This window comes from Oryctolagus cuniculus, chromosome 15, assembly GCF_051225735.1.
Source record: "Oryctolagus cuniculus isolate XC-2025 breed Fujian yellow rabbit chromosome 15, ASM5122573v1, whole genome shotgun sequence".
Taxonomy (NCBI): domain Eukaryota; kingdom Metazoa; phylum Chordata; class Mammalia; order Lagomorpha; family Leporidae; genus Oryctolagus; species Oryctolagus cuniculus.
In genome coordinates, this window is record NC_142881.1 from 61,582,009 (window position 1) to 61,707,344 (window position 125,336).

At 53.8% G+C, this 125,336-nt stretch overlaps 2 protein-coding genes and 1 long non-coding RNA gene across 4 annotated transcripts; 1 reads left to right on the forward strand and 2 right to left on the reverse strand.

Annotated features, from left to right (window-relative positions):
* Window positions 1-354: 354 nt before the first annotated feature.
* On the reverse strand, window positions 355-23,035 carry NPFFR1 (neuropeptide FF receptor 1). The gene is made up of 4 exons (XM_051823828.3): window positions 22,791-23,035; window positions 8,463-8,777; window positions 6,267-6,366; window positions 355-3,406 (listed from the first exon to the last, which is right to left on the reverse strand). Exons 1-4 carry the CDS (start codon window positions 22,810-22,812, stop codon window positions 2,530-2,532), a joined length of 1,314 nt encoding a protein of 437 aa, XP_051679788.3. The 5' UTR covers window positions 22,813-23,035; the 3' UTR covers window positions 355-2,529.
* Window positions 12,320-15,833, forward strand: LOC149122015 (uncharacterized). Its single transcript, XR_016221679.1, has 2 exons — window positions 12,320-12,410; window positions 15,569-15,833. It is a non-coding gene; the product is annotated as an uncharacterized LOC149122015 (long non-coding RNA).
* An 8,476-nt stretch (window positions 23,036-31,511) lies between the features above and the next one.
* On the reverse strand, window positions 31,512-102,158 carry LRRC20 (leucine rich repeat containing 20). 2 transcript variants are annotated; one of them, XM_008270009.5, is made up of 5 exons: window positions 102,030-102,158; window positions 97,238-97,382; window positions 67,689-67,838; window positions 56,586-56,753; window positions 31,512-33,722 (listed from the first exon to the last, which is right to left on the reverse strand). In XM_008270009.5, exons 2-5 carry the CDS (start codon window positions 97,317-97,319, stop codon window positions 33,568-33,570), a joined length of 555 nt encoding a protein of 184 aa, XP_008268231.1. In that variant the 5' UTR covers window positions 97,320-97,382; window positions 102,030-102,158; the 3' UTR covers window positions 31,512-33,567. The 2 variants fall into 2 exon arrangements, with proteins under 2 accessions (XP_008268231.1, XP_089170239.1); XM_089314113.1 differs by lacking the exon at window positions 102,030-102,158 and adding an exon at window positions 97,451-97,567.
* Window positions 102,159-125,336: the final 23,178 nt, after the last annotated feature.

Here is a 125,336-nt window from a genome sequence, read left to right on the forward strand (position 1 = left end):
ACTCGTGCGAGGTGCCTGCAGCTGTCACACTCAGGGACAGAAGGCAGAATGCGGGTTGCCAGGGGCAGGGAGGAAGGGGATCACGGGAGCTCTTATTCAACAGGCTCAGAGCTGCAGTTTGAGAGGGTAAGGTTGTGGAGATGGACGGTGGTGACGCTTTCACAGCAACGTGAAAGTCCTTAGTGCCACTACACTGTGCTGTGCTTAAAAATAGCTGGAGTAGTACAGTTTACATTGTATAATCTTGCTACATACACAAAGAAACAATCAAGGCCATGTGATTTCATGAAAGCATCAATCATGCCTGTTATCATTCAGATCAAGTTTCTAAACCAGCAGGGAGAGCCTGTGACTTTTTTTTTTTTAACGATCTATTTATTTATTCGAAAGTCAGAGTTACACAGGGAGAGGAAGAGACAGCAGGTAGAGCTGCTGCCTGCAATGCCAGCATCCTAAATGGGTACTGGTTCGTGTCCCGGCAGCTCCACTTCCAATCCAGCTCCCTGCGAATGGCCTGGGAAAAGCAGTGGAAGATGGCCCAAGTGCTTTTGCCTCTGCCACCCACATGGGAGACCTGGAGGAAGCTCCTGGCTCCTGGCTTTGGCCTGACCTAACCCTGGTCATTGTGGCCATCTGGGGAGTGAACCAGTGGATGGAAGATCTCTGTCTCTCTCTCCCTCTCTCTCTGACTTTCAAATAAATAAATAAATAAATATTTAAACACACAAAATAACACCACAGTGAATGGTGATCTAGGTAGGATTTTTTTGGCAGTCACACCTATCACACATGGTATCTTAAGGGGAAAAAGGGAGCCCCAATGGGAAGGTTGGTGGGGTTGAGTGCCTTGGCATCCCTCCCTCTCCCTCAGGAGCTATGATTTTGTGAGGGGGGAGGCCAGGCTACAAGAGAGACACACAGCCAGACAGGAGAAAACAGACCATGTCTCCAGCAGATCCCATCCGGCCACAGGCCAGACCTGTGGGGTGAGAGAGAGTCCTTTCGCTGGCCTGTTCTTAGGGTGAGGAATCAGAATTCTTCAAACAGCTGGGAGCTGTCGCCGCCTGTGTGGCACAGGACACCACAGAGCACCATCTGAGACTCATCCAGACTCCCAGCATGACACAGGGCCACGGCAGAGCTGGGCAGGGCACTCGGCACACGGGAACAGCCATCACACACAGAACAGCGCAAGCCAGGAACTACAAGAGTACACACAACAGACTCCAATTTCCCAGCCCAAGAACTCAGGCTCCGAGACTCACGTTCGGTGAGTGTTCTGGTTCACCCTTGGGCAGAAAACCTTCCAGTTCTCCTCCTTGCCTTGCCCCTCCCCCCATCCTAGAAAGGCTGGGTGTGCTGTGGGCGGAGCAATCACAAGAGGAATTCTCACCCAAAACCTGTCCCCCGTGACCCTGTGGCTTTGTGAAAAGGCAATCAATCACAGCATCTCCATCATCATCTGTGTGAAGCAGATCAGACGGCATCGAGGGCCACGTTTGCACATGTGTAACTGCTTAGGAATCTGCTTCTGCTAAGACACCCAGGACTTAGAGTAAACAGGGTTATGTCATTATGTGTGGATTAAGGAAGCAAGCAGAGCCCCAGAGCCCTGCAGATGTTTGGGGCTGTGTGAGGATGGTCCAGGGCAGTCCCGTCTCCTGGAGAGGAGCCTCATTTCCAGACAGCTGGGAGAAGCAGCAAGGGGTCTCACCGCTTTGTAAGGTGTGTGAGTCACCCAGGCTGCGGGGTGGGGTGGGTTAGAGTTCCCAAGGAGCCAGCCCAGCCACAGCTGCAGCTGGCCAACTTCTCCCTCGCAGTCTTGGGGCATCCACGGGGGTGGGAAGTGATACCGGGTATAGGACACCTGCAATGTGGCCCTGCCTGGGCTGGGGCGGCAGCTGTGGGAGAGAATCCCCTTCTCCCTCCACTAGGCTCAGACCCAGAGTCCCTGTGCCTGAAGCAGCTCCCCGAGGGCTCGTTCTGAGGTTGCTCAGTTGTGGTATCCTGAAAGACAATGGCCCTGCACACTTCTTGAAACAAACAAGATACATCGGAGCTAGCAAGAGGGGTGTACCATGTCCTCCCAGGCTCAGGGTCAAGGACGGTGGCTTCACTGACAGAACATAAGGGACCACAGGACAAGGACCCATGGATCGCAGGACAGGCTGGCTTGGCTGTCTAGAGCGGCTCATTAGCATTTATCCATCCCACTGGGCTCCACCTTGGTGGGCCCTTTTGGAGATGGCAGAAATCATGCAAGCATAGGTGTGGCAGGCAGACAGGCCTGTAGGAGATTTGCAGCTGAGAAGCCACAATGCTGAGAGGCTGTGGAGGCTCCCAGGGGGAGGGCGGTTCAGGGAGCACGGGTTCCTTCCCCTGCCCCTGACTCGCCTCCCTCTGAGGGTGAGACATCAGCAAAGGCAGCACCAGCAGCTGCCCATGCCCCGTGGTATCCTCTCTCCTAATGCCCCACCTGGCTGCTAGCAGTGATCACCCTTCCAGGCGGGGCCGCCCTCCTTGGCCACCTCAGGTGTCCCAGGCGGGTATGGTGAGGGGCAGGTGGGAGCAGCCGGGCCCCTCCCCGGGCAGGTCCTGGTGGGCCACCCGCCCATGGCGCAGTGGCAGGCGGCCAGGCCTCACGGCCCCGCTGCTGGCTCCGGACTCAGAGGGCAGCCCGGAGTCGCTGGGCTGCACCTCCATGAAGACCCGCTTGCGCAGGAGCCCACCGGGCCTTTCCGAGTAGGCCTCCTTAGGGCCGCCCCACTGCGGCGGGCAGAGGCGGGCGCGGAAGGCGGCCTGGAAGCCGCGGCGGAAGTTCTCGTTGAAGTAGCCGTAGATGATGGGATTGGCGCTGCTGTTGAAGAAGGCCAGCCAGTGGGCGAAGGGGAAGGCGTAGACGGAGACCAGGTGCAGCTGCGGCTCGCTGAGCTGCCCGTAGTCGATAAGCAGCAGCAGCGCCCAGAGCGGCAGCCAGGACAGCGTGAAGAAGAGCGCCACCATGACCAGCATGTGCACCACGCGCGCCCTGCGCCGCGCTGCGCGCCCGCCCTCGGCCACCGCCTCTCCGCCCGGGCGCGCCGGGCCGGCCGCCTGGCACAGCTTGCGGGCGATGCGCGCGTACATGACCACGATGAGCGCCAGCGGCGCCAGGTAGATGTGGGAGAAGAGCACGGCAGTGTAGACTTTGCGCATGCCCTTCTCGGGCCAGGCCTCCCAGCACGAGTAGAGCGGGTAGGAGCGGTTGCGGGCGTCTACCATGAAGTGGTGCTCCTCGCGCGTCACGGTCAGGGTCACGGCCGACGGGCACATGATGAGCAGCGCCAGCGCCCAGATGACCGCGATGGTGACCAGCGCCTTCCGCAGGGTCAGCTTCTCGCGAAAAGGATGCACGATGCAGCGGAACCTGTGGCCAGCAAGGGGGTGAAAAGGAGAGAGGCCAAGGTCTGGGCAGGTCCTGGGGCCTGGAGAGGAGCGGAGCTCGCTTTGCTGGGGGCTGCGGGATGCGGGCTCTGAACATCCACCAGCGTACCAAAGGCTGAGTCCAGGACCAGCTCCCAAAGTTAGATCCGGGAAGTGTGCAAGCGCGTTAGTTTCTCACCCAGGCTGGAAATCTGCTCATCACACCACTCAGGGAAGCAGGGTGACAACAGGACTTACAGGATCAAGGGAGCAGGAACCCACAGCCTGCGTGGGAAGGATAAATCCTGCCTGTGCGCTTTGCGGGATGCCCCATTAGCAGAGCAGGCTGCCTGCGTGCCCAGGGGCCTCAATGAATACAAATGTCAGCTGTTCACAGATCCTGCTAGGAAACCCTGGGAGGTCAGGCGTGGAGCCTTGGGGACAAGCTGCCCCCATGTCGTCTTGGCCAGCCTCCCTGTGTCATCCTGGCCAGTCCCCCTCGCCCTAGTGGGACAAGTCTGCACCTTTTAAGTCCTCATCAGGACATCTCCATGGCAATTATTATTACAGTCTCAATCTGCAGAGGCAGAAACTGGGCCCCAGAGGTGTTATGGTCAAGGTCACACAGCTGGCGAGTGGCAAGGACCACTGCCACGGAACCCAGGAGCTGTCAACCCTCGCCATGCAATGGGATCTCCTAAAGCCTTTTTTTAAAAAATGTAAGCCGGCACCGCGGCTTACTAGGCTAATCCTCCGCCTTGCGGCGCAGGCACACCGGGTTCTAGTCCCGGTTGCTCCTCTTCCAGGCCAGCTCTCTGCTGTGGCCTGGGAAGGCAGTGGAGGATGGCCCAAGTGCTTGGGCCCTGCACCCCATGGGATACCAGGAAAAGCACCTGGCTCCTGCCATCGGATCAGCGCGGTGCGCCTGCCACGGCGGCCATTGAAGGGTGAACCAACGGCAAAAGGAAGACCTTTCTCTCTCTCTCTCTCACTGTCCACTCTGCCTGTCAAAAAAAAAAAAATATATATATATATATATATATATATATATAAATGCCTCTGTCTGTCTCTCCTGTCCAAAGATTCCAATCGAACAAGTCTGGGAGGAGGTTTCAGCACTGAGTTTTCTAGGAGCTCCTGGGGAGAAGCAAGTGCAGAGCTGGGGTCAGGAACTGCTGCTACAGATGGAGGAGCAGGCTGCACGCGCCTGCAGTGTGGCTCCAGGAAAGGCTCTCTGAAAGCGGGCGCAGTGCCTTCGCATCGCCGTAGTCCGCCAGCGGGCTGAGATAAATGCATGAGCGGACCACCAGAAAGGCAAATGGCTGCTCATCTGTTAAGTGAGGCCGATGTGACCCGGGGAGAGGGGGTGCTCACTGCACCTCGTGAGGCACTGTGAGTGCTTCCTGGTGGGAAGAAAGAGGGGCCTCCATTGCATGCCCTGCACGGTTCCCAGGAAATTGAACCCTGAGGACTGTTCTGGCCGGCTCACCTGTTTGATGGAAGGATACAGGGGCACATGGCTCTTCAGGGGCAGAACACAGATCCAGAGCCAGCTCCAGCTAAACACCTCTTACGTGTGGGTAAACAGTGTCCCACCCAGCCTTGCCCAGCTGGACGGCACCTGTTATTTCTCCCATGGCCTGACTCAGGCCTTGCCATCTCCACCTGTCTGGCTTTGACCTGCTGGCTTCATCACAACATCACACACGGGAGAAATCTCTAAGGAACAAAGAATTCTTGAAGCATGGTATGTCTCCTAGTGCAGGAGAATCCTGGGGTGGTCCAGGAAGGCCTCCTGGAGAGACGGGACTTGAAGATGTGACGCCCTGGGAGAGGTCGCACACTCTGGAGTCATCCAGCAGCCACAGCCAGACAAAGGCTGCCGGAGGGGAAGGACGCCCCCAGGCACCCAGCTGTTGCCAGCCTGGTGGAGTGAGGACCCAGTCCCATCACTCAGGCCTTCCACTTCGGTGAGTTACACAAGAACGGGTTGTGGGGGCAGAGGTGGAGAGAGGAGTGGGGCTGGGGAGAGGGCAGGGAGGAGGGTAAGGTTGTTTGAAAGAAACAAAAAAATACTGACAGCCGACATCTGGGCTCTGTGCTGGGAAATGGGCTTCAGCTGCCCAAGCGGAAGCTCTTGGAAGCCTCCCAGGCACCCAGAGGGCACAGCCACGGTGTAGGTACGTGACTCACCAACATCACACAGCGGGCAGTGATGGGAGCAAAACCCACCCCCGATTTACTTTCCTGCCTCCTGTCCCCTGGGGGAGGCACCCGGAGACAGCACCCACAACTCCTGCAGGTGTGGCGGGGGGAGGGGGATGTATGGCCCAGTTCAAGACTGAAGACTCTGGGCCCAGGGCTTGTCCAAAGCCTCCTGGTTCCCGGGCCCCATTCCATCCCTCAGGCCACACGAATAGACCCACCCTGAACAGAGAATCCCCCAGACTCTGAGGTTGGAGATGAGGTGGAGATGGCCGGTGATGAAGGCCTGGACTCCCCGGGACCAGCTCCGGGTAGTGCGAAGGAGCAGGGCGAGATCCTTCCTCCCCAGCCACACCGAGGCCCAGGCTGCAAGCTGGCTCCCGAGGCTCAGTGTGTGTGGGTGGCAGGATTCCTGCCGCTCAGGAACTAGACTGCCCGCAAGCCCCTCGCAGGGCCCAGGAATCCCCGTAACCCTTCTCAGGAGTTGCCTCCAGGCCCTCGAGAAAGAGGTAGTGACATCCTCAGCTGGCCCTCGGCTCTAGAGGCAGCTGGCCCCCCACCCTTCCCCCTGACCATGCAGCAGCCCCAGCCTTCCGGCCAGCCCAGCATCGTGCCGGGCTCGGTCCGCCCAGGGACTCTCCAGCCGGGAAGATGCTCACCTCTCCACAGCGATGGCCACCAGCGTGAACACGGAAGCTGACACGGACATGCCCTGCACCAAGCCGCTCATCTTGCACGTGGCATTGTCGAAGGGCCACCCTGCAATGACAGAGCCCCCCCAGCCCCCCACCCCCGCCAGGAGTGAGCCACACCCACCCACAAAGAGCCAGAGACAGCAGGCCATGCAGTCCAGGTCCCCTGGGGAGTTCCCATCTTCCCTCCAAGTCCCACTAGGCAGCCATGGGGCCTTTGCTTGCATACTTCTAGGAAGGGGGAGCTGCCCAGCCCACACCAACCCGGACTGTGCAAGAGATTTCCTTTATATTGACCAACGTGTTCTCTCCATGAGCTATAGACCATGCAGCCCACCCTGCTTCCTGCTCCCATAGCCCTGCTGCAGGTTACGGGCCCGCGGTCCTCCACCCTGGCTGCTGCTTCCTGGGATCTCCTGCAGAGCCTGGACGTGCACCAGCGCCCGGGCCCACACCATGCCAGCCACCATCAGGATCGCTGGGGGTGGACCCAGACATCACTAGGCTTAAACCTCCCCAGGGGATTTGCGTGGCAGCCCAAGTGAGAGCCAGCAGGACAAATCGACGGTGACTGCAGGACTAGCAGGTATAAGCTGCTCCAGCCTGGTGTCAGCGCTCTGATCCCCGCGCTTGTGCTCTGTCGGGAGATGTGGGCCCCACCTGCCCGCAGGTGTGGGCTCCTGAGGCTACGTTTGGGTGACTGCCTGGTGTCTCCACCCCGCTAGGCAGGGCCCCCTGCCTCTCGTCAGCCGTGCCTGGGTCGGGCGTCTTCTGCTGAGACCAGGCTCCTGCTTTTGCCACCAGCCTTCTCCCACACTGACTTCTGCCTGCACACTCACCAGGTACCGGGCGCTGTCCCATTCAGTCCTCGCCTCAACCCTGTCATTATCATCCCCCTTTCACAGATGTGAAAACTGAGGGTGGGAGGGATTCACTGATAGTCTCTGTCCCCCTAAGTCACTACATGTGAGTGCAGAAAGTCAGGTCTGGGTGCTTGGGTGGGGGTGGGGGAGCCATGGAATGCCTACACACTGCTACAGACAGCTGCCTGGTTCCATTTTGGAAATCTGTGTGCGGTGTGTGCAAGCCTTCCTCCCAGGGACATTTCCCCTGCGGCTCAGCCCACTAGGGTGCTCACTGCAATGGTATTTGTAGTGATGGGGAATGGGAGGCTCACAAAACCAAACAGGCCTGCATGGCAGCACTTGCCAGTTTCTCTGCTGTAAATCTCCTTATGTGACACAGCTCCAACTCCCAACATGATTATCACGGTACACAGATAGTGGGAGAGAAATGCACACAATTGGCTCTTGTGGACTGGCATAAGCTGGCTCTGCCACGGGGTAGAGGCCCCCTGGAGTGCTTCTCTGGAAGATTAGCGAGTAAAACGCAGTGGACACACACACACCATGCAGCACCAGGCAGCTATTAGATATGCAGATGAGATGTCCCCAGAGTAACACGGATAGAAGTCTCAGCGAAAGAAAGAAGTAAAATGAGGTCCTTAACACAAAACATCCATTTAAAGTAACAACGTAGGCCCAAGAATCACCAGGAAGAGCCTGACACAGAGAAAGTATAAGGGGGCACCAGCTCTCCCAGACATTAAAACACACTGATGGACCTCTATGAATTAACACGTGTGCAGCCGGTGCAGGGAAAGACACAGAGAGCGGGCAGAAGGGTGGGAAGCCCAGCAGGAGACAAGTGCAGCAGAAATGAGCTCACAAGGGCACCACCTGACACCACTGGGGCCAAGACCCATTCTTGTCAAATTTCTATTTATTTATTTTTATTTATTTATTTTCTTCTTATTTGAAAAGCGGACGGAAAGAAGGAGATCTTCCATCTGCTGGTTTACTCCCCAGATATCTGCAACAGCTGAGCTGGGCCAGGCCAAAGCCAGGAGCCTGGAACTCCATCCAAGTCTCCCATGTGGGTGTCAGGGACCCAAGTACCTTAGCCGCCATCTGCTGCCTCCCAGAGTGCATTAGCAGAAAGCTGATTGAAATGGAAGAGCTGGAACTCCAACCAGACAATCTGATAGGGGATGCGGATATCCCGAGTGGTAGTGTGGAGTCCACTGTGCTAACCTGGTCCCCAGATTTTACTGTAGCGGCACAGAGACAGGGGCAGGCAGGGGGTTCCACTGCCCACGCTCACCTGTGATGAGGTTGTCTACGAGGGTGGTGGGCATGCAGAAGATGCCCACCAGCAGGTCGCTGACGGCCAGGTTGAGGATGAACATGTTGGTGACGGTGCGCATGTGCCGGTTCCTGAGCACGGTGAAGCAGACCAGCGCATTGCCCACCATGCACAGGAGGAAGATGAGCACGTAGGCCACGATGAACATGGCCGCCACTGGCGAGGAGTGCTGGTAGTAAGAGGAGAAGGTGAGGTTCGCAGGCAGGCCGGTCTCTGTGGTACTCCCATTTGGATTTGCGACCCAGCTGCCGTTGGGAGGCTGGGAGGGCTTCCCTAGGGCCAAAGCAGCACAAGGTCAGGACCCCAGGCAGAGCAGAGACATCTGACTTCTCCCCACTCCCGAGATCCTTCTGTGTGCAAACCCCGAGCACATCCCAGTGCCCAGTCATGTGCCCGGCTCATTGCAGCCAGATCCACCGATCCAAGACTGTCAGCCCCGACTACTCAGACCCCCACCTCACACCCCATCTTGCCCATGACTCATTTCTCATGCGGGTTGACTTTTATAAATTTATTTATGGGGGCCAGTATTGTGGCATGGCAGGTTAAGGCACCACCCGCAATGCCAGCATCCAATATCAGAGTGCCAGTTTGAGTCCTGACTGCTCCACTTCCGATCCAGCTCCCTGCTACTGTGCCTGGAAAATCAGCAGGAGATGATCCAAGTGCTTGGGCCCCAGCTACGCACTAGGGAGACCCAAGATGGAGCTTTGGGATTTTGGCTTTGGCACTGTTGCAGTCGTTTTGGGGAGTGAACCAGTATGGAAGATTCTCTCTCTCTCTTTCTCTCTCTCTCTTTCTCTCTCTCTCTCTCTCCCTCCCTCTCTATAACTCTACCTTTCAAACACATAAAACTTGTAAAACTTTAAAAAATATGTATTTGTTTTTTGAGCCAGAGATAGAGAGGACTCTCATCTGCTGAGACACTGTTCAAATGCCCACATCTGGGGCTGGGCCAGGTTGACGCCAGAAGCTAGGAATTCAGTCCAAGCCTCCCACATGCACAGCAAGGACCCAAGTACTGGAGCCATCGCTGCTGTCTTCCTGGGTACATATTAATAGAAGCTGGAGACGTGAACCCAGATACTCCGATATCAGACAGAGGGGCCCTGATAGGCAGTGCAGCTGCTGGGCCACACTCCCAGCCCATCATTAGCCAATGCTGGTTATTCTCCACTAACCCCCTCCCCACCCAGGATCCCTTCCTCTCGACTTACTCTGTGCCCAGAGCTAACCTCTGCTTCCCTTACCCTTGCACATTCAACCCACCAGAAGGACGTTCACAGCCAGGGCCCCTCCTACCCTGAGATCAGCGGCTCCACCTGCTTGGCATTTAACAAAGCCCTTCCTATCTGTCATTGTGTTGAGCCCTCTGAGTCACCCCATGATGTAAGCTGGTTAAGACTTAGCCCCATCTGAACTGGATCAGAACGGCTCCAGGACCTGCTCAGGGTCCCACGGAGTGGGAACCACTTCCGTGGACAACCTCATCACAGGTGAGCATGGTCAGCAGATGGCAGGCAGTGGGAACACCCTGTCTCTGTCTCTATGCCTCTATAATAAAATTGGCAGGGGGGCAGTTTAGCACAGTGGAGTCCAAGCTACCACTCGGGACATCTGCATCCCCTATCAGATTGCTTGGATGAAGTTCCAGCTGAGGGTCCCTGACGTGGGACCAGGCTTCGTGTGGATTCCCCCCGCCGTGCTTCCAAGGCACAGCCCAGCATCCAATCACAGCTCTGCGGTGACTCACAATGCTGCCTCACACTCTCCCCCTGCCTTCCCCTGGGACGGACTGCAGCCTGTTGTGGGGATGGAGCATCTCTGGGGAGTCCTTCTCTGTCACAATCAGAGCTCAGCCGGGGCCGCCAGGCCTGCTGGAGGCCCCTGGGAGGAGCAGGCCAATGAGCGGGCGCCGTGCGGGCCACAGGGAGCAGTGGGTGCAGTGGGGCAGGAACGCCGCTGCTGGAGGGGGAGAGGCTGGAAATTTCCAGTGCACGGTGACAGGAGCTGCTTGGCCCTCTCAGTGGTTTCCAACTGTCCTCAAATTTCTTTGGTAGAGAAGATGCCAAATGTGTGTGAGAGAGACGATTATAGTGGACCTGAATAAGAGCAGGAGGTTCAACGAGCCATTACAAGGGAGAATGGCACGAAGAAGTCCCATGTATGGATCATCTGCTTCAGCAAGGACCAGGTCAAGGTCAATCAGCTCTCACGCCTGCTCCCACCTCTTTCCGGGTTATTTTGCAGCAAATACCAGATGTTACTTCCTTCCATCCATAAATACTTTCATCTGTGTCTCCAAAACATAGGAACTCTTAAACTCCAAAAATAACAAATTAGGATCAGGTTATTATGTAACCTAACAAAATTTAAAAGTTGCATCATCATATTATCAAATGTCTAGCATGCAAAATGCTCTCATTGTTTCATAATTTTTAAATAGTAGATTTGTTTTGATTGAAGAACCAACAAGGTACCTATTACCCATTATTATATTACAAAACACCCCAAAACTTAGCAACGTGGCACTACAACTTGGCAGTCTGGGTGGTCGTCCTGCTCCTCTCTCGGTATCACTCACACACCTGCAGCTGTCTAATGGCTCTACTGGGGCTGGAGGGTTCAAGGTGACCTCTGCGCATGGCTGGTGGTTAGTGCTGGCTGTTGGCTGAGTGTCTCAGTTCCCTGCGTGGGGGCTGGACTGTGCTTCTTCAGAGTAGGGTGGTCTCATGGGCTTCCTAGGACCTAGGCTGTGGGATTAGCACATGGCTTCTGCGGTCTTCTGTTGGTCAAAGCAAGTCTCCAAGGGTAGCCGAAATTCAAACCAGTGGAGAGAGTGTTTCCGTCTCTTGACAGGAGAGAGCAGCAGTGCGGTGCCAAAGAGGTGTGGCCACGAGAGTGCGGTTCACGAAGGCCCATTATTGTAAAACCACCGCCATCCCCACGCTGTTCCCCCTCCCCCACCTCCAGCCTCTTCTCCCCTCTGCAATTTGTTTGTCACATCGATGGACCACTTCTCTGCAGAGTTGCCTGCAGCAAGAATCCTGCAGATTGCTCCCTCCTGATGTCCATTTCAGACATGCTGCGCGTGTCCCCTGGGTTTCCTGTGACTGGCAGTTAGATCAGTCGGAGCAGATTATGTCTGGCAGGCTCTTTGATGTGTGGATTTGATGCACTGTCAAGCTCTCCATCTCGTATTTTCAGCAGTCACTAATGATCCCTGCCTACACCGTGCCGTGCACTTCATAAACAGCTGACACTCTTACTGTGGTCCCTGAAGTGCCTCACTGGTTTCTGCTGACCCCCCCTCCCCGCCCCCGCCCAGCCCAGCCCAGCCCAGCCCAGGGCGCTCTTGCCTTTGCCTGCCATGCTCCGGCCACTTTGACATCCTCTTGGCTCCTTCACAGTCTTGCATTTTCCAGCTCCAGGGCCTTTGCTCTTCCTCTCCTTTATTTATTTATTTATTTATTGACAGGCAGAGTGGACAGTGAGAGAGAGAGAGACAGAGAGAAAGGTCCTCCTTTTGCCGTTGGTTCACCCTCCAATGGCCGCTGTGGCCGGCGCATTGCGCTGATCCGAAGCCAGGAGCCAGGTGCTTCTCCTGGTCTCCCATGAAGTGCAGGGCCCAAGCACTTGGGCCATCCTCCACTGCACTCCCAGGCCACAGCAGAGAGCTGGACTGGAAGAGGAGCAACTGGGACAGAATCTGGCGCCCCAACCGGGACTAGAACCCGGTGTGCCGGCACCGCAAGGTGGAGGATTAGCCTAGTGAGCCACGGCGCCGGCCATACTTTAGCCCTCAACTCAGATCCTGTCTTCCTAGAGACCCGGAACCTGACTACTCCGAAGCAGACGCACCCTGTGATCCGTCATGGTATCTTGTTTGCGTTCTTCAATCTGTCGGTATGTTCTCTGTTTTCAGGTTCATTGTCTCCCCCCCCCCATGCCTGAAAGCCCACTCCTGGACAGTAGGCCTCTTCCATGTCCTGTCAGCTGTGTCCCTGGCATCCTGGCACCGCCTGCCCATAGTAATTGGTTTAATTGACAACCCGTGGTCATGAAATGAATTACCACTGGAAGGAAGCAGACAGGACGGGAAGCTGGGTCCCCACTCCAGCTGACAGGGTCTTGTCTGAAGTAGGTAGGGCTGTGCCGCCAGGCCTTCTGCAAGCCCCCCACCCCCAAGAAAGAGCCCCGTGAAAGGTGCTGCTTATCCCACAGCCTGCTGGGAAACAAAGCTTACGGCTCACCCTGCTGAGTGTCAGAATCAACTCTGAATCACACGGCGGCTCTCCGTGGGTGTGGATGAGCACAGGAAAACGCCAGACCTGTGCATGCTGGACTTCGGTGTGTCTGCTTCCCCGCCTGCCCTCCCCCTGGCCTGCACATTTGGATTCCAAAGCCTTGCCCCTGGGGAGGGTCTGGGAGGGACGCTGCCCGCCTCTGGCACCCCAGGCAAGCCTGGAAATGCAGATGTAGGCTTAGCCCAACTTCCAGCCCAGCTCATCAACCCTTCCTCAAGGAGGAAAAACCTCTTTCCACTCCTGGTCATTCCTCCGGCTTAGGGGCGGGGTGGGGTGCAGGCGCCCCACCTGGGCTCCACATCGGCAGCCAGAGCCCTCATTACTGCCCTGGACGTGTCCTTCCTGGGATCTGCCTTATGGGGTACAGGCTGGGAAATTCTCATCCACTGCACCCAGTTAAGCCCTTCCCGTACTGACGGAGCTCCGCAGAGGTGTCAGGGCGCAGTGATGCCTGTAGCAGGGGGCACTCTGATGATCCACAGAGACCAGAGCCGGGGCCACTGAGAGCTGGGGCTGCAAAGAACAACGGTTTTCAAAGTGAGGGCCCCGGCTGCAGCATCCACTTTGCCTGCACCTGTGGGAAACAGAAATTCCTGGGTCTCATCACTGACCTAGGTAACCAGAAACCTTGCAGCCCAGACACAGCTATTACATCTACTTAAAGTTAAAAAAAAAAAAAAAAAAAAAAAAAAAAAAAAAAAAAAAAAAAAAAAAAGGTTGTGGAGCCAGTGCTCTGGCACAGCGGGTAAAGCTTCTGCCTATGATACCGGCATCCCATATAGGTGCCGGTTCCAGTCCCAGCGGCTCCACTCTGACCCAGCTCTCTGCTAATGCACCTGGGAAAGCAGCAGAAAACGACCCAAGTTCTTGGGCCCCTGCACCCATGTGGGAGACCCAGATGGAGCTCCTGGCTCCTAGTTGTAGTCTGGCCCAGCTTTAGCCATTGCAGCCATCTGGAGAGTAAAGTAGCAGATGGGGGAATCTCTCTCTCTCTCTGTCTTTCCCTCTCTCTCTGTAACTCTGCCTTTCAAATAAATAAGACAAATCTTTAAAAAAAGAAAAAAAAATTTTTCCATTTTACTTGAAATGGAGAGATCTTCCATCTGCTGCTTCACTCCCCAAATGCTCACAACACTGGCTCAGGGTGAAGCCAGAAGCCAGGAACACCATCCAAGTCTCCCACAGGGTGGACAGGGAGTGGTCCCCTGTCTCCCAGGGTGCACACTGGCAGGAAGCTGAATCGGAAGCAGAGGAGCCGGAACTGAAACCAGGCACTCTGACATGGGATGTAGGCATCCCAAGTAGCATCTTAACTACTGCACCAAATGCCCATCCCTGTTTTTTATTTGTTTAAGATTTATTTTATTTATTTGAAAGACTGTGTTACAGAGAGAGGTAGAGACAGAGAGAGAGAGGTCTTTTATCCTCTGGCTCACTCCCCAAATGGCTGCAATGGCCAGAGCTGAGCTGATCTGAAGCCAGGAGCCAGGAGCTTCTTCCAGGTCTCCCATGCAGGTGCAGGGGCCCAAGGACTTGGACCATCTTCTACTGCTTGCCCAGGCCACAGCAGAGGAACAGCCTGGACACAACTAGCGCCCATATGGGATGCCAGCACTGCAGGCTGGGGCTTTAACCCGCCACACAACAGCGCCAGTCCCTGCCCTGCTTTAAATGCTAAAGCACCTGCCAGATGACTCTGACGGACCACAGAAGACTTGGGCCAGGGCCCCTGGCAGTGGACGCACTAGGAGGCCTAGCGTCCTTCCTGCCTCTGCACCTCCGTGGGGGCCAGTGCTCTTATCTTTAAAGCAGAAACCCAGCCCTTTCCTGTCTGTGACCTGGGGTGGGTCACGTCACCTCTTGGCTTTGGCCCAGTGGAGACAGGCGGGCTGTGGATCCGTGAGAACAGCACGGAGCTTGTGCAGCAGCAGCCCCAGCACTGAGAGTATCAAATGACAGCCGGCCTCAACGCAGCATTTTTGTAGCGCTCCCGGTTTAAGCCTGTCTACAAACCCAAAGAGAGAACAGTGCCCCCAAGGGATGAGGCTGGCCCAGAATCCAGTCTGGGGTCTGTCCTTTCCTCCACTCACAGCTCTTCTGCCTATAACTTCATCGCCATCGCCACCTACTGGTTTGTCCTGGGAACACATGGGAACACTGCCGCACTGGAGAGCCGGCTCACCCAAACATTCCTTCGCAGCTCAGCTGCGTGACCCCAGGCCCTGGATCTCAAAGTGCTGGCCCCACTGAAGGACACCAAGCCAGGGCTGCAAGGAGCACACTGTACAAAGCAGGACAAACAGCTGATAACCGCACGAGACACCAAGTTCATTTTTAATTTAAGATATGCCATCCTAGGGGCCAGCGCTGTGGTGGAGCGGCTGCCTGCAGTGCCGGCATCGCATATGGGCATTGGTTCAAGTCCTGACTGCTCCATTTCTGATCCAGATCTCTGCTATGGCCTAAGAAAGCAGGGGAAAAATTGCCCAAGTTCTTGGGCCCCTGCAACCGCGTGGGAGACCTGGAAGAAGCTCCTGGTTCCTGGCTTCAGATCAGCTCAGCTCCAACAGTTGTGGCCATCTGGGGAGTGAACCAGCAGATGGAAGACCCTTTCTCCCTGTCTCTACTTCTAATTCTCTGTGTAACTCTGACTTTCAAATAAATAAATAAATAAATCTTTAAAAAAAAATGCTATTTTAAAAGAACACAGAGCTGGCATTGTGTTAAGCCTCCCCCTGTGGCACTGGCATCCCATAGGGGCACCAGTTGTGTCCAGGCTGTTCCTCTGCTTTGGCCTGGGAATGCAGTAGAAGATGGCCCAAGTGCTCGGACCCCTGCACCCTCGTGGGAGACCCAGAAGAAGCTCCTGGCTCCTGGCTTCAGATCAGCCCAGCTCCGGCCACTGCAGACATTTGGGGAATGAACCAGCAAATGGAAGATCTTTGTCTCTCTCCCTCTCTCTGTCTGTAACTCTCTCAATTAAATAAATAAAATCCTTAAAAGTAATAAAAAAATTAAAGAACGCAGAGATAACCTTTTTGTCCATTAGACTGGCAGAGATGAAAGTGCCCGGGGAGGGCCTGAGTGGACTGCACAGCCTGAGAGGGGGTGGGGGTGGGGACACAGACCAGCTCAGCCTTCCCAGGACAGGCCCCTCGTCCAGTGCCCTGACGAGGGTTGCCTCCCAGGTCAGCTGGTTGGGTGGGGAGATACTGGCCATGGATGGTAATGGTTACAAAAGAGTACACACATGCATTAGAAATCCATCGGTACAGAGAGTGTATATGTTTTCATGAACTCTAGCTGAATTTTAAAACATTTACAGTGTATCCTCAGGGGATGGTGTTTCCTGGAGTGAGTTTTATTTTCTGTCTTCTATCTTGCATCTGGACTTCCTGATCAGAAGGAAATTGATACATGCGATAAAATACTCAGCCCCAACTCACATCAAAACCACCTGGCTTTTCACAATACAGTTGCCACCCACCCCAGCTCTGTGTGTCAGCTTCAGTCCCCACTCAGAGTCACATGTAGTGAGGCTCAAACTGAGACAGACGCATTTCAACTCACTTCACAGATGCACTCCTAGCATGTGTTCTTTATTTTATTTTATTTTTGGACAGGCAGAGTGGACAGTTAGAGAGAGAGAGAGACAGAGAGAAAGGTCTTCCTTTTGCCATTGGTTCACCCTCCAATGGCCGCCACGGCCGGTGTGCTGCGGCCGGCGCATTGCGCTGATCCGAAGCCAGGAGCCAGGTGCTTCTCCTGGTCTCCCATGCGGGTACAGGGCCCAAGGACTTGGGCCATCCTCCACTGCACTCCCTGGCCACAGCAGAGAGCTGGCCTGGAAGAGGGGCAACCGGGACAGAATCCGGTGCCCTGGGCCGGCGCCGTGGCTCAATAGGCTAATCCTCCGCCTTGCAGCGCCAGCACACCAGATTCTAGTCCCGGTCGGGGACTAGTAATGGAAGCGGACTCCTATCCCCATCCCCTAGGGGATCCCTCCTTCCGCCACCCAGTACCTCTCAAGCAGGTGTCACCACTGGAGCCTCAGCATCCCTGCCCCAAGTTAATAAGTTCTCTCTCCCCATCCTTGGCAGGACCTTCGTTTAGGGAAGATTCTGATCACCTTGTTTACTCAGATGATGAAATGACTCATAATAGCTTAAAAGTGCTGTGTCTCTTTTGGGGTGTTTGCATTTCAAAAGGAGTCAGAACTGAAATCAGAAAACGCTAAGCTCTAATGATGCCATTTCAGATATTGATGAGAGAGCAGCCACAGGCTTTTGAGCAGGAGACTTAATCTAATTCTCTTACAGTTGTATTTGCGTAGCCCTGGTAGAAATTAATGGTGTGGTTAGTTCCATCCACTGTGCTTTGGTCTCCTCATTTGTAAAACCAGGGTTACGCAGCTGTTTACACAGTCCTGTCCCTGCTGTAAAAGCCCGAGTCTTCCCAACAGCATGGGCCACAGCAGTGACTGGAGCACAGTGCATACTGCAAGCGTCCCCTGAGCCCACTGCGGGCAGCAGAGCAGCCCATCACAAGGCAGCCCACGGCCCCGGTGAGAGCAGACCTGCGCCCACCTGGTCTCAGCCGAAGCCACACCTGTCCCCCATTCCCAGCAAGACAGGCAGGAGGAGCGCAAATCTTCAGGACAGAGCTGCATTCTGCCTCCCTGGAGGCGGCTGCAACCCCACAGTGTCTGAAGACCTCCTTTTTTTTTTTTATTTTTGACAGGCAGAGTGGGCAGTGAGAGAGAGAGAGAGAGAGAGAGAGAGAGAGAGAGAGAGAGAAAGGTCTTCCTTTTGCCGTTGGTTCACCCTCCAATGGCCGCCACAGCCGGCGCGCTGCGGCCAGCGCACCGCGCTGATCTGATGGCAGGAGCCAGGTGCTTCTCCTGGTCTCCCATGCAGGTACAGGGCCCAAGGACTTGAGCCATCCTCCACTGCACTCCCTGGCCACAGCAGAGAGCTGGCCTGGAAGAGGGGCAACTGGGACAGAATCCGGCGCCCCGACCGGGACTAGAACCCAGTGTGCCGGCGCCGCAAGGCATAGGATTAGCCTATTGAGCCACAGCGCCGGCTGTGCAGACCTCCTATAGACCCAGCCAGGGCGAGCTGCACCCCCTGAGCCTCCATTTCTTCATCTGTTAAATGGGAGGGAGGCCATCTTCCAGCCCGCTTCCCAGCCTGGAAGGGAAGCTCCAGGGGGTAGAGCGCTTTGTGGCAAAGGGCAGGACACAGTGAATCTGGCAGCAGCATTTCCAAGAGGCATGGAAAACACTCACCTGGATCACCTGTGTCCCACACCAGAGGGAAACCACTTGGTTCACCTCTCTCTCTCTCTCTCTCTCTCTCGCTCTCTCTCTCTCACGTTCTCTGTCTCTCTCCCTCTCCCTCTCTCTCCCTCTCTCTCTCTCCTTCTCCCTCTCCCTCTCCCTCTCCCTCTCCCTCTCTCCTTCTCCCTATCCCTATCCCTCTCTCCTTCTCCCTAGCAGGGGCTCAGCAGATTGCGGTGGTGTTAGAAGAAGGCTTCTGGGCCTCCAACCCCTAGGAGAACTCCCTGTCTACTCCCCAGTCAGTCATCAGACTTTGCTCAGGCTGGACGATGTGAAACAGGAGAGGGACAGGTCCAGCCAGCTCTCCTGACCTTGGGCTGGCTTGTCTGACCAGAACTTGCCCCTGCCGGTCCTGGCTCTGCTCCCTGGAGCTGCTCAGAACAGTGGGCTCCTGTCCCAGAAACATCCCCTCCCTGCCTTCTACCCACCCTAGTATCCCAGAAGCTGCAGCAAGAGGGGCTCCGGGTCTATGTCATGGTCAGCCCACTTGGACTTGTATCTTTCCTCAAGGATACAGCAGGGGGCAGGCTTGGGACCCCACATCCCATACAGGAGCTCTGGTTCAAATCCTGGTTGCTCTGCTTCTGATCCAGCTCCCTGCTAATGCACATGGGAAGGCAGCAAAAGATGGTCCAAGCGCTTGGGTTCCTGCCAGCCAAGTCTGTAGCTCCTGGCTTCAGCCTGGCCCAGCCCCAGCTGTTGCGGGTACTTGAGGATGGAAGATCTCTCTCTTCCTCTGTCACTCTGCCTTTCACATAAATATTAAAATGTTAGGGGCTGGCGCCGTGGCTCACTTGGTTAATCCTCCGCCTGCGGCACCAGCATCCCATATGGGTGCCAGGTTCTAGTCCCGGTTGCTCCTCTTCCAGTCCAGCTCTCTGCTGTGGCCCGGGAAGGCAGTGGAGGATGGTCCAGGTGCTTGGGCCCTACACCCGCATGGGAGACCAGAAGAAAGCACCTGGTTCCTGGCTTTGGATCGGCATAGCTCCGGCCGTAGTTGCCAACTGGGGGGTGAACCAATGGAAGGAAGACCTTTCTCTCTCTCTCTCTCTCTTTCTCACTGTCTAACTCTATCTGTCAAATAAATAAATAAAAAGAAGTTAGAAAACACAGTATCTCCTCCATTTAAACTGGGTGCCACTGGTTGGTGGGACACAAATCCAGGCCCTGACACCTCACTTCTGTTCACGCCTCATCCTCTCCATCTCAGTCCAGCTCTCCAGGCTGTTGAATAAAACAAACTAACATCACGAGGCCGCTGCCTTGCAGCGCTGTGGCTCCTACCCACAGAGCTGATAAGCAGGCCACTCGTTTTCCTTCTTAGAGACCCCTGCGCCGCCATCCAGCCGCTAATGAAACCCCTGTTGTCCGGCCTCCAGCCTGCTCGCTCCGCGATCTGTCGGTTCACAAGGTTTGCATGAGCGATTGGTGGGCATCCTGCTGAACTGTTGTGACTCATTTTCCTGCCTCTCAGAAACACAGTCTGAAGGAGGGCATTTGGTTGCCTGAGCCCGATTTGTTCTTCGGGAACACCCATGTCGCCTCCTAATGAGGATGCCATTATTTTCTTTCTTTTTGAAAATGTTTTTTCATTTTGCTTTTACAAAGGAAAACAAAAGGATGTGCTTATTATAAAAGCAGTTACGAGTGCTATAGAAAAGAGAGTCAGCAACGCTCAAGTGTCCCCGCCTGAGCGGGGTACAGAGCTAAGCCACCTGTGGGCTCCCAGCAAGCCACAGTCTGCAGCCTGGAGGCGTCGGTGGGACGGGGTGGAGGTGGGGGCCACAGTGCCTTGGGTTTCCAGTGCCCACCAGGACTGCACCCAAGGGACCTCTCTGCCTGGCCTGCTCTGAAGCTGCCGGCACGAGTGATCCAGATGGCAGGAGGGGAGCAAGCCTCCGCCAGCTGGGAGGGGCGCAGGGCGATCCTGGGCGCACTGTGACTTCGCTCCCCCAGCAGCAGGGAATGTCCAGCGGCCCACGGGGTGTGCACTAGCGCCCCCTGTCTTGCCTTTCCTCCCTTCCCCATCCCACTCCCCTCTTTCCCTCACTTTCTGGCTCCTGGCTCTTCTTCCAAATAAACTGTCCACACCCAAGTGCTGATCTTGGAGCTGCTTTCAGAAGCAGGAAAATCGGGGAGCTGGCTCTGTGGCATAGTGGGCTAAGCCACTGCCTGTGACACTGGCATCCCATACGGGCATGGGTTCGAGTCCTGGCTGCTTCACTTCCAGTCCAGCTCCCTGATAATTCACCTGGGAAAGCAGCAGAGGAGGCCCAAGTCCTTGGGCCCCTACCCCCACATGGGAGACCCAGAAGAAGCTCCTGGCTCCTGGTTTCAGCCTGGCCCAACCCCTGTCATGGTGGCCATATGGGGGAGTGAACCAATGAATGAAAGCTCTGTGTGTGTGTGTGTGTGTGTGTGTGTGTCTCACTCTCTAATTCTGCCTTTCAAATAAAAAAAAAGGCAGGAAAATCTGAAAGGAGGTGTTGGTGTCCCTATGTTTGTATACATGTGTGTGTGAATAATAAACCTATGTAGTTCTGAACACAGAGGGCTATTCCACCCATGTGTTCTAAAGTCTGCTTTGTTTTTATTACTCACTGAGGCAGCAAGCATATTTCCATGTCAATGAAACCCGGAAGCCCAGCTTTCAGTGTGTGCGTGGCACGCTGTTCACAGGTGTGTTTCATGTTTCACTTATCTAATTGATTTGATCCAGACACCGAGATGGCCCCTGACTGTGTGCGGTATGAGGCTGCTCTGCCACGGTGCACGGGGCGGCTGCCTCTGCAAGAAGCCTCAATGTGTGATTGCTCTGCCTCCCAAAGGCTTGCCATTCATTCCATAATTTCTCCTGGAATTTTCAGAGGTCAACATTAATCTTAGCAGTTTAGAGCTTTTTTTTTTTTTATTATTCTTTCATTTCTTTTTGAAAGTCGGGCTTTTGCCTGTCTTCAGTTCTCTGGCACTTCCTTCGTTCCGTGTAATTTCCTACTGATTACATCTGTAAATGCATCCCGCCCAGAGGATGTTCTGCGTCTGGGCTTTCAGGGGGAGGTCTTTGTAGGTGGCTCAGTGCTTCCTCCCATCACTCACCTATCCTGCCTCTCCAGTTCCCTCCTTGTGCTCTTTATGCCACCATTTGAAACAAAATTGCCAGTGCCCGCCCTGCCCACTCTGTGCCCCAGCGCTGAGTAGATGCTTTCTTGTTATCTTTCTTTAGACTCTGAAAGCCGGTGGCTGTCTGGGCCAATTTTCCCTGCCTCTGTTCACCGGCGCTGCAGAGCCCTGGGCCCTCTTCCTCCAGATCCTGCCAGCCTCCCAGATTCATCGGGGGCTTCGCGGTCCTGCTCGCATCTTTTGTGTGTCTGCTTTTCAAGCCCCGGCGCAGTGGCAGCTACAAGTGCAGACTCCCCGGATTTTCTATAGAACTCCTTTTTGCTTGACAGAAGTGTCTGTAATTACTTATTGGCATTCCGAGGCTTCATCACCTCTCGTGGCAGCCTCCCTTGACTGGCGTGAATTTGTACAACACATCATGTCTCATTTTAGCCCCTCAGCTGCTCCGGGAAGCCAGCCGGAGTAAGTGGCTTCGTTTAACAGACAAGTAAGCAATGGCACCGAGAGGTTTGGCCACCATCTCAGTGACACCCGCAAGCCACAGGACCAGCCCCCCAGCCTCTGGTTTCTTAGCCCACATAGAGTTCCCCCTGCCTGCACTGCCTGGAAAGGGGTCTGGACCCCCGCCGCGCAAGTCTGGAACAACAGCTGTGTGCCTGGCCACTATCCCGGGGGGGGGGGGTGAGGTCATAGCTGTTCCCCCTCCCCACGGACAGAAACTGCTGGGTAGGAAGATCTCTGGAACACCACCACCGCACCCCCACTCCTTCAGGCAGCCACAGTCGGGGAGCACTCCTCCGAAACGAACAGCCCTCTCCTCGCCAGAGAAAGGAAGCTCAAGTATGGGGGTGCACATAGAGGGAGAAGTGGAGACCCTCCCCCAGGTCTCTCTCTCTCTCTCTCTCACACACACACACAAGGAGGGAGATACCATGGACATAGATACCCCCAGGTCTCTCCCCCAGGTGTCTCTGTCTCTTTCTGTCTCTCTTTCTGTCTCTCTCTCTGTCTCTCTCTCTCTGTGTGTGTCTCTGTCTCTCTGTCTCTCTCTCTGTCTCTGTCTCTCTCTCTCTCACACACACACACACACACACAAGGAGGGAGAGAGACACCATGGACATAGATACCCTCAGGTCTCTCCCCCAGGTGTCTCTCTCTCTCTCTCTCTCTCTCTCTCTCTCTCTCTCACACACACACACACACACACACACACACACACGGGACGGGGAGGGAGAGAGACACCATGGACATAGAAACCTCCAGGTCTCTTCCTCTGTGTGTCTCTGTCCCACTCTCTCAACAGAGTCACCTCCAGGTCTCGGTCTCTCTCTCTCTCTCTCTCTCTCACACACACACACACACACACACACACACCGTGAACACAGAATCCCCCCTGGGTCTTTCTTCCTCTCTCAGGGTCCCCGTCACCCACCCGAGGGCCACAGTGCTGTCGACTGCCCCTGTCCCTTATCTCTCTGCACCTGACTCAGTGTCCCCCGCAGCCCCGGGGCCACTCACCCTCCATGCTGCCAGCTCCCATGCGCTGCGGGCCAGTCTACGACGAGGGAGCCTCGACCCGCAAGGGGTGGGCGGGGGCGGAGCAGCGCCCCGGGGCGCCCCTGCCCCTGCCCCCTGCAGCTCGGTCCCGGCCGGGCGGAGGCGAGCAGGAGGCGTGCGCTCTCAGGCCCCTGCGTCGGGCTGGTCTCGCTGCCCTCGGAGCCGGGGTTGCGGGCTCCACGCCGCTCCGCTGCCCGCCGGACTCTGCTGCCTGCTAGTCGCCCCGCACTTCCCCGGCCAGCGGGAAGGAGGGGGCTGGCGCGGCGCCGTCACCATGGAACCCGGCACACCTGCGCCCGCCGAGCGAGGGCGCCCCGGCATGCCTCCCTCCTTCCGCGGGACCGAGCGCCCCTCCAAAGCAGGGGACACAGCCCGCCGCCCGCGGAGCCCTGGCCGCGACGCCCGTTACCCGCGCACCCCTCTCCCGGGGACCCGCACCCGGCCTCTGTCCCTACTCCTCCCCCTTGCCCCAGCCCAGCGCGACCCCGGGCCGCTCGCGCTGGTGTCCAGGACGTGGGCCTTTCTGATCGGGACAGGAGATGAAGCTGCAAAGACCCTGGACGGCCGAGGGAGGAAGCTGGGCGAGGGCCACCAGCTCGGAGCCCGCTGGTCAGGCACCCTACGGACACCATCAGTGAACAGAGGTCCCAACTTCCAGCGAACGGGGTTTAGGGTTTGTTCCGGGGGACTCTAGTTGGAAGCCGCTTGCTAGCTTCTGTCCTAGCTTCTGACTCCAGCTGCTCCTCCGTCCTGATCTGCTGGCATCTCTGAGCTCATCACTGGGCCAGACGCTGACACTAATCCCCAGCAGTGGGCAGCCTGCCTAGAGCGGGAAGCAGGAGGTGCCTTCTCAAGTCTACCTTTCTGCGGGACAAAGACCTGAGTTGCGCTCGGCTTTCTGCTGCTGCCTCAGTTTCTTCATCTGTAAAATGGGGATAAGAACAGTGCAGACCTCCTAGAGCTGTCATGAAGATGAGAAGAGTGGCTACGCTTGGAGCAGTCCCAGCGCACAGTGCTCGCTCCCTGTTACAGCATCGCCGCTCGGGGCAGGGCTTGCACGCTTCAGGTCCCTCTGATCCTCAGGTCAGAACTGCGGGGGAGGAAGGCAGCGTTCAGGGCGCTGTGCTGGAAATCCTGCATTCGCCCCCCACTTCCGCTTACTGTCTGCGTGGCTTTGGGAGCGTTACACTGTCTTTGTGCCTCAGTTTCTTTGCATCTACAAAGCGGGGACAACAGAACCCAGTACATTCTGGTTAGAATTAACCAACCAGTCCGTGCATGGAAGGCACCCACCCAGCACCTGGCCTCTAGTAGGTGCTCAACAAACACGAGTTGTCATTTCTGGGGGCACTGGACTTTGCACTGTACAGTCTTTCCCTCTCACTCTCCACCCCCTTTCTCTGATCCTTTCCTCTTTTTTTTAATATTTACTTATTTGAGGGGCCAGTGCTGTGGCGTAGCGGGTGGGGCCGCCACCTGCGGTGCTGGCATCCCATGTGGGTGCCGGTTCGAGTCCTGGCTGCTCCACTTCTGATGCAGCTCTCTGCTGTGGCCTGTGAAGGCAGTGGAGAATGGCCCAATGTTTGGGCCCCTGCACCCACATGGGAGACCTGGAGGAAGCTCCTGGCTCCTGGCTTCAGATTGGTGCAGCTTCCAGCCATTGCGGCCAGTCGGGGAGTAAGCTGGTGGCTGGAAGATCTCTCTCTCTCTCTCTCTCTCTCTCTCTCTTTCTTTCTCTCTCTCTCTGCCTCTCCTTTCTCTATGTAATTCTTTCAAATAAAAAAAACTTTAAAAAAATTAATTTATTTGAAAGGCAGTTCTCTACCCTTGTCTACCCCTGTTTAACCTAACTACCTCCTGCAAGCCTTCTCTCTCTCTCTCTCTCTCTTTTTTTTTTTTTTTTTTTTTTTTGACAGGTAGAGTGGACAGTGAGAGAGACAGAGAGAAAGGTCTTCCTTTACTGTTGGTTCACCCTCCAAAGGCCGCTGTGGGCCGGCGCATTGCCCACAGCTGATCCGAAGCCAGGAGCCAGGTGCTTCTCCTGGTCTCCCATGCGGGTGCAGGGCCCAAGGACCTGGGCTGTCCTCCACTGCACTCCCGGGCCACAGCAGAGAGCTGGACTGGAAGAGGAGCAACCGGGACTAGAACCCGGTGTGCCGGCGCTGCAGGCTGAGGATTAGCCTATTGAGCCGCGGCACCAGCCCTCCTGCAAGCCTTCTCTACGAACAGTCACGCTAGGGGACAGAAATGTGGGGAGGACACAAGCATTCAGCCCATTTCCCCTCATCAAGAGCCGAGCCCCCTTCCATTTTATTGCAGGGTGTCCACCCTGCCATTCTTCCAGGTCAAGGCTGGGGGGGCGGGGGCTGTAGGAGGGCTCTGCTGGTCTTGTGCACCTGCTCCCCAGAGGCTGGAATGAAGCCCAGGAGCTGCCTGCAGGATCCTCCCCGGGCGGGGAAGCCGGCCACCTCCCATGGAAGACTTGGTCTCTCCTCCCGGGTTCAGAGTGCACGAGGGCCTGTTGGGCAAGGAAAGCCAGGGATGTAGCCACCATTTTGGAAAGGCTGGGAGTCCACAGGGAGAGGAAGGAGGTCTCCACGTGGTGGGTGTTTGGCTCCTGGCACCCAGGCCCTCAGCATCTGTTGGAGAGAAGGGGAGCTGCAGAGAGGCTGAGGCCCAAACAGGAGTGGACCCCTTCTGGGGAGCCAGAGGGACCCCTCCCTCGCCTTAACCAGCTTCAGAGGAGTGCCTCCTTCTAAATGTTGTCAAGTGCAACTTAGTGAGCTCTCCTCAGGGAGGCAGCTCAGCTACCTTGATCTGCAGTTGTAAACGACAAGCAGCGTTTCAAGGGCTGACTCACCCCTACACCCAGGGGTGTGAGTCTAGGAGCAGAGGCCAGAGCTCTGAGCACTGAGTTCCCTAGCACCAGGACCCAGCCCAGAGCCAGGAAACCTGGGCTTTAGGCTGAGCTCTGCCGCCAGCTTGCTGCATATCCTTAGTGAAATCATGCCCTCTGGAACATTCTGGAACACTTCATGGGCACTGACGATTCCATCTCTAAGGTGGGAAATGTTTGGACCAGATTTTTTTTTTTTAAATAACTGTTTATCTGAAAGGCAGAGTGATAGAGAGAGAGAGGAAGAGACAGAGTGAGAGTGAGAGAAAGGTTCTTCCATCTGCTGATTCACTCCCCACATGACAACAACGTGGGATGAGCTGGGCTGAGACTAAAGCCAGGAGCCATGTCTCCCACATGGGTGCAGGGGCCCAAACACTTGGGGCATCCTCTGCTGCTATTTCCCCAGGTGCATTAGCAGGGAACTGCATCGGAAGTGGAGCAGCTGGGATTCCAAGTTACAGGCAGTGGGTAACCCGCTGTGCCACCATGCCGGCCCCTGGACCAGCATTTTCTCACTCTGATGGTCCTCCCCCACCCCACCCCACTCCATCCTCTGGAGAACCCAGGTGTCGGGAGTCCTCCCAAGGAGCGACAGAGGAAGACCCCACTGAGATAGAAGACATCCTGAGTCCCACTCTCTGGCTGGGTTCTGCACCCAAGGTGGTAGCTTGGAGGGCCCAGGGGTGGCCCTAGACCAAGAAGGATCCAGGCCTCTGTGTCAGGACCAGCCTACGTCAGGGAAGTTGGTGAGGCCTCCTGGGGATGGGTGGGGCTCTCTGGGAAGGCTGTGGGCCCTGTGCTCCTGCGGGGCCTTGCATGAGCCACTTCTCGGCCCCGCACCCTGGCTCTGAGAGAAAGGACGCCAGTCAGCAGGCCTGGGTTTGAATCCCTGTTGTCTCCCATCTCACCTGGGGCTCCACTTTCTCCAATCCGAATTTTCCTCTGTAGGCTTGATATAAAAATAGAAGCTGCCTGAAGTTAAATGAGACAATCAGAGCAGGTGCTCAGCCTTGTCACAGGCACCCGTAAGCTGCTTCCCGCTTCCTCTACATTTTCCCCACCTCTGTTTTATTTTCTCTTTTCCCTCAAGCGTTGGGTGGTTCCATCCCTTTCTGGGACTGGAACACAGAGCAGCTGATAAACCCGGTCCCAGGAATGTTAGGCTCAACCCCACACCCTCAGGAATGGGCTCTTAGGAATTCTTATCTCCAACGTGGAAAAGAGACAAGGAGAGAAGCGCACACCAAGCACTAAAGCAGCACCTTACAGGCTGGATGATGAGAATATGGCAGTACTGTTCCTCGTTACTGTTAATTAAGGGGATTTAAATGCTAACTTGTGGACTGGTGTCCCATAGAAAAGATAACCTCCGCACTGACAGCTGCGTGCCTGGAAGGACACCCACGCTCAAGGCTCTCTTGTCTGCAGGCCCAGGAAATGACCTACACTCTGCATCTCATGTCGACACTGGCCAGCGAGGACCACACTTGGAGTAACAAGGGCCTGATATGACTCTCAGCTTTGTCTCCAGGAATGTGGAGAATTGGAATGAGCTCACAGGGGAGGAGGCGATGCTTAACCAAAAGCCGTGACCTCACTGTGGTTGGACTCCTGGCACAGCGGCAGGCTAATGGGAGGCATGGGGGCCTGGCCTCTCGCCTCAGAACAGCCGCAGCCACAACGCTGAGGCTCATGAGGGTCTGGGTGGGCCAACGTGAGAAAGACTGCCCACTGCTTTCAGTCCTGCAGAGCAAACCCTCCTGGTGGGAAGCACCGTATTTAACATGGGACGTGAACTTGACCTAGTAGGTAGTCCTATCGGAGAGCACTTCTCTGCAAAGCAGAGGTCCTCAAACCTCAGTGTGCCAGTCAGTAAACATTGTGCACCCACTGTGTGTGGGCAGAGGCTCCCATACCGGGTATGGCAGAGACCAAGACAGGCAAAAAATCCCTCCTCCAGAGATGTTTTATTCTGGCCAGAGTGGACAGACCACAAGCAGTAGACATGACAAGCAAGCAGAAGCACATGTTAGATGATGAGCACGTTGGGGACAAGGACAAGGCGAGCAGGTTAAGGGAGGCCGAGGCGCTGGGGAAGGAATGGAGCAGATGTCGCCAGGGTGCTCAGGGCGGCCTTGATTTGAGCAAAGACCTGCAGGGAGTAAGGGAGTTGGCCACTGGGGTTCAGGGAACAGCTGGAAGCCAGTGAGCCTGAGAGCTAACAGGGGCAGCTGACACCAGGCCCCGAAGAGCACTGAGAAAGAGCCATTGCAGGACATGCGCCAGGGCTGCTGCGTGGAGGGTTACAGGATCCTGAGGTGCAGAGGCCTGGGTCCTGGCTAGAGCCTGGTTTACTGGGGCTCAGATAGGCCTGGGAATCTACATCGTGCCAGGCCCCCCGGTGACAGATTCTCCCGTATACGGTGCAGGGCTGCAGCACCACCTTTGGCCCATCCTCGTTGTTTTCCATGGCCCGGCTGCTGCAGATTTGGATGCATGAGCACAGGGTAGCACAGGCCCCAGCTGGCTCCTGGCTAAGGCTTCTTCATTCATTAGTCATGATTTGTCCTCGGAGGCCCGAAACAGAGCCTGCAAAGACTCCGTAACGATGAAGACGGGATGAATGGCAAGCTGTCACTCTTCCATTCCCACAGGACTGGGTCTCCCATTCACCTCCCCTGTGCTGCAGGCATGTGCAGCTCGAAGCTCTGCATCGCCCAGAAAGTGCTTGGGTCCCTGCAGCCATGTGGGAGACCCAGACAGACCTCCAGGCTCCTGGTTTCTGCCGGGGACTTGCCCTGGTCTTCAAACCAATGGATGAAAGAGCTCTCCCTCTCCTCTCTCTTTCGAATAAATAAATCTTTAAACACACACACATACACACACACCCCAAGGCAGAGTGGCAGTGGCCATTTTCTCGGGGTGAGTGCAACCCACTGGCCCTGAGAACGGTCAGTTGCCACAGGCGAGCCTCGCCGGCTTTCCTACCCAGCAGCCCTGAGTCCCGCTCTTCTCCCAGGCCCACCCTTCCTGGCCTCATCTCTCCCAGGGCTCTGCCAGGGCCTTCTAGGGTGGCTGCCAACCCTTGCCTGTCTGGAACAGCTCCAGGCCCCAGGACTGACCGGCTTACTCAGAAGGGACAGGTATATTTCACATGAAGAGCGGCTTCAAAGCAGAGCTCTGGGGTCCAGCATGGTGTCTTGGGGCGAATCCCAGTGGCAACCGTCTCATGCTCTACACTGAACCTCATCATCCCGCCCTCCTGCAACATAACCGGACCAGCCCAGGGAACTCGTGCCCAGGAAGGAACAGTCACACAGAGCTTTCTTGGTCATTCGGCCTTTGGAAAGAATCACTTAAAGAACATCAAGCCACTCAACTCCCAAGAGCCTCAGAGTTTTACACCCAAGGCTCTTTGGACCCTGAGCCTCAAAGCCCCCAGCTGAGTCTACTGACCTGTGACTGTGTCGTGAGCCTTACCCCACGCTAAATAAGGCTTCATCCCCTGCACTGAAAGCCCCGCCCCAAATTGGACCCTAGCACCTCAATCCCAACTCTGACAACTTGGAAAACCATCCGTGCAGAACACGCCCTCCTACGGGAAGAGTAGGATCAGCTGTGCCGAGCCAGGGGGCGACCCGGGGCGTGCACAGGGCCCTGTGTAGGTGGGAGTTGGGGAGAGCAGCAGCCAGAGGCCAGGCTAAGCCCCAAGGCAGTCACAGTGCTAGCCTGGCTGTCCTAAGAGAGCACAGAAGCTCCAGACAGGCCTGCTAGGGATCCCTGCTTCAGCCCCCTCACTGGCCTTCTGGTGGGGGAGAAGGGGTGTATCCAGAGCACAAAGCCAGCTAGGATTGTCCCAGGGGTTCAGGGAGGTGGTAACTGTAACCTGTTTAAGACACTGAACTCTCTCTGTGCCTTCAAATACAAATAATACTGTGTCTGGCCTAAAGCTCAAGGCAAACTCAAGTTGGCCTCTCAGGTATAAAAAAGCAAGACCTGGAGATAGGTGTTTTAGTGTAGCAGTTCAGACCCGCTGGGAACACTTGCCTGGGTTTGAGTCCTGGTTACCCTTCCTGTTCTAGCTTCCTGCTAATGCATACCCTGAGAGGCAGCAGGGGATGGTTCAAGTGCCGGCCACCCACATGGGAGACCCAGACCGAGCTCCTGACTCCTGGCTTTGGCTTGGTTCTGCCCTGGCTCCTGGGAGCATTTGGAGAGTGAAGCAGTGGATGGACACTGTCCCTCACCTCTCAGGTAAATGAAAATTGAAATTTTTAAAATAAAGGAGCACCAGACTTTAACCTTGAACCCCAAACAGTGATTCTCTAACTGTAGTGTGCATCAGAACCACCTGAGGGCTTGTGAAGACAGTGTTTTCTGATTCTGTAGTGGGGGTTGGGTCTAGACATCTGCACCTGCCTAGCGCCCCTGTGGTCCCTGTGCTGCTGGCCCAAAGACTTCTCTTTGGGAACCGTGGACCCAGAGGACCGAATTACTAGGGTTGTGATTTCTGGCACAGGGAAGGGAGAAATGTGCAGACACTGGGCCTCTTCATCCTCTCCCAGGTGCACACTCCCCTGGGCTGATGTTTGGCTATTCTGGGCATGCATCAACCTGCTTGGTTGCTCCTGCATTCACAGTGAATACAAGTGGCACCCCAATGTCACTTAACATACTTTTAGGGGCAGGGGTGGTGGTGCTGGGGTTAAGCTGCTGCTTGGGACACCTGTATCCCATATCGGAGGGCCTGGTGAGTCCTTGTTACTCAGCTTCCAATCCAGCTTCCTGCTAGTGTGATCCTAGCAAGCAGCAGGTGATGGCTCCCCTGCTGAGGTCCCTGTCACCCATATGGGAGACCTGGATGGAGTTCCGGGTTCCTGGCTTCAGCCTAGTCTAGCTCTGCCATTGTGGGAATTTGGGAAATTATCGACAGATGGAGTATCTCTCTCTCTCTTCCAAATACACTTTAACAAAAATAATTTTAAACAAAATATATTTTTAAAATTTTAATTAACACATAATACAGAGTACTTCAAAAATTCATGGAAAGTGGAATTAAAAGAGAATTTTTTAAAGATTTGTTTATTTATTTCTTTGAGAGGTAAAGCTACAGAGAGAGAGGCAGAGGCAGAGAGTGTGGTCTTCCATCCGCTGGTTCACTCCCCAGATGGCTGCAACAGTAGGAGCTGAGCTGATGATCCAAAGCCAGGAACGAGGAGCCAGAAGCTTGTTCCAGGTCTCCCACGTGGGTGCAGGGGCCCAAGGACTTGGGCCATCTTTCACTGCTTTCTCAGGCCACAGCAGAGAGCTGGATCGGAAGTGGAGCAGCTGGACATGAACCAGCGCCCGTATGGGATACCAGCGCTTCAGGTAGAGGCTTAGTTCAGCCCCTAGAACTTTCTTTTGGTGCAAAAAAAATTGTGAAACCCACGCCTAAGAGAGGTCATCTAAAAGTTCATGGAAACGGGTATTATGAATACAACCAGGCATAGATTTCACCAAAAGAAACTTTCTCTTTTAATCCTCTTTCCCATGGACTTTTTAGAGTGTCCTTGTACATACTGATGGCACCGTGTGACATCTTACTATATGAATATGATGGACGTGATCAGAGCAGGGCCACTGGCACACCCACCACCTGTGACACTGAGAACTGCTCTGCCCAAATCACCTTTCCTCATGCTTTCGCCAAGAGAGGTGCCCCTCTGCACAGGGGGCTGGTGTGGTACCCAGGCCACAGGAGGTCTGTGCAGTGAGAATTAATCCAACACCAAGCAGGCAGGTGAAACCAACGGTCTTTATTGCAGAGGGAAGCTAAAGGACTCACTCACTCCGTGAGCTCTGATTCAGGGGCTCCTCGGCCCAAGCTCCCCCACGAGGCAAGGGTGAACTCTCCAAGCAGAGAAGAAAGCAATTCTCAGAGGCAGCCCTGGGAGGCAAGGGGCCTGAGGTGAGCACCTGGGGAGCAGGCAGCTTGGCATGCAGGAGACAGTGGGAAAGACAGGTGCAGAGGGCAGGGAAAGCTCCCCCCTCCCCTCCCGGTGACGGGGCTCACTCCCTTCCCTGGGAATGCCATCAGATCTAAGGCCAAGCGTCTCCCAGGGCTGGGTTAGGGAGGGGCTGACACAGACTCAGTCAGATCCCTGGAGGAGTCAGGGATAGAACTGAGAGCCTTCTCCTGCCACTCGGAGGACATCGCTTCCCAAACTATAAAGTGCTTGTAGGAGTCATCTGGGGACCTTGGTAAAATGCAGACTCAGAGTCAGGAGGGCTGGGGTGGGGCCCAAGACCCTGCATTCCCAACAAGCCCCCAGGTGACACAGATGCTGCAGCTGGTGACAGGCTACACTTGGAGCTGCAAGGCTCTGGCCATGCACTGCCTTGGTGCACACTAGGAAAGTGCCGCTCCTCCCAGCAAGGAGGACACAGGATGTCCCCCAACAGCCCTGGCCAGACTGGGCAGCCCTGGAGATCTTTTCTTGACCGCCGCACCCTGAAAACCCTTTCCCCAGAGTCTGGCCACCCAGGCCCCGGGATACAAGAAGAGGGAACAGGCTCTCTGCTGCAGAGCCAAGAGACAGGAGCCCCAGGAGGAAAGGAGCCTGGGGGCGGTCTGAGAGGAGGTCTGAGCACAGAACAGCTTAACTCAGGAGCAGTAAAGAGGTCCCACAGGACGCAGGGTTTGGGTGGCCTGGCTTTGTCCCAAGTCCCAGGGCCTGAGAAGCTCACACAGAGGTGCCAGCTGGCCCCACTAATGAGAAGGTGGGAGGTAGATACCTAAGAAATCAAGAAATCAAGGGGTCTGCCGGGCACAGGTGCTTCCAGAAAGCAGGAGTGCCAGGTCCCCTCCTGGCGGGACCAGCCGTCCCTGATAGCCTCCCAGTTTCAGCCCCACATCCCAGGAAGCTCCTGGTCCCTGGTAGGCTGGCTGGCTGGCCACTCCACTGCCTGGCCACATCCAAGGCCTTGAAAGGACTAGGTAGGTCACCAGGGCTCTGGGAGTGGCCCATAGAGTCTTCTGCCTGCACATGGCTGTGACCAGACAGCCAGGCTGCTGCCAGAGGGACCATGGTCACAGGTGCAGTGATTCACAGACACAGCAAACCGCCGTCTTCTCTCTGGGCCGCCTCTCCTGCGGCTCAGCTGTGAGTACTGGGTACCCATGCTGGCACACACCAGTCACACTCCAGGGAGGAGTGGAACCCGCACAGCTTCCGACCCCACGGCTTTCTTAATCAGGAGGAAGGACAGAGCTGCCCTGCCGTGCTCCCCAGTGTCCCGGCCGGACGCAGCAGGCCCCTCCATAACTGTTCTCGTGTTCAGGCTCCTGCAGGTCCAGGGAACCCTGGGCTGAGGATGGGCACTGTTCTCAGGAAGGAATACATAGATGGGGACTGTCTTCTACTCTCCCAGGGGGCACCTGGCTCTCAGCGCTAGGAAGGAGGCCTCAAGCCCACAGGGCCCAGGAAGCGCTCAGCAACACTCATCTGTGAGCTCCGAGATGCAGACAGCATGGAGGTGACGGCACCACGGCCTGCCCAAGAGACCTCCAAGCAGGCAACAGCTCCACCCCAACACCCATTTCCCCAGCAGCAAGGCTCAGGGGGACGGCGGGGTGCCCAAGTTTGCACAGCAGCCATGAGGGCCCAACCAGCTGCAGCCCTCTCGCTGACCCCGCCTGCGGCACTCCAGGGCCCACTACTGCCCTAAGCTACCCTGGGCCCGCGGCACCCTCCCAGCACGCAGAATCGGCCTCCTTTGGGCCTGCGGGAAGCCCTCCCCACAGTGGGGCAGGCCAGAGGCCGCTGTCCCTTGCCGGGCGGGCACAAGGAGAGTGGCCTAGGGCGGGGGAGCCCGGGCGCCCTCCGGGGACATGAGCAGGTCGAACTTGATGAGAGGCGGGGCGATGACGCGCACCTCCGCGCTGAGCGGGTTGAAGCGCAGGTTGACGCAGCGCAAGGCCGGCATGGCCGCCAGCTTCTCCACCGGCACATCTGTGGGGGAGAGAAGGACAGGTTAGACGGGCGGGGCTGCGCAGGCACAGGCGGGAAGCAGGACGCAGGGGCGAGGAGACGTGCAGCATACGGAAATCCAGATTCCAGCTGTCATCCACTCAGCTTGTGTAAAGATACAGGGGCACCACCCCAAACTCAGCAAAGACGCCCCACTCTGACAAACGTAAAGTAAGCAACGATGCAACCAGAGCAAGCTCCTGAAAGGAACAGGCAGTACAGCCCCGGTCCGTGACGGGCAGGTGTGAGCAGGGCCACCTCGCGACCTCCACCATGCCCCTGTCCCCGGAGTCCTGCCAGGGAAAGGCCAAGTGCCTGGCGCTGCACCGGCCTGGGGATTTCCCACGGTGGACTGGGATCGTGCACAGTGAGCATCACGGGCACACAAACATCTACCTTCCGTGTTAATTCTGATCACGCAGCCAGTGTGCTACTTCATTTCTCCACTGCATAATTATTACCGCTGCTTCCAACTGAGTCCACGGGGACATCCAAAAAGCACACAAATACCCAGCTCCTCGCCCACTCTCTGCACCCACAGGCCCTAGGCCTGGCATCCACCGATGGTGCCCCCCTAAACTGATCTTCCTCATGCCCCAGCAGGCCCTCAGCCCCTACTGTGAACTGGAGTCTTCTCCCCACTCCCAGGCACCTGTTGACTACCAGTGCAGACTCCCCACTTTCTAAAGATTCACAGCTCATGGCTGTGTTTCTCTTGGTCCTCAAGCTGCCCCAGCCGTGGCCATAAACAATCTGCTCCTGTCTTCCGCCTGCCCCCAGGGTTCTGGATACACTTCCCAGCAGTGCATTCTGGGGTGTGCTTCCTCACCTACTGGCAGGTCGCATCCGGAGCCTTCCTGCCCTGGCCCTGGAATCAGTCGTTTTTCCAAGAAGCGTTGGCTCCTCTCAGTGTGGAGGGCACAGTCCCCGCACAAGGCCCTGTGCATGGCCACTCCATTGCCCGCGTGGGTGTGTACACACAACCTCTCACTGTGCTCCAGAATTGCTGTCCCTCCATACCACCCCATCAAGGGCTTTCCACACGGGCTGCCTGGCCCTGCCAGGCCCCACCCCAGGCAGACAGACCCCCAGCCTTCACTAAGGTTTCCCAGGCTCTTCCCTTCGCATGCCTGGAGCCCTGGGGAGGGCCCCTCTCCTCTGGGCTTGGTAACTGGGATGTAGGAACTCCCCAGCTCCCCCCGGGAGAAGGGGAAGGGCAGTCATCAGCTCAGGACAATGCCTCATGGGTATGTGCACACTCGGGTTTGTACAGTGCTTCCTGGTTAATCCTCCCCTAGCCATGGGGGCCGAGCAGCACAGGTGAGGAAGCTGAGGCTCGGCCAAGCCCCATCTCAAGGGCACACAGCTCTTCAGAAGCAGGGCCAGGGCCCAGGTTTGCTGCCTCCTGGTTCCCAGCACGCCCCACAATACCCAGAGGTGGGCAGGGGAGGAGAGGAGGCACCTGAAGGGCTTTAAACCTGAGCCCACAGGTGGCTTCACACCCAGGGGAGCTCCCTGGGGCCTCTTCTCGCCAGGCCTGTCAGCCCACAAGATTCCTGGCAAAGTGGAAATGTGCAGGAGTCTGGGTCAATTTTGTTGATGACAGTGGTTTTCTAGATAATGTGGGTTGATTGCCTGCTGACTAAAAGCTTCCTTATCTGAGTGCTATTATTATCTCCATCTTCTAGGTGAGGACTGATGGAGTGCAGAGAAACTAAGTAACTTGTCCAAGGACACACAGCCAGCAAGTGCTGCAGCCAGGCTAGGAAGCCAGGCTGGCTGACTCCCAACCCGAACCCTTCAGGCCACCTCCTACACAGCCTTCCAGTCTGGAATATCCACCCCCCTCCCAAGCTAGAACCCTCCAAAAGATCCCTAGTTAAGGGAGACAGAAAATGGTCTTCCTGCGGGGCTTCCTGGGACCTAACAGGGGTGTCTGTCTTGCCCTGATCATGAGACTCATAGCCCCCTGGGCCACGCAGCCAGGAGCAGACACACACACACACACACACACACACACACACCCCGCCAACATCACCTGCAAAGGAAGCCGGTGGGGGTGGGGGCAGGCACAGGGCAGGCATCACAGGCTCTCCAGGCCCTGTAAGGTCCCCATAACAAGCACTTCCTTGCTGACCTGCCCTGATAGAAAGGGCTTCCTGGAGATGGTCTCATTGCTTCCAGAACCTTCCATGCTTCCTTATTCTGCTCTGAGTCACAGGGCAAAATAAACAGCACTTCTAAGGCCCACAGCCCAGCCAATACCATCACCTTCTTTAGGCAAATGCGCCCAGATTCTTCACTTCCATGTAATAATCTTCTGGAACAATGGGGTGGGCAATGGGGTGATGGTGGGCAACGAGGTGATGGTTAGTTGTGGGAGCTTTGGAATCAGAAGGCAAAGCCTGGCTTTTCTAGCAGCAGACTGTGTGGCCCTAGACGGGGTCTCTGAACCTCTCACATGTAGGAGGCGGCCCGCTGCCAACACTGCAAGGAGGGCACAAGGATCAACAAGATGCCTGCACACAGAATGCAGCTCAATACCCCAGAACACACATCAACAAATCTCAGTCCTGGCTCCCCATTGCTAGTCTGGAGCCTGCAGCAGTTGAGTCCCGCCCTGGGTCTGCGAGGACAAGCCCCCGGAGCTGAGGCAGCTTCATATCAGCCTGAGCTCACGGCCGAGACGGCCTGGTGGTCAGATCACGTGGAACCACAGCAGCTGCAACTCCCAGAGCCCCTCACCCCTACTCACAGAAGATCAGAAGCCCCAGGTTTGGCCTCTCCAGAAAGAGGTTCACGTTCACAGGCTGCTGGCCAGAGGCTGTCTAGGTCATGGCAGACAGACAGGAGGGCAGGAGCCGGGAAGGCTCTGCAAGTTGAGGGACCTGAGGCACAGCAGGAGGCACTGTTCCCCCGGGTCCCCCGGCACTAGGTGGCGGCACTGGTGCTGAGCTGCAGAGAGGAGCAAGGCCGACAGGCAGCCAGATCCCTCACACACCCAGCCTCTCAGCTGCATACAAGCAGGGCTCCGAGTGTGGGGTCCAGTCCCCAGCCTTGCCCCATGCGACACAGCAGGAATACTGGTTACTAGGCAGCCAGTGGAGCTGGTCACTACCTACCTACCTATTGGGCACTCGGGAAGCACTGGACAGGTGAGAAGGTGGGCATGAGTCGGCAGGAGGGGATGGGAGAGTCCCATGTCCAAGGCAAACTTGGGGCCCCGGGGAGGTAAGAAGCAGAGGCAAGGCTGTTTCCAGAAGGCAGGCTAGCGCCTCAGCCCAGCACTTGCGTGCCTCCTGCAGCATGCCCCAGCGCTCATTCAGATGCACGCTGCATACTGGGTGTGGGAACTGAAGCAGGGGTTGCCTTTCCCCTACCAAGAATGGCTGGGAAGAAAAGCACAGATTCCTTGGAATCCTGACCTTGCCAGATCAGCAGTTGCACAGCAGCATGGGCAGAAGCCATTCCTCTGCCCTGATGGGTGTCTAGATGCCACCGCAGCTGGCTTTTCAAAGGGAAAGTCTTTCCTGGGGTATCCACCTCCATGGGCCACAGGAGGAAACCAAAGTGCAGGGGGCTCCAGCCCTGAGGCCTGTGCTAGATGGTTTCTCGCAAGGACCCACTGTGCACATCAGGACACTGAACCTCATGTCCTCGGGGCCCAAGGTTGCCAAGCCAGGACGTGGTAGAGACAGGACAGTTCCTGATCCCCAAGCCCATGCTCCATCCTGCAGCACAGAGAGGCAAAGCCATGGCCACACCCATCTGCTGGCGCTGGCCCTCGGCCCCCAGAAGGCAATCACAACAGGCAGGTTTTGCCAAACACCTCAGTACAGGTTGCACCCTGGGCTGAGAGTGTCCTAACCTCAATTGTTGAGACACTTCCCCAGAGCTGCTCAGTCACACCAGCTCCCCCATCTGCCACCACGCCTGGTACTGCCTCAGTTTCTCCAAGGAGCTGAACTGGAGCGGGGTTTGCTTAGGACCCTTCTCACTCTGGACTCTGACTACACCACCCCCTAGCCAGGGAGACCACTGCCACTGGTTTGCTGGGTACAGCACGAAGACCTGCTGCAGGCAGCCACGGAGCAAATCCCTGAGACTCCAGGCACAGTGGGAGCTGCGCTGCTCGGGTCTCCACCTGCACTTGTGTGCCCAGCATCCTCTGAGCCACCTGGTAAAGGACAGTGACAGTGATGGGGACTAGCCATGCCTGTTCCCCTGATTTCACTGCCAAAGTCACTTGGACAGCTTAGCAGCAGGAGCAATGGAGCCTTCAGATCATGTCAAAGCTGGAAGAATGAACAAACCAGAGCAGGCAAGCTAGCAAGCAATCACCCAAGAAGCCAGCTGGGAATTTCTAGACAAAGCTGAAAGATCATTTATGTTCAAGGCATCCTGCCTGGAGGGGGAGAAGGTGGAGGGCGGACAGGAGGATGTGAAATGATCTGCATTTGCAGATGAGAGAGGCTAAATTAGCTTCCTCGGGGCCACACAGCAGGTCAGCAGCACTGGTTTCCAAAGCCAGGCCTTTGGACTCTGGCACACCCGGAGAGGAAGTGCCCTGGTCCACGCCTTCGCCCCCACCCACCATGTCCCACTGCTCCTGGGATTCCAGCTCAAAGGCCACCTCTACATGCACTCCCCTTGGATACCTTCCAAAACCCTGACACCACTTTCTGTATCCCACACCACGCTCTGCAGCCTGGACTAGGTTCACCCACTGCTGTAAGCGAGGTGTTCAGCACAGAGGCTCCATGGCTGCTAGATGGAAGTATGGACGAGTGGTCAGCTTTCAACTAGACCGAAAGTTCCTGCAGGCTGGAGCCCACTCTGTGACCACAGCCATTTGGAACCCACTTCCCAGCTTGAGTCACTACATGTGTATTTGCTGGCCAGGGCCAGGCCTCTGAGGACCAGGGTGGTGACAGGACCCTGGCCCCTTGGCACTAGCAATTATCTTAGTATGAAAAGAATGCTGGGGGCTGGCGCTGTGGCTCAGAAGGTTAACGCCCTGGCCTGAAGCACCGGCATCCCATATGGGCTCCTCTTCCGATCCAGCTCTCTGCTATGGCCTGGGATAGCAGTAGAAGATGGCCCAAGTCCTTGGGCCCCTGCACCCATGTGGGGGACCTAGAGGAAGCTCCTGGCTCCAGGCTTCGGATCAGTGCAGCTCCGGCCATTGCATCTAGGGAGTGAACCAACAGATGGAAGACCTCTCTCTCTGTCTCTACCTCTCTCTGTAACTCTGCCTGTCAAATAAATAAAATAAATCTTTTAAAGAAAAAAAAAAAAAAAGAGAAAAGAATGCTGAGCAAAACCGAACCACGTCTCAGCATCTAGAAGTAATCACTGCTAATGTGTTGGTACATGGCCTGTCCAACTTAAAAACTTTTTAAAGATTAATTAATTTGAAAGGCACAGTTATAAAGACAGAGAGAGAAATTGTCCATCTGCTGGTTCACTCCCCAAATGGCTAAAATGACTGGGACTGGGCCAGGCCAAAGCCAGGAGCCTGGAACTTCATTGGGGTCTGGTAGGGGCCCAAATGGTTGGGCCATCTTCTGATGCCTTCCCAGGCATGTTAGCAGGGAGCTGGATTGGAAGTGGAGCAGCCAGGACATGAACCAGCACTCATATGGAATGCCAATATCACAGGTAGCAGCTTAACCCATTGTACCACAATGCTGGCCCTTAAAACTATTTTTGTAAACTTATTTTTATTTGAGAAGCAGAGAGGGGGAGGGGAGGGAGATCCCATTGGCTAGTTTACTCCCCAAATGTCCATAACTACCAGAGGGGCCAAAGCTAGAACCAGGAACCCAATCCAGGTCTCTCATGCAGGTGGCAGAAACCCAATCACTTGAGCCAGCATGGCTGCCTCCTAGGGTGCACATTAGCAGGAAGCTGGATCAGAAGCAGAGGAGCCAGGACTCAAACCAGGCTCTCCAACATGGGGTGTGGGCATCCCAAGCAGCGGCTTAACCTGCTGTGCCACAAAGCCTGCCAGTTAATGAGCTTGTGTGTGTGTGTGCACACACACAATCTTCCACATATGCTTCAAAATGGCCGCAACATACTTTCTGCATGGCATGCCGCGTCTTTCAAGTGCATGTCAAACTAGTGACGCCTGCACAGCTGCCTCCGAGTCTGCAGCCCCTCGCCTCCTGTTTCTGTTGCTCCCAGCATCTCACATCTCTTTCAGCCCGTGCCTGCAGAAGAGAGGATGCGAGGTTCCAGCTGCCTTTTTTGAAGCCAGGGTAACTAACATCCCTTTCACTCTGCACAGCCACGGAAGCACACCTGGGACGCAGTCCTAGGCCTTTGCTGCAAAGCCAAGTGTCCTGAGTGGGGACTTGAGCCAAAGACGGGGCAGCCCATGGCAGGGAAGAAGGACCCAGCCAGGATTAAAGACCGAATCCTGCCTGCTTCCTGCCCACGTCTGCGGGAAGCTTACATTGATCAATAGCAGCTGAGTCAGAGTGGGTAGTATTTGTAAAAAATTACTTTCCAGAAGTCAGCTTGACTTCACCTCACTGGTCATTAGCACTATTGACTGGTAAACTTGCTTTAAGCCAGTGGGGCCAGCAGAGAGGTGAGCTGATAAAAACAGTGGTTCTGGAGTGCTAATCTCCATTCCTTGAGCTTCTGGGGGCTGCAAGAGGAAGAGGGGTCCAGGCCCAGGCAGTGGCAAGGGCTAGTGAGCTCCCTGCACAAGCCCATAGTCCCTGCCTCTGCATCTGCTCCCTGCTGGAGAAAACCCTGAAAATCCAGGCTGGCCAGGAGCCAGGGCTGGCTCCAGACTCTGGCTTGGTGCCTGGAGACAAAAGCAAGAGTCAGGATGCCGAGGGGAGCTGAGCTTCACACCCCTACTCAAAATGCCACAGAGACTAGCAAGCAAGCTATGGTAACCCAGTGGGGCCAGGGGCTAGTGCCTGCTGCAAGAAGGCTCCCAGGCTAGACACATCGCTGGGTGGCAGTCAGGGTGGCGGCGACCGAGCCTGCCCCACCCTCACAGGCCCTGGACACAGTAGTCTAGTGTGGAAGGGCTGGGCACGCACAGAAATATAGGTGGCCCTGTCCTCAGGGGCAAGGAGGCATCTGCCTGCCTGTGCCCAGCCAGCAAGCTGAGTTCCAGCCATCAGGGAAGGCAATGACAAGGGGAGCCCTGAGTCCACTGCTGACCAGAGGCCATCTGGGAGCCTGGGAAGGGCCTGGGAAGGGCCATGGGCACCCCCGGCCACCTAGAGCCAGGCCCTGAAGCCCTCTGAAGCCCATCAGAAAACCAAGCCCTTCTGCCCCATGGTGTCTGGGGTAGGGTCGCAGGGAACAGTGTGGGGACCATGAGGTTCTCTCAAGCAAGATGGGCCTACCGAGGTACACAGAATATTTCTAGAATCCATTAACAGGGGCATAGTAGGTAAAGCTGCCGTCTGCAGTCCGGACATCCCATATGGACACCGGTTCGAGTACTGGCTGTTCCGCTTCCAATCTAGCTCTCTGCTGAGGCCTGGGAAAGCAGAAGAAGATGGCCCAAGTCCTTGGGCCCCTGCACCCACATGGGAGACCTGGAGGAAGCTCCAGGCTCCTGGCTTCGGATTGGCACAGCTCCGGCCATTGCAACCAATTGGGGAGTAAACCAGCGGATGGAAGGCCTCTGCCTCTCTCTCTGCATAACTCAAATAAATAAATGAATAAATCTCTTTTTATTTATTTATTTGAAAGTCAGAGTTACACAGAGAGAGGAGAGGCAGAGAGACAGAAAGAGAAAGAGAGAGAGAAAGAAAGAGAGGTCTTCCATCTGATGGTTCACACCCCAGCTGGCTACAACAGCTGGAGCTGCACCAATCCGAAACCAGGAGCTTCTTCCGGGTCCCCCACATTGGTGCAGGGGCCCAAGGACCTGGGTCATTCTCTACTGCATTCCCAGGCCATTAGCAGAGAGCTGGATCGGAAGTGGAGCAGCTGGGTCTCTAACAGGCGCCCATATGGGATGCCGGCACTTCAGGCCAGGGCGTCAACCTCCTGTGCCACAGCACTGGCCCCATGAATAAATCTTAAAATAAAAAAAAAAAAAATTCATTAATGGGGCCCAACATTTGGTCTGGTGTCGCTCCCCCTCTTCGTGGAGGAACGACACAGGACCCTGCGCTGTTCTTTCGTCTGCTCGGCCCTCCCCGGGTTTGCTGCTGGTTCTTCCCGGGTTGGCTACTGTCCCTTCCACCTCCGTGGAAGGGCGGTTCCCCCTGGCCGCTTTCCCCACTTCCGCAGGGGAGCGGCACACCGCCGGCCGGCTTTCTCGGGGGCTGCACAGGTGTTCCCCTTAGATGTTCCCCTTAGATGTTCCTCGTGCATGCTGTCTCTCTCCTCCTTTATAGTCCTCCTCTGCCAATCCCAACTCGGCTGCCCACACGCCGAGTACGCTGCTCTCCTCCAATCAGTAGCAAGTCCTACAGTTTATTGGTTGAACTGGAGGCAGCTGTGCGGAAGCTGTTTACTTCTCTCCCAGCGCCATATTGTGGGAAAGCAGATGCATAGAATAAGTCTTAATTCCAGTAACTCAGTCCAGTCCGGGCTGCTCCCCACAGATCCCCCTTTCTTTTTATTTTTTGGCGTTGATACGCGCCTGTCTTCGGTGTCCCGCGGCACACACTCTGCTCTACTTGCTAGAGTTGCCACAGGTTCTTACAAGTCCTATCAATCAGGCAAACCGAATCCGGGTCCTCTCTTCGCCATGTTGTGAGGAGGTTTTTAGGCGCTGATGCGTGCCTGTGTTCGGTGACCTGCGGCTCACACTCTGGTCGAGCCGCTTGCTGGTGCTTACCGCCTTAATCAGGCAGACCGAATCCAAGCCTCCTAATTGCTGTATTGTGGGGAGGCCTTACTGATGTTAATTCGTGCCTGTCTTCGGTGACCTGCGGCGCATAAGCTGCTAGCCGCCGCAGATGCTCATCGCCTCACTAATCGGGCAGACTGAATCCAAGCTCTCACATTGCTGTGTTGTGGGGAGGCCTTTCTCTTTCTCTATTTCTCTATCTCCGGGCATTCCTATTTCTCCCATTTTACTTCTGTCTGCCAACATTCCCATTTCTCTCATTTTACTTCTAAACTTCTGTTTCTCTTATCCCTGCAGCTTCCCGGTGCCTCGCCCTGCCGGCAGGCTCCGCCCCGAGGCTACTTCTCGGCGCCTCGCCGGCTCTGAGCCGCTTCAGCCCGCGCCTCTCTCATCTGCGCGGCTCGGCTTTGCGCACACACTCCGCGGTCTCGCACTTAGCCCAGCGTTCCCTATGTACTTGTGCCCCGCACGCTCTTTCTGCGCACGGCAGCCTCCGCGAGTCACACAGCGTCACTTACGTCTCCACCACTAGCATTCAATCTAAGTTCCCCGGGCTAGCCTGGCGAATTCAACCCAGCTCACGTTTCCGCCCCACGATCTGGCTTCCCGTCCTTTGCTCCCCGGGCTAATCAGACGGATCCCAATCTGGCTTACGTTTCAGCTTCTGGTTTCAACTTTTCGCCCCCTATTCCCGGGCTAACTTGAGAATCCCAAAGTGGCTTTCGTTTCCGCCTCGGCCTGCCCCCCGCGGCTTCAATTTCCCTAACACTTTTCTCTACCCGGTATGTTTCCCTAAGTTTTCTTCCAACAATATTCCTCCCTCATTTCTCCTGGCCTCTCCCCACAGTCCGCGTCCGAGTCTGTTTGTTCTAGCTTTCACTTTCGCTTTCGACCTTAGAGATTTCTCCCAGCTTCCCCCCGTAGTCCGTATCTGAGTCTATGCCTAGGCTTTCAACAGCTCCTTCCGGCACCTTTTTCGTCCGGCTTTTCCCTAGGCTGTCTGCTAGTCTCTCTCTCCGGTATTTTCCCAGTTCTTCCCGTTTCTTCCCTCCTAGGTTTCCTATCCGTCCTAGGTTTCCTATCCGTCCTGGGTTTCCTATCCGAGTCACGGCACCATTATGTCGCTCCCCCTCTTCGTGGAGGAACGACACAGGACCCTGCGCTGTTCTTTCGTCTGCTCGGCCCTCCCCGGGTTTGCTGCTGGTTCTTCCCGGGTTGGCTACTGTCCCTTCCACCTCCGTGGAAGGGCGGTTCCCCCTGGCCGCTTTCCCCACTTCCGCAGGGGAGCGGCACACCGCCGGCCGGCTTTCTCGGGGGCTGCACAGGTGTTCCCCTTAGATGTTCCCCTTAGATGTTCCTCGTGCATGCCGTCTCTCTCCTCCTTTATAGTCCTCCTCTGCCAATCCCAACTCGGCTGCCCACACGCCGAGTACGCTGCTCTCCTCCAATCAGTAGCAAGTCCTACAGTTTATTGGTTGAACTGGAGGCAGCTGTGCGGAAGCTGTTTACTTCTCTCCCAGCGCCATATTGTGGGAAAGCAGATGCATAGAATAAGTCTTAATTCCAGTAACTCAGTCCAGTCCGGGCTGCTCCCCACAGTCTGGCAATTAGGTTGCCCATGTCCCATATCAGAGGGCCTGGGTTCAATGCCTGGCTCTGCTCCGGACTCCAGCTTCCAGCAGACCCTGGGAGGCAGTGACAATAAGGTGCCCAAAGCCTGACCCTAACAGTTCTCTCTGAAACAGGCGCCACCTCCCCAGCCACTGGGTAACTCAGTCTGCTCAGCCCACGTCTGGCCTTCATCTCCCTCCCCTGCTGCTGGCCCCAGAAGCCCTGTGCCCTCTAAGTGCTCTTAGCTGGATGGTCTGGGGAGGGCCTCAGAACAGGGAGCTCTTTGCTGTCCCCTACCAAGCATCTGCCATCACCTCGCCTCCCTCATAGCTGCTGGGGTGTGTGTGTGTGTGTGTGTGTGTGTAACATTCCTGGGAGGATTGGATTCGAGCCGCTTAGCCTGCAGTGTGAATGTGCCGTATGCCTGGGCCTGAACGATAACGGGGCCAGCAGGGCGGCCAGGCAATTGCTTGGGGTGGGGGTGGGGGTGGGTGCACAGGCTCCTTCTCTGTGCTCGGAAATGAAGGTTGCTGATCTGAACCCTGCAAACCTTCTCGCCCAGGGTTAGTATCATTGTCAGAGAAACAAGACCTCCTTTACAACTGGAAAAATATGAGAAGTGCCCAAGATAAGCATCAGTTTAGGTAAGTTAGGTAGGGCATAGCCCAGAGATCTGGCCCCAGAGAAATAAAAGGAGTTGAAGACAAGGCATGGTAGGGGTAGGGGTGTAAGTCTGGGGAGAAACCAGAACACAAAGACGCCGAGAAGCAGTCGAGGACAGAAGTGCACAAAAGCAGGAAGGGTCTTGTCCATCGTGTGCTGGCTGCCGTGAAGTAGGGCCGGCAAGGACACAAAACACTGATTTGCAGCATTTGGCAATTTTTGATTCTCACGATGGAAGACTCCCACCTTGGCAGACTTCCAAGCTACCGCCTTGAGGTCACAGAACTCGAGCAAGCAGCTCCAGCATGCCTGCAGCTGAGCCCCATGTGCAGCCCATCCAGGTGGGATGCAGCTGCTGTGTGAGCAGTGCCGGAGCCCAGGTCAGCTCCTCTCCACTTCAGTGAGGCCGCCTTGGCATCCGTCTGTACTCTGAGACCGGCGGGCTGTTTTGCTGTCTCTTGATGCTCAGTGGCCTTAGGTTTATGGATAAAATTTGTGCTGAAAAATGCCAGGTGGGCAGGCTGTGCTGCAGGGAAACCAGCAAGGGGGTTTTGTGGGACTGGGTGTGGCCAAGCACCAGGCTTACAGGCCAGCAGAGGTTAAGGTCAAGTCCATAGAACTCAATGCTGCCGCCCTCCAGCTAACTATCAGAGCTGCTTGTCCTGGTGCAACCACGCACACACAGAGGCTACAGATTCTTCAGACTGGGACGGGACTGCCGACACGCACAGTTACAGTGCACTCCCTGAAGCTGCGGTTATGCGCGCCTCCCAGCAACAGAGACCACACTGCCACCCTGGACCTGCCTGTGGATCAAAGGTTCTGGTCTGGATCAGTGGTTCTTCTTGCTTGCAGACTGGAATTGGCTGGAGAGTTTTAAAAAATCATGAAGCCTGAATCCTGCCAAGAAATTCTGATTTAATTGGCATGAGGTTTGTCTGGACCCAGGAATTTGTCAATGCTCACCAGGTGACTTGAATTTGCAGCTACCTAGAGCATGGCGGGTGGGCGGGGAGCGGATCTCCTCGGTGAGGATTAATGTGAGAATGCCGAGAAGAGACTCACAGAGGACTTCCATGCTGGGGCCCAGCTTCGGCTGCCTCACCGCACATGGCAGGGCTGTCAGGAGCCGGCAGGAGCTGGCAGGAGCGAGGTTGATGCCTCTGAGGCCTGGGGAGACCTGCTCTTTGCCTGGCTCCATCTCTGCACCCCCGGGAGCTGCCTTCCAGCCAAAGTTGTGCACATCACACCCTTCTGTGTGCTTTCTCTTCCTGCAGCTATGCAGAGCACCATGCTGAAGAGCTGGGGCCCAGGAGCCAGACTGCCTGGGCTGGAGCCCCAGCTCTGTCCACATGGCGTGACCTCCCCATGCCTCAGTTTCCTCGCCTGGGGAGAGTAACGGTCCTTGCCCCCTAAGGCTGTCACACAGACTAAACAAACACATCGTTGAGGAGGGCTGAGAGGACAGTTGGTTGTGAAGGGGTTGCTGCCTGTCAGCGAGGGACACCAGCGATGCCAGCAGCCCTAGAACACCACGGAGCGAGCTTTTTTCCTCTTTGTGCTGTCAGCTCAGTGGCTGGACAAAGTCAGGCTGTTAACAAACAAGCGGAGAATAAGTGGCCATTTTCCAAACGCCTAAACCCACGCGTGGCACGGTGCCTGCCAAGCCTGTTAGGCTCCTTGCAAGGCTGAGCTGAAGCCTACAGCAGCGGGCTGTGCTCCAGCACTCTGGACACAGGCTCTGGGCACAGGAGGGTTTGGAGACTGGCAGGTGAACAGAGCAGAGAGGAGCGTGGGCGCATCCTGTTGTGCTGTAAACAAGTATCAAAGAGCCCCCCTCCCTGCCGTTGGCCTGTGCATTGCAGCAGCGTGCTCACAGGGACAACTGGAGGGTCTGGCTCCCCAAGGCTTTGGCAAACCATGTGGCTGGCACAGAGTCCAAGTATGTGCAAGAGACACGCTTCCCTGCAGGTGGACACACGTGGGACAGAGGCTGCCAGCAGGAGCTGTGTGTAATGAGCACCGAGTGCCGTAGAAAGCCTTGTGTCTACTCCCGGCTTCTCCCTTGGCGTAGCTGCACAGTCCACAAGTGTCCCCTGCACCATTTATCTAATGACTGTTTCCCCAAGTGCTGGACTGCATGATTGATGCCTGAACCCACTGCTCAATACCCATGGGCACCCTCGGAGCTCTGCAGAACCAGCGCAGAGGCCGTGAGTCTGCTGTACATGTGGGCGGCTGCCTTCCTGGAGTCAAGACACCTCTCCCTGGGTCCCGAGACTCTCAGTACCCGGGCTTAGGGCAAAACTCGGGGAGAAAGCCAAACTCTACACCCAGGGAGGGGGTGACACCATTTCCCTCCAGATGGGTTTTCAGTACTAGATGAAGGGCAAGAGAAAAGTGCCAGGGACTTCCGTTTGTGCTCCCAGATGTGCCAGCCCAGGAGGTCCTTGCTAAGTCAACTCCTTGTCAGCATTGCCATGGCTCCCTTTCCTCAGATACTGAGTGGTCACATCAAATCCCTCGTGCAGATATGAGGAAGAAGAGAGGTCAAGGCCAGCCCCCCAGCACCCTGCAGCTGCCCCCAGCACAGTCCGACCCCTGCAGCCACCTTACCGCTCGATACTGCCCATCTTTTCATGCTGCATCAAGGTTGCTGTGTGACCTTGGACAACTCACAGAGGTCAAGTTCACTGCTAACACATCATGACTGTGTGCCACAGGCCCTTGTGATCTTCTTAGAGGGCAGCCACCACCACCACACAGCTCCCTCCTAAGTGTGCTGCATACACAGCCTTACTTCATCCATTCTCCCCACCTGCCACAGAAGGAAACGGAGACACTGGGACCCGGAATGACTCGACCTCATGGTCCAGGTCAGCCAGTGCTGCAGGGGTGGCAAGGCAGGGGTCTTTGCTTCAGCACCCCAGGGTCCAGGCCCAGCTACAGCAGCCTCCCGGTGCCCACCCAACAGCCCTGCAGAACACCCTGAGCTCAACAGCTGCACTGTAGCCTCCTGGTCTCCACCTCCCTGACAATGGGAGGAGGTGAGTGGGCTGGGCAGTTCCATCAGGGTGTTCTGGGAGTGACTGCTGGCGGCTCGGGTTTTAGCCCCCTTCGCTTAAGATGCCCAGGGTGGATTCTATTTCCGTACTTCCTGAGCAGGTGGCCTGAGGGATCTGGTGCTGCACCATGGTGGGGGAAGGTGTGTTGTAACCAGGAGGTGCCAGGCAAGAGGGGTCAGCTGGGGCCAGCACTGTGGCATAGTTGGTAAAGCCACCGCCTGCAATGCCAGCATCCCATATGGGCGCCGGTTCGAGTCCCAGCTGCTCTGCTTCCGATCCAGCTCTCTGCTATGGCCTGGGAAAGCAGTGGAGGATGGCCCAAGTCCTTCGGCCCCTGTACCCGCATTGGAGACTCAGAAGAGGCTCCTGGTTCCTGGCTTTGGACCAGTGCAGCTCTGGCCAAATTGGGGAGTGAACCAGCAGATGGAAGACTTCTCTCTCTCTGCCTCTCCTTATCTCTGTGTGTAACATTGCCTTTCAAATAAATAAATAAATCTTTAAAAAAAAAAAAAAAAAAAGAGGAGTCAGCCACAGTCCTCTACCCAGCTTAGACTTCAGAGGGCCCCTGTAAAGGAGCACTCTGTGGGGGGAGGGTGACAAGGCTCCAAAGTTATCGAACACTGGGTGTGCAGTAGTGTCCTCTGACCCTGGGAAGAAGGCCGGAGGACACAGATCAGATCATCACCATTCTTCAGGGCTGGCCTGCAACACCGACATCCCACTCAAATGTCAGTTTGAGTCCCGGTTGCTCCATTTCTGATCCAATTCACTGCTAATGCACCTGGAACAGCAGCGGAAGATGGCCCAAAAATCTTGGGCCCTTGCCACCCATGTTGGAGACCTGGATGGAGTTCTAGGCTTTTGGCTTCAGCCTAGCCAAGTCCTGGCCGTTGCAGCCATTTGGGGAGTAAACCAGCGGACGGAAGATCTCTATTTTTCCCTGTTTCTCCCTTTCTCTGTAATTCTGCTTTTCAAATAAATGAAAAATGAATTTTTTTTTTAAAGGGCCACTCTTCCCATTTTTCAGATGAAGATACCAAGTCCCCACTGGGACTCAAAGACAGACCTCAGACTCCAGCAGCAGCCCCGACTGCAATCAAGCTCAGCGGAAATCACCTGGCCCCTGTCTGTGCGCCTAATGGGACCGGAGAGGGACCTGTGCTGGGCAAGCAGCAAGCTTCGCGTGTGCACACAAGGAAGGGGGCAGGGAGGGAGTTCCGACAGCCACGGTCCTACGCAGAGACCTCTGCTGCCCTCTGCAAGGACAAGTGTGGCAAACCTTCCCTGGCCCACCAGTGAGACTCAGTCCCCGCCTCTGGCAGCAGCATCCTCTGCCTCCTGAGGCCTGGCCCCTGAGAGAAGGTGGACATGGCCCAGCAGGCTGGAGGGCGAGGAGGGAGGGAGCAGCTGCTCACCGGGAGCTGGCTCCAGCCCCCATCTGGTGAGCAGGGTCCATTCTCCCCATCTGCAGATGAGGACACGGAGCCTGGCAGGGAAGCAGCGGCGGCTCCTGCTAATGACATGTGCGGGGCTTCAGACCCGGGTCTTTTCTGCTACAAAACCCTGAGAAGCCAAGGTCAGGCAAGGAGGAGGGGCAGGAGTCCAGTGTGGAAAGTTGTCAGGGTTGAGTGGAGACCAATTCAGAGGCTCCTTACCCAGCAGGTGACCACAGCCATCAGCAAAGGAGGCGGGAGAGTGCCCTGATTTCCACTTTTGTTGTCACCACGGGCCTCTCCCCCTGTGCCATCCAGGGAGAAGAAGGCAGGCGGCCAGGGGCACAGCAGGATGCCCTTTCAGCCTGTGACTCGAGCTGCCTGGCACCCCGGGAAAGTTCTGAGGGCAGCTGGTGCTGACAGATCAAAAGCACCTACCCTGGGCCATCGTCTAAAGCCTCCTGTTACCCCATGTCTGCCTGGCAGAGGCAAAGCTCTGGGCAAAGAACCATCAGTTTTGGCCAAGCTCCCCTGCTTCCTGCTGAGGGCTGTGGGTCTGCAAGGTGGGCAGCAGGCCAGACCTCTCAGCGCCCTGTGGCCTTCCCCAGCCTCCCCGTGGTGTGAGATCTCCGGAGGAGGGGTCTCTCCTGCAAGGCCTGGCATCTTGACTGGGACAGAGTCTTGGCAAAGCCTCGAGCAGCACAAAGTGGAAAACGGCGCGGCTGCAGAGACACAGCCAGTCAGATGTCACAGTGCCTCCCGGGGGCTGCCAGCAACTGTCGGCACAGGAGGAGACAAGGAGAACCATTTGGGAATCCCTAGGGGCTAGGCAGCCTGGTGGAGGGAGGGGAAGGAGGACAGGAGTCCAGCTTCTCTGACCTGCCCTAAGAGCTGGCAGCCTTGAGTGGCAGGAAGAAGTGTGTGTGTTTTTTTTTGTTTTTTTTTTTTTCTGACAATCACCCCATGTGAGAGTGGCCCTTGTCGACCAGTTCTCAGCAGCTGCTGCTGGTCCTGGGAGCACACTTCTGAGAAATACCGGCCTGGGCAGAGAAAAGGGAGATGGTACAAGGCAGAATTAAGTAAATGCAACCCAAAGCATCCCAGAGCAACACAGATGTGTTTTTTTTTTTTCAAAAGTGCTGTGTACTCTATTAAATTCTTAATACGGACTTGTTTTCCTAAGCTCGCTGGCCCTCTCTGGAACAGTGTGGGTATTATCAGGGGAAAAACTAGAGAATTGAGGGTTATGGAGTTTCATTGTAGCATAGCAGAAATGCTCACTCTCCTGCCACCAAAATGAAATCTCCACAACACATGGTTTTCTCTTCACCCCCATGTGTTCCAGGACAAAACTATTATGGCAGTTAGCACTCGGAACAAGCAGGGAGGCCTGAATGTTGCTCCTGTGGCCACATTCCCCCCTGGAGTATCATTGCAACCCACCACATCCCTGTGCCATGGCTGGCCAACTAAACGCCTCCAGGTCCTCCAAAACCTCCCGTGGGTCCTCCTGGGAGCCCCATCCCACGGGGACTCGTGAATGGACCCTCTGCCTGGCCCTCAGCTCTGACCATGCCCGGTCTCGCAGTGCAGCATTTGCTCACACTGGGGTGAGGATCTGCAGCTCATGCACCTCGTGGCCCCTGCTTCTTCAGGCACTGTATTTCCCCTAGCAGTTTGTCTATACATTCTTTTTTTAAAAAAAGATTTATTTGAAAGGCAGAGTTACAAAGAAAGAGAGAGAGAAAGGGAGAGACAGAGAAGTCTTCCATTCGCTGGTTCACTCCCCAAATGGCTGAAACAGCCAGGGCTTGGCCAGGCAGAAGTCAGGAGCCAGAGGCTTCATCTTAGTCTCCCACGTGGGTGCAGGGTCCCAAGCACTTGGGGGCCGCATTCCTCTGCTTTCCCAGGAGCATTAGCAGGGAGCTGGACCAGAAGTAGAGCAGTCAGCTCTCAAACCAGTGCCCAGATGGGATGCAGGCGGCAGTTTTACCCACTACACCACAGCACTGGCCCATGTCTGTATGTTCTTTTAAAAGCTTTCATGTACAGTCAGCTCTCCCCAGGTTTCACAGCTTCAATTCAATCAACCACAAATCAAAAACACTTTAAAAGGAGCCGGCTTTGTGGCACTGCGGCACAGCAGCAGGTTAAGCTGCTGCTTGTGATGTCAGCACTCTGTGTAGTGCTGCTTCGCTTCCAATCCAATGTCTGTGCCTGGCAAGGCAGCAGAAGATGGTCCAAGTCAGCACCGTGGTGCAGCAGGTTAAGCCACTGCCTGTGACGACAGCATCCCATTTTTTTTTTTTTTTTAGAAAACTTTTATTTAATAAAAATAAATTTCAAAAGTACAACTTTTGGATTATAGCGGTTCTTTCCCCCATAACCACCCTCCTACCTGTAAACCGTCCCACCTCCTACTCCCTCCCCCATCCCATTCTTCATTAAGATTCATTTTTAATTATCTTTGTATACAGAAGATCAACTCTATACTAAGTAAAGATTTCAAAAGTTTGCATCCACACAGACACAAAGTATAAAGTATTGTTTGAAGACTAGTTTTACCGTTAATTCTCATAGTACAACACATTAAGGACAGAGATCTTACTTGGGGAGTAAGTGCACAGTGACTCCTGTTCTTGATTTAACAATTGACACTCTTATTTATGATGTCAGTGATCGCCCGAGGTTCTTGTCATGAGCTGCCAAGGCTTTGGAAGCCTCTTGAGTCCACAAACTCCGACCTTATTTAGCCAAAGTCATAATCAAAGTGGAAGTTCTCTCCTCCCTGCAGAGAAAGGTACCTCCTTCTTTGATGGCCCCTTCTTTCCGCTGGGATCTCACAGAGATCTTTCATTTAAGTCATTTTTTTGCCACAGTGTCTTGCCTTCCAGCCAGCATCCCATATGAATGCCTGTTTAAGTCCCAGCTGTTCCACTTGTGATCCGACTCTGCAAACATGCCTGGGAAAGCTGCAGAAGACGGCCCAAGCACTTGAGGCCCTGCTACCTACTAGGAAACCTGGATGAAGTTTCTGGCTGGCCCAGCCCTGGCTGTTTCGGGCATTTAGGAAGTAAACCAGTGGATGGAAGATATTTCTCCCCCCGACCCCAGCTTCTCCCTCTCTCATCTCTCTCTCTTTCTATCTGCCACTCTACCTTTAAATAAATAACTCTTTTTTAAAAATACTCTTTAAAAAAGTATCTGGGGGCCAATAGTGTGATGTAGTGGGTTAATGCCTTGGCCTGAAGCACCGGCATCCCATATGGGCACTGGTTAGAGTCCGGCTGCTATGCTTCCAATACAGCTCTCTGCTATGGCCTGGGAATGCAGTAGAGGATGGCCCAAGTCCGTGGGTCCCTGCACCCACATGGGAGACCCGGAAGAAGCTCCTGGCTCCTGGCTTCAGATTGGCGCAGCTCCGGCCATTGAGGTCATCTGGAGAGTGAACCAGTGGATAGAAAACCTCCCTCTCTCTCTCTGCCTCTGTCTTTCAAATAAATAATCTTTAAAAAAAATTTTTTTTAAGTAACTACACAGACTTCATTCTCTGACCCTTAGTCCCTAAACAGTACGGTGTAACAACTGTTCGCACAACTTTACCTTGTAGTAGTTACTGTAAGCAATCCAGAGCTGGCTTGAAACTAAGAGGTGAGGTGTGTGGATCATAAGCAAACATGAAGCCGTTCTGCACAGGACTGCAGCCTTGAGCAGTTTGGTATTTTGGGAGTGGGATCCTGGGAACAATCCCCCATGGAGAGCAAGGATGGCTTGTACCATTTCCCGGTGTGGAAAATAAGGGCATCACCCTGTATGCTGGAAAGCTGTAAATGGCTACTGTCTGAACAAATCCTCTAAGCTCCAAATGTGACCAGAGCAGGCAGCAGTGTCCCCAAGGACCCAGGAAGCCTGCCGTCGGTGGGGCATCTATGCTCTCTGTGTCTGCCACAGGCACAGAAGACACCGTTTGACTTGCTCCGTTTCTCATTCATCCGAACCGGGCTCAGACCTTCCGACTCAGGGTATTTGGCCACAGGCAGAAAATAAAACACAAGGAAAGACTCGCAGACAGAGAGCACAGGCCACGCAGGCCAGGAGGAGTGGAGTGGAGTAGGGCTGACAGCAGGGAAGGCTACAGGGTGGCCGGGGCCTGAGCTGCAGAGGACAGGTGGCCACGCTGGCTGGGACAGACCCCTGAACCTCTTCATGGGTGGGGCTTGCCATCTGTTTTCATCATGACCCCATGGGTACACCTGTGCACACACATAGTGAAATTGAAATTAAAAGACACAAAACAGTAATTAACATGCTACGTGTGATGTGCTCTGACATTTCCTATTCTATTCTATCCATTTAAAAATTGCTGGTCTCAACACACTAATCTGACAGCACAATTCACTAGTGAGTCATAACCTGCAGCTCTCAACAATCTATTCCATGGTGTCTCTGTTATTTCAAAGGAGCTTTGAGGCTTTGAAATACTCGCTCTACAAAATGCTCCCAACCAACGGAGCGCCTGCTGACTGCCAGATTCAGTGTTAGAAGCTGGCAGGGTGGGAGCAGGTAGCTTCAGAGAAGTGAGGGGAGGAGGTAACTCCCCGTGAGGTCAGAGAAAGTCACATACAGAGACCACAGGGCTGTCTGCAGGAGGTGACGGCAGCAGGGGCGGCCGCATGCTGCACAGATCAGAGGTTTGAGGGCGTTTAGCCACTGGGGAGCACCTCAACTAGGCACCCCCCAGTGGGTGCCCTAGGAAGCAGATCAGCACCCCTGTCCTTCCCAGCCCCCCTCTCCCCATGGCACAGAGCTCTTTTTCCCCCTTCTCCCCAGAATGGCCCAGAGGGTGGGGAGCAAAGGGCGGTAGCATGAAAGAAGCAGGCAGAATGCTGGGTTGGAGCTGGCAGCTCCCAGGCGCAGAGTTCCATGTGGTGAGGGCTCTCTGGGGCGGGGGTCTCTGCAGTGCTTACAGGGGCTTGTTTTGGAGCAGCCTGTTCTCTAGGGACTGAATGAATGCGTTAAGCAACTCATGTCTGTCCAATTCATTTCTCATGACAATTTGGTCTCATTTTTCCAGCACCTTTGTGGGCTCTGAAGGGGAAAGATAAGCCGTTCTAAAGGCCCCAACGTTCCCACTGCAATTATCCCGGAGAGATCCCACAGGAGATGAAGGACGTAGAGTGATTTCTGTAATGAAAGGCTGCAGCCTCGCTCCGCACCATGATCACAGCCCCCACCCTCCTGTAGGGCTGCAGCCCTCCCACTGGATGGGGGCCAGGTGGAAAATAGGAGTGGGGAGACCCCTGCAAGGAGCAAGAGCTGCCTCTGGTCACCTCATCTCCCCAGCTGGGTGGAGGGGAAGGACTATTAAGACCCTCTGTGGTGGGGGTGACCCCAGGGACTATTAAGACCCTGAGGTCAGTGGGGGCCTCTGGGGAGTAGCTGCTACTTGGGGGAAAACCAGAAGACTCCCCTGATAGGGGCAACTTCCCTGCCCCAGCATCTCTGCATCCCCCAGGCTGGGACAGGGCAGCTGGGGCTCTGTCACAGGCTGAACTGACCAGGAAACTCAGCCTCACAGCTGATGGCTCCTCCCTGGCCAGGTATGTGACGGGCACCGGCAAATCTCATAGAGCCTCAGTGTCTGTATCTGTCGAATGGGGATGATGGCCCTGCAGACGTGCAGCAACATATAGGCATCCTCGGCCAGCTGTAGGGTGCTCCCACAGGGAAAACGCTATCACTGTCACTCTGGAGGATGGCAGAGACGGGCACATGGAGAGGGAGTCCACGCCGCTCCAGTGCCGGGGGCCATTGCTGACAGATGTTGACGGCCTGTGGGAGGGGAAGCACTGAGGGGTCTGGACCCCCTGTGCTGCCTTCTGGGGATGTGCAAGGTGGGGAATAACCTTCCCTTGAGCAGATGAGAAGAGGCCAAGCCTCAGGGAGCTGCCGTGAGTCTCCTAAGGCTGCAGTTAGGAAGTGGAGAAGCCAGTGTCGAGCGCTGGCCCTGACCTCCTCACCTGACTGCTGGCCACACGCCCAGCCCTGGTCTCAGCTTTGGCTGTGACAGACCCTGTTCAATATCGCTGTGTTGGGAAGGGCCCCTCCAAAGCAACAGCAGGGCAGGATGGGCCCAGGCAAGAAGGGCCTGGCCAGGAATGCAAGAAACGACGGCCTCAGCACTCTGGGCCTGCGAGGTATCACCAGCAGAAGGCCCTTCCGGGCTCGCTCCTGCGTAGACTGCACAGAGGACAAAGGACCAGCGAGCTGGAGCGGCACGAGCGGCCAGGGACCCTGGTCTCGGGAGCATACGATGGAATCGGAGGAAAGCACAGGAGCCCAGGGCCACACACAGGGCTGACTTCTGAAACCCTGCGTCCTCTTCCTGGCACTTCTGCAGTCCCGCCGTACAACCTGATGCCCCTGCACAATGTCTCTGAGCCTCAGTTTACTCATCTGCCGAACCTCGAAGGTCAGCTGTCCCCACCCCCACCTGAGCCAGGGTCCCCTGGCTCTGACAGACAGGCACTCAGCCAGCACTGCTGCTCCCCATCACACAGGCCCAGACCACCAGAAAGTTCTCACATTTGGCCAGATGGCATAACGACCATCAAGGAAATGACCACAATGAAAACATCACTGGAGCGCGTCATTGTCACCACTGTCATCAGGACAGCACCGAAGGTAGAGGCAAAGGGAGAGAAGGCGGGTGAAGCAGAGAGCGAGGGCACTCGCTGGGTGAGGAGGCCCCAGGCTAGAGGGCACACTCAGCTCTCCGAGCTCCTGATGAGATGGGAAGAAGATAATGGTTGCGAGAGGAGGATGCTCCCTGGCCTCAGCAAACCCCAGCCTTGTGGAAGGCACACAGCACAGCCCGGGTTCCCTGGAGGTGGGGCTTCGACTAACAAGAGGGGGAACACTTGCAGTGCAGGCAGAGAAAGGCCATTCTGAAGCTACCTGCCCAGTGCTCCCCGATTCCCAGAGGTGAAGCGCTCCCTGGGAAGGCAGGACCCAGGGAATGTGTCAAGGCTCAGAGCCAGCCTGGGCCAGCAGCTGGAGACGCAGACAGGGTCTTATCCAGGGCTGCGTTACCAAGGTTGTCTACCTGCCAGCAGAAGCCGGTGGCCCACCCCACACACAGCAGGCCACCTTCCTGGGCCCTGGGCCCTCCCCCAGTGCAAGTCACACTCCCACGCACCCAGCAGCTCTGGGACTGGCTGGGAGGGCCACTCACCCACGATCTCGTTCTCCTCCAGGCTGATGGTCTCCAGCACCGGCAGGGTGGTGAGCTGCTCGGGGAAGTCCCGGAACTTGTTGCGAGACAAGTCGATGGCCTTGAGGTGCTGCAGAGTGCTGACCTCGTTGGGGAGGCGATGCAGGAAGTTTCCTTCCAGGTGGAGCTCTGCCGCGTGAGGGGAAGAGGAGAGAGGGCAGTGAGGAGAGGCTTCCCTGAGACCACCAGGACTGCTGGCAGCAAGGCTCTCACCCTGGCCCAGGGCCTGCCATCTGCCATCAGCAGAGATCATCCATGTTTGGCTTTGGACTGGAAGGTTCTCCCCACAGAGGCCTGGGCCTCCACAAAGGGGCAGAACATCATGGCCACTCCCTCGGACAAGGCCCTGCAGTACTCCAGGGGACACCACCCTGGCTGCCAACTTCTTTCTGTGTCACACGTCCCTGCTCCCTGCCCCCTCTACGGCTGGCCTGGACCAGCTGCTCCAAAAGCTGACCAGTGACCTAGGCGGGGACCTGCATGGGAAGGGCTGACCCAGGGGGTCTCCCTGTCAGGAACTGGACAGAAGGCTGGGGCAGTGGGAGCAAAGCCAAGGGGCCACTTGGTGTGGAGGGAAACCAGGGGGTCCCCAGGGCCCATGGGCAAGACAAAGGGATGAGACAAAGCCGAGAAGGGTGATGTAGGGGCTATAAGAGGGGGACCTGGAGTCCCCACTGCCTGGTGCAAACCCCAGTGGGGCCACCCACACACTGAGGCCATGAGAGAGGGAGAGGCTGGGCCCGGGGAGCAGCCCCTGTCCTCACCCCCAACCCTTTATGGGCAGCCCTTCTCTGTTATGGGAACCTGCCCACTCTGGCCCAAAGGGCATGGAGGCCCACAGATGCCAAGTGGCCTAAAGAATGTCCCCCAGCTCTCCACCCCAAGGACTGGCCTTGGAGACAGATGACCAGTGGTTCTGTCTCAGAGGGTGCCCACCCTTACAATGGAATGTTCACGTGGCCATCTTGAAAGTTGCTAATGATGTTATCTTTTTTTTTTTTTTTTTTTTTTTTTTGACAGAGCTAGGCAGAGAGAGAGAGAGAAAGGTCTTCCTTCCATTGGTTCACCCCCCAAATGGCCGCTACAGCCGGAGCTATGCTGATCTGAAGCCAGGAGCCAGGTGCTTCCTCCTGGTCTCCCATGCGGGTGCAGGCACCCAAGCACTTGGGCCATCCTCTACTGCCTTCCCGGGCCACAGCAGAGAGCTGGACTGGAAGAGGAGCAGCTGGGACTAGAACCCAGCGCCCATATGGGATACCAGCACCGCAGGCGGAGAATTAACCAAGTGAGCCACAGCGCTGGCCTGATTTTATCTTCAGATCTGTGTTTCATAAGCACAGCCTAGGGCACCCATGTAGGCAGCAGCTGTCCTGACCCCCACCATCTCCCAGCCTCCCCACCAGCTCCCTGCAGAGGACCTGTGGGGCCTCTCCTCCCCGTCCCTGCTCTGTGAAGGAAGGTTGGAATCAGGCACCTGTGCCCCCTTCTCTCGGTGGGGCACGGTGGCAGCTCTCCCCTTGCCTCTCTCTCAGGGCCCCTGGTGGGCAGCACTGTGGTGCATCTGGGGGTGGCTGCTGGAGGCAGAGTCTTGTTGGGAGAGTCAATCACCAAAATCCAGCTACTGAGCACGTCCTGATCCCAGGTCTGAAGCTTCTTGGAGGAGTTGCAATCCAGCTGTGGGTTAGGGACCTGGGCTCTTGGGAAGGGAGGCACCTGCCTCAACTTCCCCAGATCACCAGTGTCCACAGCAAAACACAGCAGTCCAGCATCAGGTAACAGCAGCGGCCAGGCTGTGAAGCAGGGGGAGGAGGGGTGAACCTGAATCTGCACACACACACACACACACACACACCCCGCCCCTGCCCCAACCTCTCCCTGAGGCTTGTTCTGGTTGGTCCTTGTGGCTCATTCACAACACCTGGGGGAAATGACCCAGGAAACTCAAATGGTGCAATTTCAGGACACCACTTAGGAGTTAAACGTCTGATAACTGCATTTGAAACGGGCATTGTAGCACACAGAGATGAATGGAAAAAGCACATCGTTTCAATTTGCCCTCTTAGAATGACCTTAAGTGGCAACGGAAAAGCACTGACAACTATTGTGGGAAAGAACGGAAGCGTCGGGGCCGGAGCCGTGGCTCACTTGCTAATCCTCCGCCCTGCGGCACCGGCATCCCATATGTTCACTGGGTTCTAGTCCCGGCTCCTCCTCTTCCAGGCCAGCTCTCTGCTGTGGCCCGGAAAGGCAGTGCAGGATGGCCCAAGTGCTTGGGCCCTGCACCCACATGGGAGACCAGGAGGAAGCACCTGGCCTCTGGCTTCGGATTGGCGCAGCGCCGGCTGTGGCAGCCATTTGGGGGTGGGGGTGGTGGGGTGAACCAGTGGAAGGAAGACCTTTCTCTCTGTCTCTCTCTCACTGTCTAACTCTGCCTGTCAAATAAGTAAAAAAAAAAAAAAAAAAAAAAACCAGAAGCGTGGAAAAGCTCTCCAGAACCTTAGGGCACTTCCCTGTCTTCCCACTGAGGCCTGAGTATCAGGCACCGGCCCTGCACCTCCCTTGGGCCCCAGATCCACAGGCAGCCCAGGGTGAGGAAGATGAGCCACCCTGATGTCCACAGCCCCTCCCAGGGTTCCTGTGCTGTCCCCTTCGCCAGGGCCTTTGAACACACACACAAGTACCAGCCACAGTATGGTTCTCTCCTCCAGCACATGGGGGGCCCTGAGCAGGTGGACCTGCATCTGGCTCATCTTTGACCCTCTTCATTTGCACCCCTGACCAAATGTCACACTATTGGGGCAAGCATTTGGCACAGCAGTTGGATCTCTGCTTGGGATGCCATATTCCACACCTTAGTGCCTGAGTTTGAGTCCAGTTCCACTGTCCATTCCTGCTTCCTGCTAATGCGCACCCTGAGAGGCAGCAGGTGATGGCTCAAGTGCTTGGGTCCCTGCTGCCCATGTGGGAGACCCGGACTGAGCTCCTGGCTCCCAGCTTCAGCTCGGCCCAGTCCTGGCTGCTGCAGGCATCTGCAGAGTGAACCTACAGATTGGAGTTCTGTCTCTGTTTCTCTTTCAAATTAAAAAAAAAATATTTTCTCTAAGTCATACGCTCTGAAACAAGCTCCCTTCCTTTTGGTTTCTGTGCCCTGCCCTGTGGCATTTCAAAGAATCTGCTAGTGCCTGACACAGTCTTGTTTGTATCCTGCCAGGTACAAAGCGAGCACTCAATACACACCTGATGGAGAGCAGGCAGTTGGCACAGGGAGGTTAAGCTACAGCTTGGGAGGCTTACACCCCACATCAGAGTGCCGGGGTTCAAGTCCCAACTCCTGCACTTCTGATCTAGCTTCTTGCTAATATGCACCCCGGGAGGCAACAAATGATGGTTTGAGTACTTGGGCCCCTACCTCCCACTTGGGAGATGCAGATGGACTTCCTGGCTTCCTGGCCTTGCCCAGCCCTGGATGTCATGGGCATTTGGGGAGTTAACCAGTGGTCTGTCTCTCTCTCTCTCTCCCTTTGCCTTTGAAATAATAAATAATTTTTTAAAAATTAATAAATATTTGGGGCTGGCACTGTGGCATACCAGGTAAAGCCACCACCTACAGTGCCAGCATCGCATATGGACACCGGTTCAAGTCCCAGCTGCTCCACTTCCGATCCAGCTCTCTGCTTTGGCCTGGGAAAGCAGTGGAAGATGGTCCAAGTCTTTGGATCCCTGTACCCTTGTGAGAGACCCAGAAGAAGCTCCTGGCTCCTGGCTTTGAATTGGCACAGTTCTGGCTGTTGCAGCCAACTAGGGAGTGAACCAGCGGAAGGAAGACTCTCTCTCTCTCTGCCTCTCCTTCTCTCTCTGCGTAACTCTTTCAAATAAATAAATATTTAATAAATAAGTAAATATTTAATGATTATACAAAGGAAAACATTTGAGTATCACCCTCACAATTCAGCTGGACCTCTTTGCCACGTGTCTCTTTAACTGGACTCATCCTTTACTTATATAAAAAGAAAAACATTTTTACTGATTTCCATAGGTCCCGCTGAACACTGTTACCGGTTGAAGGCTCCGGGTCGCAGGCCAGTTTGCAGGAATGGAGCATTGGAGGGACAGCCCCTCCTCAGCAGGGGGAGCCAGCCAGCACCAGCAAGGGGGCTGCAGACCATGGAGTCTCTCAGAGAGCAACTTGGCACTGCAGACAGAAGGGTGGCCGATGTCTCTGACAGTCCAGGTTTGCTTTCTTTTTTTCTTTTTTCTTTTTTGACAGGCAGAGTTAGACAGTGAGAGAGAGACAGAGACAGAGAGAAAGGTCTTCCTTACGTTGGTTCACCCCCCAAATGGCCACTACGGCTGGCGTGATGTGCCAATCCGAAGCCAGGAGCTGGGTGCTTCTTCCTGGTCTCCCACGCGGGTGCAGGGCCCAAGCACTTGGGCCATCCTCCACTGTGTTCCGGAGCCACAGCAGAGAGCTGGACTGGAAGAGGAGCAACCGGGACAGAACCGGCACCCCAAATGGGACTAGAACCCGGAGTACTGGCGCCACAGGCAGAGGATTAGCCCAGTGAGCTGTGGCGCCAGCCCAGGTTTGTTTTCATTTCCATGTTTGGGGCATGCAGCATGCCCCCCCTGGCCCTCGCTCCTCCCACTCCCACTAGCTGCTCTTGTCTGCTGGGCTACAGTGTGTCCAGGCCCTAGACCAAGGTCCACAGATGCCCCACACAGGGTGCAGGAAGCCCCGGGCCAACCCTCCCCCGTGGCTTGCAGGGAGGGGCTACAAGGCCTAGAAGAGCAAGCACTCTGGAGCCAGACAGCCCTGGTGCAAATTCAAACTGCCACTCTCTGGGGTGTGCCGTGGGCATCTGGCCTCAGTTTGGTCATATGTCAGATCAAGGCAGCACTCTACAGGGCTGTGGCAAGGTTCACATGAATCAACCCCTGCAGAAGGATGTGAATGCGTGCAACTCATAGTAAATACGATCCAAGCATGTGAGATGGACAGAAGGATGGATGGACGGGCAGACACGGCGAATTACGCAGGGCACCGGGCGAATCCAGTAATGCCGTTAGTACTGAGCTACCAGTGTCAGTAACTGCCCACGTCGGGCTCAGAAGGGGGCAAAACACGCTTTGCTTGCAGCTCAAGTGAACACAAGCCCACCCCCACTCTCTGCTGCTTCAGAAAGCCCCCCCCCCCCCGGGGTGGGGGGCGTTTGAGGGCAGGTGTTTGGAGCACCAGGCAGAAGAGAGCTGCTTTCAACAGAAATACGTCCCTAACACACATGCAACTCGCTGTTTATCTGAAGTCAAATTTAACTGGGCATCCTGTATGCATAATTTTTTTCAAGAAGATATGTCTTATTTATTTGAAAGTCAGAATGACAGAGAGAAAGTGAGACAGAGAGATTTTGCAACAGCTGGTTCATTCCCCAAATGGCTACAACAGCCAGGGCTGGACCAGGCTGCAGCCAGGAGCAAGAAACTCTACTGGGGTCTTTCACGTGGGTGGCAGGGGTCCAAGCACTTGGGCCATCTTCCATTACTCTTCTGGCGCATTAGCGGGGTGCTGGATTGGAAGTGGAACAGCGAGACTTGAACCATAGTCTGATATGGGATGTCTGCGTCATAGGCAGTGGCTTATCTGCCACACCACAATGCCAACTCCTACGCATACTTTCTTGTCTGCTTGATTTAGGAGTCCAGTTCTGGCAGCTTTGTGCCCTGCCCATCTGGCCTTGCCTTCTCTGGCCAATCTAGGTTCTTCCTCATGCAGCCCTCTCCCCACCCTCGCCCCTGAACAAGTGATACACATTATCACCAAGTACCTTTTAGGAGCTGGCACTGTGCTATCTGCAGTCCCAGCATGGTCTGTATTAACTCTCATGACTGAATCCACTTGGAAAGCGCTAGCATCACCCCCAGCCTGCAGGCACGAGGACTGGGGCTCAGGAGGCTCGGTGCCTTGGGCCAAATGCTGCAGCTGGGGAGGGGTGTGCGCCCAGGCCCACTGCCTCCAAAGGCTACAGGAAGCGCAACTTCTCCTTTCCCTGTCCACGAATGCCCCCTTGGCACTGACCACACTTTCAGCGACCACAGCACCTGCTTCCACAGCTAACAACCCAAACATGGATGCAGGCAGGGACCTGAGCTCAGGGCTTGCCGGTCTCTGCCTGGAGGTGGGTCAGACAAAGCCACTTCTCCCATCTGGGGCTCAGCCTTCCTGACCATGAAAGCTTAAACTTAGGCATCGCTCCCATTCCATTCTCTCTGAAACTCCTGTGCAGGGTCAGATTTCCTGGCTGGAGTGGCCTCATGGCCACGACCCAGCTCCACAGTGTTACTACCACACAGAACCCCATTCCTCAGGTAACTTCTATGGGTCAAAGCCTACCCAGGAGACCTGCTGTGCTTTATCTTCAAGCTCAAGGAATCTCTATGGAGTAGATGTCCCCTCATTTCTCAAATGGAGAAGGCAAACAAGACCAGCAGAGCTGATGGGGACCACTTTTATTCACTGGAGGCTTCCTTGTTGTCTCCCTTTCCAAGGAAGAATGAGGCTATGGCCACAGCCCCTGCCACCTGACTGAGCCCCCGACCAAACAGCTACCTCTACGCCCGGCTTTGCTTCTCACACAGGGGTCCCAGCCTCCAGGCCCTGTGCCCAGGCTCTAGGGCAGAGAGGACTGAGGTCCACAGTCCCAGAGTTCCACAGTAGGACTGCAATGGTTCCTTTCCACTCCCTTCTGCCAGGGTTCACAGCTGAGCACCGTGGGGCTCCCAGGATGGTCACGGCTGTGGGACGAGGCTCCATTCCATCCACTGCCAAGGCGTCCTGGCCTGAGAGCGGCTGCAGCCGTGGCATTTCCTTATTTGTTACCCTCACTGAACTGCGGTTTCCGGTGTCTGTTCAATGGACCTCTCCCTTCCCTTGGTTCCTCTGATGACTTCCCACAATGGCCTTCTCTTTGGACGGCTGCCAAGGCTGCCGCCCAGACCAGAGATTCGCGCCAGCAGAGAGGTGGCCTGCTGATTCCATTAGGGGATGGACGAGGCTGGCCTGAAGCAATTACGCAGCCAGTCTGCCACAGAATACGCCAGCTCCAGGAACACCCACCCCACCTGGGACCCATCAGCCCCCGGCTCTGACCCTGTGCCCGTGAGCAATCACTGTCCTGCCTGAAAGCTCTCCCACAGGCAAAGTCAAGCAGGCACGAATCCCACGCTTGGCACCACGGCCGCTCTGCACAGGGCGTCCGTGCCCGCAGGGATCAGAGCAGCCAGGAGAGGGCATGAGGTCTGCTCCTTGGTGTAGACAGAGGGAAAGCCAACTCTTAGCCAGGTCCGGGGCACATGAAAGCAAAGTTCCAGGCCAGCGCCGCGGCTCACTAGGCTAATCCTCCGCCTTGCGGCACCGGCACACCGGGTTCTAGTCCCGGTCAGGGCACCGGATTCTGTCCCGGTTGCCCCTCTTCCAGGCCAGCTCTCTGCTGTGGCCAGGGAGTGCAGTGGAGGATGGCCCAAGTGCTTGGGCCCTGCACCCCATGGGAGACTGGGAAGAAGCTCCTGGCTCCTGCCTTCGGATCCGCACAGCTCCAGCGGTTGCGGCCAACTGGAGATTGAACCAGCAGATGGAAGACCTTTCTCTCTCTCTCCCGCCTTTCCTTCTGTGTGTAACTCTTCAAATAAATAAATAAATCTTTTTTAAAAAAGTTCATAGAAAATAGAATTAAAAGGTATGCTTATTTGGGTACAAAAATATTTTGAAATGCATAATTTTTTCATAATATACATTTTCCACATTTTAAAAAAAGATTTATTTATTTATTTATTTGAGAGACAGAGCTACAGAGACAGAGGGAGAGACAGAGAAAGAGAGATATCTTGGCCGGCGCCGCGGCTCACTAGGCTAATCCTCCGCCTTGCGGCGCCGGCACACCGGGTTCTAGTCCCGGTCGGGGCGCCGGATTCTGTCCCGGTTGCCCCTCTTCCAGGCCAGCCCTCTGCTGTGGCCAGGGAGTGCAGTGGAGGATGGCCCAGGTGCTTGGGCCCTGCACCCCATGGGAGACCAGGAGAAGCACCTGGCTCCTGGCTCCTGCCATCGGATCAGCGCGGTGCGCCGGCCGCAGCACACCAGCCGCGGCGGCCATTGGAGGGTGAACCAACGGCAAAAGGAAGACCTTTCTCTCTGTCTCTCTCTCTCACTGTCCACTCTGCCTGTCAAAAAAAAAAAAAAAAAAAAAAAAAAAAAGAGAGAGAGAGAGAGAGAGAGAGAGATCTTCCATCCTCTGGTTCACTTCCAAAATGGTTGCAACAGCTAGAGCTGGGCAGGCCAAAGCCAGGAGGCAGGAGCTTCCTCCAGTTCTCCCACGTGGGTAAAGGTATGTTGGTACTTGGGCTGTCTTCTGCTGCTTTCCCAGGCCATTAGCAGGGAGCTGCATCGGAAGTGGAGCAGCCAGACATGAAACAGCACCCATAGGGGATGCTGGCACTGCAGACATCGGCTTTACCAGCTACACCATGACGCTGGCCCCACATTCTAACAGGTCCATCTGTTCATCCACCTGCCTCCCTGAGGACCATGCCTAGCTCCTAGCTTTCCCATCATCTCCAAGTGATACTGGTGCAACAAGAATGAAATGAGATGATGTGAGGAACGGGCCGGGAGCCAGGGACAGCTGAGCCCCAGTGGCTGTGGACGTGGGCTCTCACGTCATCCCCATGGTCATGCCAGAGTAGGCACCTGTGAGAATCCTTTGAATTGAGCTGAAAGGCAGGGGTATGAGAGACAAGGGCAGGCAATAGCCAGACCACACAGAAAATTGGAACTCTCAACCCCAACCCGCAGCAACCTGCCTGGACACAAACCACTGTCTACAATAGCCAGCCCAGGAAGCCAGAGTCAGACTGGCTCCAGCTCAGATGCATAGGAAGTCAGCTATCTTTAGCAACAGGCTAGGAAGCCAAAAAATCACCTCCATAATAATTGGCTTCAAACAGCCAGGATCAGGCTGTTTAACTGAGAGCCTCCCTGATTTTTGTCCTCATTTCCAGCTAAAGTCAAGTGTGCACCCCTAAAGAATCCCATCAGATGCCCTGCTCCTAGTTATCTGCCTGCAGCTTCCTTCTCTCTCAACAGCTGCCAATCAGAGAGCACCTGAAATCTTGCTTTTTTGTACTACAAAGCTTTCCCACTCCTCTGCCCGCCCTGAGACTCAGCTAAAGAACAAGTGATGGTGCCTAGTGCCCTTGCTATACACAAGCTCAGAAGAAGTCATCTTGCTTATTATTTATTTATTTAACTTGAGAAGCACAGCGACTGGGGTGGGAGAGAGATCCGATCTGCTGCTTCACTCTGGAAATGCCTGCAATGGCCTCTGGCTGGGGAAGAAGCCAGGAGCCAGGAACCCAATCCAGGTCTCCAGGGAGCAGGAATGTGCCCACCTGAATCAACATCTGTGCCTTCCAGGGTCTGCAGGAGCAGGAGCGGGAGCTGAGAATGCAATCCGGGCACTCGGATGTGGGCTGTGGGCACCGAAACTCATGTCTTAGCCCTGGGTCAAACACCCAGCCCCAGCCTTTGTGTTCCTCTTTTTGAGAGCCCTTTTGATCTGAACAGGTGGGTCTCACACACCTCTGGCCAGGCAGGCCCAGGACGCACTCAGTAAAAAGAGCTGAGTGGCTCGGGAGGAAGTGGGGAGGCAGGAGAAGAGGGTGCAAGCAGACAAGAAGAGCCACAGCTGGACAATAGGACCCACTCTCACAGAGCCACCTGTAGACCCATCCCTCTTATACCCTGGGCTCCCTCAGGCCTTGCCTTTTCCTCCCATAAGGAGGATGAAGGGCACCAAGGGGCTGGAATCACTTAAAGATGACCCAAGTCTGAGTGGCCATGAGCTCATGTGCACACCCAGACATTACTATTCAGCTGACTCTAACTTCAACCAGGGAGGGACCAGAGCTACTGGCTCAAGGGACCTGCTAGCCAGCAGCTCTCTTCCCGTGCAAGGAAGCAGTGCCAGGAAAAGGAAGCTGGGAGGGGTGGATGCGGCCCAAACACCCACTGGCACCTCTGAGGGAACAGGTCTCACCCCAGGGCCCCCACCCAGGCACACATGCTGTAGCTTGCCAGGCACAAATGCCATAAACTCTGTGGGAGCCATTTGAACAGCAGCACAGACCAGTCCCTCCTCCTGGGCCTTCTGCTTGCACCTTGGCAGTGGCCTTTCCAGGTGCTGCCCGAAGCCCCCCAGGCCGGTGTACAAGCTACTTCCCATCGCTGGACCACACTGGCCCACTCAGGCTTCCCTCTCCCTCCTGGGAAGCCTGTCCACATCCAAACCAGCGGCACGAGACAGGCTTCTGCAGGGGCTTGTGTACCATCAGTATTTTCTGTAGTTCTCACTCTAACAGGGTTGGACATCCAACAGAGAATTCCAGAAGGTAGGCAGGGCCTCCCCAAGGCTTCTTGTGCCCTCACAATTCTCCCAGCCCACCAGTCAGCAAACACACAGCACCCAGGCTGCAACTCCATCCACAGGTGACTGAGCAGCAGGGAACTCCTGAAGAAGGACGGAGGGGCTGCTGTCCAGAGAGGGGTGGGCACTGCAATGCACCTGCCCGACCATCCAGAGGAGCCACTTCAGGGACTCTATGGTGCCTCTCTGCTGGCTTCCTCCCTGCCACATGCCCCCATCCACTTGCTCTGCATGGACCCAGAAAGAAAATGCCAGCATTCGTGGCACATGTCACTGCGGTACTAAGAAGGCAGCAGCACAGGAGAAATGGACTAGGGGGTGAGAAGCACATGCGTTCAAAGCTAGTGAGGTATAACTACTCCTGGGTCTCAGGGCCTAAAAGCTTCACTCACCTGTTCTGAACAGAGAATCACGCCAGGACCCATACCTTGGCCCTGGGTCAGGCACAAATGACCTACAGATTTCCAGCCTCCGAAAGCCTGCTCCTAGAAATGTGTTACTGCTTCCAGCTGCCCCAGCGACAACCCTCCCAGAGGACTGTCAGAGCCTGAAGTGGCCATGCCCCCCACGGTGTGAGCTGACCGGGTCCTACCTCGGAGCTGACTGAACGTGGTCATGAACTTGCTGGTGAGGGACTTGAGCTCGTTGTTAGCCAGCGTGATGAGGTGGATCTGGTCAGAGACATTCCGCAAGACCTTGTAGATGCCAATGGGGAAGGAGACCAGCTTGCACTCCGCCAGGTCTGCAGGCCGAGGACACAGGGAGACCAGGGTTACTCGGCACAGCCACCCAGCCACACACCCCAGCACCCCCAGGACCCCAGCCCCCTTGTTCTCCCGCCCTCGTTCAGGAACCTTCCTCATCAGCAATACCTCACACCTGCTGTTCCCCTGCACCTGAACCTCAGGATTTATTCCAGCACCCTCTCTGTTACTACCAGCCAGGGTGCAGAGGGTGGAACCCTGCCGGCACCAGGACCATCAGCATTCACGAGGGGGAGGCCCTGCTGAAGCCACAGCCCCTTTGGAAATCCTCAGACTACATAGAGAGGCGACAGGCCACAGAGCACTTGCTCTACAACGGCTGTCTCTGAAAGCAGGCAATCCACACGACTGGGTGGTGTGACCTTCCCAGGCCTATACGCTGAAGGCAAGCCTCGTGCCAGACACGGCAGAAAGCCACTTGCAGACACGGTGGCCACTCCTCACAGGCCTAAACGCTGTCCCTCACCACCCAGCACGCCCACCCTGAGGCACACGCCCACCCTGAGGCACACTCCCAAGAGAAATGAAAACAGCTGTCCACAGTCCATAGCCACAGCCACAGCCACGTCCGCGTTGGCACTATTCACCACGGCCTGTGCAAACTGAGGAGTGTAGAAAGAGCCCCACGTCCACATGACGAGGCGCAGGGTGCTTAGTTTCTGCTGTGGTGGCTGTGGACGGCACCAGTAGACAGGTCTCCCGGCACACACCACAGCAAGCGCGAGGCAGTGTCAGCGGCTTTCCCTTTAAACTAGGAGCAGAACAAAGAGGCTTCAGCCCCAAGATCCCCTGAGTGTGGTCTTCAAAGCCGTGGCAATGAAAGAGAAAGCACAGATGCTGAAAGCACACATGCGAAACGACCCACAGCAGCCCTCACAGCGTCAGACACACTCAGCCAAACGACCTCCAACATAAGCCTGCAAAGTCAACAATATTCCTGTATGCCACTGACAAAGCACACTTTCTACAGATCCTCATCCAAACAGTAATAAAAATGTAACGGAAAGAGAAATCATAATGGAAAGCATATCTGACCAATATGGAGAAAAAGTAGAAAAGGTCACAGATGGTTTTAAAAATAGATTTGTAGGGGTCAGCGCTGTGGCATAGCAGGTGAAGCCGCCACCTGCAGTGCAGCATCCCATGTGGGCACCGACACTCCACTTCCCATCCAGCTCTCTGCTATGGCCTGGGAAAGCAGTGGAAGATGGCCCAAATGCTTGGGCCTCTGCACCCACGTGGGAGACCCAGAAGAAGCTCCTGGCTCCTGGCTTCAGATCAGCGCAGCACTGGCCGTTGTGACCATCTGGGGAGTGAACCAGCGGATGGAAAACCTCTCTCTCTCTCTGCCTTTGCCTCTGCCTCTCTGTAACTCTTCTTTTCAAATAAATAAATAAATCTTTAGGGGCCAGCACTGTGGCGTAGCGGGTAAAGCTACCACCTGCAATGCCGGCATCCCATATGGGCACTGGTTCGAGACCTGGCTGCTCCACTTCCGATCCAGCTCTCTGCTGTGGCTTGGGAAAGCAGTAGAAGACAGCCCAAGTCCTTGGACTCCTGCACCCGTGTAGGAGACCCAGAAGAAGCTCCTGGCTCCTGGCTTTACAGAGACAGCGCAGCTCTGGCCATTGCAGCCAACTGGGGAGTGAACCAGTGGACGAAAGACATCTCTCTCTCTCTTTCTCTCTCTATAATTTTTTCAAATAAATAAATAAATCTTTTTTTTTATTTAAACTCAGTTGCTTTATTTTGCACTTTTAAAATTCACAAACCACTTTACAGTATCTGCTTTCCTGTTGATCATCGTGGGCTTTGGAGTCAGACAATGACAATTTTATCACTGGGCATACTAAAAACAATGGTTTACAAGCGAATCTCTGTAATTCAGAATGCTTTGCAAAATATACAGTGGTACACAACTGAATTGCCCTATGCTAAAATTAGGATTTAAAAGGCAGCTCAAATAAATAAATAAATCTTTAAAAAAAAGTATGGATTTAAAAATTTTTTTTTAAATAAGTCTTTAAAAAATAGATTTGTATGTGAAGATATATGACATGCTCATTGATGACAAGTCAAACTATTGAAGTGATGTTGCTTTTTTAAAGAAATTAACTTATATATAGTTTCATGTAATTCCTTTCAGGGATTCCTGAATTCTCTGAAAGGTTTTTTTGTAGCTGGGTTAAAAGGTGTAAAAGTTCAATCAGGGAAATAAGCAAACATGATCTTCTACAAAAAGAAGTTGATGTTATAACCTCTCTTACCAAGCTACAGTACTTCTAACAGAGGAAAACAGAAAAGACAGATCACAGAAAACACATAGTCCAGAAATGAAATGTCATAATTTAATAAATGCTAACGATGGTCTCACAAATAAATTAGAGGAGGAAGAAATTAATTAACAGATGTCAGAATGACAGCTTAATTTGGGGAGAACAAAAGAGAGAATTCAACCAGCTACACATCACAGTAATTCTAGACAGAATTACACTTCAAATATTTTTTAATCAAGCAGAAAAGGTTCACTGAATATTCACACAATCTCTGAAGTGAGGATGACTTTCCAAAACCAGGAGCCATAAAAAAAAATCACAAAGGGACAGATCAATAAGCAAACTGCATTCAATACACACACACACACACACACACACACACCCTCACCCTCCCACACATACACACACACACACACACTCTAACACTTGAAGAAAATAAAGTGAGCAGCAGATTGGGAAAAGGGAACTGCAGGGACGGGTGCTGTGGTATGGCAGGCTCAGCTGCCTCCTGGGACACCCATATCCCACATCAGAGTGCCTGGGATCCAGTCGCATCTCTGCCTCCACTTCTGACCCAGCTTCCCGCTAATGTTCCTGGGAAACAGCAAGTGCTGGCTCAAGTCTTGAGTTCTTGCCACTCATGTGAGAGACCAGGATGGAATTCCTGGCTGCCGGCTTTGGTTTGGCCCAGCTGTGGCTGCTGCACACATCTGGGCAGTGAGCCAGCAGATGGAAGGTCGGTCTCTCTCTAACATTCTGCCTTTCAAATAAATAAAAACGAACAAACATTTTTAAAAGGATCTATAAGTAGGATCCATAGTATTATCTTTATTGTTGACAACGTTCAACGTAACAATAAAGAAAAAACTACCATCACTCGAGACAGAAAATATGTACAATACTCATAAAGGAAAAATATAATTACTTAAAAAACTATAGCTCCCAATATGTATCGCCAAACTATTTTCCAAAATGTTTATGCCAATTTACATGTACCCTTTTCAAAAAGTAACAAGACTATAAAAAAATTGCTAATGCAATCAGAGGAAATTATGTTCTCTACTGTAATCTGTAACACTTTCAGTAGTGACACTGATTCTCTTTCATGGTTAATTTAACCACTTTGATTTCCCCACGGAAAATCCTGATCCTGTTTCTTGCTGTTTTTCCACTTCTGGCATGTACCCCTAAAAGGATGTAAAGCTCCTTAAATAGCTTAATCATCCCATGTCCTCTGATGGTTTTACTTATTTAACAGTTTACATTACAGGGTTTAGGGTTTTTAAGCAGAATAAAAAAGTTATATGCACCACTGTAATTCCAATTAGGTAAAAAAGTACACATGCCTGGGGAAGATGATAAAAAGAAAAATAACCAGAATTTAGCACCAGTTATTACAAAGGACTTGAGCAATCTGTTATTTTTTATGGTCCTAATGTTTGTTTATTTTATAGAAAATAAATACAATACCACTATGTATTTACATAAAACCATTTGTCAAGTGCAGATACATATAGTGATAATTTACTTCTAAAATAGGAAAATAAATATATCACAAAATTAACTTTTGCTGAAAAAAACTACCTGGCAAATTCAAGGATAAACTGAGGGCCGCCAGCTCCAATTTGTAAGTGAGACAGAGCCAAGCAGGACCATGGGAAAGACAGGAACTGTGCCAGGAATGGGGCAGAAGCTGTGAGATGGATGCTCAGGACTTGGGCACCACTGAACTCAGACGGTGCGCCCTCGTTCCTGGGAGCAGGAGAGGTGCTCACTGGGAAGGGACAGTCACCAACGGCCAGGGGTCTACTTCCAAGCAACCTGCCTGCCCTGAGCAGACCAGCCTAGAAAAGCTCCCTGCTGGCTGCTAATCTACCCCCAACCCCGGCAGGAGCCCCCTGAGAAGGGGATTCTCCTCTGGACGACATCCCAGGGCTGCTTGAGGGCAGTTCCACTGTCCGCAGCCTGGATCCTCTCTTCCCTCGGTGGCAGATTCCACCTTTCCTAGTGCGGCCTGGTCCCTGCCCACACACTGGCTATGTCCTCTGGAGGCAGCTTTTGTAAGCAATCTCTGCTTCAAGCACTATGCAAGCCCTCTGTGGCTCCACGTGGCAAAGTGACTTAAGTCACTCCTGGCTCCTGGCTCCTGCTTCGGATTGGCACAGCTCTGACCATTGCGGCCAATTGGGGAATGAACCAGCGGATGGAAGACCTCTCTTTCTCTCTCTGCCTCTCGTCTCTCTGTGTAACTCTGACTTATTTAGATTTATTTATTTATTTATTTATTTATTTATTTGAAAGGCAGAGTTACAGAGAGAGAGAGGGAGATACAGAGAGAGCACTTCCATTTGCCAGTTTACTCCACAAATGGTCACAACGGCCAGGGCAGAGCCAGGTTAAAGCCAGGAGTCAGGAGCTTCATCTTGGTTTCCCACCTGAGTGCAGGGGCCCAAGCACTTGGGCCATCTTTGACTGCTTTTCCCAGGCCATTAGCAGGGAGCTGGACCAGAAGTGGAGCATCCAGGATGCCAACTGGTACCCATATGGGAAGCTTAACCTGTTAAGACACAACACTGGTCCCATTCTAGGTACTTTTTAAAAATGATTATTTATCTGTGGCGCTGTGGCACAGCAGGTTAATGCCCTGGCCTGAAGCGCCGGCATCCCATATGGGAGCCGGTTCAAGATCTGGCTGCTCCACTTCCAATCCAGCTCTCTGCTGTGGCCTGGGAAACAGTAGATGGCCCAAAGTCCTTGGGCCCCTGCACCCGCATGGGAGACCCGGAAGAAGCTCCTGGCTCCTGGCTTCAGATCAGCATAGCTCTGGCCATTGCAGCCATTTGGGGAGTGAACCAATGCATAGAAGACCTCTTTCTTCCTCTATCTCTCCACTCTCTGTGTAACTCTGACTTTCAAATAAATAAATCTTTTATAAAAATGATTATTTATGTGAAAGGCAGAGTAATAGAGAGAGAGAGACACAGAGAAAAATCTTCTATCTGCTGGTTCACATTCTAAATGGCTATAACAACCAAGGGTGGGCCAGGCCAAAGCCAGTAGCCACGAACCAAGTCTCCCACATAGGTGGCAGGGACCCAGGTACTTGGGCCATCTTCCACTGCCTTTCCAGGCACATTAGCAGGGCGCTGGATCAAAAGCAGAGTTTTGGTGCTCCAAATGGAATGATGGCAGGGCTAGCGCTGTGGCGCAGCGGGTTAACACCCTGGCCTGAAGCGCCAGCATCCCATATGGGCACTGGTTCAAGACCTGGCTGCTCCACTTCTGATCCAGCTCTCTGCTATGGCCTGGGAAAGCAGCGGAAGATGACCCAAGTCCTTGGGCCCCTGCACCTGCGTGGGAGACCCAGAAGAAGCTCCTGGCTCCTGGCTTCAGATCAGCACAGCTCCAGCCATTGGCGGCCGATTGGGGAGTGAACCATCGGATAGAAGACCTCTCTCTCTCTTTCTCTCTCTCTCTCACCCTCTCCTCTCTCTGTGTAACTCTTTCAAATAAATAAATAAACCTTTAAAAAAAAAAACAAATGGAATGTTGGCATCATAAGAGGCAGCTTAATAGACTGTGCCACAATGCCATTTAATATAATTAAATGAATTATATATTAATTCATTTAGTTCCATAACAACCACAAGTTACCCTCACAGCAGGAAAATGAGGCCTGTGCTAAAAGGCAAATTGTGCAAGGTCATTTGGCAAGATGACGGGACCAAAGAAGCCAGAGGAAAGACTGCAAAGATCCAGGTAGGGTGACTAGTGGGGTAGTTCCCTCTTGATCTTTCTGATGTCAGTACTAAAAACCTGCACCTTGGGTTGGGACATTTAGGGTCACTCTAGATTTAGGTTGAGGGACAGAAGACGTCCACAGACAGGGAGGAGAGAGGGCAGGAACCCAGGAGGGAGCCAAGGACAAAGGATTTCCATGCATCGAGGACTCCCACCCCCACCCCTCAAACTCTGCCTCCTACAATTTTCCAGAGCCTAACCCTTGCTTCCTGGGTGCCCGAGAGGAAGCCTCCTGGCACTGGGGTCATTTAGTGCCACCTGGTGTACATGTCCACACACCGAAGCAGGGGTGGGTGATTAACTAGAAGGGGTAACAGCAGGATCCTCCAGCAACATCTGGCCAGTAGATGGGCTCAGGGTTGCCTTTCCCCAGCTCCCCCAGCTGCCCTTTCTTGGGCTGCAAGAGAGAACAGAAAGATCCCTGGAGGAAGACACTACAATAAACCCAGGCGTAATTATCCTCATAACTGTAATTATTGCAAGAAGGCTAAGCTGCATGAACCCAGACCGCTAATTAGAACAGTACTCTGTGTTAAGGAAGTCTTCTATTCCAGGCACTTTATTAAAGGTTACCTCGTTAATACTAATGAATGCCTGATGAAAAGCAACTGGTGGGCAGAACAAGAAATCTAAGAAGCAAGCAAAGTGGTCAGCTGGGAGTGAGACATGCTGAGTCCAGCTGCCTTGTGACTTGGAAACCAGAGCTCTGGCACCTGCCAGTCCTGGCAGAGAGGTGGGCCGGGTGACAGGACCCAACATTGGAAAGCCAACAGGGTCACAGGACCCCTGCCAAACAAGTCCCTGGGGGTGAGCTGGGCTCCTGGACTTGTGGCCTGACCATGGAGAAAGCCTCCCAGAGCCAGCAGAGGAAGCCAGAGGCCAGCATGACCCTCCCCCTGGGGACCATTCTGCACAGACTCTCAGGGCTGGAAGGAGACTGGAGGTGCTCAGCCCAGGTTTCCCAAACTTCCCAGTAAGAATCATCTCAGAGGGCGGTCCCGGCCCCTCCCCAGAGGCGCTGCTTCAGCAACAGGGGACGGTGCCAGGCAATCTGAACAAGCACCACCATGCAATCCTTACCAACAGGCAACTCTGGGAAACCCTGAGTGATGCAGCCCTCGACCCAAGACCTGAAATTCTTCAATGTCTCTGCCAGAAGGCACAGGGTTCTTCAAACACCAGTGAAGGTGCACTCGCTCGCCCTTCCCCAGAAAGCCTGCAACTGTTAGAGAGCTCTTTCACGAACTCTCAGCCGCCACCCTGCTGCCATCTTGGACAAAGGCACAAAGGACTTCAGCACGTCTGGATCTCCGTCCTCCAGCTCTGCCTCCTACAGTTTCCCAGAGCCTCGCCCTGCTCCATGGGTGATCAGAGGGCCAGGCCCTGGGCACCGGAATCCTTCAGCGCCACTTCATGGTAGCTTTCCACAGACCCAAACAGGGGCAGGGGCAGGTAATGAGGGCCAACACCAGGCTTCTGTAGCAACATCTGGAAGGCAGCCCGGGCTCAAGCCTGTCTACAGCACATCTGGATTGCCCAGCAATTCTTCACACACAGGAGGGGAAGGACATAACCAATGTCTATTTCCTTTTTAATTGTGTAAAATACACAGAACAAAAATTGCCACCTTATCAGGGATGCCAGTGGTGCGGGGGAGGAACAAACAGGCAGAGTACAGAGGAGCTTGAGGGCAGTGAAACCACCATGAGTGACAACATAATGACAGGCACCTGTCAAACCCCTAGAATAGACAAAATCAAGAGGAACCCTACTGTAAACAATGGACTCGGGTGGCAATGACATGCCAACAATTATAACAGACAGACCGCTCTGGTGGGGGCTGCTGATGGTGGGAGAGATTAAACAATGCTGGGTAGCCAGAGCATCGAGAAATCTCTGTGCTTCCCTCTGAGTTTTGCTCTAAATCTAAAACTGCTCTTGAAAATACACAGTCTTGGGGGAAATGTTGCCATCTTAGCCAGCCTCCAGGGCACCCTTCAGAAGACGGCACTACGGCCCCATGGTTACACAACCAGCCTCCAGAACTTTCCATCTCTGCACCCCGGAACTCCCCGCCCTCTTCTCCCACCCCTCCGCTGCCAGCAACCTCAGAATATGGTAAATCTTCTCCCAACAGAAACCTCCCAGGGCCTCCAATCCCACAACTCGGGACACTCCCATCACACAGGCAGGACCGACCCAGCTCGGACTCCAGCCCAGCCAGAACCTTCTCCGGCCTGTGTGCCAGAGGCTTCTCATTTCCCCTACTCTTCCCCTCCCATTCTGCAAGATCGCTGCTGTGCATACCCCTGCCTAATGGGTGAGGAAACTGAGTCACAGAGCCATGAACCAATCTGCTGAAAGTCACAGTCGAGGTCCCCTTACAGGTAAAGAAGTAAAAGACACTAACAAAGTGCCTCCTACCTGCTCGTTAGTGGGCTCAGCACTGCCCCACGCGATGGGCACTGTGATGGCCACTCCTGTTTTGTGGAAGAGGAGCCTGAGGCCTGGGACGGGCTGAGCTGGGCGTGAGTGTGTGGCCCTAACCGCTACACTCCACTGTCTTGCTGGAGTAAGCGACTCTCTCAAGATGGTGTGCAGCTCGGAAATGAATGGGAGTCAGACACTTCCAGTGAGCAGACAGAGCTCCACAATTTGCAAGGGATTCCTGCGAACCCGGGCATAGTGCAGTTACCATGGAGCCAGACAAAGGAAGACTTGGCGTGAGAGGGAGGACTGGTGGAAGGACGACCAGGGTAGCAGCAGCCTGCATTTGTCACTTACGGGCTATGGGAACTTGGGCAAGACCCTTGGGCTCTTCTGCTCTTGGTTTGCCTCTCAATAGGAGAAAAAGCCAGGGCTGGGCAGCCTCATCTCCAGGACCCTGCCAGCTGCTGCCGCCTTGGCACTCCACATGGCGCTGACCAGCTGTGGCTACACAAGGGAGCTACACACTCCCAATGCCCACGTTTCACTCCCTGAGACCCTGACTTAATTAATGGGAGCTGTGACTTAGGAGTCGGGGTGGGGGTGGGGGGGTTCTAAAAGTTCCCCAGGTGCAGCCAGGGTGCACAACACCACCGTCACTCAAACCATACCATGCAGCAAATCACTGGGGATGCTGCTCCTGTGGCACTGATGCCGCACTTCTGGGTGGGGCCCAAGACTCAGGAGCAAGGGCAAGTCAAGCATCCCAGATCCCTAAGGGGACCGAAGCATCACTTTCACCCCAAAACTTGCAAGAAATGAAAATTCTCAGGGCTGGTGCTGTGGCACAGTGGGTTAACACCCTGGCCTGAAGCGCCGGCATCCCATTTGGGTGCCAGTTCGAGATCCAGCTGCTCTACTTCCTGTCCAGCTCTCTGCTATGGCCTGGGAAAGCAGTAGAAGATGGCCCCAGGTCCTTGGGCCCCTGCACCCACATGGGAGACCAGGAAGAAGCTCCTGGCTCCCGGCTTTGGATCGACACAGCTCCGGCTATCTGGGGAGGGAACCATCCGATGGAAGATCTCTCTCTCTCTCTCTCTCTCTCACTCTCTACTTCTCCTCTCTCTGTGTAACTCTGACTTTCAAATAAATAAATAAATCTTAAAAAAAAAAAAAAAAAAGAATGAAAATGCTCAGGCTTCAACCCCAGACCTGCAGAACCAGAGACCCCAGTGCTGGGGCCCAGGCCTGTATCTAAACAAAGCCTCCAGGGGATTCTGAAGCCTGGGTCTGAAAGTCACTGGCACGGGGAGAGTGGGCCTCCACACAGCTGTGGCTCCTTCGCCCTGAGTGACAACGACACTGGAGGTGACAGCGACAGGAACTCACATGTACTGTGGAAGGGCTTTAGGATTCTCGCTCACAAGGCATTTTTTGGCCTTGTGTGCCTCCTGCTGCCTGCTCAGACCACACGATTTCAAGAAGCTATTGTAAGGGTCACTGTCTCATCATTCCTCTCTCCTGCCTTTTTTGCATTTCCAACACTCACAGAGACACATGTGACCCTCGGAGTGAACGGGGCCCCGGGCCAGGACTCAGGAGGCCCGAGTTCTCATCCCAGCCCCTCTAGGATCACCCAGGGGAACCCAGGGAGACAACATCTCCATGAGCTGTGTCCCTTCCTCTGTAAGGTGAAGGTTTGGACCATGTGAACGTATGTTCTGTGACTCGAGGGTTCCAGTAAGCAAAGAAGGCAGTGCTCCTTTCAAACATCTCGGTGTGAACCATCTGTGCCTTAGAAGGTGCTAGAATATGAGCGGAGTTAGCTGTCACTACCTTACACAGAGGCCGGTGTCATCGATACCAAAGCCCACAGTCCTTCCTTGGTATCTCATTAGTCTACACCACCAGAGTCAGTGATTGTTTTTTTTCCCTAAAGATATGTATTCTTATTTGAAAGGCAGAGTTACAGAGAGGGGAGAAAGGAGAGAGAAAGCTCTTCCATTGGCTGGTTCACTCCCCAAATGGCCACAACAGCTAAGGGTGGCCAGCACAAAGCCAGGAGCCTGGAATCCCAGCCAAGTCTCATGTGTGGATGCAGGGGCCTGAGAATTTGGGCCATTTTCCACTGCTTTTCCAGGTGCATTAGCGGGAAGCAGAGTAGCCAAGACTCAAACAGCCACTGTGACATGGGACGTCGACATAGCAGGTGGCTTAACCCACTGCACCACAACACCAGCCCCTCAAAAACTTCAAATGAGTAAACATTGGGGCCAGTGCCGTGGCGCAGTAGATTAATCCTCTGCCTGCGGCGCTGGCATCCCATATGGGTGCTGGTTCTAGTCCCGGCTGCTAATCCTCCAATCCAGCTCTCTGCTGTGGCCTGGGAAAGCAGTAGAAGACGGTCCAAGTCCTTGGGCCCCTGCACCCGCATGGGAGACCAGGAAGAAGCACCCAGCTCCTGGCTTCGGATCAGTGCAGCTCCAGCCGTTGTGGCCATTTGGGGAGTGAACCAACAGAAGGAAGACCTTTCTCTCTGTCTCTCCCTCTCACTGTCTGTAACTACCTCTCAAATAAATAAAAATCTACTAAAATAAACAAACAAACAAACAAACAAACATCACCAATGCATCTGACAGATCTCCCATAACCCAAGCCTCTGAAACAAAACACTGCTCACTCTCCAAAGCAGGGCTATGCAGAGAAAAAGCAAAACCACGTGGGGACATCATCGCATGGGGACAGAGCTCGACATTCCTGCAACCAACCTAGGAGCACACAGCGTGGGCAGGGCTGGTCAGGGCCCCTTCCCAGAGCCGATGACGTCCGGGACTCTGAGGGCATTCGCCTGGTGTTTAGCTCCCCACATCCACAGCAGTGTGTCCTTGCCTGCGCCCTGTGTCCTGACACCTGCAGAGAAGAGGGCACGGGAGGAAGAGCTCACTGGGCGCAGTGTGAGTCCAGAAAGTTCCGTCACAATACCACCGCCGATCATGCCAGCCTGGGAGGGTGGCTAGGGAGGAAGGGCAGTACAGCACTGCAGAGGGGCATCTTGGGACACGGGAGACCACGGAAAGTACTGGCGAGTTTGGGGTGTTTTCTTTCCCTTGCTACTTAATGCACATCTGTATTGTGAGCATTTTACAACAAGCACACAGCTTCTTCTTTTTTTCTTTTTTTTGACAGGCAGAGTGGACAGTGAGAGAGAGAGACAGAGTGAAAGGTCTTCCTTTGCCGTTGGTTCACCCTCCAGTGGCCACCGTGGCCAGTGCGCTGTGGCCGGCGCACCCTGCTGATCCGAAGGCAGGAGCCAGGTGCTTCTCCTGGTCTCCCATGGGGTGCAGGGCCCAAGTACTTGGGCCATCCTCCACTGCACTCCAGGGCCACAGCAGAGAGCTGGCCTGGAAGAGGGGCAACCGGGACAGAATCCAGCATCCCGACCGGGACTAGAACCCGGTGTGCTGGCGCCGCAAGGCGGAGGATTAGCCTAGTGAGCCGCGGCGCCGGCTCACACAGCTTCTTAACAATCACCCTTGGTTAAAGAAGTAACATCCCTAACCACCAGCTACCCCCAGGGAGCATCTTCCCTCCAATGACAAGAAGGTGGGGTCAGTGGAGATGGGTGCTGCTGCTAACCAGGGGACTGGACCTGAAATCCTGGCAGGGCAAAGCTCGGAGAAGCCGTGGTGGGGTGCAGTCCTCCTGGTAAATGCTGTACACCCAGGATGCTCAGTCTCTGGAGTGCTCTCTCACGCCCTCTGCAGGCTCCCCCAGGAAGGAACATGCCGCAGGTGCTCAGGCTGAGCTCTGGGCCCCCAGGCCATTGGCCATCGCCCACCAAGAGTCAGGACATATCCTACCCACACAGGGGAGAAAGACCTGTGCAGGAAGATCTCGTCCTCGGGATGCAAATCACAGCTTTCTCGGGCCAGCTCTTCCTTGCTGTAAGCTTGGAGGAGATACTTAATCCCCTCCCATTTCCTCTTCAGGAAATTAAGAAGCTCACGTGAAAACCTGCAGGTGGATTTCTTAGCAGCACTATTCACACTGCTGGAAGTGAAAACAACCCAAATACCCAGTTTATTTGGATAAACAAGGTATGGTATGTCCATTCAATGGACTATTACTCAGCCATAAAACGAAACAGATTCCTGGCACAGAAACACACCTTGAAAACAACATGCAAATAAAAGAAGCTAGTAACAAAAGGATATATATTCTGCCACAGCATGGAGGTGAAATGTCCACAAGAGAGAGAGAAAGCAGGTCAGTGGTGGCCAGTGGCCAGGGGGATATAGGGACATGAACAGTGATTGTGCATGGTATAGGATTTAGTTTGGGGATGAAAAAAATGTTTTAGAATTAGACAGTGGTGATGACTACACAATCTTGTGAATATACTAAAAGCCAGGGAATTGTATAACTTATTTTGATGTATTTATTTATTTTATTTGAAGGGCAAAGAGACACAGAGAGAAAGAGATCTCCCCTCTGCTGGTTTACTCCCCAAATGTCCCAACATCCAGGACAGGACCAGGCCAAAGCTAGGAGCTGGGAACTCGATCCATGTCTCCCACTTGAGTGGCAAAGGTTCAACTCTTTGAGCCTCTCAGGGTGTCCACTGGCGGGAAGTCAGAACTGGGAGCAGAGCCAGGACTTGAACCCAGGCACTGTGATATGGAATGTGGGGTCCCAAGCAGCATCTTTTAAAAAAATTTATTTATTTTTATTTGTAAGTCAGAGTTACACAGAGAGAGGAGAAGCAGAGAGAAAGACAGGTCTTCCATCCGATGGTTCACTCCCCAGTTGGCCACAATCGCTGGAGCTGGGCCAATCCGAAGCCAAGAGCCAGGAGTTTCCTCTGGGTCTCCCATGTGGGTGCAGGGGCCCAAGGACTTGGGTCATCTCCCACTGCTTTCCCAGGCCATAGTAGAGAACTGGATAGGAAGTGGAGCAGCCGGGTCTCGAACTGGCACTCATATGGGATGCCAGCGCTTCAGGCCAGGGCATTAACCCACTGTGTCACAGCACCAGCCCCCAAGCAGCATCTTAACCACTGTGCCAAATGCCCACCCCAAATTGAATAAAGTACAAATTTCATTGTATGTGAATATACTTTTTTTAAAAAATATTTATTTATTTTATTTGAAAGTCAGAGTTACACAGAGGGAGAACGAGAGGCAGAGAAAGAGAGAGGTCTTCCATCCTCTGGTTCACTCTCCAATTGGCTGAAACAGCCAGAGCTGCGCTGATCCAAAGCCAGAAGCCAGAAGCTTCTTCCAGGTCTCCCACATGGATGCAGGGGCCCAAGGACTTGGGCCATCTTCTATTGCTTTCCCAGGTCACAGCAGAGAGCTGGATCGGGAAGTGGAATAGCTAGGACTTGAAATGGCGCCCATATGGGATGCCAGCACTGCAGGCAGCAGCTTTACCTAAGCCACAGCACCTGCCCCATGAATATACATTTTAAAAAAATGAGGACAAGGGGCCAGTGCTCTGACATAGTAGACTAAGCCGTCACCTGCAGCGTCAGTATCCCGTAAAGGCGCCGATTCTAGTCTCAGCTATTCCTCGCTCTCTGCTATGCCCTGGGAAATCAGTAAAAATGACCCAAGTGCTTGGGCCCCCACACCCACGTGGGAGACCCAGAAGAAGCTCCTAGCTCCTGGCTTCAGCTCAGCCCAGCTCTGGCCAAACATTTGGGGAGTGATCATTTGGGGTCATCTGGGGAGTGAACCAGCGGAAGGAAGAGCTTTCTCTCTGTCTCTAACTCTACCTCTCAAATAAATAAAATAAAATCTTTTGAAAAATGAGTAGCACATAAGACCGGCACTGCGGCGCCGGCACACCGGGTTCTAGTCCCGGTCGGGGCACCGGATTCTGTCCTGGTTGTCCCTCTTCCAGGCCAGCTCCTGCTGTGGCCCGGGAGTGCAGTGGAGGATGGCCCAAGTACTTGGGCCCTGCACCCCATGGGAGACCAGGATAAACACCTGACTCCTGCCATCGGATCAGCGCGGTGTGCCGGCTGCAGCGCGCCAGCCGTGGCGGCCATTGGAGGGTGAACCAACGGCAAAGGAAGACCTTTCTCTCTGTCTCTCTCTCTTACTGTCCACTCTGCCTGTCAAAAAAAAAACGAGTAGCACAGATATGAGCATGCAGCCCAACGTCTGCAAGGTGCTGAGCATGGTGCTGGCAGAGAGCGTGCGCTCTGGGGACAGGGAAGGCTGCTGGGAGGCTGTAAGGATGTTTTCACCTGGGAACTCATCACCGAGGCGGCCCGCAGCTCTGTCCCCCTGCAGGAGGAGCGGACCCATGCCCATGCTCTTAGGCTGACAACCTCTGCTGCAAGTTCTGGCACTTCACAAATGACCTGTGCTTCTTCCCGGCAAATCAGCCAACCAGAAAACACACAAGCCTGTCTTTCATCAAAATCAAAACCAAAGCCCACACAGAATACCGTCAAATGACACAGTCACCAATTTGAGACACTAAATTATTTTAATTTCATTGATGACTCACTGCAAACATGTACATACAAAAGGGAATCAGAATGGCAGCCACAATGATGCCAACAGTGTGGTCACTGTCGGCTCCAAGAGGACTGCAGCCTGGCCAAGCAGAGGCCACGTGGCCAAGCCAGACCCTGGAGAGGCCTGGACAGGCCAGCAGCAGTCAGCCCTGATTGAGCCCCACCTCGTCCAATCCCCAAGGCAACCTCCCAGCAAGCTGGAGGCAGGGGCAACCCTCACTAAGGTGGTGGGGGGAGGGCTTCTTGGAGGAAGCTGCATTTAGCTGTGACGAGAATCAGAAGGAGGGGAGCATGCAAAGCTCTGGGGAGCAGAGGATCCAGGCAGGAACAGCAGTCTGCAGGGATGCCAGCCGGAGCCCAGCAACCATCCTCCTCCCTCTCCACTTCCCTGCCCGGCTTCTGCAGAGTGGCCCACAGACAGACCAGGCACACACTGAATTGCTGTGTGCCGCAGCAAACCTGACATAATCAGGAATCTAGGGGACAACTGGAACACAACAAAAATACACATCTTAGCAAAAACCGTCCCTCAAGACGAGGCAGGTGCCCATTACAGGACTGAAAATTCAGCCGCATCTTTGAGTCTAACAGCCTTCCGCAGCGGCTGCCTCTCGGAAGAGACCACAGCCTCCTAACATGCCAGAGCAGGGAGCTCCCCGCTGCCTCGGTGCCGGCATGGCTGCAGCCCGGATTCAGCCAAGCCTTGGCCCTGGAGTAACTGCCTTGGCCAGCCCCGTGCCACATGCCTCTGTCTGCCAGAGCTGTGTTTACATTTCCAGAAAAATTTGATTTTCATAAACTCCCCGACCTCGTGAAAACGCTGCCCCGAGGCTGAGAGCTTTGTGCTGGAGCAACAGAAGCATTTGATGCCACAAAATTATCTCTGGCGCTCACGCTTGCTGAAACGCACTCTTCTGCTTTCCCTGCCAACAGGCACTTTTCAAAGCTTCATCATTATCTGTGGGACTGCAAAGAATAATTTCTCCCTCCTTCACTAACCCAGCTCTGACTGCCAGTGACACTGGGGCAGGCAGGGCACCTGAGGCCAGGGGCTGGGGCCACCGCACTTGAGTAAAAAGCTCCATTTCCAGCTGGCTGCACCATCTGTCCAGCCCTCGGCCATGAGTGGCTTCGTCGGGTCCCCTGGGGTACCTGCTCATCATTATCCAGCCTTGTCTTGGCTAAGGGCAGACCAGGCTTCATACTACACACTCAGGCGACAAACTGATTGTCTGCCCACCCCCTCCACGGGCCAACCCCCTAGCCTAGGTTCCCCACCACCGGCCCCGCCCATCTGTGCCCTGTGAGCTTGGAAGCCATCCAGCATCCTACCACCAGGTGTCCCCTCCACCGTACCATCTAGACCCAGCAAGCAGAGGTGGCAATGGACTCCTTTCACTCTGAATTCAGATGCCAACAGGTGATTCAAGTACTCGAAGACACCGGCATGCCATCCACAAGACAGGGATGTGGCCTGGTTCCCAGCCTCTAAAACACCCATCTTCCCCAGCTGTTGGCTAACATCGGGCAAGGGTGTGCACTCTGCTACCAGAGGGCCTGGGCTGAAACTCCCTCCCGGCCCCCACTCCTGCAGGCGTGGCCTTGGAGGAGTTGCTCAGGCTTTCCATGCTTCAATTTCCTCATCCTTAACATAGCTGCTGCTGGACCCAGTGCTATTGGCAGAGTAGGTTAATCCTCCCCCTGCAGCACCCACATTCCAGGCGGGTGGTCCCCTCTGCTCCTCTTCCAAATCAGCTCTCCGCTAAGGCCTGGGAAAGCAGAAGATGGCCCACAAGGACTTATTTGAAAAAAAAAAATTTTTTTTTTTTGACAGGCAGAGTGGACCGTGAGAGAGAGAGACAGAAAGAAAGGTCTTCCTTTGCCGTTGGTTCACCCTCCAATGGCCGCCACGGCTGGCACGTTGCGGCCGGCACACTGCACTGATCCGAAGTCAGGAGCCAGGTGCTTCTCCTGGTCTCCCATGGGGTGCAGGGCCCAAGTACTTGGGCCATCCTCCACTGCACTCCAGGGCCACAGCAGAGAGCTGGCCTGGAAGAGGGGCAACCGGGACAGAATCCAGCATCCCGACCGGGACTAGAACCCGGTGTGCCGGCGCCGCAAGGCAGAGGATTAGCCTAGTGAGCCGAGATGCCAGTGCCTACAAGGACTTAAACAGGCATTTTTCAAAAGAGGAAATTCAAATGGCCAGCAGACACATAAAAAAAAAAAAATGTTCAGGATCACTAGCCATCAGCAAAATGCAAATCAAAACCACAATGAGTTTCACCTCACCCTGGTGAGAATGGCTTTCATACAGAAATCAACAAACAACAAAAGCTTCTGAGGATGTGGGGGGAAAACACACTAATCCACTGTTGGTGGGAATACAAACTGGTAAAGCCACAGTGGAAGACACTGTGGGGATTCCTCAGAAATCTGTATATAGCCCTACTATATGACCCAGCCATCTCATCCCTCGGAATTTACCCACGGGAAATTAAATTGGCAAATAAAAGAGCTATCTGCACCTCCATGTTTACTGCAGCTCAACTCACAATAGCTAAGACATGGAATCAACCTAAATGCCCATCAACGGAAGACTAAATAAAGAAATTATGGGATATGTACTCTGTGGAATACTACATAACAGTAAAAAAAAATGGAATCTGTTCATTTGCAACAAAATGGAAGAATCTGGAAAACATCACACCTAGTGAAATAAGCCAGTCCCAAAGGGACAAATATCATATGTTCTCCCTGATCTGTGACAACTAACTGAGCACCTAAAAGGAAACCTGTAGAAGTGAAACTGACACTTTGAGAAACAATAACTTGATCAGCCCTTGTCCTGACTGTCGAGAAACGGCTTACTATTTTACTCTTTTTAATATTTTCTTTTTCTACTTGATACCATTGGTTGACCTCTTTAACACAGAATTATTCTTAGGTGTTTAACCAACTGAAAATTGATCCTTGTTAAAAATAAGGGTGGGAATAAAAAAGGCAGGAGATCTACAGTTTGGCACACATTCCCTCAGACTTACCCCTAAAAACTTGCCATGGGACTCCAAATCCAATTAAGTTGGCAGATACCAATGCCATCTTACTCGTTAAAGTGATCAGTTTAAGTTCATCACTGATCATAAAGATGGGAATAAGTGTCAAAGGATCACATAAAATAAGACTAGTGTCTGCTGGCCGGCACTGCAGCTCACTGGGCTAATCCTCCGCCTTGCAGCGCCGGCACACCGGGTTCTAGTCACAGTCGGGGCACCGGATTCTGTCCCGGTTGCCCCTCTTCCAGGCCAGCTCTCTGCTGTGGCCAGGGAGTACAGTGGAGGATGGCCCAAGTGCTTGGGCCCTGCACCCCATGGGAGACCAGGATAAGTACCTGGCTCCTGGCTTCGGATCAGCACAATGCGCAGGCTGCAGCGCGCCGGCCACAGCAGCCATTGGAGGATGAACCAATGGCAAAAAGGAAGACCTTTCTCTCTGTCTCTCCCACTGTCCACTCTGCCTGTCAAAAAAAAAAAAAAAAAAAAAGACTAGTGTCTGCTAATAATAATAGATATAATTAAAAAGGAAAGAATAATCCATCATGGGAAACAGGCCACACAGCAAACTCATAGAATAACAAATGCCCAAAACAGCAATCTGGCCTCAGAATCAGCCCTTAAGGCATTCAGGTCTGGCTAAAAAGCCCATGAAAGTATTTCAGACATGGAAAGCCAAGGAACTGTGGCAAAAAAATGACCTAAATGAAAGGTATCTGTGAGTGAGATCCCGGTGGAAAGAAGGGGTCATCAAAGAAGGAGGTACCTTTCTCTGATGGGAGGAGAGACGTTCCACTTTGATTATGGCCTTGTCAAAATAAGGTTGGAGTTTGTGGACTCAAGAGGCTTTCATAGCCTTTGCAGCTCATGACAAGAGCCTCAGGTGATCACTGACATCATAAATAAGAGTCTCAATTATTAAATCAACAATAGGAGTCACTGTGCACTTACCATGTAGGATCTCTGTCCTTAATGTGTTGTAGTATGATAATTAACAGGAAAACTAGTCTTCAAACAATACTTTATACTTTGTGTGCCTGTGTGGGTGCAAACTATTGAAATCTTTACTTAGCAGAGAGTTGATTTTCTGTATATAAAAATAATTAAAAATGAATCTTAATGAAGAATGGGTTGGGAGGAGTAGGAGGTGGGACAGTTAGGGGTGGGAGGGCGGGTACGGGGGAAGAACAACTATAGTCCAAAAGATATACATTATATTTATTAAATAAAAGATTTCTAAAAAAAAAAAAAAAGAAGAAGAAGAAGAAGGCCCAAGTCCTTGGGCCTCTGCACCCTTATGGGAGGCCTAGAAAAAGGTCCTGGCTCCTGGCTTCAGATTAGCACAGCTCTGGCCGTTGTGGCCATTTGGGGAGTGAACCAGCGGATGGAAGAACTTTCTGTCTCTCCCTCTCATTGGCTGTAATTCTAACTCTCAAATAAATAAATAAAATCTTTTTTAAAAAAAATTAGGGGCTGTTGATAGCAGCTGCCATTCAAGACTGAGTGATGAGGATGGTGTGAAATGTATGAGAGTTCTTGGGGCCAGTTCAGGAGCAGTCAGAGCCCCATGGGCACCCCACAAGGGCTGACGCTGATCACTCACTTGGGAGACAAGAAGGCAGCCCCAGGTCCAGGCTCCACCGGCACCAGCTGCACACTAGGCCAGCTTGCTTCTATGAAGCTGTCTGGCCACCTGAAAGCCTCCTGATGCCCCCGCCTAGCTGGATATTCACCTCTGATAACACCCTCCCACCCGGGTCTCACCCACTCTCCTCTCTCCGCCCTGGCACACCTGTCAGTTACACAACCTCCTGATCCCCCCACAGCTGTTTATGAACAACCTCTGCGCCACTGCCAGACCTCCAGCCTGCTCTCCCAGAACCCAAAGGCCAGGTGCTGTCTGTAACCAGAGCGGCCCTGAAGGGCCAACCTCCAATACCCTATTTGGCAGATACATAGGTTGAGCCAGAGACATGTGAAGCAACTGCCAAGGTCACTCAGCAAATCCCTGGCTGAGCTGACTCAAGTCAGGCCAGGCTCCTCCTGCTACCCACAGGTCTCACCCGACATGGACCGGTGGTCCACAGGTGCCCTGGGCATCTGCTACCTGCCGGCTCTCCCTACCTAGCCCCTGTGCCACAACCAGCTCACAGCCAGGCCAATCCAAAGGACACTTTCCCTGGAGGATACCAAGAGGATCCCCACAGCCTGGGTATCTCCTTAGAGGAGCAGGTGCACATGTGCACCAGGGACACCTGCTGGAAGGGCCGTGGCAGCACTGCCGGGACAGCTCTGCATGTCCACAAACAGTGTCATGAATCAACAAGTTGGGGGTTTAGCCATGTAGCAGAATATTACACAATGATGACAAAGAACAAACCATGGTCACACATGGAAGATTCTCACATTCATAAAGCTGAACAGTGAATCACAGCAAAGATTTACATGTTATAAACCCATGCATAGGGACGGATGCTGTGGCACAGCGGGTAAAGCCCCCGTCTGGGCACCAGTTCGAGACCTGGTTGCTCCACTGCTGGTCCAGCTCTCTGCTATGGCCTGGAGAAGCAACAGAAGATGGCTCAGGTCCTTGGGCCCCTGTACCCAAGTAGGAGACCCAGAGGAAGCTCCTGGCTGCTGGCTTCAGACCCATGTAGCTCCAGCTGTTGCAGCCAATTGGGGAGTGAACCAGTAGATGGAAGACCTCTCTTTCTGCCTCTCTTTCTCTCTCTGTGTAACTTTGACTTTCAAATAAATAAATAAATCTTAAAATAAAATAAACCTATACATAAAGGACATACATAAGCCACAGCTTGGGATGCTGGCATCCTATATAGGAATGCCAGTCAGAGTCCCAGATCCCTTCTAAAGTGCCTGGGAAGCAGCTGGTGATGGCTTGAGTACTTGAGTCCCTGCCACCAGCCTGGCCCAACCCTAGCTGTTCTGGCCATTTGGGGTATGAATCAGCAGATGGAAAAATCTCCTTCTGTGTCCCTCTGTATCACTCCATCTTTCAAATAAATATTTTTTTAAGAAAAAAAAATCCAGAGGCCGGCATTGTGGCATAGTGGCTAAAGCTGCTGCCTGCAATACTGGCATCCCACATGAGCGCTGGTTTAAGTCCCGGCTATTCCACTTCTGATCCAGCTCCCTGCTATTGGCCTGGGAAAGCAGTGGAGAATGGTTCAAGTGCTTGGGCCCCTGCACACACGTGGAAGACCCAGATGAAGCTCCTGGCTTTAGTCTGGCCCAGCTCTAGCCATTGCAACCATTTGGAGAGTTAACCAATGGATGGAAGATCTCTCTCTCTCTCTCTCTCTCTGACTTTCGAATAAATAAAATAAATCTTAAAAAAAGAAAAAAATTCATGCATAAGCCAGAAGAGATTGTCAAACAGTTGTGATGCAAAGAAATGACAGATGTCTGAGGTGATAAACATGCCTGGGGATCAGTACACATGAGATCTAAGCATTGAACTGTCACACTGTGCCCTATAAATCGACAATTACTACATGTCAACTAAAAATTACATATTTTTTAAAGATTTATTTTATTTATTTGAAAGACAGAGTTACAGAGAGAGAGGTCTTCTATCCGCTGGTTCACTCCCCAGATGGCCGCAAGGCTGGAGCTGCACAGATCCGAAGCCAGGAGCCAGGAGCTTCTTCCAGTGGGTGCAGGGGCCCAAGGACTTGGACCGTCTTCTACTGCTTTCCCAGGCCATAGCAGAGAGCTGGATCAGAAGTGGAGCAGCCTGGACTAGAACCGGCACCCATATGGGATGCCGGCACTTCAGGACAGAGCTTTAACCTACTTCACCACAGCGCCAGCCCCCGCAGATTACATATTTTTAATTCATGCATAAAAAGTGTAAAAACAAAGCAAACTCAGCTCTCTTGTTCAGAGGCACAGGCACAGGTGGCAATGCTAAAGCTAAAAGGGCTGGGATTCTGACGCCTGCTGGGGCTGGAGGAGGCTCCCAGGGATTCTAAGAGCATTCTTTGTGTAGAACTAGATGGGAGCTATACAAACACTTTTTTTTCTTTTATTTATTTGAGAGGTAGAGTTACAGACAGTGAGAGGGAGATAGAAAGGTCTTCCATCTGCTGGTTCACTCCCCAAATGGCTGTAATGGCCAAAGCTGAGCCAATCTAAAGCCAGGAGCTGGGTGCAGGGGCCCAAGCATTTGGGCCATCTTCTACTGCTTTCCCAGGCTACAGCAGAGAGCAGGATCGGAAAAGAAGCAGCCGGGACTAGAACCAGCACCCATATGAGATGCCGGTGCCGCAGGTGGAGGAATAACCTATTGTACCACAGCGCTGGCCCCGTATATAAGTACTTCTATTGCACATAACTCAGGTAGGTGTCTGCACTGTGCCATGTGGTTTCATGCACTTTCTTACATGCACATACTTTTTTAACAGAGAAAAGTGGATGAAGGCTGCCCTAGTTTAAGACAGGGACTGTGAGATCACATCCTCGTAGATGTCAAACAGAAATATAGTAGAGGCAGTGAGCTGGCCAGGAATGGAAACCCCAGTCAGGACCTAGCACCCAGAAACAGCCTGGCCAGGTCCTGCTCAGCCGGTGACAGGGTGCCACCTGCTGGTGAGGACGGAAGAAGCCAAGTGAGCCTGGGAGCAGGGGAGGAGGTAGGCAGACAGGTGCCTTCTCTGAGTCGCAGCTGCCAGTCCAGAGGCTCAGGTTGAACCTGAGTAGGTTCAAGGTCTGCCCCAGCAATGGCTCTGCCCAGCACACCCCCACCTTAAGCCATCAGGAGAAGAAAGCGCCGAACTGTAAACAACAAGCAGTGACTCCCAGAACTCCAGGCGGGGGAAAGCAAAAAGGTTCATGTCAAAATGCAGATCACTGCCCTCCCCCTGCGGTTCTACTTTCTAAAAATACACAGCGTACTATATATGTATATGTATACGTGTATATATGTATTCATTCACATATATATTTGAAAGGCAGAGTTATACAGAAAGACGGACAGAGAGACAGAGAAAGAGAGACCTGTATCTGGTTTACTCCCCAGATGGCAGCCACAGCCAGGGCTGGGCCAGGACAAAGTCAAGAACCTGGAATTCCACCCAGGTCTCCCATGTGGGTGGAGGTCACCTTCTGCTTTCCCAGGCTCATTCCCAGGGAGCTGGATCAGAAGTGGGGCAGCCAGAATGCCAACTGGTGTTCCTTTTTTTTTTTTTTTAAGATTTATTTATTTATTTGAAAGTCAGAGTTACACAGAGAGAGGAGAGGCAGAGAGAGGGGGGTCCTCCATCCATTGGCCCATCCCCAATAGGCCGCAATGGCTGGAGCTGTGCTAATCTGAAGCCAGGAGCCAGGAGCCTCCCCTGAGCCTCCCCTGGGTGCAGGGGCCCAAGCACTCAGGCCATCCTCCACTGCTTTCCCAGGCCATAGCAGAGAGCTGGATCAGAAATGGAACAGCCAGGTCTCAAACAGGCACCCACATGGGATGCCAGTGCTATAGGTCAGGGTGTCAACCTGCTGTGCCACAGCTCCAGCCCCCCAAATGGCATTCCTATGAGATGCCAGCAGCAAGTTGGGGCTTAACCCACTGCAACACATGCCAGCCCCTGAATTTCTACTCTAAAAGCTTTAGAAAGGAGCCATACATCTGCATGTTTAACTAACACCCCAAGGCTTCTGACAGGAGGAGGCTGTGGTGGGCACGAGTTAGACAAAGTACCAGCTATGAAAGAAAACAGTGGACTTTATCAAGACAAAAAGCAGCTGCCCTCAAAAGACATTGCTAAGAGGATGAAAAGTCAAGACACAGGCTGGAGTGCCCACTAGCAAGACACCATATGATGAAGACCTTGCATCCAGAACACAGGAAGACATACAAAACTCAATAAGAAAATCCAATCATTTTAAATAGGCAAAAGATTTTTAAAAAAGGTTTATTGATTTGAAAGGCAGAGTTACAGAGAGAGAGAGAGAGGCAGAGGCAGACACAGAGATCTTCCATCTGCTGATTCACTCCCCAAATGCCTGCAACAGCCAGAGCTTGGCCAGGCCTTCAAAGCCAGGAGCCAGGAGCTGCATCCATGTCTCCCACATGGTTCAAGGGCCCAAATACTTGGGCCAGCTTTTGCTGTTTTCCCAGATGGATTAGCAGGGAGCTGGACCAGAAGTCAAGCAGCTGGGACTTGAACCAGTGACTGTATGGAATGTTAGCACGGCAGGCAGCATCTTTACCATCTACCACAGCTAAGGCCCCCACAGGTAAAAGATTTGAATAAACATTTCATCAAAGGCAGATGTATATCCAGTAAGCACATGACGTTCAACATAACTGGTTAGAAAACTGTAAATTAAAACCAAAATGAAGGGCAGATATTTGGTACATTTGGCACATCCGACTTGGGATGCCTGCATGCCTTGTAGAGCACCTAGGTTCAAGTCCCAGCTCTACTTCCAATTCCAGTGTCCTAATCAAGTGCACCATGGGACGCAGCAGGTGATGGCTCAAGTAGCTGAATTCCTGTCACCCGTATATGAGAGACTCAAATTAAGTTCCTGGCTCCTGGCTTCATCCTGGCCCAGCCCCAGTTGTTTATGGGCATTTGAGAAATGAACCCATGGATGCAGATTTCTGTCTATCTCCATCTCTCTGCCTTTCAAATAAATAATTTTTTAAAAAGCCAACATGAGACAATACCATTATATACCTATAAGATAATATATAGGGGCCGGCTTTGTGGCACAGTGGTTCAGCCACCACCCTGCAACACCAGCATCCCATGAGCACCAGCTGGAGCCATCTGGAGAGTGAAACAGTGGATGGATGGATGATCTCTCTCTCTCTCTCTCTCTCTCTTTCTCTGTAACTCTGTCAAATAAATAAATAAATATTAAAAAAAAAAAGCCTGATTGAGTCTGCAGGTGGTTGAATCCATGGTCACACGGGGCCACCTGGAAGCAGGTTCAAGGTGTGGATGAATGATGTGTGAGGCTTGCTGAGATGCAGACCACCTGACCCCACCCTCAGAGATTCTATCTGCAAAGCTCTGGCACAGAGCCCCTGCCAGTGCCAGGACCCACAGTTCGGCTGCCACCCCACAGGAGGGCAGGACTGACTGTTCCAGGCACACGTGTAACACGGGAGCAGACAGGGGGGCATTGCCCCCTCCTCATCACCACCTGACATGTCCTGTCAATGACACTGATATGAGGGTAGGTACAAGCCTCTGACTAGTTTCCTCCTTTACAGGGAACAGAACAGGCCAACTCTGGTTCCATGAAAGCACCAGAGGGGGGCCAGCATTGGGGCAGGAGGAGGGAGCTTCGAGTGCTCAGGTCACGTAGCTGTCATCTTCCTCTCCCACGCTCTGCACCTGTAAGTCACACACTCAGCCTAGCGCCAGGGCCCATAAACCAGGAACACTCCCACCTCAAAGGCAACAACAGAGGCAGAGGGGACAGCTGGAATACATCACAGAAATGCTGGACAGAGAGCACTTTGCATCTTTGTTTCTTCAACTGTAAAACAGGGATGTCAACGTCACTCTGTCACAGGGTTGTCATGAGGATCAAATGAGCCAAAACCAGCAATGTGTTTACAACACCGCTTGGTATTTGATAGCAGCAAGTCCAAGAGGTCAGAAATAGACAGGAGTTTGAAAGACAGAACAGCAGGCAGCCCTGATGCTCCTGGTATGATGGCCCGGGGCCCCCGGGGGCTCGGATTTAAAGGCCCTGTCCACAGCAGTCTCTCCTGTGTCCCACTGTGCCAATGCCTGCATCCCAGCTACCCCGCCCTCCCTTCCTGTGTGCTCCCAGCCTTTCCAAGCCCCACTCATGTGCAGTCTGATCACACAAGTCACCTCCAAAGTGCAGAGAGGATCTGGGCACCTCTGGCTGGAAGGGAGACAGCTACACAGCAGCCTGGCCTCAGTCTGCTGGCTCAGGGCGGCTGAGGGTCAGGGACCCGCAGAAGCCAGACAGGCAGGAGGCTCTACACTCACAATGTGCTGACTTGGGGAGACAGGGGCTGCAGGGAGGAGAGGAGAGAAGGGAGGGAATCTAAGGAGGGGTGAGCGGCTGGGAGGGAAGCTGCTTCAACTCCAGCAGAGGGCCTGCCAGGGGGGAGATGGGAAGGAGCCCACTTCCTGAGAGAGAACAGAATGGGAGTAGGGGAAAGGGTTGGGACCCACAGCTCAGGTTGCAGGAGCAGCAAGCCCGGCGTGGCTCCAGCTCTGGCTCTGGCGTGCACTGCGGAGCGCTCACCAGGTCACCTCCTGAGTGAGGTGGGAGCCAACCTATAATCAAGCTCCTCCCAGCCCATCTCTGCAGGGGTCTTCTACCTTGCAGCAACACATCTGCAGCCCTGGAGCAGCCTTGCTGCCTGGCTGCACACACGGTGGAGTGGAGGGAACCCCGCAAAGAGGAGCAAGCCAGGGAAACCTGCACCACTCCAGGGGCAGGGGCTTAGGGAACGGGCTGCCTGCACAGCGGCTGGAGTTGGTTCTGTTTATTTCTACCTTCTGTAGTGGCAAGGGGTTCTTTCCCTAGAATCGCTTCTTCTCCTGTTTGAAGAGCAACATACTCACCACAGAACATACAGAAAATACAGAACAGAATTTTCCAGCTCCCATTGGCATCTTGCTTGATTTCCTCCTATTTTCCTTCCTTTGTATTTACACTTACTGAACCTAACTGGTGTGTTACAAGACACACGGTTTGGGACCCTTTTTGCCAGCTCATGTTATATGTGAGAATGTGCCAGTCTTTACTGAAGCATGTGATGTGAACTGCTGCATACCACTGCTAACAGCTGTACACACAGCACTGTATGTAGCTGTAACAAATTTATTTAAGGGGCCAGCGCTGTGGCGTAGCAGGTAAAGCTACCGCCTGCAGTGCTGACAACCCATATGGGCACCAGTTTCAGTTCCGGCTGCTCCACTTCCAATCCAGCTCTCTACGATGCCCTGGGAAAGCAGTAGAAGATGGCCCAAACCCTTGGGCCCCTGCACCTGTGTGGGAGACCCAGCGGAGGCTCCTAGCTCCTGGTTTCAGATCAGCCCAGCTCCAACCATCGCAGCCATCTGGGGAGTGAACCAGTAGATGGAACATCTCTCCCTCTCTCTCCCTGCTTCTGCCTCTGCCTCTCTGTAACTCTTTCAAACAAATAAATAAATATTTTTAGAAAATTATTTAAATAATGTTCTGATGCTGGATGTTTAGGTTGCTTCAGATTTTTTTCTGTTTCACAAGAGAACCATATTGAGTGACTTCACCTGTCTTTCAAGTCTCAATTTAACTTCTACCTCCTCCAGAGAGCCTTCCTGGATTACTTCAACACCCAGCAACGTCTCCCACTTCTGAATACAATCTGTAGGTCCACACAACACAGCTTAGCCAGAGCCTGGGTGTCACTCACTGCTCAGTGATCATCTCATTGGTGGTAGGCTGGTCTCGGGTCCAGGACTCCACTGCACATGTCTCTGGGAACCCCTCAGCACCTTGCACACAGCAGGTGCTCAATACATTCTGACTGCTTAGACCCCTTCCTTAGCCTAGATGAGCCTGGTCAGCTCCACTTTCCAAGGGTCAGGAGTGCAGGCACCCACAGCAGTCTGGTCTGAAATTTTGCTTCTTCTCTGGCCACTGTCAAGGTTAAAAAGTCCCCTAGGGTTCACTGCTAACCTGGAAGGCCCAGCGTCTCCACAGGAAACTCTCAAGCTTTGGCCAAGACCACCATGGCAAAAGGCTCTCAAGCTGACAAGACTTCACAGAGCCACACCGTGGCAATAACCAACGATCACCCCCACGTCGGACTGCACAGTAAGGAGAAAGCCAGGCTCTCTTGCCAGGCACTGAGGACACTCAGCCAGTGGCCACTGGTCTGACTTGGGGTCCTCAGTGGTTGTGGTCCCCAGGCAGTGCCAAGAAGCTGATGCAGCACGCACCCGCCTCTAGCCGCCCCGCACACTTCACCTGGGCCGAGGTGCCCTCATTCACAGGAACCCCAGCTGCCCTGTGAGGCTTCTTGGTTGGCAGTGCCAGGGCCACTGAGGCTGGAGTCCAGACTCCTCAACGAGGCCTTCCAGGCTGGGCAGCATCCTTCCCTCCCTCTCAATTCAGGTGCCAACCGACCCCTGCCTGGGTACCTGCCTCCTCGCCACTCCTCCTGAAACAGAAGCTTGACAACACCTGCCCCACTCTCCCATCAGAAGTCAGGTCTCCCTCCCCTGTTGCTCCTGACCCTGGTCAGGTCTGGGCTGGGTGGCACCGCCCTGCGTGACATTTAGGGTGGGAGTAGGTGACCGGCGGCAGAATGCATCACATGCACTGAGCTTCCCACGATAAGGCAAAGGAGGCAGGCCCAGCAGTGGCCTGGCTGCAGGACACCCGGAGGAGGCACTATGCAAGGGAGACCTGAGCCCCACCTGCAGCCTTTGAGGACGGCAAAAATCAAAGAGCTGCCATTCACCACACTACCGGCACGCCAATCCCTTACAGACGGGATGATGGCTCCTCATCTCCCTGATGAAGAAGACGCGATGGAGGAACCGAGGCTCAGGAAGGCTCAGTGCCCCGCTTAGGTGCCAGGTGGCAGGCAGCAGAGTAGGGATCCAGGCCAGGCTGTGGGCCGAAGCCTGCCTCCCCTCAGGGCCAGTGCTAGCGATCCTTAACCTCCAGGGAAGCCCAGCCACAGTGTGGCCCAGCACTGGTACCCTGAGCTCCGACTAAAGGCCTGTGGCCACCAGCTCACAGATATCCCTTCTAAGCCAACCACATCCTCCATGTTGGTTTGCACCTAGAGGAGGGCCCCTCCACCCTAGCTCTGTGCAGCTCGTGACAACGTCACATGCTTACAAAGTGCCTGCCGCGATGCTAGGCTCTGGTGTGGCAGGCAGGAGGCATCCACCTCCACCTCCTCCTCATCTGAAAACCAAGGCTCTCCACACCTGCCACTCACTGTGGGGAAGCAGTGACCACCCAAAAGGAGGCACCTGGCACAGGACTGCACGCAGGGGGCTCCCCAGCTGGTGCCAGTCCCCGGGGGCAAGGACAGCTGTGCACTCACGTTCACTGACAGTCCTGGGCCAGGCAGTGTTTCTCAGACCTCTCTGACCACAAGCCCCAGTAAGAAACAGGTGCCACACTGGGGCCCTCTGTCCACTCAATGACAGTGCAAGCCCCGGGCGTGACGTGGCACAGCACATGCTGATGCCGTAGCTTTTAACTCTTCCTAGGTCCTCGCTCCACGGGCTCCAGGAGCCCTCAGGGGGCAGGAGCACAGTCCGGCCGTCACTCACCCAGGGTGTCAGAGCCACTCTCCACTGTCTCGTTGACCTTCCTGGCGACTCTGGCCACGGCCTCACCCATCTTCTTCAGCATGCAGACTCAGGCGTCCTGCTGCCAGCCCCCAGGCTGGTCTGCTGCTCACGCCGGGGTACACACCTGGAGGAGATACAGGGCTATGATGTGCCTGCCTGGCAGTCTCCCCAGGCACGCAGGCTGCCACTTACCTCCTCTCTCGGGACCCACAGCACAGGCCACATCCAGCCCAGCCTTGGGAGGAACTGATCTACCTCTCAGAGGGCGGGGGTGGCCGGGCGCTCCCCATTTCCTGGGATGACTGACACGTGTGACCTCACTAGCTCCAGGGCCATGGCCTGAACCAGTGGCCAAGCAGGCAAGAGGACTCAGGTGTGGCTGAACAGGCATGGTTTTGGGGGAATGGGCGTGGCACAGCCACCTGCAGGGGAAGGACACCTGTCGCTCCACTCCACAGCCTCAGAGCCAGCTTCCTGCCCACAAATCCCCAGGACAAGGCCAGCCCACCCACATCAGCCAGCCTCCTCCTGCAGGCAGCAGACAAGGACACTAAGGCAACTTGGAGCCTCCTGAGCCAGGGAGAGCTCCCAGCGAGGCAGGGTGGTCTCTAAGAACTCTCTTCACCCGTGCGGGGTATAGTAGGAGCCTGCAAACCTGACCGCAGCCGCATTATCATCCGGACGCTGAGCTTCGGAGCAAGCAACGTGGTGGGGATTTGAGAAGGGGAACTGTATCACTCTCAGAAAGGCAAGGAAAACACGATTTTAAGGAGCTAAGATGTAAGCACATGGAAATGTCCCCAACTCCCTTTCATTATAGAAGAAGCAGCAAAGCTAAATCGCCTGGCCAAGGTCAAGGTAGGTAGCAATATTCAGGCCACCTCAACTCCACATCTAGTACTCACTACTTCTTTATTTGAGAGCAGAGAGACAGGATCAAGACAGGCAGACAGAGAGAGAAATTCATCCACCAGTTCACTCCCCAAATGCCTACAACAGCCAGAGCTAGGCCAGGCCAAAGCCAAGACATGGGAACTCAATCCAGGGCCCCCATGTGAGTGGCAGGGACCCAATTATTTGAGCCATCACCTGCTGCCTCCCAGGGTGTGCATTAGCAGGAAGGTACAGTCAAGAGCAGAGACAGAATTCAAACCCAGGCACTATGACACGGGATGTGGGCATCCCAAACAGCAGCATAACCGCTGTACCAAACGCCCACTCCCAGTGCTTGCTTCCCCACAAGTCACCCACACCACCAGCAGCAACACCCCACGGAGACAGCCATGAACTTGAGACTAAGGTCAGAGCCCTTCCTTGCCCTTGGACCCCAAGCCCAGCTTCTCAGATATCTCAGGAGCTGCAGGGAACTCGCTCTGAGGGCCAAAAGCAGAAGAAGGTGAAAGGAAGAGGAGCAGTGTGGGGTTGGTGCCCGGGGCTGCTACAGACACCAAGATAAGTCCCAGGCACTCACCTGTACAAGCAGGCCAAGGCCATGGCCACCACCTGCTTAGGGCAGGGGGCATGAGATCAGCCTGAGAGTGCACTTCACCAAAGAGGCTAACGCCAAAGGTTCGAGATACATAGCACAGTGGGAAAAGGATGTTGGAGATGGGCCAAGTGCTCAACCCTTCCATTAACCAGCCAAGAAGTATCAGGAGAATTTCTAAACTTCTCTGAGCCTCAGTTTCCTCATCTGAGTAGAAGATCTAATAACACCCACCTCACAGAGTTAATACGCTAACATAATATATGCACCTGTAAAGCTTGGGGCCCAGGACACGTCCATACTCAGTAAACACTGGTCGAGAAGAAAAAGCAGTACTCATGACACCAGCAACTATTCTCAGTGTAACGCCTGTGTGACTCTGAACAAACAACTCAGTCATCTTTGAGGAATGAGTAGTTTCAATTTCTCCACCTCTAGGAAGTCTTCCCTGATTGCCCCAGTCCTTAGTGTTCTCTCCTCCCTCTGAGTTGCAGCATCACTTACGACTCAGCATAAGTCAATTGGGTGGTTTATGAGTCTGAAAATATACACGGTGTGGGCATCTGGCCTAGCGTTTGAGACATGAGTTGAGACACCTGCATCCCACACCAAAGTGCCTGGGTTTGTTACTCAGCCCTGGCTCCTGACTCCAGCTTCCTGCTAACACAGACCCTGGGAGGCAGCAGTGATGGCTCAAGTACTTGGGTCCCTGCCATCCATACAGGAGACCTGGGTGGTGTTCCAAGCTCCCGGCTTAATCTTGGCTCACGCCTGGCTGTGGCAGGCATGCAGGGGAGTAAAGAAGCAGATAGCAGACCTCTGTCTCCGTCTCCATCCCTGTGCCTTTCGAATAAATAAAACCGCACTATATAACTGTATGCATACACTTGCCTCCCCATGGGCCCCTGAGCAGCTTGGGTGGGGACAGTTCACAGCACACACTGCACCCTTGCTCCTGCTCCTGCTGCTTGACAGACATCATTTGGGAGATGACTAGCATAGCAGACACTGTCTAAATCCAAAAGGGTCATAAATCCAAGTGCCTAATAGTGCCAGGGGCGGGGGGGGGGGGTAGGCACCACCTGTGTAAGGTAGGCCAGGGCAGGACAGACAGTTTGCCATGTTGCTCTGAGAGCAATTCCCCAGGCCTGAATCACAGCCCTGCTGCTGGGACCTTGGTGACCTAGTCTGACCTCTTTATGAACAGGAACTCTGAAGACCCAAGAGGGGACACAAATCAGTTAGATGGACAAAGAACAGGGTCTTCTTGATTCCCAGGCCAGACCCCTTCCCCCATACCTCGCTCCTCCTTTCCCTCTCTGGCAGTCAGCAGGAATAAGCATAAGCATTTACTGCACTCTAGTAGGATCTACCAATGAAGAGGGCGGGCAGAAACACAGGAGCAGCTCTGGTCTGTGATTCTGATGCAGAACTTTCTAAAGAAAAGCTCTGGGGCAACGCTGGCCTCACAGCAGGGAGGAGGAACCCAGTGTGCCTTCATCCTTCCGGTCCTACCAACCCTCCAGCTGTGCCGGCTTTGCAGTGTCCCCTTTCAAAGTGTCCCGCCTTTCAACCGGGTCCTATGCCTGCAATCCCAGTGGCTGCCAGCAGGAGGGGAGGTGGTGCCTCGGGGGCCCCCCACGAACAAAAGTCCCCAAAACCATCTCACACGGCTGCTCCACTCCCCACGCAGCATCAGCAGAAGGCAGCCGGAGTCCTTGGGTCCCTGCACCAACTTGAGAGACCGGCATGGAGTTCCAGGCTCCCAGCTCCTGGCGGCCATCTGGGGAGTGAACCATTGCGGGGGAAGCTCTCTTCCCCACCCTACGCCCCTCTCTGTAGCTCTTCCTTTCAAACACATATATAAATCTTGGGTCAGGAACACAGACATGAGTTCGGAGCAATGCACCAGGAAAAGGCCCTTTCTAGTCCAGAGGATACTCTGGGCACAGATGCGCTGCACACACACACACACACACACACACACACGCCTGTCCACTGCCTACAACCAGCGCACTCAGGGGCTGGCTGGGAAGTGCCCCTCCCCTCCCCCAGCACTTCCTCTCCCCCACAGGAGAAAGGAGCTAGAATCCCGCCAGAGCGCTGTCTGTCTGTCCTCCCGCTTCTCCTTAGGAAACAGCAGCCCAGGGGTTTGGAAAGTTGTCTCCATCAGGAACACGGCAAGACCACCTTCCCCCCGGGTGGCTCTGAGAAGTAGCTGACAAAGGACTGTTGACAAGGGACTTTGCAAACCACACCAGGTCACTGACTAGTCACTAGCAGGTGACTGAACAGGTGCACACAGAAAGCCGGCAATACACAGCGGTCCTGCCGGGGAGGGACTGACACTGATCACCACCTGGGTTCTCCTGCACACCACGCAGGCGGAGGCGTGGCTTCTTAAACCCTAAGCACAATTCCCTGACTCCGGCCCTTAGCAGCAAAAACGTTAGCCTATCCGCAGATCTCTGCGGGGCAACCGTGGCGACGCCCCGTGCGCAGCAGCTGCTCCTATATTTAGTTACCGGTGCGGTCAGCGGGGAACTTTAGACCTGGCAGCCGCTCCGCCGGCAACCCGAGCCCCGCGAGCCATGCGCGCGCTGCCCCAGCGCCGGCTCCGGCCGGGCCTCCGGCGCGCGGGGCCGCGAGCCGAGCAGGGCTTTCGGGAGGACCCCGGCAGCCCCTAGCCCGCTCGGCTCCAGGACAGACCCGACCCCTTTCCCACGCCAGGGAACGAAGCCTGCCCGGGAGCGCCAGCGCCGCGGCTCCGCACCACAGGGCTCGAGGATGCTCCCCGGCCGCATCCGGCCGTTCTCCGACAGCGGCCCCAAAGACGGCACGCCACCGCCCGGCCAGGGGCAGACTCGCCCTGGTGCACGCGGCCAGAGAGCGGAGTACAGCCGGGGGTCGCCCAGGGCGGGGGACACGCTCCGGCACAGGCGTCCGCAGCTCCCCGAAGCGGAAGCAAACCCCAAAATGTCGCTCCGGGGGAAAAAATGCACAGCAGCTTCTCCCAGCAAAGCCGCCTCCCGCAGGGATGGAAGCCGGCTCCCCGGAGCCATCAGGGTCCCGCTGCAGGAGGCGGGCAGCGCCCGGCGCGCGCCGGGGCCCGCGGCGCCGCTGCTCTGTCACCGCGCGACCTGGGGGAGGGGAGGGGACACTGCAAAGCCGGGACGTTTTCGCCCTCTCTCCCCCAGCCCCTACAACGCTTGACCTCAGACTACGTTTACTTGGCGGGGCGCGAAACGTGTGGCCCGGTTCCGGGCCGCTTTCGGCTCCACTTACAGCGACAATGCCTCCTAGCGCCCTGCGCAGCGCCAGTCACGCTCCCTCGGCCGCCGCCGGCGCCCCATGCGGGTTCCCAGCCGGCGGGGCGGGGCGCGCGGGGCCGCGGGCTCTGCGCGCACGGCCGCCCGGCCAATTACGGCGCTAGGACAGATGCCGGGGCGGGCGCAAGAGTAGCTCCCGGACCGCGCGCCGCCAATCAGAGCGCGAGTCTACACACCGCGCCCGGGAGCGGCGCGCGCCCGTCGGCGGGGAGGAAGAGCTTTGTGTGCCGCGGCCTGCGGCCGGACGCTGAGGAGCCTCCGGTCTCGGGATAGGGGCCGAGGCTGCAGGTGCGGTTTGCTCGAGGCAAGGCCGTGGTATTAGCCAGATCGTGGGCGCTTTGAAAACCACGGAGCTGGGACTAGGGAACTTTCCCCCCGGCGTTCGGGCTTTTGGAGACGATCTCTGGCTACACGGTTACCTCAGCCCTCTCACGCCCGGGGTGCCCTTCCTGAAGTAGGAGTCGAGTGGAGCCCTCCCTCCTGGGGTCCCCGTGAGGACGACGGCGGGGAATGTGTGCCTCGCCCAGGCCCAGGCGCGGCAGGAAGAGGGAGTGGCTGCAGGGCCTGCCTTTTCTGCAGGGCGTGCAGAATTCACGGCGTGTACAGTACTGCGGGGAGGCCCAGCTCCTCCGGTGACCCGAGGACAGAAGCGCCACATGCTGGATAACAGGTGCACGTAGGACGCCTGGGAAGTCCTAGAGAACACTGCCTCTCAGGCAGCCGGGCAAGGAGCGCAGTCCCTTAGTCTTGGTGGACTATCATGGGCAGAATTGTGTAATTAGTTAAGGTCATATCAGACTAGGGCAGACCACTAATCAATGTTCTTGCAAAAGCAGGGACACAGAGACGCGGGGAGAAGCCATGCGGTGAGGGAGGCAGAGCTCAGGTGGCAGTGCCCAGGGCTGTCGGGCAAGGAGCCCGGAGCAGGCAAGAAACTGCTCTCCCCCCAACCCCCCGAGATTCCAGAAAGACCAGTCCTGCCGACTCCTGGATTCTGAACCTCTGCCTTCTAGGACTGGAGAGAACACACGTTGTTTTAAGTCACTTAGTGTGGCTTAAAATCTTACAGTAGCCCCACAAAGCAAATGTCAGGCAAAAGGGGTGGTGTGGGAAGTATCCACAAAGTGAGTCTGAAAACTGAATGCCAGGGCAGGGGTTTGGCCCAGCAGTTAAGATGCACACATCCCACATCAGAGTACCCGGGTTCAATACCCACCTCCAACTCCTGCCTCTTCGCTTCCTGCTGAGGTGCCCTCTGGGAGGCAGAGGTGATGGCTCAAGGAACTGGGGTCCTGCCAGCTCTGTGGGAGTTCTGGATTGTGTTCCCAGCTCTAAGCATCAGTCTGCTTGTGAGTATCTGGGGAGTGAACCAGTGGGTAGGCTATCTCCCCCTGCCCCTCTCAAATACTACAGAGAGGGAAAAGAAAAAAAAAAAAAAAAAACATAAATGGAATTGAATGCCAAGTAGGTGCAAGGCATTGTGTCTCAGGTGTACTGAGATGAAACAGACACAGACCCTGCCCTCCAGGGGTGACCATCAAGAGGACATATGAACAGCTACATGTGGCTCCCCAGGAAAACTATGGGGGCCTCTCACAACCTCATCACCACTCCATCCTTGCCAGAAGCATCAGAGAGAAATGAGCCGAGCCACACTCTACCCGAGCCAAGACGCTTGGTGCTCTAATGAAGTGGACACTGCTACTTCTGATTCCCTTAAACCAGTCTTACACATCTGGGCAACTTCCGCCCGTGCATCTTTTCTCCCCTGCCTGTGCAGACCTGAGCCACCCACAACAGGCTCAGTAAGTGCCCCTGACTGATGGCCCCAGCGGGGCTCATTACCTCGCTCATTCCCCTCCCTCAGAAGCCCTCCAACTCCATGTGGACAAGACTCCCCCACCCCCAGCTCCAACGCTGCCTCTTCTGTTCCTACTGTGTTCCCTTCTCCAGAGCACTCCCTGGGTTACACCCATCACTGAGCAAGGTCTGCGCATCTGCTGCTCCTGAGACGGCCTGCTTGGTCAGTAGTTAGCGACTGAATTAGGTAGCTAGGTGGACATTAGCCTATGTGTGTAAGAGGGGCCAAAGTAAATGGGAATTTTTAATATTTTTCATTTTTTAAAAAGATTTTATTTATTTATTTGACAGGTAGAGTTACAGACAGTGAGAGGCAGAGACAGAGTAAAAGGTCTTCCTTCAGCTGGTTCACTCCCCAGATGGCTGCAACAGCCAGAACTACGCTGATCCAAAGCCAGGAGCCAGGTGCTTCTTCCCTGGTCTCTTATGTGGGTGCAGGGGCCCAAGCACCTGGGCCATCCTCCACTGCTTTCCCAGGCCATAGTAGAGAACTGGATTGGAAGAGGGGCGACCAGGACTAGAACCAGCGCCCATATGAGATGCTGGCGCCGCAGGCGGAGGATTAAACTAATGCACCACAGAGTCGGCCCCATATTTTTCATTTTTAATAAAGATTTATTCATTTGAAAGGCAGAGTTACAGAGGGACAGGCAGAGAGGCAAAGAGAGAGAGAGTCTTCCATGCACTAGCTTACTCCCCATATGGCCAAAATGGCTGGAGCTGAGCCAATCTGAAGCCAGGAGCTTCTTCCAGGTCTCCCACATGGATGCAGGGGCCCAAGGACTTGGGCCATCTTCTACTGCTTTCCCAGGACATAGCAGGGAGCTGGATCAGGAAGTGGAGTAGCCAGGACTTGAAATGTGCCCATATGGGATGCTGGCACTGCAGGCAGCAGCTTTACCTAAGCCACAGCGCCTGCCCCATGAATACACATTTTTAAAAAATGAGGACAAGGGGCCGGTGCTCTGACATAGTAGAGTGTCTCACACCTCTTAAGGGAAAAGGACATTTGCGGGAAGTGACATGGGAAGTCCCAGCAACATGCGTGAGTCAGAGACCCCCATCCATCATTCCACAGCCACCTGGGCCCTCCACCTGTGGCTGCGCCTCTACCTGGCGCTGAGAGACTGGCAGCCTGAGACCTGAGGCACTGCCATCCTAAGGCTGAAGAGCAGTCCACACAGCCCCTCTTCCAGAAGGTTCCACCTGGTGCAAGTTGCCCTCCACCAGCCCCCCACCAAGAACCGCAGTGTTTGCCTATGTGAGCAAGAAGCTGTCAGTAGGCTGCTCTGGGGCCATGGGAAATGACATTCACATGGAAATCTCTCCCGCAGCAGCCAGGGCCAGGCCGCCTTACGGGTTTGGGGTATGTGAGAGCCCCACCCAGTGGTGAGCTTGAGGCACTGACACAGGCTCAGGAGCTTGCTCACTCTGCACATCTTTCCCTCAGCGGCCATAAAGGTGCTCACTTACAATGGGCAAAGTCAGAGAATTTACCCTGTGGAAATCAGCATCATGCAAACTAGGTCTCTTTTTCTCAGAGAGGGTATACCAGCAGGTTATATTATTATTATTTTGCTTACTTTTTCCTTTAAATTGACTCACTTTAAACTTTTAATTTTTAAAAAAGATTTATTTATTTGAAAGTCAGAGTTACAGAGAGCAAGGGGGAGACAGACAGAGAGAGAGGTCTTCCTTCTGCTGGTCTGCTCCCCAGATAGCTACAATCGCCAGGACTGGACCAAGTTGAAGCCAGGAGTCAGGAGCTTCATTCAGGTCTCCCACGTGGGTGGCAGAGGCCCAAACACTTGGGCTGTCTTCCACTGATTTTTCCCTGGCCATTGGCAAAGAGCTAGATCAGAAGTAGAGAAGCAGGAACTGGAACTGGCACTCATATGGGATACCAGCACTGTTGGTGGTGGCTTTAACTACTGCGCCAGTGCTGGCTCCATTTTTTTTTTAAAGATTTATTTTATTTATTTGAAAGACAGAGTTACAGAGAGAGGTAGAGACACAGAGAAAGAGGTCTTCCATCCACTGGTTTACTCCCCAGATGGCCACAATGGCCAGAGCCACGCCGATCCAAAGCCAGGAGCTTCTTCAGGGTCTCCCACGTGGGTGCAGGGGCCCAAGGACTTGGGCCATCTTCTACTGCTTTCCCAGGGCATAGCAGATAGCTGGATTGGAAGTGGAGCAGCCGGGACTAGAACTGGCGCCCATATGGGATGCTGGCGCTTCAGGCCAGGACTTTAACCCAATGTGCCACAGAGCTGGCCCTTTTTTTTAAGATTTTTTTTTTTTTTTGACAGGTAGAGTGGACAGTGAGAGAGAGAGAGACAAAGAGAAAGGTCTTCCTTTTTTTGCCATTGGCTCACCCTCCAATGGCCGCCGCGGCCGGCGCACCGCGCTGATCCGATGACAGGAGCCAGGTACTTATCCTGGTCTCCCATAGGGTGCAGGGCCCAAGCACTTGGGCCATCCTCCACTGCACTCCCTGGCCACAGCAGAGAGCTGGCCTGGAAGAGGGGCAACCGGGACAGAATCCGGCGCCCGACTGGGACTAGAACCCGGTGTGCCGGCACCGCAAGGCGGAGGATTAGCCTAGTGAGCCACGGCACTGAGCAAGATTTATTTGTTTATTTGAAAGACAAGGTGACACAGAGATAGGGAGAGACAGAGAAGAGAAAGATATTGCATCCACCACTTCACTCCTCAAATGCCCACAACAGCCAGGGCTGGACCAGGCCAAAGTCAGGAGCTCAGATCTCAGTCTGCATCTCCCACATGACTGGCAAGGACCCAGTTACTTGGGCCATCACCTGCTGCCTCCCAGGTGCTTTAGCAACAAGCTGAATGGGAAGTAGAGCAGACAGAATTTGAATCATCACTCCAATATGGGATGCAAGCATCCCAAGGAGTGACTTAGCCTGCTAGGCCATGACATCTGCCCCAAAATGTTTATTTTAAATAAGAAACTCTGAGGCTGGCACTGTGGTATAGTGGGTAAGAGCCACCACCTGCAGTGCTGGCATCCCATTCGGGTGCCAGTTTGGGTCCCAGCTGCTCCTCTTCCCATCCAGCTCCCTGCTATGGCCTGGGATAGCAGTACAAGATGGCCCACGTCCTTGGGAGACCTGGAAGAAACTCCTGGCTCCTGGTTTCAGATTGGCTCAGCTCTGGCCATTGCAGCCATCTGGGAGAGAGAACCAGTGGATAGAAGACCTCTCTCTCTCTCTCTCTCTGCCTCTGCCTCTTTGTAACTCTGCCTTTCAAATAAATAAATCAATCTTCAAATAAAGAAAGAAATTTTATGTCATTACCACAAATGGAAACTAGTATCACTTGTGATAGATAGAAAGTAAACTTAAAAGTAAATATAATGGGAGCTGGCACTGTGGTATACAAAGGTTAAGCCTCTGCCTATGGCACCAACATCCCACATGGGCACCATTTCAAGTTCCGGCTGCTCCATTTCCAATCCAGTTCCCTTGCTAATGCACCTGGGAAAGCGAAGATGGGCCACATCAGAAACCAGGAAGAAGCTCCTGGCTCCTGGCTTCAGATCAGCTCAGCTCTGCCATTGCGGCCATTTGGGGAGTGAACCTTTCTCTCTCTCCCTTTCTCTGTCTGTAACTCTGCCTCTCAAAAAAATAAGACTTAAAAAAAAAAAAAAGTAAATATAACGACACAATGTTATCAGATTCAAGCAAATGACTGCCCTGTCATAAAGGGCCTGAAGCTCTTTATTGTATAAGGAGTGCAGCAAGTGTTGGGGAAATGGTAAAGACACACCAGCACTTGGGTTTGCTCAAAATGATTGAAAGAGGTTTGTGGGGCCAGCGCTGTGGCACAGCAGGTTAACGCCTTGGCCTGAAGTGCCAGCATCCCATATGGGCGCCTGTTCTAGTCCTGGCTGCTCCTCCTCCGATCTAGCTCTCTGCTATGGCCTGGGAAAGCAGTAGAAGATGGCCCAAGTCCTTGGGCCCTGCATCCACATGGGAGACCCGGAGGAAGCTCCTGGTTCCTGGTTTGGATCAGCGTGGCTCCAACCGTTGCGGCCATCTGGGGAGTAAACCAGTGGATGGAAGACCTCTCTTTCTGTCTCTACCTCTCTGTAACTCTGTCTTTCAAATAAATAAAATAAATCTTAAAAAAAAAAAAAAAAAAAGAGGGGCATGCAGCTCCCACCCTGAAGATAGGCCAAGGAAGGGCATTCAAGGACTGCTGCTGATATGTGCTCCTGATATGTGCACTAGGCACAAGGCTGCTCCTGGTGTGCGCATTAACGGTAGGAAACGGTGATACTGCAGTAAGTCTGAAAAGATGGACAGACTTCCAACCAGCACGGAAGGCCGAGAAGGAGGAGAGGATGAGAAAGCAGGAGGGGAGGAAAAATTCCTGGAGGAGGGCCTGGCCGAGCAAAGGCTCAGAAGGAAGGAGGCATGACACATTGCCAGGGACACCAAACGTTCACATTCCGCTGCAGCTCAGGGATAAGGAGGCAGCGGGAAGCCGGTAAAAAGGTGCACCGAGCTGATTGTGAGCACCGCTGATGCCAAGAAAAGGGGCCGGGGCTTGGCTTACTGTTGTTGTAGTTTCCTTTTGCTGTGCACCAAATCAGCACAAGCGCATTAGTCTGCGGGGCCGTTAGTCCTCCTGCTCCACGTCAGCAGCCTGTTGGCCTGGGAGCCTGGGCCTGGCAGATTGTGGCCTTGCCCTGTGTGGCCTCTCACCACCCAGGAGGCCAGCCCAGCAGAAAAGTAAGAACCGAAGCCTCCAAGTTTCCATCTGCTGGTGGAATGCTGACGCGGACGATGATGCCATAAATTGAAGGGTCTGTCACCAGCCCATGGTGATATGAGGAAAATAAGAACAATGTGGCTAAGTTTATTGGATTTCAAAGATCATAGATTGTACTTTCTTCTTATATTGTTCCTTGCCCAGGTCCATTTTAAAATTTAACTTTTGAAAATGAAACTATAAAGAGATGGGCGGCCGGCGCCATGGCTCAAGAGGCTAATCCTCTGCCTTGCGGCGCCGGCACACCGGGTTCTAGTCCCGGTCGGGGTGCCGGATTCTGTCCCGGTTGCCCCTCTTCCAGGCCAGCTCTCTGCTGTGGCCAGGGAGTGCAGTGGAGGATGGCCCAAGTGCTTGGGCCCTGCACCCCATGGGAGACCAGGATAAGCACCTGGCTCCTGCCATCGGATCAGCGCGGTGCGCCGGCAGCAGCGTCCATTGGAGGGTGAACCAATGGCAAAGGAAGACCTTTCTCTCTGTCTCTCTCTCTCACTGTCCACTCTGCCTGTCAAAAAAAAAAAAGAGATGGGCATTTGGCTAGCACTTGGGACTCCTTCATCCCATATCAGAATGCCTGAGTTTGAGTTCTGGCTCCACTCCTAATTTCCTACTTTCTATCAAGGCAGCAGGTGATGGCCCAACTGGTTGAGTTCCAGCCACTCATGTGGGAGACCTGGATTGAGTTCCTAGTTCCCATCTTCAGCCTGGCCCATCCCTGCCTGTTGTGGCCATGTGGGGAACAAAGCAGCAGATGGAAACATTATCTCTCTGCATCTCAAATAAATAATGAAAAATTAAGAAACTATAAGGATAATAGTGGGGCTGGCCTTTGGCTGAGAGGTAACAGCCTATTGGAGGCTTGGAGACTTTGGGACTTACCTTTCTGCTGGGCTGGCCTCCTGGGCGGTGAGAGACCACACAGGGCAATGGCCACAATCTGCCAGGCCCAGGCTCCCAGGCCAACAACCTGCTGACGTGGAGAGCCATCATCGTAGGGAACGTACAGTTTGCTGTGGCTCCTGGAGCAAGCTGGCCTGTTGCCATGCAGGGTGAAGGGGCTCACAGGCTGGCAGAGGTGAAGGGGAAAGCTCTAGGAAGAGCACGTGGATGGTGCAGCATGGACAGGGAGGCTTTGCACGAGTGTAAGATCTACAGAAACCAGCTGTTTAACTGCAGAAAGACTCCTGGGGAACCCAGAAGCCAGAGGAAGATACACAAAAGATTTTCACATATAATAATCCTTGTTTGCCACAGGCAGAAGAGATCCATTCAAGGAAGTCACGAGCAGACTCACTTCATTTTAATGCAAACGAAAGCTTTTCCGCACTCAAACTCCTCCTTAAAGGTTAACAAAGGACAATGTAGACTGGTTTTCACTGGAAGAGCTCAGCACCTCTGCAGGACAATTGGCGCGACAATTGACGTGGAATGTGATCAAAGGGCTCCCCACTGAAATCATGCTTCTCTAAAACAGGCTCTCCTCAAGAGAAAGCCTTTTAAACAAATCCTGAGCTATGGACAGCGACTTAGGTCTATAGGACCAGAATCTCTACGAACAGGATTCAACAGTCTGTATGTTGTTATTATTGTTTTTTGTTTGTTTGTTTGTAATTTAGTTGGGAGAGAAAGAAAAGAAATGAAGGCAGGAAAAAGAAGGGAGGGAGAGAGAGGAGGAAGGAAGAAGAAAGGAGAGGCAAGGAAGGAAGGGAAGGAGGGAGGAGGGAGGGAAGAGAGAGGGGAGAGAGGCAGGGTGAGAGAGAGGCAGGGAGGGAGGGAGGGAGGGAGGGAGGGAGGAAGAAGAAAGTCGAGGAGAGGCAAGGAAGGAAGGGAAGGAGGGAGGAGAGAGGGGAGAGAGGGAGGGTGGGAGGGAAGGAAGGAGGGAGGGAGGAAGGAAGGAAGGAGGTTGATCTCATCTGTCCAGCTCCCATCCCTGGAATCTGTGTGCTAATTGGCTCCCAGCAAGTTCTGAGTTAAATTACATCATGCCTTGGAAAACAATGAGACCAAGTAAGCTCAAATGTTTTACAGCATCCGTGATGAAAGTTTCTACACATTTTGTAAAGAGATAGAACTTTACTATGACAACAGTCCGTGAATACAACACATTTTATGATAAGTTACCTCTAAGTGACAGGGTAGACCTCTGAGTGAGGTAGACAGGGACCAGCAGTCCTCCCCACCATCTGGAGATGTTTCCTGGAGCATCAGAGGAAAGTCCAGCGGGTAGTTTCTGCGAAGGACTTCTGTGATTGGAGACTTAACCCCCATCAATTAACCAATCAAAACCTTCCCATCCCAATGCCTCCCCTGACCAGGCAAGAGCATTTTCCCCTTTCACAGCCCTGGGGCTCCCTCCTTCAGCGACCCCTCCTGACTGCTGGGAGCTGTTTCACTTTACTCACTATTCCTTGTGTGTGCTCCTCATTCCTTGTGAATGTGAAAGGGCTGGTTTAGGTCAAGGATTAGGAGAACACCCTTTATGGAAAGTGTACTCAGGCTGAGACCTAAAGAAAAGGCAGGACTGAACCAGGACAAGAAAGGAAGGCAAGTGGCCCGGGCAGATGAAAGAGAATGTTCAAGGCTCTTGAAGGGGCAGGCCATGTGCCTCAGCAGATGAGGCCCCACTTCCCTACCAGAGTGCCTGGGTTCAAGTCCCCATTCTGCTCCCAGTTCCAGCTTCCTGCTAATGTGCATCCTGGAGACAGCAGATCATGGCTCAACGATGGGTGTCCCTGCCAGCCCCTGGGAGTCCAGATAGAATTCCTAGCTCCTAGTTTCAGCCTGGCCTAAATCTGGCTGTAGTGGGCATTTGGGGAGTGAACTAGCAGATGGAATATACTTTCCCCCTCCCCTTCTCTTTCTCTCACTCTCTCTCAGATAAAAATGAAAATAAATAAATAAATAAATAAAAGATTTTTTTAAAAAAGAAAGCAGTAAATGTTTGGAAAAAATGTAAAGCCCCTGAAGCTCACAAGCCCTGGTGATTGCAAGGAGTGGACAAACGGTCTTGAGGCTGGGGTACAGCAAAAACCATCCAGCAGGTGCAGGATGAGAAAGGCGGGGTGGGCGGGGTCAGATGGGCTGTGCTTGGCAACCTTGTAGAATCTCAGTGCAACTGTAGGTCAGGAAGGGCTCTGAACAGAGGAATGACAAGACCTGATTGATAGGCCGGTGCCGCGGCTCACTAGGCTAATCCTCCGCCTTGCAGTGCTGGCACCCCGGGTTCTAGTCCTGGTCAGGGCACCGGATTCTGTCCCAGTTGCCCCTCTTCCAGGCCAGCTCTCTGCTGTGGCCAGGGAGTGCAGTGGAGGATGGCCCAAGTGCTTGGGCCCTGCACCTCATGGGAGACCAGGAGGAAGCACCTGGCTCCTGCCATCGGATCAGTGCGGTGCGCCAGCCGCAGTGGGCCGGCCACGGCGGCCATTGGAGGGTAAACCAACGGCAAAAGGAAGACCTTTCTCTCTGTCTCTCTCTCTCACTGTCCACTCTGCCTGTAAAAAAAAAAAAAAAAGAAAAAAAAAAAAAGACCCGATTGATGTTGACGCTCTCTCTGACAGCAACGAGGAGCAGGATGGAGGGGGCCAAAAGGGTATGGGAAGAACAGTTGGGAGATGCTCTCCATGTTTCAGTGGAAAGGAGATGGCACAGGAGACAGAAACACGTGGGACACACATGACGGCTTTGCAGCAGATCCGACTTGGAGACTGAAAGAGGGAGGTAGGAGGACCCCACCCTGGCTTTTGGCCTGAGCCCTTCCCTGGTGGCACCGTGACCTCAGCCCTTTGGGGAAGGGGAGTGGTCAGCAAGTCCGACATCAAGTGTGAGATGAGAGAGAACCCAGGTGGCCGTGGCAACCCCGACACCTACCTCTTGCTGAATCACCCTGCGATCCTCACTTTACAAGTATGTTCTTGCTTGGCTCAGAACACCGTGCACCCTGTAAGGTAACTAGTGCTATCTCCACTTTAGGGATGTGGAAACCTGAGTGCAGACGCTATAAGACTTGTCAAAGTCATGTGGTTTGGACATGGGCGAGTCAGGATTCAGATCCTGTCTGTCACATACTGTCTTCAGGGGTGTCGAATGGGAATAATCGGCAAGAGGAGTCCTGTAGAAGTAGAGTGGGTGTCCACCCAGCAGTACCCAGAGGGCCTTTAGGTCAGCACATCCCCTGCCATATGCCATCAGGGAAGACAGCACCCCCAACTGGCTTGTCCCTGCCTGTCCACAGAAATCAGAAGGGTCTGGGCCCTGCAGCTTCATCTCAGCATGCTGGGTCACTCTTGGAAAAGGGGGACACTTAACAAAGAGGTTTCAAGTAATGTTTCCACCCAGCTACAGAAATGTCACTGGTGAAAAAGACAGTGGGAAGATGTCCCCCAACACCCTGCCTTCCAGAGGTAACTATTGCTTCTTGAAGATGCATGTCCTGTACTTGATCAAGAAAACTATCATGCTGTATAGATGGTTTAGCAACCTGCTTGCTCACTTCCACAGGAAGAAGTCCTAGCAGGGAAACCTTCACACTGGCAGTTGGGTCAAAGAACAAGCCTACTTTAAGGAGAACTCCATGGCCTTGGAAGGGCTGGAACCATAAAAGGTACCAGAGGCTCCCAGGGAGCAACATTTAAAGAGGCTCTCACTTGTGAGTGCTAACTCTCACTTGCAGGAGCCCGAAATCAAGTGCTTCCTTAAGCTTTGTTTGCACTCAGCTGCCCTGCTCACCTCAGTCTAGCTCCACCCCCAGCTTCTGGGTCCTGGTAAGAAACTGCCAGACAGGTTTGCTTTGTGACTGGCAACTAGAGCTTCTGTAAGATATGTCTGGGGAAGGACTGTTCCCATGACAGGGCTGGAAGCCAGCTAGTCTGCAGGTACAGTGGGACACCAGTTTTATTAGGGACTTCACTAGGGTGGGAATGGGTGGACAGTACACAGTTTAACCCATAACACCAATGAAATAGAAACAAGTCAGCTGAGGACTTCCTTCCGGGCCAGTGGTTCGGTTACTGATAGCATAGGATGACTTTCTTCCTGCCTTGACTGCAGAAGGGACAGGTGCAACCTCAGCTGCCTTCCCCTGACCAGGAGAGAGAAGCACTCGGCCAATCCCAGCAGTCTCAGATCTCAGAACTCCGGACATCTTGTTATGTGGCTTTGATTCAAACTACCGAAAGAGTTTCCTGTTATCTGCAGCTGGAGGCATTTCTTTTCTTTTCTTTTCTTTTTTTTTTTTTTTTTTTAAGACGCATTTATTTATTTGAAAGGCAGAGTTACACAGAGAGAAGGATGGTAGCTTTGGGATCCGCAAGGAGGGAAGGCCTACACTTCTGGGAATCGAAAGGTCTACTTCCGGGAAGAAAGTCCTTGTCAAGGTCCCTGGGGGTGCCTAAAGGTCAACCAATGAGGATCAGACCTGCCTCAACCTTTAACCCCCATGCCCTGAATCTATTTTTTTTAAATAGATCCTGCGCTCTTTCATTTTATTTTATTTTATTTATTTTTTGACAGGCAGAGTGGACAGTGAAGGAGAGAGACAGAGAGAAAGGTCTTCCTTTGCCGTTGGTTCACCCTCCAATGGCCGCCGCCATTGGTACTTATCCTGGTCTCCCATGGAATGCAGGGCCCAAGCACTTGGACCATCCTCCACTGCACTCCGGGGCCACAGCAGAGAGCTGGCCTGGAAGAGGGGCAACTGGGACAGAATCCGGCGCCCCGACCGGGACTAGAACCTGGTGTGCCGGCGCCACAAGGCGGAGGATTAGCCTAGTGAGCCGTGGCGCCGGCCGCCCTGAATCTATAAAAGGAGCTCTCCCAATCTCTGATGCACGACTTCCCCGGCCCCCACTCTGTTGCTCTGTTGGGACCGGGGAACCTGGCCCGGGAGCGGAACCCCAATAAAAGCCTGTGAATTGATTCATCTGCCTGGGAAGATTTGTTACGCGCCAGACACCTTGCAAAGGAGAGGCAGAGAGAGAGAGAGGTCTTCCATCCGCTGGTTCACTCCCCAATTGGCCGCAACAGCAGGAGCTGCATCAATCGAAGCCAGGAGCCAGGAGTTTCTTCCAGGTCTCCCACGCAGGTGCAGGGGCCCAAGAACTTGGGCCAAATTCTACTGCTTTCCCAGGCCATACCAGAGAGCTGGATCAGAAGTGGAGCAGCCGGGTCTCTAACTGGTGCCCATATGGGATGCTGGCACTGCAGGCAGCAGCTTTACCCGTTACACAACAGCATTGGCCCCAGCTAAAAGCATTTCAAAGGGGCCAGGGGCTTCCTAACTATCTTTAGTTGACCTGCATCTGTTAGGGGAGCTTCAGAACCCTATCTAAGAACATAAGATGGGTGTTGTGGGACAGCAGGTTAACCCTCCGCTTGGAATACCACATCCCATATTGGAACACTTCGGATTGAGTCCCCTTGGCCTCTGCTCCCAATCCAGCTTCCTGCCAATGTGTACCTGGGGAGGCAGCAGGTGATGGCTCAGATGCATAGGTCCCTACCACATATGTGGAAGACTCGGATGGAGATCCAGGTTCCTGGATTTGGCCTGGCCCAGTCTCTGTTGTTGTGGGCGTTTGAGGAGTGAACCAATACATGGAAAATCTCTTTTTCTGTCCCTCTCTCTCTTTCTCTCTCTCTCTCTCTCTCTCTCTCTCCCTAGTAAATAAATAATCTTTAATAAAAGAACATCCTGGGGCTGATATTGTGGCATAGCAGGTTAAGCCTCCGCCTACAGCACCACCATCCCATATGGGTACCAGTTCAAGTCCTAGCTACTCCACTTCCTTCTGGTCCAGTCTCTGCTAATGCACCTGGGAAAGCAGTAAAAGAAGATGTCCCCAGGTGCTTGGGTCCCTCCCACCCATGTGGGAGACCCAGACAAAGCTCCTGGCTCCTTTTTTTTTTTTTTTTTTTTTTTTTTTTGACAGGCAGAGTTGACAGAGAGACAGAGAGACAGAGAGAAAGGTCTTCCTTTGCCGTTGGTTCACCCTCCAATGGCTGCCACGGCCAGTGCACCACGCTGATCCGATGGCAGGAGCCAGGTACTTCTCCTGGTCTCCCATGGGGTGCAGGGCACAAGCACCTGGGCCATCCTCCACTGCACTCCCTGGCCACAGCAGAGAGCTGGCCTGGAAGAGGGGCAACCGGGACAGAATCCGGCGCCCCGACTGGGACTAGAACCCGGTGTGCCGGCGCCGCAAGGCAGAGGATTAGCCTAGTGAGCCGCGGCGCCGGCCGGGTCCTATTTTTTTTAAAGATTTATTTATTTGAAAGAGTTACATGGAGAGAGGAGAGACACAGAGAGAGGTCTTCCCATCCGATGGTTCACTCTCCAATTGGCCGCAATGGCCGGAGCTGCGCTGATCCAAAGCCAGGAGCCAGGAGCTTCTTCCAGGTCTCCCATGTGGGTGCAGGGGCCCAAGGACTTGGGCCATCTTCTACTGCTTTCCCAGGCCATAGCAGAGAGCTAGATGGGAAGTGGAGTAGCTGGGACTAGAACAGGTTCCCATATGGGATGCTGGCGCTTCAGGCAAGGGTGTTATAGTGTCGGCCCCAGCTCCTGGCTCCTTACTTTGGTCTGGCCCAGCTCTGGCCATTGCAGCCATTTGGGGAGGGAACCAACAGATGGAAGACTTCTCTCTCTGTCTATCCATCTCTCTCTGTAACTACGCCTTTCAAATAAAATTTTAAAATCTTTAAAAAATAAAAAGCTCATGGGCTGGCACTGTAGCTTAGGGGGTAAAGCCGCCACCTGCGGTGCCAGCATCCCATATGGGTGCCAGTTTGAGTCCCAGCTGCTCCACTTCCAATCCAGCTCTCTGTTGTGGCCTAGGAAAGCAGAAGAAGATGGCCCAAGTCCTTGGGCCCCTGCACCTGCATGGTAGACCAGGAAGCTGCTCCTGGCTCCTGGCTTTGGATTGGCGCAGTTCCAGCCATTGTGGCCATCTGGGGAGTGAACCTCTGCCTCTCTGTAATTCTGTCTTTCAAATAAATAAATAAATATTTAAAAATAAAATAAAAAAGCTTGTGGAAAACAATTGAAAAGGTCAATGTATATTTAAAAGGAAAAAGAACATCCCACTCATATACTTTTAAAAATTTTATTTATTTGAGATGGAGTGAGAGAGAGAAAAAGCATCTTAAACACTATACTACACATGTGTCCTATTGTCTGACATCTTATTCTGAAAGTCACACAAACCACCAGAGCAGTGACAAGACACAGGCGCACACACTTTACTGAGACGCCTAGAAGCCTGGACCTTGAAGAAACCCAGGATTGGAAGGGACAGGGCCTCAGGGAGAGCTCAGGATCTGAGCCAAAGAAGTGTCCAGAACAGGAAGATGTTTGGAAGGGCAAAGGCAGTAGGAAGAGAAGCAAAAGGCAATGTGCTCAGCAGTGCTCCTCCCCATTGGAGACCAGGGAAGGTGGAGTTACAAGGATCACTTGGAGTTTCCTCTGTTGTCCAAACATAATAGCAAATAAATAAATAAATAAATCAAAGTCTGAATGAAAACTGCAGAATGGCTCAGGTATGACAAACTCAGGGTCCAGCCAGTCCTATAAATGAAGCAGGCGGTGAAGACCATAAAGAATGGCCCAACTGATGGGCTGGCTGGGAACAAGCTCCCAGCTGCACTCTGGGCCAACAATGGCTAAATTTAATTTTTCAAGAAAGTCTAGAAACATATTTTCAAAATTTATTTGGGAGGCAGAGAGACAGAAGGACACACACACACAACACACACACACAAGTTTCCATCTGCTTGTTCATTCCCCAAATGCCCACCACCGTAGGGTTGGGCCCAGCGGAACCAGAAGACAGAACTCAATCCAGGTCTCCCATGTGGGTGGCAGGGGCCCAATCACTTGAGCCACTGCCTGCTGTTTCCCAGATTGCAGATCAACATTGAGCTGGAATGGGAAGCTGAATAGTGCCTAAATCCAGGCACTCTGATACCAGATACAGCTTCTTTAACACTAGGCCACCCTAGAAATCTGTCTTAATATAGAAATCTTTGGTTTAAAAAAAAAAAGATTTATTTAATCATTCGTTTGTAAGGGAGAGTAACACAAAGAGGGTTTTCTGCCTGGCTGTTGTGAGCATTTAGGGAGTGAACTAGCAGATGGAATGCTTTTCTCTGCCTCTCTGCCTTTGAACTTAAAGTCCAATCAATCAGGGCCAGCGCTGTGGAGCAGTGGGTTAAAGCCCTGGCCAGGCCGGCATCCCATATGGGCACCAGTTGGAGTCCCCCGCTGCTCCACTTCTGATCCAGCTCTCTGCTATGGCCTAGGAAAGCAATATAAGATGGTCCACGTACTTAGACCCCTGCAAACTACATGAGAGACCCAGAAGAAGCTCCTGGCTCCTGACTTCAGGTCAGCCCAGCTTAGCTATTGCTGGAAGATATGGGTCAGCTCATACGATGGAAGGAAAAGCAGTGGAGGATGGCCCAAGTCCTTGGGCCCCTGCACCTGCGTGGGAGACCTGGAAGAAGCTTCTGGCTTTGGATCAGCTCAGCTCTGGTCATTGCAACCATCTGGGGAGTGAACCAACAGATGGAAGACCTTTCTCTCTCTCTGGCTCTACCTCTCTCTGTAACACTGTCTTTCAAATAAATAAAATAAATATTTAATAAAAATTCAACCAATCAATAATAATGTGAATACTTAAGAGGAAGAAAAGATGGGCCACTGTGTGGGGCTGGCGCTGTGGCCTAGTGGGCTAAGCCCCTACCTGCAGTGCCAACATCCTGTATGGGCACCAGTTCATGTCCTGGCTGCTCCTCTTCCAATCCAGCTCTGGTTATTGTGGCCAGAGTCACTAGGGGAGTGAACCAGCAGATGGAAGACCTTCCTGTCTCACCCTCTCTCTGTCTGTAACTCTACCTCTCAAATAAGTAAATAAAATTTTTTTTAAAAATGAGCCACTGTGACTAATTATATATGAAGAATACTACTAAAGAGAAATGGAAATCAAACATCAGTTTTTGGTCACAGGGATGATGAGAAGAATTGGCATGCCATGGGCGCGTCTGGGGCCAAGGGAAGGAGGCAGGTTGGAGGTGGGAGACGTGCAACTGGGTGTGCTTGAAGGGCAGCTGGGCTGCACTTAGGGACCCCCATCAGGAGCCTAGTGGGTAGTCTGGGCTGAAGCCACAGATCTGGGAGTCAATGGCAGGAGCAGAACATCAGCATTTCCTGAGGGACAGCAGGGTAGTAGACCGTGGGGGAAGATAGAAAGGAGACGACAGCAAGGAATGAAGAGAAGCAGAAGATGGGCCCAGACACTCAAGGGAGGAGAAAGGGTCAGCAAAAGAGCACAGTCAGGGGCCAGTGTTGGAGCACAGCGAATTGAGCTGCCACCTGCAATATGAGCATCCCATATGAACAATAGGTTTGAGCCCTGGCTGCTCCACTTCTGATCCAGCTTGCTGCTAATGCACCTGGGACAGCAGCAGAGGATGACCCAAGTGCTTGGGCCCCTGCACCCACGTGGGAGACCCAGATGGAATTTCTGGTTTCTGGCTGAGGTCTGGCCCTTGTGGCCATTTGAGGAGCAAACCAGTGGATGAAACATTTCTCTCTCTCTCTCTCTCTCTCTTTCTGTCTCTGAAAGTTTGCCTTTCAAATAAATAAAAATTCTTTAAAAAAAAAAAAAAGAAATAGAAAAAGCAAGCAGTCAGATGAGAGCCAGAAAGCATCCACTAGATGTGACATCAAAGCAGTTTCTGTGCACTGGCTGGGTCCTGAGTTGAGATGAAAACTTCAGTGATTGAGGGTGAATGAGAAAGTGATGGGCAGGTGCAGACAGGTGTCTTAGGAAGCCTGGCCAGAAGGAAAGGAAGGAACCATGGTTACAGTTGGCAAGGGCCTAAGACCCTTTATACTTTAGGCTACTGAGACTTGGGCCTGCTTAAACTTCCATGTCAACAAGTTGGGGGTGGCAGGAAAGGGCCAGGTAGAGAAAGAGAACACGGGATGAACACAAAACACCTTCAATCTTCTTTTTAACTCATATTTACTCATTTGAGAAACAGAACGAGAGAGATGGACAGAGAAAGCTCCTGCCCACTGGGTCATTCCCTACATGCTCACAATGGCTAGCCCTGGGCCAGGTCAAAGCTAGGATGCAGGAACTCAATGCAACTCTCTCACATGGGTGGCAGGGATCCAAGTACTTGAGCCATCACCTGCTGCCTCCCAGGGTCTGCATTAGTGGGAAGCTATAATCAGGAACTGGAGCCAGGAGTTGAGCCCAGGCATTCTGATGCGGGTCACAGGTATCTTAACTGGGTGTCTTAACTGCTTAGCCAAACACCTGCCTCTCACAATATATTTATGGGGTAAAATGGACCCTTTTAGCTAACCCTCTGCCTCAATCTGCCTTGGCTGCCATAGAAAGTACCATAGACTTGGGTGTCCTAAGCAACAGAAATGTATTCTATCACAGTTCTGGAGATGAGGAAGCTCGAGGTCAAGGTGCTGGCGTCCTTGACCTCGAGGGGTCCTGGGAGGGCCAGCTTCTTGGCTTGCCAACAGCCACCTTGCCACCATGTCCCCAGAGGGTGGAGAGAGAGCTCTGCCATCTCTTCCTCTGTGATCAGAGAACTCTCAGATTGCAGCCCAGCCCTTACGACCTCCTTTAACCTCACCTGCCCCTTAACAGGCCCCATCTTCACACAGAGTCCCACAGCGTAAGGGCTCCAATATAAGAATGCAAGTGTGTGTGTGTGTGTGTGTGTGTGTGTGTGACTGGTGTTGTGGCCCAGCGGGTTCAGTCACCAGCATCCCATATCAGAGCCATTCACTTGGGCCATCTTCTTTGCTGCTTTCCTAGGCCATTAGGAGAGAGCTGGATCAGAAAGAAGTGGAGCAGCCATAGGATTCTGGTGTGGCAGGTGGAGGCTTCACCCACTACACCAAAACACTGGCCCTGGGTGGAGTATAACTGAGTCCAAACCACCCCTTTGTACTCACCTTTCTGTGTATTTCAGGGCAGGGGTGCAAGCTATTCAGTCTTTCGGTGGGCCTTACTGAAATTGCTAAGCCAGAGCTCCTGCTCCTCACCACACCCCTCCTGTCTCCTGCTGCCTTTGCCCTCCTCTGACGGTGAAGGCGGAAGCTCACAGGGAAGACCTTATTGCAACGTTGCCTGGTGATTAGAATACGAGATGTTCTTCTAGAAGGAGGAAGGAGCCTGCAGCTTCCAAGAGAAACACACGCCTGCCAAGCCCTGGGGGTGGCTTGCTGTGAGTGCCATGTGGAGGCCTTCTCCCCACCGTGGAGGTCCCAAACACACTGGGCTTCAGCTGTCCCAAGCGTCCAGTCAGCATGAGCTCCCAGGGCCACCCATCTCCTCTAACTTTTCCCCATACCACCTCAGCCTCTAACCCCAGACTCCCGGCTATCACTCCACTCCTCCTCACTCTGAGCATCCTCAAAGTCGCTTCTGTGCTTGAAAGACAGGCACTGAGTACCCACATTTGCCAGGCACTGAGCTAGTCCCAGGGAAAAGCAGAGACCATGCCATGCTGCTGACGTGGGACGTGTGGTTCAGAGGACGAGCAGATGTTAACTAAACACTCACACCATTTTAACTGCAGGGTCATGTGGAGGAGGGGCACACAGAGGCGTGAAAGCCTGTGGAAGGAGGTTGGGCTGCGGCAGAGTGGGGAGGGAGGGAGACCCTAGTGACTGAGTGGATCCGAGTGGGATGGGAATGGTAGAAGTGACCAGGTGTCAGGTAGGCGGGTATTAAAGAATAGACTAGTTTTCTATGCTGCATATAAAACATAAAACACTTGTGTAACTTTTTAAAACAAGCTTAGCAGCTTAAACCAACACAACTGCTTCGCCCCGCCCCCAAGATTTATTTATTTCAAAGGCACAGGAACAAAGAGATAGGGAGAGAGGGAGAAAGATCTTCTATCTGCCGGTTCACTCCCCAAATGGCTGCAACCTCTGGGGTTGGGCCAGGAAGAAGCCAGGAGCCAAGAACTCCATACAGGTCTCCCATACGCGGAATCAAGCACTTGAGCCGCCATCTGCTGCTTCCTAGGCACGTTACAGGGAGCTGGATTGGAAGTGGAGTAGCTGGGACTCAAACCAGCACTCCATTATGGGGATGCAGGTGTCCCAGCTGCACCACAACATCTGCCCGTAAGACAACCATTACTAAGTCACGGCGTCTGCACAGCCTTTGCAAGGCCACAGTCAGGGTGAGAGCCAGGGCCGAGCTCCCACATGGAGACCTAACTGGGGAAGGCTCCACTTCCAAAAGCACACACACTGTTGGCAGAATTCATTTCCGTGTGGCTACACAGCTCATGGCAGTTTGCTTCTTCAAGGCCAGCAACAGAGACACAGAGTGAGGGGCTGACTCAAGAGCAAGTCTGCTAGCAAGATGGTGAAAGGCAAAGGGACCAGCATGTGCAAAGGGCCGGTGATGGGAGGGAGGATGACCATTTGAGGAACAGAAGCAGGGAAAGTGAGAGTTGACAGACCTGTAGGGTTGATTGAAATGGGAAGTTGTGGAAGAGAGGGTAGCACTGAAATCCAATTTATTCTGCTAGATGTTGGTACCCCTGGGTTTTAGGGTCTATTTCAATGTGAGTGGCTGAAAACCTATAACCACATCCAGCCAGAACATATGGATGCAAGGTGTTGTCACCAAGGCAGGTGGACCCCTGGCTAGGTGGGAGCCCCATGAGGTCTGCCCTTGTTCCTCCCTAAACCTGAAGCTGGGTCACACCAGAGCTGAATAAAAATTCCTGTACAAATGAGTCGGTAGATAGATGGAGGCCAGATAGCTTGTACAGCCCTATACAGAGAATCAGACCCCCAGGAATCGAGTCACTCTTCTTCCCTGAACTCTACTAAGCCCATCTAGCCATCACCAAAGGGTTCCCACTGAAAACCCTGGGCCCCATCCAAGAGAAGGCAAAGTTCCCCTGGGGGCAGATTACCTCTTGCCTCAACTTGGCCAGGGCCGCCCTTGGTTTCCAGGCTCTGTACATGGTGTACTCTCCCTTCAGGGTGTGGCAAACTGTTGGGATGACAGTGCATTTCTATTTAAAAATACTCTCTCAAGCTCCCCAAACCAGCATGTTCCACCAGAGGCACTGTGGTCCTAACTGTACTGCCCTCTCTGACACTGCTTTCATTCTGCAGGCCCGAATCACAGAGGGAGAGGTGGTCCCACGGGGAAGGAGACATATTTAGTATCCCTTGAATTGAGTTGAGTTGTAGCAAACAGGCAGATTACAAACTGGTTTCAATATAGGACTTTATAAGTGACTTTGAACAAGTTGTACTTCATCTTCTAAAGTGCCAACTACAGACATAAGGCATCACCTGAAAAGACCTTCAAAGGAGTAAACCCTGAGACCAAAGCACAGGCCTCACTGGCACACTGCACCCATGGACTCACAGCTGTCCTGCCTGCTCCCCCCCAGCCCTGACGGCCCCGGGGAATCTCCTGGACCGAGTTTGGTTCCTGACCACCATTCCCGTTGGCGGAATCTTGGCTGGGCCTGACAGTGTGTCTCCAGGAGGGTGCTCCAGAATGAGGGCCTACTTCTCCTTTCCAGACAACAGACTCAGAACTCGTGGCTTTCAGCAAGCCGCAGTGGGGCAGCACCGGAACAAGGCACGCATGCCTGGCATGGAAGCGTGTGCACAGTGAACTGTTCCCCATAACTTTGAGAGCCGAGAAATGCCTAGAGATATGGCAGGTCAGCTTAGGCTGCCACTTGAGACACCTTCATTCCCTATCACAGTACCTGGGTTTGAATCCTATCTCTGTTCCCAGTTCCAGCTTCCTGCCAGTGCACACCCTGGGGGCAGCAGGTGCTAGCTCAAGTGCTGGAGTCCCTGCCACCCACCGAGAGAACCTGAAGGAGTTCCTGGCTCCTGGCTTTGGCTTGACCCAGCCCAGCCCTGCCCTGGCTGTTGTGGACATTGGGGGAGTGAACTAGTAATTGGAAGATCTTTATCTGTGTGTCTTTCTGTCTGTTTCTCTGTCTTTAGAATACATAAAATAAAAACTTTAATTGTTTTTTAAAAATTGAAACAGGCATGATAATATCCACCATGTGAGGAAGTTGTATTAGTGACAAGATCACTGAAAAGCAACCAGAGAAGCACCTGACCCAGCCTAGATACCTCCGAGTGTTATCTGCGGTTATTACCACCTTCTCAACACATTCCACCTCTGATGTTTCAGGAGCTTGGGAATGCTCCTCACCCAGTGTGTTCAGCAGATGTGATGATAAAAGACTGATGCTCAAGGCACACCTCGTGCTCCTTGGGGGTGCAGGGCCAAGTGCAGAGGACTGCCAGCCAGCAGCCTGGGGTCTCGCCCCTTCTCCACCAGCTCCCGGGTGTGACCTCGCAGAAGTCAGTTACCTTCTTTGCACTTCTGTTCTTCATCTGGGGAATGTGGGTAAGAGTGATAAGCAGCCTCCCAGGGCTGCAGCTCAGCTGAGATAATGGCTGTGAAAGTGCTTTGTAAAGTGGAAAAGTGTTATCCTTGCTCCTTCCCAGGATAAATATCTAGCTTGGAAGGCTCCATTACAAATGGGTGTGGCCCACCCTCCCTTCAGGGAGGAAATGGGGGTGGGGGTGGGGAAACAGGTAAGTACAGGTGAGTTAGAGGAATGAGCTTGGGAAGCCAGGGAGGCTTGGCCACAGGAAGGACAGATGACAACAGGAAGGACACACCTGGGTCAGGGATATTCAGGCTATGTGGGCTTTTTGAAACTCTAGTTACACTAACACATTTTAAACATTTCAAGATATGGGGCTGGTGCTGTGGCATAGCAGGTAAAGTACCACCTGCAGTGCCAGCATCCCATGTGGGAGCCAGTTCGAGATCCGGCTGCTCCACTTCCTGTCCAGCTCTCTGCTGTGGCCTGGGAAAGCAGTGGAAGATGGCCTGAGTCCTTGGGCTCCTGCACCCACGTGGGAGACCCGGAAGAAGTTCTGGCTCCTGGCTTCGGAGCAATGTAGCTCCGGCTATTGCACCCATCTGGAGAATGAACCAGAGAGATATCACTCTCTCTCTTTCCCTCTCTGTAACTCTGCCTTTCAAGTAAATAAATAAATCTTTTTTTAAACAACTTTCAAAATAGGGTTGCCTACATAGAGCATAAATTGCATGTTTCATCCTGGCAATGCATAAGGTGTGGATCCAGTAAGTCCTATGGCTACATCAACTAGTCTCCAATCCCCATCTTTCTAGATAACCTCATTCCCAGATAATACTAAATCCATACATTTGAAGCCAGGGGGATGACCCAGTCGTCTTAGGGGCAGACTGGTAAAATCCATTGATGGAATACTACTTGGCCATCAATAGGAACACAGAACTGACACAAGAACTGAGACAAGAACCCAGATACAGAATAGCATATACAGTGTGATTCCATTTCTATCAAGTTTTAGAACAGATAAAACTCCTCAATAATGACAGCAGATTAGTGACTGCTCAGGGCCAGAGCTTAGGAATGGGGGTTGTTGATTGCTAAAGGGTACAAGGGTGTGTACAAGATGGGTGTGATGAAAATGTTCTACATCTTGGTTGTGGTAGTGTTTACAGGATGT

Bases quoted from the DNA above. Each gene is read 5' to 3' on its own strand.
- NPFFR1 (XM_051823828.3), bottom strand. From the start codon at position 22,812: ATGGGAGCTGGCAGCATGGAGG. The intron at 6,367-8,462 runs GTGAGCGTGGGC...CTGTCATTGCAG, and splicing joins CGTAGACAACCTCATCACAG to GGTGGCCCTTCGACAATGCC. The intron at 3,407-6,266 runs GTGAGCATCTTC...TGCTGGCCACAG, and splicing joins GTGGCCATCGCTGTGGAGAG to GTTCCGCTGCATCGTGCATC.
- LRRC20 (XM_008270009.5), bottom strand. From the start codon at position 97,319: ATGCTGAAGAAGATGGGTGAGGCCGTGGCCAGAGTCGCCAGGAAGGTC. The intron at 67,839-97,237 runs GTGAGTGACGGC...CTCGGCCTGCAG, and splicing joins GAGTGGCTCTGACACCCTGG to ACCTGGCGGAGTGCAAGCTG. The intron at 56,754-67,688 runs GTAGGACCCGGT...CTCACGCGGCAG, and splicing joins CACGTTCAGTCAGCTCCGAG to AGCTCCACCTGGAAGGAAAC.